Source organism: Molothrus aeneus, chromosome 8 (assembly GCF_037042795.1).
Source record: "Molothrus aeneus isolate 106 chromosome 8, BPBGC_Maene_1.0, whole genome shotgun sequence".
Taxonomy (NCBI): Eukaryota; Metazoa; Chordata; class Aves; order Passeriformes; family Icteridae; genus Molothrus; species Molothrus aeneus.
In genome coordinates, this window is record NC_089653.1 from 19,275,601 (window position 1) to 19,419,779 (window position 144,179).

General features: G+C 39.3%; 2 protein-coding genes across 10 annotated transcripts; one reads left to right on the forward strand and one right to left on the reverse strand.

Annotated features, from left to right (window-relative positions):
- Nucleotides 1–11,397: 11,397 nt before the first annotated feature.
- PANK1 (pantothenate kinase 1) lies at nucleotides 11,398–54,959 on the reverse strand. 9 transcript variants are annotated; one of them, XM_066554356.1, is made up of 11 exons: nucleotides 54,876–54,959; nucleotides 47,634–47,752; nucleotides 46,707–46,777; nucleotides 44,016–44,081; nucleotides 42,800–43,259; nucleotides 30,049–30,401; nucleotides 21,174–21,427; nucleotides 19,482–19,658; nucleotides 18,963–19,086; nucleotides 13,520–13,645; nucleotides 11,398–12,884 (listed from the first exon to the last, which is right to left on the reverse strand). In XM_066554356.1, exons 5-11 carry the CDS (start codon nucleotides 42,924–42,926, stop codon nucleotides 12,825–12,827), a joined length of 1,221 nt encoding a protein of 406 aa, XP_066410453.1. In that variant the 5' UTR covers nucleotides 42,927–43,259; nucleotides 44,016–44,081; nucleotides 46,707–46,777; nucleotides 47,634–47,752; nucleotides 54,876–54,959; the 3' UTR covers nucleotides 11,398–12,824. The 9 variants fall into 9 exon arrangements, with proteins under 9 accessions (XP_066410453.1, XP_066410459.1, XP_066410457.1 ...); XM_066554362.1 differs by lacking the exon at nucleotides 54,876–54,959 and having other exon boundaries at nucleotides 42,800–42,912; nucleotides 43,029–43,259; nucleotides 47,634–47,847; XM_066554360.1 differs by lacking the exon at nucleotides 54,876–54,959 and having other exon boundaries at nucleotides 42,800–42,912; nucleotides 47,634–47,847.
- Nucleotides 54,960–56,896: 1,937 nt separating this feature from the next.
- KIF20B (kinesin family member 20B) lies at nucleotides 56,897–86,779 on the forward strand. Its single transcript, XM_066554734.1, has 32 exons — nucleotides 56,897–57,052; nucleotides 57,510–57,596; nucleotides 57,722–57,838; nucleotides 58,031–58,169; nucleotides 58,530–58,714; nucleotides 60,659–60,707; nucleotides 61,372–61,566; nucleotides 62,440–62,551; nucleotides 62,990–63,061; nucleotides 63,409–63,555; nucleotides 63,998–64,160; nucleotides 65,134–65,388; nucleotides 66,142–66,281; nucleotides 66,882–67,032; nucleotides 67,972–68,197; nucleotides 68,761–68,822; nucleotides 69,004–69,123; nucleotides 70,702–70,867; nucleotides 73,900–75,094; nucleotides 76,414–76,552; nucleotides 76,826–76,948; nucleotides 77,413–77,473; nucleotides 78,096–78,221; nucleotides 78,482–78,618; nucleotides 79,562–79,717; nucleotides 80,605–80,781; nucleotides 81,334–81,498; nucleotides 82,160–82,363; nucleotides 82,733–82,810; nucleotides 83,560–83,707; nucleotides 85,075–85,217; nucleotides 86,516–86,779. Exons 1-32 carry the CDS (start codon nucleotides 56,897–56,899, stop codon nucleotides 86,591–86,593), a joined length of 5,472 nt encoding a protein of 1,823 aa, XP_066410831.1. The 3' UTR covers nucleotides 86,594–86,779.
- The last annotated feature ends 57,400 nt before the right edge of the window (nucleotides 86,780–144,179 follow it).

Genomic DNA, 144,179 nt, shown 5'->3' on the forward strand with positions numbered 1-144,179 from the left:
TGAAAAATCTTCCCCCCCTGTGCCCAGTCTGTTGGACCTTGGCCTGGGAATATGGATCCGGAAGGGATCCCTGGGGGTGTCCTCGTCCCCTTCCTCACAGCTGCAGACAAGAACCAGCTCAGCAAATCCCATCAGCAAGGCAGCTGCAGGTGAACGGTGCACAGCTTGAAGCTGAAGTGAATGTGCAAGCTGGGGCAAAAAGAAAGTTCCTGAGTTTTCCCCTGTTTACATATCAGCTGAATCAATTCTGATAAAGCTTTGTAAATTCAAATTACACGCTGTGCTATATTGTTTTGCATCATCACTTTCCACCTTCAGGTGAAGGCAAAAGTTAATGATTGAATTTTAAAGGCATTAATGTGGAAACCCCTTAGGGAAGCCCAGAGAAACCTTCCATTAAAATACAGCTTCTATTACACTGCTGCAAAAAATGGAAAAGTAAACATTAAACACAATGCAACTGAAAAAAATATAAAACAAGAACAAATTATGAGCTACGTAGCACTAAAAACAGAAATACAAAAAGACAGTAACAGCTAATGATTCGAGGTGAGCAATAACATGGCCCTAAATGAGGCATAATAGAATCACTCTGAGGAAAATGCAATCCTGTTTCACTTCATTAAGTTTTATGTTATCCTCCAATTTCCCAGCACTAACAGAAACATTTCGTCATTGCCATTGCAGGAGTGGACTTAACCAACAGACTCAGCTATCCCAACCAGCTTGTTAACTTAATGAAATCAATTCAGTCAAAATGCTACCACAAAAACCCAAATTCATCCCAAACACCTAATTAACAACTTACCTAAAACAGAACAGGTTGATACATGAGTGACAAATTATCAGAAAGTTCAAAATAAGGATAATACTCACTGTATCTTTTGGCTTCTTTTTTTCATTGAATAGATTCCCTGAATTTAGTCAGCCTGTGAACACACAATTTCCTACAAGACCACTTAGCCCGAGTCTATTACTGCACACCTGGTTGCCCTACAAGAGACAAAGAATTCTCCTGGGAATACACTATGTTAATACCCCAAAAGTAATATCCAGGCTGTTCAGGATACGGCTCGCTGCGATTAGCTGCTTCCACAGCTAACTGACCCCGCGAAGGCCAGAGGGCAGCCCTGCAGCCTGTGCCTGGGCTTTCGGAGCCCCTTGGGGAGCCGCTCACACACGCACCAACACAAACACACACAGACACACAGACAGACACACAGACAGACACACAGACACAGAGCCGTGTGCGGGCATCCCGGGACAGCCGCGCGTCCGCACGCACGGGGACGGCGACAAGGCACAGCCCTGCCTCTCACACCTGCTCGGAGCAGGTACATTTGTTCTGCTTATGCAACATGAATAAAAGATACCTGAGCTTCCTCATGCCATCTCGCAACTTGAAACGCTGTTTATCCTTAAATGCTGTTTACCTGACCAGCATCTTACCTAACCAACCGCTTATATATGCACATATATCTATATCTATGTATATGCATTCCGTCATTAAATACTGGCGTTTACACTCATTTTTATTGATTTTTCAAGGTTTCCGCAATTCTAAGGCTCCACGACACAGGCAGGGCACGAAAGCGCCTCGGCTGCAGCCGCGCCGCCGGGGAGACGCGCTGCCCGCCCCGCTCCGCGGCCACCCTGTGTCCCCGCTGTGTGCCCGCTGTGTGCCCGCTGTGTCCCCGCTGTGTGCCCCGGCTGCTGGCGGGCCCGCAGCCCCCAGACCATACCTGCAGGCTGCAGCCCTCGCTGCAGCTGGGCCCGGAGGAGCCCCCGGCCGCCGTGCGCTGCCCCTGGGGGCGGCGGCTCCGCGGGCCCGGGGGCGGTGAGCCCGCCCCGCCAGCGCGGCCGTGACCGCGGGCCCGGCACGGGAGGCAGGGAAGGGTCGGGCTCGGCTCGGCCCCTCCCCGGCGGGGGTGCCCGGTCCCCACCTGGCCGCTGCTTGCCCCTCCCCGCAGCGGGGCCCGGCCGAGCGCTGCCCCTCGCCCGGCTCCGCCAAGCTGTCACCCCAGTCCCTCCTTCGTGGGACCTTCACCAACACGAAAAATGCGTCTCGGCACTGCCACGGGAGCTTTCATCGCATTAGGAGGGATTTTTTTTTTTTTTTCTTAGCATCGAGGCAAAGTCAGTACTGGTATTTGTGGGTCAGTGCTCTCAGGCTTTTCATAAGTTATTTTAAACTGTTCCAAAGTCAGGCAACATTCAAGAGTGGAAATAACACCAGAACTTGTGCACATGGATGGTCCTCTGTCACACACACCAGCCCTTCCTGCCCATTAGGAATCATGCTGCTGTTTGGTAGTTTTTAAATTTTCAAATGCAGTTCAAAACCCCAGAGCAGGGGAAGGACTCACGCAGATTTGGACCCTAGACTCTTGGAACAAGTTTCAAATTCCAGCAGCCTTCTGTTTATCCAAGAAAGATAAACTAAGTGGCCTGCTGAATACTGCATGTGTTTTTGGGCAAGATCTGGAAAGCAGCAGGTCTTTGCTCAGAAAGGATATTAAACATCCTGTGACACTTTCCATGAGAACAAAGATCAAATGGGATCTTTTCTTACCCTTCTTGTTGCCAGACAAGAGCTGCTTGGTCTTTGTCTTTCCCCAGGACCTTTCAGTGCTGCTCTGAAGAGCAAGTGCAAAGCTGCCAGGAGAGTGCAAGCAGAGCCCTGGGAGGGTGGCAGGGAGCTGTTTGCTCTGCTGGTCTTCAGGGTAAGTTCAAGCATACATGATTTGGGTAAGCATGGCAGCTTCAGGGCAGATTATTAATTGGAAAAGACTTCCCTTTCTAGGTGACTCTAAAGCTACTCTGTGCCACTCAGCAGCACAAGAGAGCCAGGAGAGACTGATCTTTCCTCTTCTTGTGCACACTGTGGCATGAAGCTGCACACCACCCATGCACATCTTCCCTAGCCCCTGTGGCATGGGGCCCACAGCAGTCCAAGAGAAAAGGGGCAAGGTTTTCCCCACCATGCATGTGGGTGATAAAAACTTGCCCTTGAACAAAAAAAGTGCAGCTCTTACTTTCTTGTTGAGTTTTTGATTTCCCCCTGCCCCCCGCCCATCTTTTTTATGGCTCTTTAATATTTTGGAAAGATTTTTTAATCTTACCTGTGTTAAACTGTGCTTCATTTTGGAAGACTTCCTTTGCCAAAATACCCTGGTAACATAATTGCAGCAGACTTTATTTGAACTGCTTAACACTGGAAGATAAAATTCTGAACAAGAAAGTCTGGGCATTAAGCTGCTGATCAAGAGATTGGGGATCTCAGCATTGCAGTGAGCCTCCTCTGCAGGTCAGGTTGGCAGCACCTCTATGACAACTCCCCATCAGCAGTGGGAGCAACAGTGGTTATCTGTATTGGCTGCTGACATTTTGACATCTGGCTCAACAGCAGGTAATGCTTCTCTGTGCTATAGAAAGGATATTGTCAGAGCACTACACCACACTGTGCATTGGACATGCCAGGGGAACTCAAGCAGAAAAACCACTCACACTCTGCTGACCTGCCCTCAGCGCTACAACAACAACATTAAAACACTTCTGTGCTAATTAATTTTTATATAAATTCATTTTAAGCACTAAGAAGCTAGATATCACCAAATCAAAATGCATGACTTTCTTTGGTTCTTGGATCAAAACTCTGACACTAATAGAAATACTAGGGTTTGGGTTACACGCTTACACATTCATGACAGGCTTTCTTTTGTCACTCATTTTTCTTATGCAAGTTTCAGCTGCTGACACCACACAAATGACCAAGCAACACAAAAGAAGTCATGAATAATCGCCTTAATCCTTCCAAAGTTGCAGGACTATGAATGTTGCTTTCTTTAGAACTGCAATCAAGGTAGGAAAGGAGCACACACCCTCACCTGGAGTGCCTGACCAGGCAAAGAAAACACAACTGGGCAAGGCCTTGTTTTGGTTTGGTTCCTGTGCCAACAAGAGTAATTCCTTTACACTCTTACACACTTTGCCAACCACAAAAATAAAGTATAATACTAAAGAATTCAAGAGGTAAAATAGAAGTTTTTGCAGTTTGGGGAATGGTTAGGTGCCATGGAATAGGGGATGAATGGCCTTCCTACACAATGAATGTTCTTAACTTGAACCTTTATATACAAATACCTGTTGGGAACTGAAAACCTCACTACCCTCCTTCCACTGCCCTCCTCTCCCATCTCCCTGGAGCCAATCAGCCCTGCCCTTGCAGCCAGCCAGCTGTACAGGGACATGCTGCAGCAGCGTGCTCAGAGGAACATTTCCAGATCTGGTCACTAACATTTGGATCTACAACCTTTGGCATTCTATAGCATTCAAAGGAACCCAGCTTCCCTGGCATCTCTAAAAAATTAAGCCAAAGACTGGGAAAACTACAAGTTCCTATGGTTCCTTCAGCCCCCTCTCTGTGTCTATAGTCCAAATTTTGCCACCTCCAAGGCAAGAAGGTAAAGTACCCACCACTTGAGAGCTGTGGCTCCTTTCTGGAAGTGAAGGCAAGCTCTGTTTCTTACGGACACACAAGATTTTAGCAAGGGATCAAAAGACACTGATGCATTCCTAAAAATATGTGGCTGTGTAGGTCATATATGTAGCCTGGGACAGAAAAACGAGGGTATGTAATGTTGTCCTCACTTTTCATGGACACTGCTAATTCTTGGAACATAAGACCATCATTTGGCATCAGACCAAAAGATGCATTTAAAACCAGGCAGTTTCTAATGACACTCTAAACTAGATGAGGGTATGTCGTGCTACCTACAGAGTGCATCATCTTCAGAATATTGGGAAATTTTGCCAGAAGCATCCTCTCTCTTGATGTAAGTATAGGCAGATCAATACTGAATATTAGTTGAACAAGAGGATGATTCATCTCCTTTTACTGATTGCAAACTTCCAGATTTCAAATCTTCTGCCTTGTTACTCTTTATCCACATGTCACAAAGTCCTTGCTCCAAGCACACACTGTAAGATTTCTGGACACATTTATATGCACGTATTTTACAAAGCTCTGCATTCCAGCTAGCAAGTGCAGTAATTTTTCACTGGAAAACACAGATTCATCACTAAAAATGTCCTAGGGAAACATAATTTAACAAAATTTGGCTGTAGAAATGCAGGAGCTTTAAAAAAACCTTTCTATTTCAAATTACTTGCTTTTGGCAGCCTGCTAGGTTTCCTTGCTAGCAGGCTTTATTTTGGTGGAGAAAGTGAAATGAAATGTAGACATTTTGAAATTTCCCATCAGAAGAAAAACTTAATTAGACATTGGAATTTTTTCACAGCATGGGAATAATAAATTTGAATTAGTCTTACTTGGAAGCAAGCCTTTGTACAGCTATTCAAGTTTTTCTTCCATATTCACCTAACTGTGGACCAGAAGCTTGGGCTATTTCAATCCATACAGGAATCTGACATCAAATATAGGCTGTAATGTCTCCAGTCTGAGGAGACCTAATAATTTCCATCGTTCTGCAACTTTTCATAGCATTATGGTTTTGTTCTTCTGGGTGGCAAGCATGGCTTGCTGTGCTCTCAGAAGAAATGGTGTTGGCAGCTTGTCCTGCTCATCATCAACACCCTTGCCTGTAGCAGCCCCCAGGGAAATGCACAAGCTAAAGGAGGGTGAATTGGGGATCAAGGCCTGAAGGGTCTTCATCCTGTTCACCAAATCAGCGCACAAAACCAAGTAAAAGAAGAGAGTAAACCACCACCAATTCTTCACACCTCCACAGCACAGAAAACGAATCCTTTGGCAAGAATTTTCTGCACCTCAGACAAAAGCTCTGGCTGGTGTTTGCTGCTGCTGGGGCTTTCAGAGAGAGTTCCTACCCAGCCTGGGGTATACTGTGCCTCTGGACAGGTTTTGGCTCCAGCTCACCTGTAAAATACACAGTTTAACACCTAGCACTATTTTCAATTCAGTTTTTACTACCTATTTGTTGTGTTCACAGGCTGAGGGAGAAGCTTCTTTGGTTTCAACTTTAATACATTAAATAAAATATTCCCATTGATATTATCTACAGCAAATATTTACAGAGTTAACAAACACAGAAACTATTGTCATTCCACACAGAAAGTTACAAGCATCAAAGATTTCTGTTTTATTTGGAGTTCCAGGGGCACTTATGCAACACAGAATCCTGCAGATAATTTTTCACCTGTGCTTGGTACAACAATTTTTTCCCTAAAATAAACTATCTGCTCTGAGTAGCCCAATATTTTGGTAAATATTACACCATTGATTATCCATGGTCTTGCATTTCAGTATCAGCCACGTGGCTGCTGCCACCCCAGCCCTGGCAGCACAGGGCAGCAGCATTCCACACCACCTCACTGCTCTCCAGCCAGTGCTGCTGACTTTGGAACTGGTGACACAAACTTCAGACACAGATTTCTGATTCAAGCCTGAATCATATTTTAGTACAGTGTTTTCTTGTTTGTGTTTTAAAACACTTCTCTGCTGTTCTGCCTTTTTGTTTGTGTGTGTGTGTGTGTGTGTGTGTCCCAAATTTCCCTTTACTGAGTTGCCAGTCATCCACCACTGCTTTCTAGCACAGCAGGGGAAATGGAATGGTCAGGGACTGAAAGGGAACTGACTCTAAATTACCTTCTCTCCTCCACTGGGTCTGTAAGGCAATAGGCTAGAAAAGGAAGAGCCAGTTCTTACACTTTTGTGAATAAAGATATTTTAATTGCATAACAATCTCCACCATAGGACAAACTTCTACAGTGCCTCATGCCCACAGTCAATGGACTCCAGAGCAGTATCAGGAACAGCTCTTCTGCTCCCAGCCTGATCAGGGGCTTTATAATGCCAGAGTTGGTGTCTTAGAACTTTATAGTAATGCACATAAAACAAAACTTTAAGCAAATTCCCATAATGCTGGGAACCAGATGTTCACAAAAACCTCACTTTTATAATTGTCTTTCAGGTAGGAGAGCTGGAACAGAGATATGTTGCATGGCACCTTTAAAAAAATCAAGCTCCAAATTGAGGAGGAAAAGATTAGAAATTGAAAAAAGAAGTCTTCTTGACTAAAACTAAACTGACCTCTATGATTTGTCCAATGAATAAAAGGTGAATTAGTCAGCTGGGTTTGGTGCCTTTTCTGCTTATTTTTTTTTAATACAATTTCTTATGTGATGAGAGCAAGTAGTGGAGAGAAATTTAGTTCCTGAACGTTTTCTGCCTAGGTGTAAACGAGCAGGTGTGAAGTGTGTTACAGGTCAGCCTGCAGCCACCATCAGGAAGCAGCTTTAGCTTTCCTTGCACTGCTTGTCTCCCTTCTAAGAGGCAAACCAGTGATGCCTGGGGGCTGCTACACTGCACAGGCAAACCTGCTGGAGAGAAGTCTACAAACCTCCTATAACTGAAGAGAACAGCAAATTTATTTTCTAAGCTAAAACAGAAGTGACAAACACTGGGAATTTGGGAGTGTTTTTGGTTTATCTTGTAAATACTTCTGGATTTTTTTGTGCACAGCCTTTTGTAGCCAAGTGCAATATGCTGAAAGCTAGCTGGGTAACAGCATGCTCCATGCTTAGGACATAGGAACAGCATGTTTTTGTTTACTTATTCAAATAGCAGTAGGGGTGAGGTTGCTCAAAAAACAAAACAATTCTACTAAAAGGAACTACTTTTTTTTAAGTACACTCAGCATTTTGTGATTCATTTAGCCAGCCACCTGTGAAAATGCTAATATAATTTATTTAGGGGTTTTTCAATTAATGTGAGTCATTTCACAGTTAATTTTTAAAATATAAAAAGAGTAAGAGCAATTTTCAAAATAAGAGAGTGTTCTCACTGTTCAAATCAATACCAATAGTAAAGTTTTATCTGCAGGTGAAGCCTATCCAATCTTTTCAGAGAAGCCTCTCATAGCTTCAGTTGACTTGCCACATTACACTAGGGCATTTCACAAAACTGATGTTCACAGACCACCTTGGCTGTGCTGCCTCCATTGCTCCTGCTGACAGCCAGCCTGTCAGGGGGGGGCAGGTATGGATAACACCACTATCCCAACTCAGCACAACATCTACAGCTTGGTAATGGTTTACTGCCTTACATGAGAATATTTCCATTGCAGTCTCCTAACTGATGCAGCTGTTCTAAAAGCTTGTAGGGAAGCATTTTGGTCAGCATCCTTCCTATGGGCTTGAGATACTCATTTCTTCATCCTTACTGAAACGCAGATATTTCCACTTCCACCTGACCTAGCATCTGCATTAGAAACTCCTACAAACTGAGACCAGCTGTTTTATTTTTGTGCAATTTGTTAACACATTAATGGAAAACAAATCCCTGACCAAGTCACAGCACACCAGTGGCCACACCATCTTGTTGCTCGAAGCACCGCTATGTCTGTGGTGACAAAATGCATTATCAAACCAGTGTCTGCCCATGATGAGACTTTCTTGCTCTAAGCATTGCTCCCTGATGCTTTCAAGGACGCAACAGCAAATGTGCATTCCCTTGCAAGGAAAAGTTCATCTCACAAAAGATTTTAAACCCAAAAAAGCATGCCATTTTGGGAAAAAAAAATCCTAACATATCATATGAGAAAGTGGTAATGTGGTTAGCTGAGACCAGATCTTCATGGATGGGCATAAATGGAAATCTCAGTAACAGGGGTAAACTCTACTCTGTACGTGCACTGCCAAGGCTGCTTTGGTACCTCAGCATTTGCTAAAGGGCAACTTCTGCTTTGTATTAAATGCCCAGATTCACACAAACTTTTAAGCTTGAAAATAAATGAATGGGTCACCCACTCAAAAACCTGGAAGATGACAAAGTTGTCAATTTGGAAAGACGCTTCTGAAGGTGGAAGTGCCCTGATCATCACAGCAAAGTAAGCAAAACCACTTAAAAACAGGGAATGACACATTGTTCTAAGTAAAACACGATGCCATTTCTGCTGTTTACCCACCTTCATCCCAGGTACCAAGACACAAAAGAGACCATGGTGTTTTTCATAGCCTGTGTTTCATTTAATTCCAAATTCAAAGACACCTTGTACTTTAAAAACAGAACGCAGTAGAAATCCTCATCCAACTGGAAACAATCATGGATGTTTATTTTGTCATCAGTTCAACCCCATATGGTTCTCCCATCTCTAAAGTTCTGCTGTGTCCTGCCAAAAATCACTTGCAAGTATCTTGTGACAGTCTAATGGGAACAGAAGTGCTGATAACAGTGAAACACCAGGACAGCTTTGCTGAGGTTGGAATGAACTGCAAGCACCCCACTTGTCCTAGAAGTCAGATTCTTGTACTGCCCCCATGCACCCCATGCTAGCCTTCTTTATCCAATCTGATAAAGGAAATACTCTTAGCTGTTTCTCTCTCTTCATCCAGCACTAGGGATTTTCCCCCAATACTTTAGTACAAAAATCTTACTTTAGGACACAGACCCTTCTTCCTAGGGGATGCAATCAGACTTTTTGTCAAAACCATTTAAAATTGGGCTGTCTTGGTGGTGGTGGGGAGTGAATGAAGAGAGTAGCATGTGATTCAAGAACAAACATTCAAGTGCTAAAGAAGAATAGGCCACGACAATTGAGAGCGATGAGTCTGACTCATTCTGCTCCAACTTACCCAAATAATTACCTTACCATGTTTCAGAAAAAGAAGCTAGATTAACAAAGCTTGGTCTATTTTAATTTATACCAAACCAAGTATTTTCAACATATACTAAATCTGCAGACTTAGGGAACTGCTTCTTCAACTTCACAATTTCCAAAACAAGAGAGACTCCAACAAGAAAATCCAATAATCTGGATATTTCTAGGTTCTCAGTAATACTCTTGGATAGTGCTGGAGTTGAACTTTGCTTGCACAAACTTCCAGTTTGTACCAGTTATAGTTATAAAACTACACAGTTTATCTGTGTAGTTGAGCAAGAATGTTTTCAGCCTCCTTAGATACCTCTGGATGACTGATGAAGTGGGGCACCTTGGGGAACCCCTTCCAACAGGTGACTGTGGACAGCAACTGGATACCAAACACAAGCAGAAAAATTCAAGACAACACCAATGCTCTCAGAAATGCCCCAAAGTACTCCCCTATGGCAAAAATATTGTAACAGTGCCAGAAATCAACCACACTGTCATTTATCCAATACCTTAATTACAGGAGGAGGAAACCAAGAGCTGGGATTAGTGGAGGCAGGCCAAGTCTGAAAGTAAAGAAGCAAGGTACAGCACTAGCAGATTCATATGATGGTACTGATGGGGAAACAGGAAAAAGTAGTCAACTGTAGATTTCAAGGCAACAAAGAAATTAGGCTTTTCTCCCTTAGGAAGGGAAGAATTGAACATACAGTGTCACTTTCCTCTAGTTTTTCCTACTTTGTGACTTTCCACAACTCTCTATTCTAGTTAAGGTTTGCTAATATTTTTCCCAACCAGGAGTACTCATTTATGTAATATAGAATTCAGAGTACTTTTTCTCATTCTTTTAAATACAGAAATTCACCTATTAAACACTTTAAATTTCAAATCAGCATTTTTAAGGTAAAGTTTTATTTTGTGTTTCTTTCTCTTAGAACTGTGATCAACTTACCTGACAGTCCCTAGAGTCTTAGGGCTAACTTCAGAGCTACCATCATTGTGCTTTTCTTCTTTAACCACACAGCCTCAATTTGTGCATTTAAAGCCCTTACATATTTCTCTGAATGGCTTGGTAGGTTTTTTTTTTTTTCAGTGTGTGTGGGTTTTTTGTTTTTGGGGGTTTTTTTTGGAGAAGGAGGGGATTTTAATCTTAAAAGAACAGCAGGTTTTTCCTATTTGTTTACTTCACATTATAGTCTTCCTTCACAATTCCCAATGTGAAGAATACAAGAACACCTAAGTGACAGACATTCCCATGTCAAATTCCCTTCAAAAGCAGACAAAGGAGAGAAGGACAGGATCTTTCTCTGAAACCAGCAGTCACACGGCTGATGTCGTGCTTCCCTCTACTGGTTACCGTAAGAAGAACAGTTACCTCTTAACATTCTGAAGTTTTCCTTAAAAAATCAAAACAGTGTACAAGTGAATCTTTATTTGAAGGCAAAACTTAGCCAATAACCTTAATCAAAGTTTTCTTTTCTTTATTAAAAAAATAGAGGCACTGAGCAGAACCATCTGCACTTATCTCAAGCTCAATATTACAGAAAATACCAACTTCAACATGCTAATATTATCTCATATTTTTGTTTACAGCCCTTTAAAGTCAATTTCAAGCAGGCAAAAGGCTTCGAAGACTAAAGCCTTGTTATGAAGAGTAAAAACATGTCCAGAACCAAACGATTATCATATAAATAAGTAGCCATGTATGTCACAAAAACAAGTGTTATGTATGTCACATCATTGCTTCCAAGAAATGAATTCCACAGATACATTAAAACTGTCAAAACAGTAGTGGTCTTTATTTCCATCACACAAGTTAACACTTCAGTTAATATTACCATCTTTCAACATTTGGGAGATATGTAAGTCAATGACTTAAAAAAGTGAAATGCACCCCCTTCCAAAAATATACTGAATTCTATACTGTCCCTCTGATGAGTCATTGACTTTATGTGACATCACATACAGTCCTGCAAGACAAAATAATTTATGAATTGTTTTTCAGCCTCTCATTTGTGAGCCTTCAAGGTGTCTAAGGAAACCAAGTTTATACATGCTCTGCAGCAACCTAAGTACATGGATTTCAAAGGGAGCTCAATTCAACTTGGGAAAAAAAGATCTAGAGAGGTCTACAAATCCAAAAAGGTAGAAAATACCGTACTGGAATAAACACCCAAATTTTAGTGTCCTGGAGAGGAAGTTAAGACTAGTTTAAAAGCAGAAAATACTCTAGTCAGTATTTTTCTAATTTTAGTAACTGGGCTTTTAATAATGCTGTTATCAGTTGTTTTCAATTAAGAATAAGTTAAAATTTGTAGACTACAGAAAAATAACTGAAGACAATCTCCCTTTACCATCTAATATCAAGTGTGAATAACATCTTTACTACAGAACTCTTCATGTTGATCAGAGGTTTTTCATCAGAAACAGATTTTCATTTCAGTGTCAATTCAATAATTAAGATTTTAGGTCACATATTCTTTAAAATTTTTTATTATAAAGATGAATCAGCCCTGCAAAACCAGTTGGCAGTCTCTTCTTGTTGCAATTCATGACCACTGAATAATTACAATCTTTAACCCCCTGCTATTATGAAGCTTCCTCACAGTCCTTTGAAGAAATGCATTTAGCCACAAAATGATTTGCAAATTTTTTTTGGGGGGTGGAGTTGGTAGAGAGTGGTTAAAGTATCTCATCTAATGAGGAAAGGAAAGGCAAAAAAATCAATGACTAGTTTTCACAGTAAAATGCATCAGCTTTGTAGTTTCATTTGAAACCAAGAACAAATCATGAAACGTCATGAAAATAAGATAAAAAATCTCCTAGAGTGATTACTAAATGAAGTTAAAATTACCACACTAATCAGTAAACCCCAGAAGAAAAGCAGATGCCTCATATCACAGGTCCTACATTAAACAGTATCCATTTTTTAAAATAAATCCATAAAATCTGTATGTTTGGCCACTTTGCACATTTTTCCCCTATAAAATACAGTGTACAGAAAAAAATCTTGTAATTCCCTGTATGAATTCTGAAATATAAGGTCAAAACCCAGAAATTAAAGATCAGCTAAAAGGATTTTAAATTATTTACAAATCCAGCAGGTAGAACTACCATAATGGCTTCATTTCCATCCTTGTAGTGGCTTTCACTCTTACCCAGCAGCATCTGCAGTAGGAATCTCTTCAGACAGCTTCATCACTGATCATCTGTCATTTTAAGCATTTCTAGAAGAGCCCCAACAGCTCCAAAATAACCCTTTGAACAAAGGCAAAAGAAAATCAAAACCAATCAAATTCCAAAATAAGACATAACATGAACACAAAGTTTTCAGGCTGAAAACTTTCAAGCTGCCTGTTAAGGCAACTAAAAGAATGTCAGCCCTGTCAAATATTTGCTCTATCTAAAATATGATTTAATAAGATCATCCTTAGGCAGAAGAAAGGGCTTGATACTGGGAAAAGTTCTCCAAAATTATATAAAAAAATAAATTACAACACCATAATACTGATGCTGTACTGAGGTAGGGCAGTTTCCATCATGGACCTGTCTGTCCATCTGGGAGTCACCTCAAAATTATGCTTACAAAAATGAATTGTACTTGAGGTTCTCTTATACCAGCCCACACAAAGGAACATTGTTGCTTTCAGGGTCAGAAAGCAAATACAAGCAATGGACAATGTTTAACAACACATATCACAAGATCAGTGATCAAACCAAGGAGGTAACAAATAGTATTTTCAAATGAATTCATAAACTAAATAATATTTATGCAGAACTTGGCTTGTGCATTCAATTCAAAGCAATGGCATTTCTCCCCTTTCAAGTTCACCAAAAAAAGAACTACAAGAATTTCGTACTTACAAATGGAAGTTCAACACATATTTCCTTACCTCATGTTCCAAAAAGAGAGCTTTTAGCTGTCCCTTGGACCAATAATCCATAGCATATGCTAGCACCTTCATAGAAATCATATTAATTCTGAGAAAGTTGCCAACAAACACCACCTTGTCGATATTCTGTAAAATTGAATTTGAAAAACATACCAGAAAAATTATATTCAGCTACATTATTTGCCTCTTTTAACATGTACCTCTGCCTCTACTACAAAGTTAAATGGGAATTTTAGGTTACATTTAAATACTTCAAATTGAAAAGTCAAAAAATATTGCAGTTACTAACCACTAAGTAAGAGACATTGGAAGAGCAGTGAGGTGCAGAGTTTTATTCAAAAGAAAGTGAGAGGCTATTATCATAGATGATCAATATTTGTTTAAAATACCAAATAAATGTCACAACCTTCCCAACATGACTCAGATTATGAGTGTTTTGGTGGTGGTGTTTGGTTTTTTTAATTGTATATGGCTGCACTGAAGACATCTTTCTCCCGTTGCATGTTAAATAAAACAACTTTCCAGAGATCACTATGATTATTAAATCCAGATGGAGAACCTCTGAAGGGTATCTGAGAAGAATTACATTAGAGATGAGAAGGAGCATCTTTCATTATCTATTATCAGGAGTGTGACTCCATTTTCAAAAAGCAAGCGAAATAGGGACAACATAATAATACTTGATATGTATGGCATTCCTTTGTTTCAAAGCTCATTTGAACTCAGTTTTCACAGGAAATTAAGATTTTTTGAACCATCAGCACTAGGCTGCCAATGAGAAAGCCACAGATCGTCCTTACTTGTATGTACACCACTGCAGAGAGCAGTGGTTCTGTGTGGTGTCTAAACAATGTCCCTAACTATCTTACCAAGCCCAGTTCTGCCTCTTATGCACAAAATTTCACTTGCATTTTGCATTGGGAGTACCAGATGATGTTCACCAGACACTAGAATTGGTCTAGAAGATTCAGTGGGAGACCACATCCGGGAGATAAAAGCTTTTACAGGAGTCCTGAAGAGCCCTAGGAATGTATCTTCAAGAGTCTTCTGCAGAAGTTTGCCAGAAAGGCTGCACAGGGACTAGAATTAGCAAGGGTTACCCCTCTGCATTGATCCAGCTCTGTAAAGCCCAGCACTTGGCTCTGCAGCAATTCCTGTGCTGCAGCCACAGCCGGGCCATGCCCAGGACTGTGCCTGTGTCACAGCCCAGGGGACACCCTCACTGGAGTGGCCTGTGTCACAGCCCAGGGGACACCCTCACTGGAGTGGCCTGTGCTGCAGAGCCCAGGGGACACCCTCACTGGAGTGGCCTGTGTCACAGCCCAGGGGACATCCTCACTGGAGTGGCCTGTGCTGCACAGCCCAGGGGACACCCTCACTGGAGTGGCCTGTGCTGCAGAGCCCAGGGGACACCCTCACTGGAGTGGCCTGTGCTGCACAGCCCAGGGGACACCCTCACTGGAGTGGCCTGTGTCACAGCCCAGGGGACACCCTCACTGGAGTGGCCTGTGCTGCACAGCCCAGGGGACACCCTCACTGGAGTGGCCTGTGTCACAGCCCAGGGGACACCCTCACTGGAGTGGCCTGTGTCACAGCCCAGGGGACACCCTCACTGGAGTGGCCTGTGCTGCAGAGCCCAGGGGACACCCTCACTGGAGTGGCCTGTGTCACAGCCCAGGGGACACCCTCACTGGAGTGGCCTGTGTCACAGCCCAGGGGACACCCTCACTGGAGTGGCCTGTGCTGCAGAGCCCAGGGGACACCCGCACTGGAGTGGCCTGTGCTGCACAGCCCAGGGGACACCCTCACTGGAGTGGCCTGTGTCACAGCCCACGGGACACCCTCACTGGAGTGGCCTGTGTCACAGCCCAGGGGACACCCTCACTGGAGTGGCCTGTGCTGCAGAGCCCATCCCCAGACAGCAGAGCTCCTTCACTGGTGTGCGCTGCCTGAGCGAGGGCCAGCCCTGACTGCCCTCAAACCAAACACAGCAACACAAACTTTACTGAAACCATTCCCCTGCAGTCATCTGTCTCCTCAGACTCTGCAGCCACTTCAGCATGCATTGATACTCAGGAATTTATGAATGAAAAAAAGAACTTCTTAAATTTCAAACTGCTGCTATGGAACATGGTCAAGAGCACCCTGCACCCTTGGCTAAAGCAGTTTTGTCTCTGAAGCAACTTCAGACAAAGGAGGGACAAATACACAACTAATTTCCTGTAATGCCATAGCATAAAACTCATTAGAATCTACATTTCAATTTCACATGCATGTGATTTTTTCTGAATATAAAAACAAAGCTACTGTTAGCAGAAGCAATACCTAACACAGAGTATAAAAATTACTGCAAATTTTGAATCTAAAAGTACTAGTCATATCTACTAGAATAACAGTGTAGACCAACAAGAAAATTTCAATTTTGTTTCAAATGTTCCTTGAGTTGACAAGGTGAAAAACTGTATTAATAATATAAACTTTCCTAAATTTCTGATGTGAACTAAAAACAAGTTTAGTGTTTTTCAGAAGCTGAAATGCTACTCTTAAGGGAGTTCTGTCAATTTAATTTTCAATTGTCCACTGCTGAAACTTTCAAAGCTGAAAGACAGAAATCTTAAACTGCTGAAGAGAGGGTGGTGACATGCTAATTTAAGCTAATCAAATTACAGCAACCTGGAAAAGACATGCACTCTTTCACTCTGTGGGGTCTTGTCAAATTGTTCAACTACCCTGCAGCAGAAAGCTATAGTATAACTTCATTATAGCATATTCAGATTATTTACCAATATAATTGAATAGGGAAATCTATATCAATAACACAATAAAAAACCTGCACATATTTTTGCAAGGCAGCTTGTTCAGATGCAAACTTACATGTTCTGTGAGTAAGGAAAGTATAAACCAGGAGATCAGTTTCCTTTATGCAGCTCTGCTGTGCCTAGGACAGGCCATTTCAAAGGGTCTGTGGCCAAATGGTTCCAGACTATGGAATTTTTCTACCCCATTGCCAACTTTGTGCAAGCAATTCTGCTTTGAAGTTTTGCAGACAGAATATTTCATTTATTCCCCAGCCTCATTTTTCCTGCACATATGCAAGTCATTTTCAACACAATATTAAAGCTGCAATCATTGGGAAAAACTTATCAGAAGTCATGCTTCAGGGCATAAATTGATTCTGTCAACCTAAAAGTGAGCTTTACCATAACCCTAATCTAATACATACCAGCTCCACAAAAGAATATCATATTCAACTATTTATTTAGCTCTTATTTGAGGATTTGATTCATCAGGCTTGCTGTAAGTAAGAGCCATGTCTCCCAAAGGCAATTTAGGTGTCTAGATTATTTAGCAGAGTGATAGCATTAGGTTTTTTTCCCCAAGAGCAAGCTATCTGAAGATTAGCTAACTTGAAATGATACTGCATGTTTTTCTTTTTAATAGTATGTAAAGCAACTAAATAAAGTTTTCATTCTCTGAAACTACAAAATCATTTACTTCAGGTGCTGGAGAAATTCTGCTTTGACACTGTGAAATGAAGAATATTTAACACAACAATTCACATTCCTCCACCAAATTCTATGGATCACATCAGTTTTTAAGAGGCCTGCCCCCAGAACAAAGATGGTAGGAACTTTTTCACAGTGACTCAGAAGCATTAGTTTCATTAGCAGCCTGTCTCCTCCTCTGTGGTTCCCTGCTGCAACTCTCCATGCTTTGATAGCCCTGTACAATGCTGCTTGAACTCCATGCCACAAGGCAACACTGTAAAGAAGCTGAAAGCAAAGAGAACACTGAAAGAGAATCATCCTGACTGAAAGAGTCAAATTGTCAAGGAAAAAAAAAAGGAAGCCTGTAGCCACTTTTCACAATGAAGGAAGGTTACCAGTGGCATTTGATAGGGGCATACACTGCAACTTGGGCAGTCCTCAGGTCCTCCAGAGAGGAATATGAGCAAAAAACATAACAATGGCACACTAAATCCAAAGAAAATAAAAAATGAACAGCATAGCAGTGCTGAAGATACTTATATCCCATGATTGAGGGAAAAATGGCAGATGAAGTTTAAATTTAAAAAGTGAAATGACACAACTGAAAGGGGGAAAGATGCTTGATTATGCAGACACAATGATAGGGGCTCCTAATAGCCACTTTTAAGATTATACCATGGAGGGGCTGTTGATGATTTCTTAGAAATGAGTTGCATGCTCACAAAAATTAAATATTATGAACTGTTAGTAAAGGAGGTGTGAACACAAAATTTATCCATATGCCATCACTTAAATTCATTGAGCAACAACACTCTGAATATCATATGAAGATCTGATAATTCAATCTTAAAATTACAACCATAAAAAGATTTAAAAGACAAAATGAAGCATCATATAGAATAGTGTATTCTCTTTTATTAGGTAAGGAGACTTAAGTATTAGGACCTTTTGTCTTGAAAAGACCAAGAGGGAAAAGTATCAAAGGTTGATTGAAAATCAAATCAAACCCCACACCCACAAAAAGCACTAGTAATTAATTATTTACTATTTCTGATAAAGCCATAAGCTAGATGGGACCCAATAAAGTGATTAGATGGCAGTTTGGTGAGTTTCTTGGGTTTGTTTTGATCAATTTTTCTGGCTCTGTGTGTAGTTGATTAAAAACATAAAAGGGGCAGCAATTATTTCTACCAACAGAATGCTGTGCAGCTAAAACATCTACATATTTTAAAAAAATCTATAAATTCATTATCTGCTCAGAGCAGATGAAAGGTATTAGTTACCACATAATGGTAAAGGATGAAATCTGCAAATAAAAGCTCGGGCCTGAATGTTTGGGTGGGGTTTGTGTTTGTTTCTGTTTTTTTTTGTAGCTGCTGGAAGATGTAGTGTATGGATGGAACAATCCATCCCTATTTATCATGCCTAATGAAAAGAATCTAATAAGCATCTGATAGGAGTCTCAGAAGGAAAATGAACTGCATTTTTCTTTTTATCTGACACAATGCAATGGAACTTGCATCTATCCAAACATTTAACACAATACACAATTTCAACCCATCCTGCTATGGAAATAATCCAAGCAAAATAGTATTCAAAATAAATTCCATTTTGCTGTAGTAAAACCTGTAAATGACTACAAAGTAACAGAGTAATAATTAGTATTAAAAACATGTTAGTATCTATGTATTACAGCTTGAGAACAAGTGAACACTCCGGGCTGAAACTTAATGCCTCAGAGATCTTTATGGACAATTTTTCTCCCCTCTTCTGTAGCTTTGAAGCTTGAACAGCCTTACACTTTGCACCAAAGCATATACATAACAAGCCACAAGGGTTATGCATATTTACCAAAGCCAGTGACACATCTACTATGTCAGCAATTTGCATTTTTGCATCCTGATAATCTCACTATGTTGTTTCTAAAGATTTCAAGCTCATGGTAAATAACTTACCTCGTTCAGTGCACACATGCGAGCAATAGAACCTATGTTGTTGGTGATGGTGACCAAAGTAGCTCTGGCCAAGTCCTCTTTACTGATGGAATCTCTCTTTTCTTTACTCATCATATGACCAAAGCTGTGTGAGGAAAATCATGTCTTTTAAAATGAGACATACAGGAGTGATCAAAGCCCTTAAAATTTTATCATTTAGCAAGCTTTGCTTGGATTTGAGAACCATTCATTTGTGATTTGAAATGTGAAAAGGGATCTCATTAGAAAGGCAGAACAATGACTAAGGACACTTCTAAAATAACTGTAATTTAAATCGAAGCAAACTGTATGAGGCATTACTTACAGCTGTTTTAAAAAAAAAGAGCAAGAAGTAGGTGAGAGATCAAAGGACAAACCCCATGACCCATGGAGTGACATTTCCACATGGACACAGTGCATAGCCCAGGGATGATGCACTCAGTGTAGCATGCACAGGAAGTTTCCAAGGGCCTGCTTACAAACAGCCCAGTTAACACACACCTGGAGGCTACAGCAGAGCCCTGAAGGCCAAAGCGCTCGTAGTCCCCTCCGTAGATGTCCTTCACCAGCTTGTCCACATTGGTGCTGTCTCCTTTTGCAGCCATTTCCAGCGCTTCTTCAAACGTCTCGCAGCCAGTGAGCAAACAGCACAGCCCCAGGAATGTTCCTCCTCCAAGGCTGCAAAAGCACAGTCCCTTCAGCCCAGCAGCTTGAACCAGCTTTCACCACAACCCTTCAGAGTGCCATGTGCAATAATGCTGCACACAGGTGCCAGCTGCATCTCACAACCCCTCCCTCAAGGAGGGAACATGGACACTCCGCAATGAGTTCCTATTTAACACAAGTGTGGTCTTAACTGAACTATCTTTGAGTCTTTAATCCTTGAATAGGAGAATTATACTAAAGGGTTAGCTAAGAATAAGGTCCAATCCAACACCTCAGATATCACTTTGCTATTTGTAGCACTCTAACAAGTTTTCTGCACAAGAATAATTAACCAGCAGAGCACTCAAATGACTGAGGAAAGAATGAACAGTGAACAAAGGTAAATCTGTGAGGGCTGGCAGCCAAGACAGACCTTGTCCCCCTAGCCAATGGCAGAAAGCATTCTGGTTGGCTTCTTTTCAAAGTAAGCCCAGCATCAGCCCTGACTGTTCTTTCCCTGAAAGAACTCTGAGCAAGGAGCACTCACTTGAATATTTTCTAAAGGCTCAGTACAATATTTACTGACTACATAAAATTAGCAGGGATTATTTAACTGCATAACATGTTGCTAAGCCATTAAAGCTCTACTTTGAACTTTTCAGTCTTACAGACATGAACTTCAACTTAGTAATCTCTACATCCTTCCTCATTCTTTCTTGGCCACTGACAAAGCTTATTTGCAGTGACAGAGACTGCAGCCACTGAAAACAAGGGGATCAGTGAGACACCACACTTTTTTCACCTCATGAAAAAAGCACATAGGTCACTGTTTAGTCCATGCTCTTGGATTATTGGGTTTTTCAGAACACATCTCACAGAACTGTAGTATACTCAGTATTTGAACAGTAGAAAGCTATGCACACCAGCCACAAGACAGTATTGATTTCATCACCTATAACAAGTCAACCACACACTGCAGTCATGTTTTTCCTTCCACAGTGGAAAGGATTAGAAGCAGGTCTACCAAAGATACAAAATTTCTGTGCTTGAAAAAGACCCAGAACTGCAAGAAATCCAATGCCTCCCACTTGTATCCATCCGTACTGCAGATAGAGAAATGGCTCACGGCTACTGTTGTGGCAAGGGTATGGCCTAGGTAAGGCAATAGAAGGTACATAATCACATCATGTGCAGTATACAGGAGAAACTTTCATGTGTATCATGCACCAAAAAACAGAATGCAGGGAAGAGAAGACTCATTTGCTGGGACAGTTTTATTTTGGTAATTCACAGCGAGAGATGGGAAATAGGTAAGAACACCAACAAGAGATTAAGGCAGGTCTAAAGTTGGAAAGATCAATGATTTCCCTGACATAGATTCTCTCTCTGAAGGCATCCTAGGATATCTTCAGCTTTGCTACTGTTAGGCTTTTAAAAGAAATGGGAATACATGCAACATTTGGAGCTGTAGCTACTGAGCACACTCTCTAATTCTACTTCTTCAGTTGTGAAGGAGAAAACAATTTAAAAAAACAAAAGTAAATTTACCTGGATCCTGTAACTCTTTTATAATTGTCCTTAGAATACACAGCTAGGATGCTGACCCCTGAGCCTATGTTAACCAGCAGCATAGGATATGGATTATCAAGGCAGTAAGGCTTTTTCTGGCACTGTTCAGGATCTGTAGGATTTTCAAAATAATAGCACTCTGGTTGGCCATTGAAACCAACAGAATCAACATAAAGGAGGCCCTGGATCAAACAGTCCAATTCATCCAGTTTATAGAGCTGTAGATCAGCCATCTGTAAAAGAATAACAAGAAATTAAGAAACACACATTTCCTAGCATAACACAACACTGAGAAGGACAAAAGGTCCACTGGAGCACTTTGTTCAGTTTAATAGTAACACATTACGCTATTTAAGCAGTACAAAGTTCTAAGCATGAAGTCTGAAGTAAAAATTCACTATCTGCCTGACAACAGGTACCTCCCAAAACCATGATGTGCTACACCATAATGCCATCTAGTTCCTTGGCCTTGGAGACATTCTGGGCTCTGCAAGCAGGCAGTATTTCTCCTCCTTCGTATTCTGATGCAATAAAAGTCTTCCCCCTCATTCCCAGACCAAGAGGAGCTGTGCTCTGCAGCTTTTTGAGCAGTATCAGACATATGCCTACAGCAGCATTCCTCAGGATGCAAAGTGCTTTAGCTCATCATCCAACCACATTTCCCAGCAGTTTAATGAAATTTTCAATAGAATTAAGATGCTCATATTATGTAAATATGCATTAAATATACGGTGGATTTTTTTTTGTACATATCACTAGTTATTCTGATTAATTTTTAAATTACAATGAGCACTTTAAAATGCCACATGAAAAAGAGAGGCATGACCCCTATGTTTGGTGAAAAAACATATAAAAAATCCAAACAAAAAGATTGTCAGGCCCGTGCCCCCAGCAGAATATAACTTAAAGAGAAGGCAGATAACCAGTAACAAAAGCTGACAAAAGACATTCCCTCTGAAATCTCATAGGTCACCATGACTGTACTTCAACAGACATGTCTACTTGCCATAGCATTCTGTTCACTAGAATTATAAATAACATCCCTTTCTCAAAATAGGATACATTGACTGACTGTAGAAACACTCCTTTTCATTGTTAGGCAGAGGAGAAGGCAAAAAAACCCTGCAAAGATGCCCATCCAAATCCTGAGGTCATTTTCACCCTCATGCATGCAAAGCAGGTCATGACTAACTCTACTTTCTAGCAAAAAAAAAAAAGAAAAGCAGAAGCAGAGTATAATGGAGTTATACAGTATACAGCTGCTTCTTCAGTATTTGCATACTGCAGGATGTTTTCATAACAGCTAATGGAGAAGATTTACATGGGTAACTATGTGCTATTTTTAATTCTGGAAGCTATACTAAGTCACTATAAACAGGGAAGATATTTCTGTAGAACAGGCATGGTCAATAGGTTACATTCTTTCAAGCTATTTAAATCTCCCCTGTTAAGACTTTGCTCTACTTGCGCACAGCTCTAGCTTGCCCTAAGTGAAAGCCATCCCACTCTTTGGGTCTGTCCTTTTGTTTTACTTGCCACTCCTCAAATTCTGTAACCAGGGAAAAGAAATAAGACCAAAAAGACCCCAAACCAGCAGTTTCAAAGACCTCAATATAGATCCAGTTATTTATAAGACAAGCGAGAGAGGTGGAAATAATTTCCTCTTGTTTCTGTCTTTCCTCCTGCAACTTCTGCAATCCCTTTTTTTTTAGTTACCATATTACTACACAAATTAAAATGATAGCCATGCAGCATAAAAGATTTGAACCATTTAGCTAGCAAATAGAATAAGCATAATTAGTGAGAAAAAGTTTTTCAAGAAATGTTACAAAATTCTTAAGGGTACTTTGCAAATATTTTGGATTTAATCAATTTCTATTAGACCACAAGGAAAAGCTCCAAGATAGACACAAGACAAGGTATGATGCAAGGTATCAACATAATAAACCCTTCATGCACTGTTTATCACAATGAACATTGCATGGAATCCCCTAAGTCATCCCTCCTTACAGGATTTATTCAGTTCAACAAACATTGCACATACCTGGATGACACAAGGAAATATTCTGTACTACCCATGATCTTTCCCTAGGTTCTGTGCTGTACAGTGTCAGTTTCCTCACCTTGGTGTGTAAGTTGGATGCAGCATGAGCATACATGATCTCACACATGCACAAATGTGCAGTGAACCAGGAGCTGTGGTACAGACGAGTCATTTGCACATTTATGGCCCCTACTGTCCAAACCCCTACTCTAATGTAACCCAAATACCCAGCCATAAGCAGCTTTTGTCTGATCCATGCTACACTTTTGCAAACAGGTAAGCACTAGCCAGAGACCTGGCAAGACACAAACAAGTAATACAAATCAGAGAAGAACACTTCTGATACCAGTACAAAACCACAGATAAATCCCTCAATTCTACACTCTCCAGTCACCTCACCAACTCAGTAAGAACAGAACAAGAGAAACTAATCAGGTTCTTTCTCAAGCACTACACATAAAGCTTTTATTAGGTCCAGCCCTCCATGTATAAAAGACACACTAAAATTTGTTCTGCTTTTTATAGCTCTGTGCTATATTTAACAGTTGATATACTGTAAGCAGAGAAGTACTATTACTGCTTTCTTTTATGTATGATATTCATAGCAGACTGAAAAACTATTTTCCTGTGTCATTGCAACAGTCTGGTTTTGATTTTTGGAATAATCAGCACAGCCATCAGTATTCTATGTCAATCCACCTTTCTTCAGAGAACCAAAAGCTCTGCAGCCCCCAGACACCCAAGGCTCCAAATAGCTTACTAAGCCAACACTGTTCTTATTTCTAAACAGAAATTAGGGCAAAGTTACAAGAAATGTAGTAACCCAGTCTTGTACAAGAAGGCACAATTGAGCCATGGTCACAATTCTGTCCCCTTCTCTGCATACACAACTGTGTATTTGCTCACAATGTCTCAAAGCACCAAAACTGCACTCAGAATAGAGGACCTGTAACCATTGTAACTAATTTACAAGTAGGCAAATATTTCTTCCTGCTGCCATAACCTGACCTACCACACTCTACTCACACTCAACTTTCAGCTGTTCAAACCTCTTCTCCTTAGAGGAACCAAAGTTTATGTGCAAATATGCATAACTAAAATGGAAGCTGTGTCTAGACGCACATTTTAATCGGACGTTTTTCCTACAACATTTACAAAATGCATTTGCAGGTATTTTCCAGCCCTTTACAATTCCTAACGTGAAGGCAGACAGCAAAATGGTCAACTTACCCTACTCTGCACTCCTGTAACTATATTTAGCACAGTGCCTCTCTAGAGGTTATGTTAGAAAGTTGTGCTATGAGAAGAACAACTGCAGAACAAAGTAGTATACAGGACCCTGGAGGGAAAATTTATGATGATTACAGAGGAACCACATGGACCACATTTTTTGAAGAATAATTTTTCTGCATTATAGCTAGAGTGTAGCTATTCCTCTTTTTTTTTTTTTTAAGACTGCTTTTTAAATACTGAAGAAGGGAAAAAAACACTTTAGACCTCAAGAAACTCTTCAGGACCATCAAAAAGAGTGACTTTGGACTTCAACCATGCTTGCAAGCAGGTGCAACACACCAAGAGAAAATAGCCAACATTTCCCCTTATGACCTTAGCATCACACTCCTGAAACACAGCTGATTTAAGGATACAAAAAGTCTGTTGCTACTGTGTACAGATGCTATTGCAAGAAAAATCAAAGACCATCTCTTGAACTCTTGCAAGAAGTGCTGAGAAACTGTGTTACCTGATGAAATTTAAATTTGGATTTCTTTGTTGTTTGCCTTGTTTTTTAAATAGTGTAATAGCATAACATTAAAAAAAAAAAAGTCTGTATTTAAGTACCAAGCAGTATAAAAAGAAAAAAGCTTGTCTGTGCTTTCAAGTATGGAAGCACATATGTCAAAGACTTGGGTCCCATTTGTTTCTTATTATAGGTGAGAAAATACATCCACTTCAGCAAGGAGAACATGAAACAGCCCAGTCCTCTATAACTGAGCTGAGGGCAGCCATGACATACATGCTCTGGGGTTGAAGTCTAATGTATCACCATTGGTGTGAAGACATATTTTCAATGAAGCTCCAGCTCATGAAACATTTCACCCACTTTTACTGTATTCTGGTGAACACAGCAAAGTCTGAACCCAGATGCAGTTGCAAGTTCATTTTTCGCTTAGACTTTCAATGAGAAATATGATTTTTTTTTCCTGTAAAAAACCTGTTAGGAACATAGCATCTGGCAAGTTTTTAATTATCAATTACAACAGCCTCATTTACTATGTCATTCACTGTGGCTTTTATGTCTGCTGGGCATTGCTCCAGTTTTTATTTCTTAGAATAGCTTACAATCTAGCTTTTCCTTCCATCTCTTCTACTTTCATAAAGACTTTGCTTTCTTCATATTTTGATTATATTCACTTCAAACCCCAACCATGCTACTTTATGGAGCTGAAAATAACTACTCACATTCAAACAAAACAAAGTCTAATGCAAAAAAACTGCAATTCCAACATTCACTGAGGCAGAAGATTCACTCTCTATCAGCTTTGGGCAAAAAAAGCACTCATCAGAAATCCTCTGCAGAGCTCTGCCCTCTGGCACAGGAGCCCTAAGGATCTCTCCTCTCTCTTGGCAGGGAAGAGATGCACATTGTTTCTCCCATTCCCTCTGAAGAGGTTACTTTACCCATTCTCTGAATGCCTCTTTCAACTCCAGCCCAGCCCCTACAGCCTGAGCAGCTGCCTCCACCCTCCTCGGCAAGAAGATTTCTGAGTCTCACACTAACTGTGAAAGAGTTACACAGCTTACTCATCCTACAACACAGGACAGCGAGTTTATTTGTTTTAAGTCTATAAGTCATCCTCAGGCATTCAGCTCATAGCACAAAGTCAAACCTTAGAATTAGCTAATAACTGGCACAAGAAAATCACTATCCAACAGCCAAACTCACTTTTAAATCATTTTCCTTCATGGGAAGTTCAAGGTCTGAGTTTGAGTCTGTGTTGGTAAAGAGATCTCCTTCTTCCCCTGTCCCAAATGTTCTTGATTAAGTGATTGGGTGTTTTTAGCACAGATGCTACTCCCACTGAAGACAGCAATAAGAATTTCTATTAAGACAAGTCAGGTTCTGCAGGTGTCTGTTCAGGAAAGGAATACAGAGATTCCACCTTTGAGCTACTGCAATCAACAGAAATTTTATAACAGAGCAGGTTTTAATCAAAAGTCTGAATAGTCCTTCCTCCCATCATCCTGCCCATCCTTTACATCGAGTTGCTCTACAAAACTGAGTGGCAGCCTAGAAATTTATTCCTCATTACATTAACAGCAAACTTCTGTGCAAGTCATGTGCCTGTGCTATCATGGAGGAGCCACAGAGCACAGAGAGAGTCATCTCACAAACAAGTAAGCCTAAGTACTCCTTACTTTCACAGAAGTGGTTACTTGAGCATTTACAGAATATGTGAAGGGACATAGCTGGGGAAAGGAGGAAGGATTATCAGAATTAGGCTGCAGATTCATCCATGCCTTAACACCACTGTTACCTGAAAATAAAGACTGCCAGCTATAAAGACCATTCAGAGTCATTCAGAGAGGAGATAAAAAAAGAACAAAAATGCAAGAAAAAACCCCCTAGGCTGGAAACAGTTCTTTTGGTGAATTACTTACTGATGCTCTCTTCAATGAACATTAAGTATAACCATATGGATGGTAAAATTATTTCTGTGGTCTCGTTTAATGAATAGAGTCAATTTTCCTACTTCTAGGGTGAGCACTCAGATGTTCAGAATGAGTCACATGATTTGCCAAGCCACTGACTGACAAAAGATCCAACATACTGCCAGCAATCAGCAAGAAGACCACGGAGACTTCCTCAGGTATCCACCTCTCCAACACTGCAGATCATATGAGGGAGGTGAAATAGCTAAACCTAGGTAACTTTGTAGATTTAGTTGCCTTCTTATAGAAAAGTAAACAGTCTTAAGGTAAAAGGAATATGTCTCACCATTGTATGTCATTTTTTAATACACAAAAGCAACAGAGATGTCTAGATCAAACCTATTTAACTCATTTAGGGATGCAGAACCAGACAGAGGAACAGAGAAAAGTAATAACAGGGTATTTGCCTCTCTATTTTAAGGAGAAAAATCTTCTGTGAATCTTAGAAGGCTTCCTTCCTTGGGATTTGAATGTTGTTTTGCAATGTATTGGATCTTTTTCCTAAATCTATGCAATCTTACAGTCACATTGAGAAATACTGTGAAAAGACAAGTAACTTAAAAGCATATACAAAGGAAAATAAAGGGCCAGAACAAAAGCATGTTAGCTAGATCAAATGGATTTACTAACATTTAGCTGTATTTTTAAATTAAAATAACAACATTCACAAACATACCTTAGTTTTTCCACACTGCTTCTAAGTAGCAAATAGCATATAAGGTATTTTACAACACTGAAACCTGCAGTAGCAAGATTTAGACTTGGCACATATTCTCTACTTCTAGAGGTGAATTAGTGGTCAAATACTTGAAACAGGTATTTCAGAACTTTGACAGAGCAGTCCTGAAGCTGTTGTCCAGTGTCAATTTATGCACAGCAGAATACCCTGATAGCCAGCTGCTGTTACCATCGCTAATGAAGTGTGACAATTTAAGTGCCAGTACCCAGAACACACTGCCCTTTGAGAGAGATTAAGCAAACAAACCTCCATGTAATGGATAATATTCTGCTTCTGTAATTCTCCAAGGATATTACAGTTTGAGCCAAGAAACACTTGCTATAAAGGAAGCTATGGAACTGGATAGCTGTAAGAGGTGTCCAAAGCACTCACTTTAGTGGAAGTGCACTTCACTGATAGCTTTATGCCAGAAAACTCCCAAGCCAGCCTTTATAGGGTTTGTTTTAAACTACCTACAAGTGTTGTAGCACACAGGATGTTAACAACGCTGCAGAGGTGTGGAATTTCATGCCTAAGTCAACCAATTATTTGCTATGTGGCCTCGTATTTGTGTTCAATAGTTGGCAAAACAGCCCCAACTCCTCCAGCCATGGCTTCCCCTGCTAGACTGACTATATTGCAGCTGAGATGAGACTGATCCCTCGCTGTGGATTGCACATTTACAGTCTAAGGCCAAAGCTACAGAGAGAAATGTTCAGCTCTGAGAGCCACCAGGTAACGTTCAGTTCTACAGCTGTGGGAGCGAGGGACATGAACTTCCTTATTAAGCAACTGTAGGTGTTATTAAACAATGCAGGAAGAATGAATTTGGAGAGACTGACCATTCCAAGGGGATAGTCAGCCTCTTCAGAAAGTCCTGAAGTGACCTCCCATTGTCCCCAAAGAATGCGAACCACTCCCAGGACATAAGATACTCAAAAACACCTCAACTAAGGCCACACTGACTAGAACTAAGACTCACCTCCTACTGTGGTGCCAACATCCTTAAACAACACAAGGCAAACAAGTTTTTGAGGACTTAATCCTCAGTAGACTCTAACTTGTAAGGGACTTGCAGTCAGCCTAAACAGCAAGGAATCTTGCACTAGTAGCAGACTACTACACCAATTCAAAACTTGATAATCCTTCTTTGGGCATGGAAACAGTCTAATATTCACTGAAAGTGAGTGCAAAACAGCCTAACAGTTGGAATTCATGTTGAGCTCTTACAGCATTCTTTATCCCCCTTAGAATCCTGGTCATATGGTATGTGAGGATATTGATGATGGGAGGGTATTTACAGAGAAAAAACCCTCTTGTACAGCAGGAATGGATGCCTGGGAGGTCAAAAGGAAGCACACAGAGCCAAGGACTGCAGTCAACAGCAGTTGGTGATTCAGTATGAGAGCTCCCTGGACAGAAGCAGAGACAGAAAAGCAGCTGTAAACTGCCATACCCAGTAGCCATCCCTCTCCCTCAAGATAAGGTCAAAAGTTAGGGACAGAAGTTCCAGACCCACCAGTCAAGTAAATCATTCACATTAGTCTTGGTGACTCTGTTCTGGGACAATCAGATTAGTATCTTTTTCACAGAAAATAAATGAAAATATGTCCCAATACAGACAGATGCGCAACAGACAACTGCCTCCTGAATGCTTTTTCTCTTCAACATGGTTTGTACAACAGCTCTTTGATGCTTCTGCACCACAACCAATTTTTGAAGAGTACTTTGGTGCAAAACTTCACATTTACATCAGATTCTGGAGTTCCCTGCAAAGGCTATTTTTAAATCTTTGGGGATCTGAGACCTACTCATCTCATGAATTGCCTTTCTTTAAATGGCACACTCACAGAGTTGAAATCAAAAGCTTGCTGGTATTAATATGTTCCCACACATTGTCTCTCCCCCATGCTCCAAGAGTCTTCCAGACTCTTGACTTCAGTCTGTTTGAAGGTTAATACAAAGGGAACCTGAATCAAATCTCCAGCCTGTATGGTTTCATATTTGGTTTCCAAGAGATAACCAGTTTGCAAGTACCTGTAGTGTCAGGCTTCTAGGTTGTCATAACATACCCTCAGTTGATTATGAGCATCTGATCATCACAGCATCTGATCATTGTAGTCTAAAAAAACTCCACCTTTACTAAAAACATCCTGCACAGCAATACTTCAGTAGAATACCCAGCAAGTATAATACCCTTCTCTCCCCCCTCCATGTTCTCAGCAATGTCACCAATTAGGAGCAACAAAATCAATTCACATTTGTTAATCAGTTAGGATGGACTAAAAAAAAGTTATTTTCCCAGCAAGTTTTAATAGATGGGCTGTCATGATGTTTTTCCAAAGTACCTCCCACTGAACCCATTTGAACTGCTCACGTACCGTTCTAAAGTCTTCCTCAAACTTGTAAGCTCCACCTCCCGTGGCACAGAGTGTAGTGTGCAAGCTGGAGAAGTTCTTTTCACTGCCCATCTGTATGAACCTGTGCATGGCACAGCTGGGGAAGCGGATGAAGTGCAGGTTTCCTTTGCGTCCACACATAGTCAAATTTTTCAGTTCCAGGTGCACATCACGAATGCCAGTTTTACCATAGGCTGTATTGGAGGTCAAGTATTTCCTAATGCTTTTCAGGTTTTCCACCTCCTCCTGCTCCTCCTCTGCAGTAATGTCCTTAGGTTCAAAGTAGACCAGTTTAACCAACGTTCCACCAATATCCATTCCAAACCATGGGAATGCTAAGAACAAGGGGTTAGGGAGGAAAAAAAGAGAACATCACTATAAATAGACAGGGTAGACAAATTACTTAAATAATTTGCTGAATGACAATTCAGTGCAGTCACAGTAGCAGTAACTATTCCTGAGAACTGGGAGTCACACCCAACTCATATGCTTTAAACACATCTCTAGGTTAAGCCTTCATAAACCCTCAGTTAAGAAAGAGAATAAGGAAAATCTCAAAATATTCTTGTCTGAAGAAGGAGGCTTTAATAATATCTTTTTACTCTTCAGTCACCACCACTTGACAGAGCACATTTACTACATTTCACCCAATCAGCACCAATGTGTGAGAAATGAAATTGTATTTCACCCAATTGGCTCCAATTCTGCTAAGACTTAAGGGGACGAGGAGGAAGAAGAAACAACAAAACAAACAGGAGAAGGAGATTTCTCAAGTCATATTCCCACTGTGTAACATCTACAATTGCCTTTCCAAGCTCAGTCAGAATTTCCACCGTCACAAGGCCATGTCTGAAGAGGAGCAATACAGAGCTCCCATTATGCTGGAGGCCTCCAGACTCCAACACACCAGAACCAGCAGCTCTGTTGGACTGCAACACTTGTATATAGCAGCCAAAAGTGAGCTGGCTTATGTTCAGTGTTTACCACTGACAGACCTGTCCTTTGAGTGCACTCTCCCTTTGCTGGTATATGTGTTCGTCTATCACATAATCATATAAGAAATGCCACTATTTGCTTCTCAGCTTGCCACAGCTGGCCTCAGTCCTCCAAAATCTTTGATTTGGTAATAGCAGGAGAAAATTACTATGGAGAACACCCAGCAGAAGACAGTAACTGAATCAAGCTGGTCTACCTGTTCCACTTATATATCTATATATGCATACATTTGAAATAGTAAGCCAGGTAGCTTTATGAAAAGAGTAAGAATTGAGAATACAAAATCTATACACAGGTACTGCAGATGGAGGGAGCTAGCAATGTTTCTTAGAAAAATTAAATTAAGAGTACTGAGGATATGATTAACATCTAAGACACACTTCTAAAATAGCAGTCACACAGTCACCTTCCTGCTTTTCAGGGAGAATCAGGCGGACTTGCTAGAAAAATGATTCTACCAACTAGGGCATCCCAACTTAGTGTTGTTACAAACTTGAAACCATAAATACCACAGGCATAGCTAATTTTTCTGCCAGTGAACCTAAAAATAAACAACTTGGGGCAAACACTTTAATAGGCATAGGAAGTACTTCTCACACTGTCCTTCCTCATGTGATCACAGATCACAATTAAGTTACTCATCTTCAGGCTGAAAGAGGATTAGTCTTTTTTTCTTACCCTGTCTCAGCATCAGCTGGCTGAATAATTTGAAAGTCTAAATTCTCCAATTTTTAATATGCTCTCCCTGCCCAAACCAATCCTTAAATGTCAGACATTTAAAACAGTTATTTCACTTCATTGCTGTATGCCAAGAAATTGAATCAGCAGTTTCTCCTCCCAGTTCCCCATGGACAAGGCAGGCATAATGCATAAACTCCAATGAAGTAGCTGTTATCTGTTGTAAGGTCTAATTTTTTCCCATGCTATGCAAGCTGCACAAAGACAGTGAAATTAAGCCTAATTTGAGGTTTATCATGCTATGCAGATACATGAGAGTTCCCTGACATGGGAAGAATTCAAAACAAGTGTGTTTAAAACAGGCTTTATTTAAAGAAGGTAAATATGTTATGGACTAACCTGCAACTCAAACACTTGGGAAAGTACAAGGTAAATATTTATGTGAAAGCTGTCTCATCCACACTGCACAACATTGCAATGCAGTGGAGCTCAGGCTGCCAATCCCATTAGTGATTTACACAAATCTTTAATAAAGCTACTGAGAACTTTAATTACCTGTCCCACTGGAACAGTAAGTCTCCTCCTCAGATGTATCTTAACTATGCAGGCAGGAAGCTTCATTTTAAAAGCAGCATGGTTGGACTATGCAATACAGAACCAGCCTGTAACTAAGTATAAGCCATTTTCCACTATTTTGCACTAAGGGCATAAAACCTGCTCCACTCTACCTGCACCAACATTTGTTTGAAAGCCATAGAGTAGATTTCATCTTTAAAAGAGGCAAGAAGTGTTCCATCCTCCTATCAAACACAAGCCCAGCAATAAAAGTGTTAAAGTAAGCACTAACAGCTGAGAGTTATTCATAAATGACTGCCAAGACATTTCACTTTACATCCTAACATTTTAAAGAGTTTTAACCAAGTAATTCAAAAGAATAAGTACTGTAGAAAACAACTATGAAGTTTCTTCAACTCTGCATAATTCTTGGGATAGCTACACATAATGCTTGCATTTATAAAGCGAGCAGAAATACCAGGACACTTTTTTTTAGTTGATTTTCTCTGTGAATCTAACTTCCTTTCATTTTGTTGTGAGCCAAATGGACTGCTGCAGAAAGAAAGGAACTTTGCTTTTAGAACACCAGCAGTTTTCTTCAGCACAAATAAAGAGCCCAAGATCAGACAACAAAACCAGATATTTCAGTTATGCAGAAAAACAGCTTAGTTTTCTTCTCAACTTCTAACACCAGCTCTCTGTTGGAATTACTTGCAATAATTCAACAACCATCTTGACTGGTTGACCAATCAGAAATTAAACTAAGTCTCAAAGTTTCTAACAAGTCACACTGAAATTCATATAACTTTTGCACAACTGGAGTGAGAGTAGAAACACTTCTGTATTCCAGTGATTAATTTAAAATGTATCCATTGTATCTTTTGTTACTATCAGTATGTTCCAAATCAAATGCACCACTAACCCACCATCAGTTCTTTTCCATATCTACATGAAATTCATCTCAACGGGTACCTATACCAGTTGAGATGAATTCTCAACTGGTATAGGTACCAGTTCAACCTTCAACTTTCCTGGTGCCACTGAATGTGGGGCTAAGGGAAGTGTGCACACAGACTGAAGGTGCTCCTGGGGTTTGCTGCCTCTGTGAATACAGAGTAATATGATTCAGAGGCCACCGAAATTAACAGAGCCTGCCCAGGACTACAGCCAGGGGATATGAAAGAAAAGTGTTAGTGTAGATAAGTTTTCCACAGACTTGAGGGAAAATGGGGAGAAAATTGTGGAGGCTGGGTTTTTGGTTTTTTTGCTTGGTAGGTTTTTTTTGTTTGGGGGGGGGGGGGGGGTTGGTGTTTTTTTTTGTTGGGTTTTTTTTGGGGGGGGAGGGGTGGAGTGAAGCAGTTTGAGGTTTTCCATTGATTTGTTTTAAACTGGAAGTTCAGCATTTCCTTGATGACCTGAATAAGTGTCCCTGAATTACGAAAAGACAGGAAAGCAAGGAGGGGAAAGTAAAATCCATCCCACCCACATCTCAGGCTGACCACAGTTAGTCAAAACTGTGTAATTTACTAGGAGCAGTAAAGACACCAGATATGTTGCAGAAATGTTCTTACAATGTAAAAAAACGCACTTCTAAATTAAAATTGTCTGATAAGGCGAATGAGCTGATTTCTCTTTCCAGTAGGTATGCAACATACCTATTGGATCAGTTGAATCTATAACTGTGGCAAAACCAGAACTATTCTACTGCATTGCTCCACAGCAGTAAGTCAAAAATAACACTGTAGAATCTAGTTTTAGGTCCCACAGAACCAATACAGAAAGCATTAAGATGCATCACGTGTTCTTAAAAGTCCAGCATAAAACAAAGACTCTACTTAATATTTAAAAAATTAATTCTCTTTATGTTAATAAACTGTGCCAACTACTTAGTGGTTTGTTATCATGAGATAAAAATCTGTACTAGTCCAAAATTTAGCTGCAGAAGCATGTGACAATGCAAACAGAAGGTATCTACAGCATTGCATAAGTAGGTAATCTGATGCACACCAACAGCTGTGTATCTGGGGCAAAGGTTCACTCACGAGAAATGCCGTGATACATTTTACCTAGTTTCTGCATTAACTCTGCACTATCAGGCTCTTCCTACAAGGCATTATTATATTCTGATTCCAACACCTTGTATTTTTAAAAATCTTACGCTTAACACACAATATAATGAAGGCACGTGGAAAGTAAATATCAAATCACAACATTCTCCTCCAGACAAGAGCTCAGGAGAAGCAAGAATGAGAGGGAACTCCTGGGTCATCAAGTAACATTTACCCCCATTAAAGAAGATAACCAAGAGTAATCCTTTTCATACATTTAACCAACCATCACATAAGGTTAGCTGAATCTTTCTGCTCCTCAACATTCAGAAAGAGATTGTGCTTGAATCCTGCTGGTTAGAACATTCTTCTCTCTACCTGAGCCCTGGATTTATTCCTGACCAGTTTGCAGCAGTTTCTTCTCTTGCCAAAACTGTTTCAACTTACAATACCTGTATTTCCTCAAAGACAGACATAGTATTTCAATTTTTTTATCAATAATTTGAATGGTGGTATCAATACTCTGCTATCTTAGTCACAAGTATCTCAGATGAAATATCTTAGTTTCAGCTGCTTTTCTTTCTGAACACACATATGTTGAAATCCTATTATTTAATTTACATTTCATTTGCATTGTTTGACACTTTGATGATCTACGAAGTTCCTGTGTTAATTTGGTCCAGAAGACGTGAGAGAGCAAAAAACAGTAACAGGTGAAAAAAATCAAAACAACACACACATAACATAGTATTCTTACAGCTTCTGAAAGCTGATTTTATTAAAAAAATAAAGCTATAATAGCTTACACAAATTTTTCAATTACTTCTTCCTGTTTTACACAGCTATAAAAAATAAAATGGAAGCATCTTTTTTTCCTTGAATGAAACGAGAATATGTAGCTCAAAAAATGTATTATATCTGCTTACTAATTAAAGTTTCCTCAAACCTTAAAAAGCTAGAGCTAAATCATGCACACATATCAGGTGAAGCCTTCCAGATCATCCTCAGTAGCAGAGGCATATTGAATGCCTTCCTCCTCCACCAGAAGAATGAACAGACAAAACCCAAGTTAGAACTAACCCCACAAACAGCTCAAACCCAAAAGCAGAGAGCTTTTTGTTAAAAAGGTGTGACCATCCACACAAATGGTTTATATTACCACAAACTGATTTGAAAAAGAAAACTGACACAAGCCTAATATCCCTGACAACCCATCTAGTTAAATGAAGGAAAAAAGAAAGCCAAGGCAGGATTCCCAGCAGAGGCTGTACCAGGAGTCCTCTCTCACTGCAGGCTTATCAGCAAAGCACACTGGAATCATGAGGAATCTTAGCTTCTGAGAGGGGAAAAAGACCTGTGAGCATAGAATTCTACCTCACTTTGTCAGAAAGTAAAAACAATGAAGAAAATAAGGGTTTAAGGGAATAACTGCTGCAAAAAGATAGGTTTCATTTGTTGAAATACTAGGAAATGACAATTATCTCATTAACTTCACCACCACACAAAGCAAACCCTGCAATCAATACTGTTCTCACATGCCATGTGGCAACTGCACTTCATTTTGCAATCTGTCCTTAAGAAAAGAACAAACATCTGCAAAGGTCAGGATTAAAAGCACCAAACAAACCCATAAAAATGGTACTGTGTAGTATTCACTAGAGGAGGATGCAGTGGAAAGGAATGCAGTACCAGGACAATTTGAATAATAATGTAATGAATTTTTTAAGATGGTGACAATGTGCTATCATTATTGCCTGTATGACTAATACTAAATTTCAAACCTTTTCTTGTACAAAACAAACCATATATATTAAAAAGCATATCAGCAAGCATTAATGTATTTTAATCAGCAAATAGATTGCCCACAAAATAGTTCTACAAAGCACTTCCCTCAGCTGCTGTTTTCATTAAAGTCTCATTTCACTAGAACTCCACACCTGAAGATTCAGTTGTCATACATCTTGGACAATATAGTCAGTAACCTATGCTTTTTACTTTGATGGGCACTTTTTTCCCCTCAAGATAGGATGGAAATTCCAAAGCCCTCATTCTTTCTTAATCAAGTGATTACATGAATCCCTAAAAGCTTTACTCTTTGCTTCAAAATAGTTTTTACTATTATGGAGAGCTTGATATGCAAGTGCTGACTCTCCTTAGTTATACCAAATCAAAATGCAAGCCAGTCCAAGTTCTGCAGGTTTTGTTCATGAAGAAAAAGTGAAGCAGGACAAAGACTACAAAACCGGTTTGTGACAGAGAATGACTTGGTCATTGATAGGTTGAATTTGATAGAGGACTAAATTAACTATCAACAGGTACTGTAAGCACTACACAATTAATCAACCAGAGAACATTCTAAGGGAAAGTGGCATGAGTAGCTCACCAAAAGCATTGTAAAAGTCAGAAAAGGCACTGGCTAATACACAGTCCTGTGAAAGGTGCAGCTCTTTAAGGCTGTTTCTGAATATTTTGTTCTGTTTAACTAGAAAAGTTTTGGTTTTTTTTAAATACTTACTTCCAAATAAAGGAAAATTCCCAAAGCCCAGAGTAGCTGAATGGACACTACTTCCTACTGAGTAGAAACATCTTTAAATTTTGGCAGCAGGCAGCTATGATCCTGACTATCCCTATTATCCTTTTGGAACATGCTGAACTTGCAACAAAGAACCAAACATTTGTGGGTTTATGTGAAGGGCTAGCAAAGTGAGAGTGAAAAGAAACTTTTTCCCTTAGATTGTTTAACTTGCAGGGTTTACCATGGAATTATTCAATACCTCCAAGTAAGCAAGACTACTAATCAATAAACCATAGAGAATTAAGGAAATATAGAATTAACAAATAGGACGTTTGAGCCTCAGCCTTGAAACCAAACCTGAAATAGACAAGCAGTTCACGAACACTTCCCAAATGAGAAGCACATTACAAATTTCAGCTGTTTACAACTATTTTTCCCCGCCAGTCAGAATAACTTGCGCCGGGTTCCCAGATTCACTTTTTCCTTCATTCTAACAACGTTTGGGAAAGGAGCATACACCAAGCCCGCGGAGCCTTCCCACGCTCCAGAGCGCCCCGGCGTTACTCACAGTGTTTCTTGGGCACTATGAGCTTCATGTGTGCGGCGGGAGGCGGCGAGCGGGCAGGACCCTGGGCACCGCCCGACGCGCTGCTCGGCACGGAGCGGCCGCCCGCCGCCCGCCCGCGTTTGTGCCGGGCCGCTGCTCCCCGCCCGCCGCCGCCCCATTGGCGCAGGGCGGGCCCGGCCCACGCGGGAGCGGGGCCGTGCCCGGGCGGCGCCGCCGCATTGGCCGGCACGGGGCCCTCGCTCCGCCCGCCCGGCAGCCGGCGCTGGGGGGCGGAACGCCCGCGGCGCGGAGCCGGGCGGCCGTCAGCCCCGGCCGGGCGGCGCTCCGCAGGGAGGGAGGCGGCGCGGGACCCGCGGCCGCCTGACACCGGGCCGGGCTGCGGCAGCGCCGCGCGGCGGGGGCCGGGCCGGCGCCGCTCCCCAGAGCCGCCGCGGTCATCACTTACGTGGCCTGTGCCGCCGGCCCGAGTCCACCCTCCGGCGCAGCCTGCATTTCTTGGCCGGGGAGCCGTGGCTGAGCGGCGGCAGCTCCGGGCGTAGCAGCAGCGGGTGCGGCGGCTCCCCGCAGCCGCCGTTGCTGAGCGGCGGGCCCGAGGGGTGGAAGCCGTTCTGCAGCAGCCCGCCGAGCAGCGAGCAGGAGGCGGCGGCGGGCGGCGGCGGCGGCCCCGCCGAGGCGGCGGGCTGGGCGCGGAGCTGCTCGCCCATGGCGGCAGCTTCTCCCCTTTGTCTCCCGGCTCAGGTCCGGCTGGGCGCGGCGAAGCCTCCGCTCATGCCGGCGCCCGCAGCTCCGAGCGCTGGGATGCGGCGCCCGCCCCCCCGCACGGCGCAGGCGTCCTGCCCGCAGCGCGCTGCAGAGGGGCGGCCGCCGCCCTCGCCGGAGACGCGGCGACCCCCCCGCCCGGGCAACGTGCGCGCTCCCGGCGCCGCGCCCCGCACCTGCGGGCTCCGCCGGCGGCCCCGGGAGCGCGCCCGAGCGGGCGGCGGGGCACGGGCACCGCCAGCTGCCCCCGGTGCCACTGCGGCGTGGCCCCGCTCCCGCGACCCTGCTCGCTGGGGCACACTGAGCAGGCTGCCCCTGGCACCGGCTGCCAGGTCAGGCTCGCCTCGGCGCACCATGGCGCACACTCAGTGACTCAGGTATCTGTGTCTCGGAGGCCTCCGTGTGTGCGCGCCCAGGTACGCCTTGCACCTCACACAAAGTTACTTATGCATCGGGAGGAACGTTCAAGTTTTTGTCTACGAACGTTCAACTTTTTGCCTACACTGTCACGTGTCACTCAGCAGGTTAGAGCGACTAGTGTGACCTTGAATGTGTTTGACCTCATGCTTTTTTAGTATCTTGGCTTTCCCTACACAGCACCGATAATCTTGTGACTGTGATTTATTCTCTGACTGCTCAGATATCCAAGTGCAAAAATGCATTTTCTAAATGGAATATATCAACTATCTGGTTGGAATGGAAACTGGGTGAACTGTGCTCTGGTGTCATGTGTAGGCTTGAAAAGAAACACTAATTAAATTTTGCTCTGCACATGAAGGTCATTTCTTTACACAAACTGCCAGTCACGATATACATGGTTGTCCTTAAAGAAAAAATGCGTCTCATAGTGGCTCCTTCTTACACCTAGAATTAGCACAGGACATGGGGCCTCTATGGTAAAACATGTGCCAAGAATTCAGAACTATTATAGCTGCCTCCAGAAAGGAACACTGCATTAAGAAACAGCTTCATGAGAGGTAATCTGGCATTCTCTCCACCTCTTGGCTGGGACCAGAACATTTTGTTTAGGTAACTGGAAAGCAACAGAAAAACATGCACACCAAGTTGGGAAAATGAAGAAAGAGTGTTTGAGAACAAAGTAAAATTTTCTTCCTAAAAACCTGCAAGTAATATTCTGAAGGTGATTTAAATGCTTACAGTTTTCTTAATATTCTTATGCATAAGCACTGGTAATTACCAGCCCAAAAGTGATTGCCCTGAAGAGGGTAAGAAGGAAGACAGGCTACAAACATTTACTGCTACATGGGGGCTTAGTGCTTCCTAAACTGTGGAATTTCTTGAGAATTCCCTAACTTACCTGATTATGTTTAAACTACAAAGCAAAGCCTGCTGCCTGGACTGGCAGAGACCTTCATGCCATTTTTTCAGCAGATCTAGGCAGCTGGCTGGGTACACTTTATGAAATTGTCAAGTCTAACGTCTTAGGACATGAGGAATCCTTGCTGCTACTGTCCCCAGCTGGTAACAGTTGTCCCTTCTCGCAGAAAATGACTGTGCATACAGCCAGCCCCATATGGAACAGGAGATCAAACCTGATGATTGCCTCTGCATTTGCTGGGAGCAGACACACGAGCAGTTACTGTATCTCAGCAGAAAGGTGGCAACTTTTTACCTTACTCCAACAAAAGCACGTGTAAATTTCCTTCTGCTAGCAGAATAGTCTTTCCACTGACTCACTGGAATACTGTACTCAAGTACTGTGTCCAGTTTTAGGCTTCTAAAAAACTTTTGGAATAACAGAATGAAATGAAAACATCAAGTTTTAGTCTGTGAAATGAAAGATTTGAAGGGGTATTCATTCTGGAACAGGTAGCAGCAAAGGAAATCATCACAGTTGTTGACAAATAAGAAAATTCCTAAGTCGCAACTCCAGGAAGGGAAATTTACTTTCCACCGGAGGCAGATATTTCCTAGCATGAACTTAGACAAGGATTAGACTGAACTGGAAGACTTGACTGTTTATTGCTGGTTTTAGGAGAAACTAAGTATTTGTGGACAAATGGTTTATGTAGAACTGATCTAGACTTCAAGCAAGGAGAAGAACTTTTCTGAAGTTCCTTCCAATCCTTTATTTCCAACTAAGTATTTCCCTAACATTTTGCTGTTAATTTTGCACAATTATGCCACAGACAGAAGTGGACTGGAATGTATAAAATCTGTCAATGAAGTCATGGCATGCATTACAAGTGAAATTTCTAAAACCTTGGTGCAACTAAAGTAAATTTTTCCTCTTCCTTTTACCCTATTCCTCTAAACAAACCCTGTTTGCCAGTTCAGTTTTCAGTTAAACTTGCAAGACAATCTAAATAGAATCTAGGTGCAATATTGACAAACAAAGTCAAGGATGACTTCAGTTCTTGCACAATTAACATTTACTCCACACTTCAGTCTTTCTTCTTCAACTGAAGCAGGTGGAAGGTCCTAGTTTATATTTTAAAATATTTTCTGTATATCTCGCTGTAAGTTAGCAATCTGGTAGGAAAAGGACTACAAATACATTGTATGCTGAACAATCCAAGATACAAATGACCTTAGATCACAAGTCTGCTACACTGATTCACTAAATATTACACAATTGCACTTCACAAACACTTAATGGATTATTCCATACCTGCCTGTGCTTCAGACACTCAGCTTTCTCTCACCTCTTTTTATTTGTTTATAAACACAGAGGGCAAGTCTGTAATTCTCTACCTCTGTCAGCTTCAGCAAACTACTGACTCCCTTGCAGTGAGGATACTTTGCCATAGATCAGAAGTGCTGTCCAGGTGTGACAGTTTGAAAACCAATGGAACTGGAAAAAACAAACTAACTAACTAACAAAATACACCACACTTTCAGGTACATTATCATCAGGCAACCTGGCTTGAAATTTTTTAGGAACTTCTGAGGGTTCTATCTCCCTCCTTCATTCCATGGGACTCCTATATCCGGGCCCTAAGGCTAAGCTAAATAAGTATCAAACAGGTGCAGTCCACATGTAAATCTGTTATCCAAAAACAACAACAAAAAAATCTTACAGAGCACCAGTGGTGTTATTCTAATTCAAAGCTAACCAGCTATAAAAGTTTGGTCATATTTTGGAGAGAAGTGGTAATGAGACACATGAACATAGCTTCTCAAACTACACAGACTATTTTATGCAATGTAAAGAATGTAAGGAAAGACTTCTGCTATAGCTGCCTGAGGATTTATATTCAAGCAGTTGCTGGCACTCTGCCACTCCTGTTTATATTTTAATCAAATTATTTCCATGTTTATCCTATCTATACTGCAGGCCAGTTATACTAGTTCTTACTCAATTTATCCTCTTTGAAATAAAGCAAATGCAGCAAAGAATAAATTAACTATTTAGAATATTCCTCACCAAAAAAAAAAAAAAAGATACAGTTGATTTGTTTTAGTATATTCACATGTTGCACACATCAAATACAAAGTGCCAAGAGTCTGGTATTTCTTCTCAATTTCTCTTCAGTACTGGAAAAATCCCATACTGTTTTGGTGCATATACCTTTGGTAGACATGTTTTTTTCAAATTCTTTTTTTCATAAATTGCAGGGCTAGAAGACCAACAGTCAAACGTAAGTATATAATGAAAAGTGATAGATGTGTAAATTAAATGGGACAGAACAGCTCTAAAACTGTGTAAAATTCTTATCTGGAAAGTGCAACATCAGAGTATTTAAAATGAACATAAGGACCTCTGGAATTATGGTGTGACTCAGGAAAGCTAAGGTAGTCTTACTATCACAACAGCTAGCTCACATGAGAATTCTGCTTCCCCCAAACAAAAAATGCATCTGAGAGGGGAAACTGACTGCAGATGACAGAGGAAATGAATAGCATAAATTTAGTCATATGCCTAAATCTTTGTCAGATTGAGGCCAAGAGAGATGATATTGAGACCATCAGTTCCTTCCCTTTTCACCCAACTATTAGTACAGTACAGGCTTCTTTCAATTATGCCTTCTGTGGCACTTAAAGAAAACCTGTTGATGTTATGAAGAAAAGCCCTGCACAGAGGGGAAGCTCATCTCCCCCTCACTTTCATCAGGGGAGAGAAACATGGAAAAAGGCACCCTGCCTAAGCTGGAGCATTGCTTTGGCAGCCTGAACAGCCCTGAGGAGGAATGTTCTTTCTCTTTGTTGATGACAAATAGGGCATAGATAGATCTCCTAGCCCAAGTGCCAAGCTCAGTGGCCAGGCAAGGCAGCATGAATGCTACCGGGAATGCTGTCAGGACTAGGACATAAAATTGTTTGGGGTGGAAGGGACCTTAACTACCATTTAGTTCCAAATCCCTGCCACACAGAGGGGTACCACCCACAAGACCAGGCTGCTCAGGGCCCCATCCAATCTGGTTTGAATGTTTCCAGGAATGGGGCACACACAACTTGTTTGGACAACCTTTTCCAGTGCTCCACTATCCTCTGAGTAGAGAATTTCTTCCTAACAACATCTAATGTAACTCTCTCCTCTGTCCCCCCTTCTCCAATCACTGTGTGCCTGTGTAATAGATGACTTACACATCTAACAACAGCCAAACTAGGGAATAAGGGTCAGAAGGGGACATAGATGTAGGCTGGTCTTACCATCTTGCCCATCCCTGCAGCCAGACTTTGCAGCAGTCCAAGTGGTTTCTACAGTTCTCCTCTGGCAGTTCTGAGATGAGGTTAGGGATTGTGGTTGCTGTCTTTCATCCCAACTGAAAAAAAGCATGCTGCAGTCACAAAGCAGTGATAACCTTCTCTCTAAAGCCCTCCCTGCCAGTACCTCTGTTTCTATGTCTGACTAGACAATTATAACTTAGTTCACACTTACCCTCTCCAACTTTAACTGATCCCTGGCAGTTAAAGAGCTGTTGGGTTCTTCTTTTACAGGAAACAGAAAATGTAAGTGCCTTAGTTCAGACATTTCAAATAAAATCCCCCATGTTAGTAGCATTTAGGGTCCTTGGCTGCTTCTTACTAGTACCAGACAGTGAAGATAAAGCAGCTGTTGGAGGTGAATAATCTTTTTTTTCCCATGCCACAGTTTCTATTCTGCAGAGAACTTTTTAAAAAAGTAAACAAACAGGTAATGGATCCAAACTCTTAGGTATGTAAAATGCTAAAAAACTCATTTCCAGTGCACTCTCCTTTGCCCCATAAAGTCTACCTTGTACACAAGTATTTGGCTCAGTGTACTGCTGCTTATCTTAAACTATCAAACTTAAATATACAAAATGTGATTGGAAAACATGCAAGTTCACAACCCACTGATTGAGAAATAATGTTCATCATCATAAAAAAATAAATTATTGCAACAAGTGACAGAGCACTTAGTAGGGAAACCAATGGCCTTTGCTCCTGACTGCTCCCCCACAGATAATTACCCTCATGTATGTATACAAACTGGTTTTGTTCAGCTTAATGTCTTCACTTACTTTTCAACTCAGCATTTTCATATGGTCCTTCACAATGCAACCAGGAGGTAAGTGATAGTTTCAAAACAAGCACTTTGAAAGAATGAATGGCTGCCAAGTACAAAAGACTACCTCATCCTTATTCAGCACTGCCACATCTAAAGAGGAAGAGAAACTGGTTCTCCTACCAACAGTCAGCTGCACAAGAGACTTTTTACTTGCATTGGTCTCTACTCCCAAAGCTTAAATGCTGAAAATCCATGAAATTTCATGATATGAATCATGAAATCCATGATATGAATGAAAATGAATCTGGTAACAACAGGGAATCTGACTTCCTATGCCTATGTTTGGAAGAGATAAAAAAGGCATCTCTTTAAACTATTCTAGCTGCACACACATACCTCCAATGCAGACAAAACTGGCTTACTCCTCTAACTCAGGAGGGAACACACAGTGTCCATGAGAGCCTAGAAAGGACACAGAGGTTTAATTTTCCTTCTTCTTAACTAGCCCAGGGATGGGAATTAGTGTAAAATGGAAACACACCACACCGTCAGTATTTCTCCAGTAGCAAGGAAGCATTATGTCTGAAAGAACATTTAAGCAGAGGGTTTAAGTCCAAATACTACAACTCACCTGGAGCTAAAAATTTAGTAGAATATGTGCTTTCAGACAGATAAACCAAAGATCTGTTTAGGCTAAAAAAACATTTAGTATGTCCTTGTGAGTTTAAGTTGAAATCACAGACACTAATACACAAATGCTGTTATTTTTAAAAATACCTTTGTAATCCATGTTTGCAAAGAATTAGTCTTGTGTAGGAAGGAGTTATGCTACAAATGACAAATTTGCCCTTAAATGCTCAAACTACCTGGTAACAAAAAAGGGAAAGAACCGTATGCTAGCATTGGATGGGACTGCTATAGTTTTATCTTCTGAATATTTCTGGAACTACTGACTTTACCTTAAAGTATGTTCTGTGCTATGCATTTTATTATGTTCAAGAGGCCAGTTTAGAGCTTTCAGGCTTTCACAAGGTCAATATAAACTATGGATACACTAAAAAAAAAATTACACTGTAATTATAGACTTCTGTTTTTTCATTAGATATATTGTGAAAAAAACCCCTACCATTCAAAGCAACTTTCAGGGTCTCTCCTGCATAGGAGGCGATTTGTATTTCACTGCAGGGATCTTAGTGTCACCAAAATATTTGTTTTCTTGTAATAAAACATATCTAATACAAACACATGCTTGGTCTAATGGGAATTTAAGACTCAAAGATACCATATGGGTGATCAAAACAAGTTCTTTGGATCAATTATTAACATGGAAGTGTCTAAGAAACATATGCCAAGTACCATGGAGCACAAAAGATTTTGTATCTCATAAGATACAGTGTAACACCCTGGGACATTACTCTGACACTCACTCACACTGAAAGTTCTGATTATACACATTTATTGTTCTTTTGAACCCCAAATGGTAAATCAGACTCCTTGATCTCATGAACACTGCTAACCAAATTTATTGCATTTATCCTTCATTTTGACATGGATGTCAAATAAAGAAGCTACCGTTTATTTGGTGCCAGTGATCTCACACATGGAACGAGAAAACAAAAGCCTTGTGTATCTCCTGTAAGACAGGAGACAAAGACACTTTTACTTCAGTTTACAAAACCTTTGTATATCCACTGAAAACAGAACTGATACAGCAAAGACATCTATCCCTCATCCTTTTTTCTTGACTGCTCTAAAAAGTAGTAAGCACCAACTGATTTGCTTTATCTAAGTTTATAAAATTTAATTAATATATCAGAGGGGACATGTATGTTATCTTCATTCCATTTCCTCTTAGAAGGAAAGGGGGAATCAAATCAAAAACCAAAACCAATCAAACAAAAATCAACCAACCAAAAAACCCAAAACACACACACACACACAAAAAAAAAAAAAAAAAAAAGATTAAAAGATTGAGAAAAAGCAGACCAAGCAGACAGATCAGGAAAGAAGGTACACATACCACAACAGATAAAAGTATAAGAAAAATACTGATGCAGTGGTTACGAGGCATCAGTGGTCATGGACTTCACATAAGATAATGCCCACAAATATGACATTGGTCTTCATTCACAGGCACAACTGCAACCTGATACAAGCTGAAATCAATATGTGTGACCTAAAATCCTAAATGAAAAAAAAAGTTGTCTGATTTATCACCTCCTAATCATCAACAATTTTCAGACCTTAGATACTCCCAGAACATATACAGACATACATAGACAAAGTCATTTTTAGAACAGATTCATTCCCATATTTTGAAGCAAATGCAAAAAGCACCAGTGATGGACTCATCATGACTCTTTTCATAGGAACGGCAAAGACAAACAATTAATGAAAACATTAAGAACAAAACCCATATCTTTCCTGCAGAGAGAAATCAGGATGGAACCCTAATTTCAGTGAACTAGAAAGTCTGTGATTAAAACAAAAATCCCCAAAGTCACCACCCCTAATCACCAACCAAGTTTAAATTTGATTATAAGCAGATTGACTTCAGTCACAGCATAGATTGGCATAAGGAAAAACGGAAGAAGACAAAACATAGTTCTGAATTTAAATAATTTTCACCTACATAGTGCTTTGTGCACACAGATCTTCAAACCCTTTACAAACTGTGAATAACTGCTCTTCTCACCTTCCATTTAAAGAAAAAAAAAGCAATAGTGCTAAAATAAAAAGTAGCAAGAGAGCTGAGAAAGAACTTGCAGAAAGGTCTCACTTCCAAAATGAAAGCTATATTTGGATCAGTTTGACCCAAACCAGAAATTTTAATTTCCATGCCCCTCAGCTGAAAAATTTAGTAGCAGAATTCCAGAGTCATTCTCAGATTTTTAACTCATTTGCCTTGGCAGGGTCAGTGCTGAAATGGAAATCTGAAAGACTTCTATTTGAAAAACATCAGAATATCTTAATTTTCTTTAAAAAAAAAAAAAAAAACAGCTTCAGCTCCCCAGAAGCTGAATTCTCAGGAAAATGGGCTATTAATCTAGCAGTGCATTAGGCAGGCTGATTAGCAGTCACACTTACATTTCATCAGGCAGAGAACACGCTGTCTTCCATTTGGCATGGCAGGGCCCTGGAAATACTCCCCCTTCATGCTGCTTATTGGAAACAGGATCCATTTAAGTTTAAATACCAAACAAACAAACCCCCTTGCTTGCAATTTCAGCAAATTAATTCATCAGTATTAGCTTCCTTTGTTGAAGTTCCTTGAGCATATTAGAAACACACGTTTTCACTTCACTGACATTTCTTGTTCTGCTTGAAAATTCAGTGAAAAGCTGCCTATTTATTTTTGCATGTACATCCACCCAAGTTTTGTCATGTGGCCATTTACCAGCGTGATCAAAGTTCCAGGCACACAGGTAATTGACCCCAAAGCATGGTGTTTGAAGTCCCTGTTTGACATGATTTGTGTTATTCTCTGCGTCAATACTTATTTCATCTGTTGTCCACTATAGTTACAACCAAATAAGAGAAAGAGAATGCAAACTACTATTCAATGCAGCTTGCTTAAGACATTCTCCTGTCTCACTACAGGAATAATTTCAGGTATTCTAAAAAATAGCCTACTTTCTTGAGAATAAGGCTGTATAGGTATCTGCAATAATTATGATAAATTTCTAATGTTACTATCAACTTAAATTCTCAATTCAAAAATCATAGTTGAGAACCATGAACTTTTCACTAAAATATGCCTGACTTTCCTTTTCACTGCTTCAGCTGAAAATCATTCAGAACTATTAAAACAAATTTGTTTTCTATTTTTGTTGCAGGATGAACTCCTACCATGGAGGTAGCATGTGACTTCTTTAGACTGTATGTACACCCAAATGAAACTGGGTTCCCAGGAAACAGTAACACTGAACTTCAATGTGAGTTAATAATGCAGAGGAAGAACAGAAACAACGGGAACCTACGGTGGGGAAGGGGAAAGACAAGCAACAGACTTGCCTATTCAGTGGCCAGAAATCCCAAGTTTATAGTCTGGGTTCTCTTCCCATCAGAGGCAGGCAGTGGCATTAGTTGTGGTTTCATGAGATCAGACCTGCACTGTGCCAGTACTTTACAGACTGCAGCCAAGGAGGAGCAGGGAGGGCATGGAAAGAAAAAGAAACAAAACAGAGAGAGGATTACAGCTAACAGCTTGGTACTATATTCATCCCAAGCAAATAGGGCATGAATCTTACCATCATCTCCAGATCAATATTGTCAATAATATCCATCAAACTATTTATTAAGAATCTGAAGTGAAAAGTTAAATCAGAGAAATGCTCCTGTGATGAGGCTTTACCCATTCCTAGATGGAAAGAAATACATACCAGGTTAGATTTTTCTTGTCCAAATACACTCCTGAGATTCTTGGTGTCCGTGGCTGCTTCAGACACCCAGAAGCTAGCTACACATCCTACCTCAAAAGGGAAAAAATACATCAGATTGAAGCAATCTGCATGCATAATATGCCCTCAACCAGCACTGTGGCATAACTTGCAGGATATAGCTACATTTTAGATACCAAAATCACGCCTCATGTTTAGTTGTAACAGCAATAGCCATAAAACTATAGCATCTATTCCTGAGTCACTTGTCTTGGATAATTAGTTTGCTAAGAGGATGAGTCACCAAGTTAGACATTAGTTAGAGTATGACTCATTTTTAATTTTATACTAATATTATCCTTAAAAATAAAAGGGACTCCTCTCTTCCCCCCAGATCTTTAAATGTTTTGGTTCTTTTTATAATGCCAAAATGTGCTTTACATAGAATATCTGGATGAAATGTTGAAATAATTATCTCATTTTTATAATGCCTTTCACGCAGAAGGATCTCATAGTAATTTTTAAATGTATGTGTGTTCTTCAGTGGTCCACATAGACAATGTAGTGAGGCAGTATGACAGTACTTGGCAACACTGTACAAAGCACCTGACTGAAATTGAAGTCAGATCCTATAATTTGTTTAAACAAGACAGGAAAATTCAGATGCACAAAACTGAATTAGCAACAATGGAATTTCACCATTTACCTCTCCATTTTTGTAAACCAGGGTTTATTCTGATTACTGATGGTCAGATCAGCCAGTACTTGGTAGCACTCAACCTTTCAGTTTCTTCAGATTTCAGCTGTGAGTGAAGTTTCAGTAAGGAAGCCTGACTCATTTCAAAACTCTGCTTATCCTTGGCTGCAGCATGTTGTGACAACATCAGGCAGGGCAGCATCAAATTGAGAACAAGATACTAAACTACCTTTGGGAACACTCTCTAACTCTGCAAGTCTGGATATGCTCAAAGGCTGCAATCCAGGCAGGCACCTGCATATTCGAGTCCTTGCTGAAGAATTGCCAAACATGCAACTTTACAAACAGTTTAGCCTTGCCAAGACTGCCTAACACAGGAGAAGCAGCCCTGCCCTCCTGTCCCACCAGCATTTCTGCCTGCTCTTCTGCTGCCCCAGTATCTGTTTGGCCTCACAGATGTACTGGCTGATTTGGCTAAAAAGAATGGCATAAGAATGTGCCAAAAAAAAAAAAGGTTAGCTGCCCATTAATCCACCCTTTGAGAAGAACTGAGACTTCATGAGTTTTCATAGCCTTTCATCTGCTGGTCCACTTTGAGTGAAGAAGACTGTGTTTCTCTGCAAGGAGCACTGTAGTCCACTTGCATGGTACAAATGCAGGCTGTTTATTCAGGATTGTGATTTTGTTCTATGCAGGGCAGATGTCTAGCATGTATTATTCTCTGCCTTCTGTTTGTTTTTCCTCCAGGATGGCAAATGCCCAGCTGGTAATACAGTAAAATGTGAGCCCTGGCCATTTTCTATTGTCAAAGAATCATTATTTTCCAATCCTTTCAAGGTAGGAATCATTATTTTCCAGTCCTTGTCACTGGTTAAGAAATTGGTTTTTCTCAATGTTCATTCCTTTCCCTTTTGTCATGCTGTAGGATAACCATGTTCCCAAAAATTAGACATTAAGTTTGATGGCTAAGCTAAGAGGCTAGTGAAGAAAGCAAGGCTCCTCCAAAGGGTAATTTGGCTTACAATTACATAGCTTAGCTGTATCATGTAGTTTAGGTGAAGAAGAATTTAACCTAGGCTTGAATCCATTCTGAGTGTTTCTCAGCACAGGCTGTACAGGAAGCCCAAGTTAAAAAAGGTCAGTGGTGTGACTTTCCCACTCCAATCACATCTTCACGTGAGTTAGAGCAGAAGTCCTGAGTGCCCAAAGCCAGGGTGACATTCCAAGGAAAGGTACATGTCAGGGAATGGCACTAATTCCTGAGATCAAGGCAGATGGCTGACATTTGGCAAGAAGAAAAGAAACTGTCTTGGATGTCAGAGCCAGCAAGATGAATAATACACTATAACATAGCCTGCTCCTTGGATTTAGTCCATGTTATTTGAGCAGTAAACTCCTTGCTCTTGATCCACTTCTTTTAGAGGCACCTTATATTTCTGAGACACAGAATTGTCCAGTTCTCTGGCTTCTATAGAGAACTTACAGATGTTTGTATGCATTCCTTTACTGGAATTCTTTCAGTTTCTTCACCCAAAAGCTATACATCTGATATATATTTAGTGGTATCTTGGCCAGTTTTCCTATTTCAGAATTGCATTACTCTAGATAAGTATTGAATTCATGTTCCGATTTATTTATCTTGTTAAGCTTTTAGTAAGATGATAGAGTAACAATTGAGAATGTAACTTTTAACAGAACGTCTTTGGTAAAGTTTTCTGGGCTTTTCTGAAGGTTCTGGGACCATTAGACAGCTATTTAGAGCCTGCATCTTACATAGCACTACAAAAAAAAAGCCTAGCAATATTCTTCAAAAAGTAATACTAGGGATTAAAGCTTGAAGAATACCATGAAGAATTTCCACAAGCAGCTTGGAATTGAAGTAAAATTTCTGAAACTTCAATTGAAATAAAACTCAAACATATGTTTCATTTTAGGGAAAGGCAACCCTAAGATTTTACCTTCAAATTACAGTTACCCTTGTTGGTATTTATACAGCTCAGCAGATGATTGAAAAAGAATCAATAACACATGGGGAGAAATAAGGTTTTATTAATAAGATTTGGAATGCACCTCCATCCCTTAACCTGGAGCTAGCACACAGTCTGCAAATAAAATAGTTAACATCATGTATACAAATAAGTGGCAACATACCTGGGCTCAGACCTGGACCTGGAAGGTAAAAATACATTGTGCAAATCTTTGCAGAACTTAGGCACAGCTTTAGAAAAAAAAAAAATTAAAAAAAAAGAAAGAAAGAAAGAAAAAAAAGCAGGAGGCATTTCAAGAAACCAAAGAAAAGTTGGATGCACATTTCAAATACTCTTCATGAAATATAAGCAACATACATAAAAATAAATTTCCTCAAGTAGTCAGTGTTTCTGGACTATATCTTCTGTATCAACAATGCAACCCAATTTTTATGACAAAAGGTTATAAGAACTTGAAATCCACAGGAAAACTAAGATGCAAGATCCAGACTATGGGAAAACAGTGCCAAAGCTCATCTTGATTTACTGTAAGTGCAATATTCAATTTACTATTCCACCTGTAGAGCCATTTCTAAGAGTATGTCCTGAGGTACTAGTATAATGCTGATTAGGAGGAAAGAATATTAATCAACTATTCAATACCAGCCATCAGTTTTCCTGCTTGTAGATTCTCTGTCAAGATTTCCAATGATCTGATTACCAGTAACTCAAACATGCCTCGTTTACAGGACTCAGCATGATCACAACCCAGCTAGCTGGGCTGGTACTCATTTATTGGGGCACAACAAATGCTACATTTAGCTATGGAAAGGCCATCTATGCACACTTGCTCCTAAAAATCACACAGCACACAATTTAAGAGTAGTCATCTTTTCTCATTAAAAAAACTCCAGAATTTCACAGAATAAAGTTTTAGACAGTATATTTTATTAATTATATTCTTATTTATTATTCTATTACATATTATTATATTAAAAATAGTTTTACTATTGAATGCACATATCTTAAACCCCTAAAAACTAACTACACCATTTCACCATATGACTATTAGTCAGAAAAAGCAGCTGATACATTTACAGGACAAATACCTGTGTCACAATGTGAAAACAGTTCTTACCATTTATGAGAGGTAGAAGGTTCTGATTTCAAAATGCAAGATCTGACCTTCAAAGCAGTGATTATTTGTATTAAAGCATTACAGAGAATAACTGAAAGTTTTTGGCTTAATTACAATTTAAAGGTTGGTTACAGCTGAGACGATCTCTTTAGTTCATCAGAGAATTATGCAATAATTCAAAGGGATGGAAGGAATTCCAGAAGGTGGGGAGACAAACAGGAAGGCACAGCAATAGCTTTTCTTGTCTCAACTGCACTCTTTCCAAAGACAGTCTTGAATTATGCAAAGTGAAAGAAATACATCTCAGAAAATATATTTCAAATCTCCTCCTGTCTAAGACAACGCAGCTCTTGCTGGAGGAGTAATCGTCTGTTTGCCATGCACAGATTTTCATGTGAAGCTTTGAAGATTTAAAAATGGTATGTTGAGCACATGTAGCACATTTTCATTACATAAAACACCAGCATGAGACCAGGTGGCCTCTCTGCATCTGTGAGAAGCACAAGCATGGCAGTGTCCAGAGGACAAGCATTAAGCCTAAGTCCAGCAGCAGGTGTTACAGGTGCCTCCAGCTGCCCATCAGTGACCCTTCCTTCCTTCCTTTCCAGGCTCTTGACTGGCTCTCTTATGTTTGAATACACCCCTGAAGGCCCATTTTTGCAGTGAGCCTATGATTAATTTTCCAGACAGTATTTTGTATTCCTAGAGCACCTCAAAGGAATAGCCTCATAACCATCTGTGAGCTCTTTCAAGAAGGTTTCCTCCTGCCCTCCCTGAAACCCCACAATTACTCAGCTGTAACATTGGTTATCAAACAGCAGCAGTATTTGCAGACTGAGGACAGAAAGCTCCTGCCTCCCCCAGGGAGGGGCCTGATGCCTCAGCCAAATGCTCCTCTTGGTCCAGCACCAGAGAGCTCTGTCCCAGTGCCACCCGTCCCCCGGGGCAAAGCCTTCCATGAGAATGAAGAAGTAGCTCATTGCTTAAAACAGATGATAAAGGGAAACATACCTACATTGCTAAAGAAAAAAATGTGAATCAACAGCCTGCAATGTTATGAGTTCATAAAATCAGCGGTATGTGCACTAGAAGCCTGAAGGCAACTGATGAGAGTGGGGCAATGAGGGTACAGGATCAAATGGAAGTGTGCAATGCATGCACCAGACTGTGCCAGGAACAGGATAAATGACATGTACTGCTCTGAAAGACAGGAATTCAAAAGGGCTGGCAGACTCCCAGGAGGATTACATAGTGCACCACTTTCCTCCAAGGTACCTCAGTGACAAGGAACAGGAGTGCTCTTGCAGTCAGCTCCAAATGACCCCTGCAGAAGGAGCTGGCCTGCACCCAGGATGAGAGGCAGCACTGTCAGGGCATGGGGAAGCGCAGCAGAACCAAGAGTGATGAGAGAAAACTCAAGCACTTGGTAATTCCCTGGGGAAGATGAGTTGAAGAAAAAGAAACTGAAGCCACCTCTAGTTTGGCTGCTACTCAGATATGCTGAAGGATGCTGGGGAGTGTTGACTGTGTCTCTAATTACTTCTGACAGCAATGTAAAAGCAAGCTGAGATGTGCTGTCTCATAGGGCATCGTCTCACTGCCATGACTAGACTATCCACAACTTTTGAATCTTGTGTCAAATACAAGGAACATAAGTTTCTAACAAGTCCTTTATGAAAATCTTTTCCTCTTGTGAGTGCCAAACGTGCTACACAAGTTGTAAAGAATTTGAAAAGAAACATAATCAAATTTCAGGGGTGAATGAGTTACTGAATGCTGCTTTAGCAGCAGATATTTTTGTTGCAACTGGTGTTCTTGCACAAACCATTTTAAGAAGAATATTTTGGTAGAAAGCCATAAAGCTTATTTACATAGATGGAGTTTCACCATCTCCCACTCCAAAGCAGGCTGGATTGGTTACACTGACCTAATGTTTTCTTTACCATGGCTGGCGTGAGGCTGGGAACACATGTCAGGTTGTGGTTTAGTCTGCCCTTTCAGTATCCTGATGGGAGTCCTTTGAGATTCTAGTTTAACTTATGCAGTGCATGCAGTATCATAAAAACAGTTTCAGAGATCCAAAATTCAAACAAAATCAAAATATTGCTTGTACAAGGAGCCTTGTGATGCTCCAACTTAGCAAGAATAATGTTCTGCAGGTCATAGACCCAATGTTTTTAGGAATATACCTTGCAAAATATTCCCAGATCTTCGGTTTTCCTTTCCAACAAGTGGAATACAGCAACTTTCATATTTTCTCCCATATTTTCTTTCAGAGGCATTCTAAGTCCTCTCCTGGTATGAAAAAGGTGTTTTGGCATTAGGTAAGTTCAGTAGTTTGTATTCTATTTAAGACAGAAACCAACATTATTTTTAAAACCTTACCTGGACTTTTACAGTATGATTTCAAGAACTTTTCAGTTTTGCTAGCAAACAATTTCAAATTCAACATTGCATCATTTTCTGCTGTTAAAACAAACCGTTACAATGTGGCCTACAACCGAACTGAAATCCTTTAGTATACCACTTTTACTGATATGACACAGCCTCTGTTTAAAGAAAGATAGGATTTAGTGTTACAGACAACCTCTTGAAAGCAGCTGATACAAAATCTGTGTAGAATTATTCCTTTATAGAATTACTTGCTTTTGCTGGCAGTCTTTTCTTCAAATGAAAAACAAACATTTAATTTTGGCAGATACTGACTACTTTCAAGTTACTTGTCCTTTTATTTCAATTCAAAACTGGCAGACATTTCTTATTAAAGTTCAAAGAATTTCTGTCTGATTCTAAAGAGAAACTCATGTTGATTTTTGTTACCAAATCTGTACATTTCCATACCCTGACATTCCAGAAACTGATGATCTCACATGCATTACAACATTGTTTCGAAAATAAAGCCAAAGAATTCCTCTCATTGCTGATTAAGAAATGAAATGCCCATCATGCAAGCCTGGCACCCAACACCAATTTCTGCCTGGGGAAGCTTTTAAACAAAGGTACCATGCTAAGTGTCTTCCACAGCTGTCCTTTGCCAGGACTGGAACCCAGGGCAAAGCACCAGCACATCCTGACCTTAAACCGGGAGTTTCCCAATTCGGCTGATCCCTGCTCTGGTAAAAGCATCGAGCAGGTCACTGGCCTCTTCCCTCTCGCCACCTGCAAAGAATGATTATCCTGTTTATAAACAGCCAGCAGAAAGGCTGGAATCACCCGGAGCCCCGGCAAGCTCCAACTTACACTCGTCCTTCTGCCGCGCCTGACACAGGCCAAGGCCGGGCGCCGCAAGCAGGTGAGGGCAGGCCCGGCGGGGCCAGGGCGCCTTCCCGCGGCAGCCGAGGGCCCGCTGGCGCTGCGGGGCCGGGCGCTGGCGGCCCCGTGTGGCCGCGGCCTCCGCACAGACGCCCCGGGCGCTGCGACCCAGCGGGGCGCGGCCGCCGCCCGAGGGCAAACCGGGACAAGCGGCCCCCCCGGGACTACACTTCCCATCGAGCCCTGCGCCGCGGCAGCGCCGTACGCCCAGGAGGCCGCGCGGCGCCGTGCGCTGCCATTGGCCGGATTCGAAAAGAAGCCGCGGCCGGAGCGGAGCGCGAGTTCAGCAGCGGCCGGGGCCGGGCGGGTGAGCGGGGCAGGGACCGGGCCGGGGCCATCGCCATCGCGGGCAGAGGGGTCGCGGTGCTTGGGATTCGGGGGTCGTGGGGCCATGAAACAGCGTGGGTGGTCTCTCTGGCGGGGGCCGTTCCCCCAGCTCGCCCCGCTACCATCCCGGTTACAGCGGGAGGGGCTGTGGCGTGTGGGCAGTTTTCGGTAGGGCCTGGGTAACTCCCGCCGGGCTGCTGCCAAAGCCGCGCTGGTTGTGTCCCGTAAGAACAGGCAAATAGCGCAAAGCCTGCAAGTGAAAGGCTTTGATACGTAAAGAGAAGAAAGTCTCCTTTATTTTATTTTATTTAGGTGCTAGGGTAGTTGCTTTAGCTTTTAGGTAAGCTGCCAGCCTCACTGTGTTTGGAGCTCGTTCTGCCTTTTGTTGTGCTTGCAACACCACGGGCTGTGTGTGAGCTGTCTGCTTTGCTGTGTGGGCCTCTGGGGATCCCCTTCTTTGAGGCGGTCTTCTACAGCTCTAAATCCTATTGCCACGGTTAGCAGGCTTGCAATAACACATCCTGAGACACGAGTACCTTTTAGTGCCTGCAGCTGGGCAGTACAGTTGTTCACATGTAAATACCTGCAGTATTTACAGGGCTGTGTGACTCAACGAGGAATTCTGCACCTTGGGCTGGGCACCCTGTAAGGGCTTGAACCTCGCTCTTCTGACCGCTGGGCTGTGTGAACGCTTACAGTTCTGGCCTTGTGTACACAGCTTAATGTTTGTCTTGGACTTCTTAAGGAAAAAGATTTAGAATGAGAGCATAATCTTGACAAATCGCACTTTAAGCTTAGATTTAAAGCAATTAAGATGCCAGTCATCTAATAAGTATGTTTCCTGTAAAGGACTGATAAGAGTTTTGCAGTGTGGCTTTGTGTAGCTGCTGAATAAGACCTCCAGATTGTGACAGCACAGGTATGTTTCTTTCCAAGTGTGGCTTATTCACAGGTCACTCTTTGTTCAAGCCATGATGAAAGTTCAGGCCAAGTTTTTGCTGGTTTTGATACACATGCTAGGCCAAAAATAAATTATATTGGAAGAAACTTTCATTTAGAAAGTAAACATTGGTGCTTGGTTTATGTATAACTTTATCTCATTTGCAGCCTGGTGGCATTTGTCTAACTGCTTAAAGTTGTGTCTGGCTTTTACATAGGAAAACTGAGCTCTTAAGTGTTTTGACACTGAAATGCAGACACATCTCAGCTTTTATGCTGGGGGAAATTGAAATGAGACTGCATTATAGGCCAACACTTTTCCTGAGCAAAAGAGTTTTGAACCAATCCTACTCTGCCCATTCCTTTAATGAACACTGCATGTTCTCCATTAATATTTAGTAAAACAATTTATATGCTTTGCTGTAGCCTAGGCATGGCAATGTATATTTTATATATATAAAGTATATTATATGTTATATTATCAGAGAGCACAAAATAGTTTTACATTATTTTGCAGAATGGACCCGGTTTTGGATAATGGGAAGTTCTACAGACCATCCTATATTGCCAGCATTGAGCCATCTCCAAGAGCAGGACCAGTAAGTGTGGAAGATATTAAAACAGATCTCTCCTCTGAATTTTCTTTGGTTTCTTCAGGCTCAGACACAAGCCAGGTAAGAAAACTTTACTGTTTGGATATTTATTTTTTAAAACCTCAGTTTAATCCTTTCATAGATAGGAATAGTCAGAATTTTACTGAGAAGATTAAAAGCTTCTTTGTTATTTTTTAGTTTGAAAGAGATGCTTAGGATTTAGATTGTGTGGCAGTGCATTGATGCCCTATTGGGCACATCAGTTTTCTGTGAATGAGGCTGATTGCCAGTTTATAGAATGTTTTTGTTGGTCTGAATGCAGTGTTTACATAAATGTGCTGCAAGATTAACTTACCACATCAAGCTTCTGCAGGGGCTGAAGCACTTGTCAAAGCTGATCTAGTGAAGTCGTTTTGATTCCCATGTTATCAAATAAGTCTGTTAAAAACATCTGGATTCAATAAAACTGGTTTCATGTGCTAATTATCAAGAAAATAACCAAATTTCTAACTGTTTTTTTCTGGTGTTTTCTTTTAAGAGGAGCAGTTTGGATTCTAAGGGACACATACAAGTTTGCCTTCGTATCAGGCCATTTACATCATTGGAAAAAGAAAATGGATCACAGGTGTGACATTTATTTAGTTTAAAAATACTTAAAATTTGTTTTGTGGGGTTTTTGTGTTTGTTTTTCCTGTAAGCTGAGCGCTTTATAGTCTCTTCATGCCTGTATTGCTTGTTTCCTTTTAATAGGACTGTGTTTCACTTGAAGACTCAACAAATATTGTACTGAAGCCTCCCCAACACTATTTGAGTCGACTGAGTGAAAAAACTTCAGGACCAACGTTACAGAAGTTCACTTTTTCACAAGTAAATAAGTTGCCTTTAAATGTTTGTAAATTCTTTCTAGTACAGATTGTTTTAACTTACAGTATTGAATACCAAGCAAACTGTATTTTTTAACTTTGTAGTCTTCAAGATTATAAACTAACAGAATTTAAAAGATTCTTTAAAAGTCTCTGATAATTGCTCAAAATATAAGTCTCTCTTGGTAATACTCAGGTGTTTGGACCTGAAACAACCCAAGAAGAATTCTTTGAAGGTACCATGAAGGAACCAGTGCAAGATTTCCTAGATGGATATAATCGTCTAGTTTTTACATATGGTGTAACAAATGCTGGGAAAACTTACACTTTCCAAGGTAAAAGTAGATAATGCAAAAAAATAGCAAGTCTTTATCAAATGTATGTTGGCCATGGGTGGTTTTTTTTTGTTTTGTTTTCCCTTAAGGCTAAGCTTGTGCAAAATACTCCAGTAGTTTTTCTTTTATGTTATACCCATTACTGATATAGAGCATGAACTGTTCCTGAAAGCCAAATACTTTTCAAAACTCTCTAATGATATTTCTGTTACCTTGAGAATAAAAAGTAAACTCCACTGCTTCATGCTGTAAGTTGTCTTCAAACTCTTTGTGTATGCCTTGAGATTTATATTATCTTTCTATCCTCATTTATCTGTATACCTTGTAATAACTGGATTTTTCTTTTGTATGTTCTTTCAGGGACAGAAGATGATGGTGGTATTCTGCCAAGGACTATGGATATGTTGTTTAAAAGCATTCAAGGAAAGCTGTACACAGCAATGGATCTCAAACCCTATCGGTGTAGAGATTATATAAAGCTGACTGAAAACCAAGTGAGAGAAGAAACTGCTATTAAAAATTCATTACTTCGTCTAATAAAAGAGGTAGAGGAGCCCTTCTTTCTATATTGATGGGTGCATGCATCTTTAGATAGCTCCATGTTCTTCATTTGCAGTGGGAAGAGAATACTGGCTGTATTTAACCATGGATGTGTCTATTTTCTGGCAGCCAACCATTCAGACTAGCAGTAAAGTGAGCAGTAGAGCTGCTGGCCCCTGTTCCTGGCGACTTTTGTCTTGTGGCTCAGTATTTCATGGGCATGTAAACTAAGTGCCTCTTTTTTTTTTCCTGTACCTTGGGCACTTGATAATTTATCCTCTGGGATTACTGGTCCTTAATAAATAAGGGACTGTTTTCATTCACTTATATCTGTGGGAATGCTAGTAGGTCTGATCCTTTAAAGAACATAGGGTCTGTCAGGATACTTGGAAGAAATTAATAATTTTGTGGTTGTTGCCCTTTCAGTTGGACAAATATCCTTAAAGGAAGCAAAAATCTGTTTGAAGCACCAGAGAGATAAGGCTGGTGGACTTAACAGTTTGAATTAAAGATGGGTTTCTGCTGGGCTTTTTTCTTAGTTCACTGTTGAGCAGTCCAGAAATACACTCCAGTTTTAAAAGCTAACTGAAATTCTAAAGCTGTTAAGTCCAGTTACAGTTATGGGGAATTTTTACTTTTTATAACCATACCTTTTTCTTGATGTCCTCTAATCCTGAAATGAGTGGAATGATGTAAAATAAAACTCAGCAGCATATATGGGAATTTGGCACTAGAAAAGTACTTTTTTTTTTCTTTACAAAAAGAATTAAGCGTTTCCCTTGTGGTATGCTAAGTTATAATATCTAGTGTTGAAAGGAAAAAAGAATGTGTGTATTTGTTGCCTTGGTTTTTATCCATTGGGCTCCAGTCTGGAAGGTAGGTGGCAGCAAAATTCTGTGACTTCACTTCAGAAGCACAGGAGTAAGTTAAATCTAGCTCTGTCAGCCTTCAGAAGGGACTTAAGAAAAACTTTTTGTGTGTGTTTGAATGCACCTTCTAGTTTCTGAAACTGTTCATAAGAGCAGCACTTAAACCTACAGATTTGCTGGCAAAGTTTTCATCTGCTGCAACAGAGGTTTGTGTGGGTGTTTTATATGTGTAAAACCTAATACCTAAAATCTTTATTTGAAAAATTTATTATGAAATATACCCTTGACAGAGCACTAAAGAAACCTGAACCAAACCATACCAGTTTTTTATTTTGTGTTAGGTCTGTTAAGCATACTTATTTCAGTAGATGAAGTGCCTAAAGAAATGAAATCCAATTTGCGGTTCTGTGTCTAAAAAAGACCTAACTAACCAAAACCAAGACTGGGAAGGGAGTGTATGTATGAAGCTCCAAAGCTCTGGCTATAGTTATTTGGTTTACTTTTTTAATAGCAAAAGAAAATTGTCTTTTTCTTAGTAAACCTGGGCTTTATTTCAACTCTGTCATTTATTTCGAACATGTATCATGAAGCAGTGAGTTGCTCATTTCAGTTTTTAAGTGAATTAGTGTTCTACATTTACTTCTTACTTCTAAGGGTTAGCCAAGTAAGCCCAAAAAAATATGAAATCCAATATTAGCAAAATTCCATTAGTAAAATATATTTCAGGTCCAAGGTTAAGACTAATGTTTAAACTGCAACTGGAGTCCTGAAATTATCCTCTTGAATCACCCTGTTTATGTGAGGAGTTCTTACCCCTCTTGTTTTCTGTGGCTAGAGTGTTTCCAAGTCAGCAAGCTGAACTGCTATATACTGATGTAAGGGAAGAGGCAGGGCTGGATGTGAGGTCAGAGCAGCCCTGTCAATAGCAGTGTGCAGGTGCACTAGACCTGGTGTGTAACCAGGGCCTTGCCATTGGCATACTGCACCCAAGCTGTATTCCCATCTGGTAATACTATAGAGCTGTTAGAAATAACTTTCCTGTCAAAGTTAGTGTATTTCAAAGTTTGTTTTCTTTTGCAGGTAGACCACCAGATTAAGACTAGGGACAAAGCACCTATGGATTCTAAGGGTATGTTTTATATAAAAATTTTGCAGTTGAAGCTGGCAAATAAGCCTTCTTAAAGTCAATAACTGACTTCTGGCATATGCTAATAAAATGACTTCTTGTCAATTTTATATGACTGTGAATTGGATAGCGACCAAATAATCTGGACAGAAAACAAGGATAAAATGGTTAGAAGAGTATCTAAACAGGCATTAAATGAGCTGAAGTTCTAGCAAAGAAATGTAGTGCCACTTATGCTGTGGGTCCTAGTGGTATCCTGACAGGCTTTTGGAGGACCTCTATGTAATTGCATAAACTTAATTCTAGCATTTAAAAAAACTACCTAAATACCACGTTTACTTTAAAAAGTCAAAATAAAGTGTCTTGTCAGTTTAGTTTAGTTTAAAGATGTTGAAGAGATTTGACTAATTCTAACCAAGTTTTATGTGGTTGATAGAATTTAAAAGTGGAAAAGGAAGCAGTAGAGTAGGTGTCTCTTGAAAATATGTAAGTTAAGCATATGAGTTCCAGATATTTAAGAAATGGGGTAGGAACTTAAATGGATTTTTTGAATGAATTTTAGATTTTGACTGGTTCTTAGAAGGTTTGTTATATCAGTTTTTAGTGATTAATTTTTTAATGAAGCTCACTAGGTTTATATGGGTTTGTAATATTTTGTACTTGGCAGATTTGGAAGATATCTCACAAGACTTGGAACAATCTATCGCAACTGCAAGAAACTACATCAAGTTTTCTGTCTGGGTGTCATTTTTTGAGATTTACAATGAATGTTTTTATGATCTACTGATTCCTATGTCAAATGACAAGAAAAGAAAAACGCTACGCCTTGCTCAAGACATCAAGGGATGTTCTTTTGTAAAAGGTGAATAGAATACCTTGCAAATTGCCAAATGTAATTTGAAAAGTTGGTCTACATGTAATGATCTTTAGATTAGAAAACTCAATAACAAAATTATTACAATCTACTTACAGAGAAGTATCCCTGCTTTCAATACTATTTTATCTTTTCTCTTGACTAAAACTGTTAAAACGCTCTGCACTTCACTGCCTTGATATTTCTTTGAAATGGGAGAAATATTAGAAACAAACGGCGAATTTTTAGGGGTTTGCTTATTTCCATTTTCTTAAAAAAAGAGGTCAATAGTTCTTAACAGTATTTATAATTGGCTCAAACGTTTTTTAGATTTCTGTTTCTGGGATTTTTTTCAGTATTCGCTGGTGGAGAAGCAGACTTTAGACATATGGTCATCATATTGCAGGCAAAATGCTTTTGATTTTTTTCAGTTTAGTTGATGGTCCTGAAAGATATCCATATGACTTCCCCTTCCTCCCTTTCCCCCCCTCAACTGTGGTATAAATTGAAGAGGCTGTTCTTTATTTTAGGATTTAGAAGGTAGAATTCTGTCTTGCTGAATATGACTATAGGGCTTTCTACTCATATTAGACCTTACTTTTTTGACTTCTCTGTGCTCAGGCTAAGGTTGCTCACTTAATTTGAATGGAACATATTTAACATGCTAATAGAATGATGAAATTATGTGATGTACTTGCCCTTCCTTTCCTATGAGAGGAGGCATTTTGATCTGATTTGTCATCACATAATTCTGTCTGAAGCAGATGCAGTAAAATGTTTATATGCCTCAAGTAAATGTCTCGTTGCTGTGCATACATTATCCCCATAATACTTATTTTGGTAATGTCATCTAAAAAATTGTCATATTTCTTCTTCCTGAAGATCTCCAGTGGGTTCAGATTTCTGACTCTAAAGAAGCTTTTAAACTTCTAAAACTGGGGTTGAAACACCAGAGTATTGCAAGCACGAAACTAAATAATTCCTCCAGCAGAAGGTAAGAAACATTTTGAATAGCACTGGGCACAGGATGATGGGTGGGAGGAAGGAGAAACTAAAACATGGCTTATGGTTTCTAGGAAAGAAGAGGCTTTAACAAGGTCTAGATTTCTAGCCTCAGGTTTGGTGTTCTTTAGAGTAGTGTGTGGCACAATGGCTTAAGCTAAAGGGATTAAATTCTTAAGTAGGGTGAATGTGTACTCAAGCTCACACTATTTTATCAAATATTATACGAAAGCACTTATCTAAATATCTGAGGAAAAATCAAAATACATGCTACATAAACATCTCTTTAAAAGTTTGTATCTGGTTGTGTATGCTTAGATGTATTGACAGATCAAACAACATTTTGAACAGAAGTTGTGGAGGCTAAAAATACTTTGAAAGTATTGATCTACTTTATCACTTCTCTGCTGATTTCAATTTCTCCTTTTAGTCACAGCATATTCACAGTTAAACTACTGAAAATTGAAGATTCAGGAATACCAAGGGTGACCCGAGTCAATGAGTAAGTTCAGTCTGTCTCTCATGGTGCAGTTGTCAGTTACTCCGTGTTGGTGTGTTGGTGCTGCACCCAGTGCTCACTGGCAGAGCCTCCTGCATGCTGCTCAGCACAAGGTTCTGCCAGACTGTTCAGACTCCTGAACTCATGCAAGTCCCCAGAAGGAAGAGGAGGAAGAGGTGGTTGGTGGGGTGGAATAGGAAGCATGTTAGGCAAATATTTAGTGGAAAATAGTGGGAAGTTTTTTTAGGGAAGCAAACTTGAGAGGGATAAGGAAAAGTGATCATTTTTACAAGTGAATAATTAGTGCATCTTTAAGGTAAATACAGTGATTTTTCCTTGTCTGCTTTCAGATTGTCATTGTGTGATCTTGCTGGTTCTGAAAGATATACCAAGACCCGCAATGAGGGTGACAGATTGAAGGAGAGTGGAAATATAAATACCTCTCTCCTGACTCTGGGCAAGTGTATTAATGCACTCAAGAACTGTCAGCAGTCAAAGTAAGTCCTTTTATGAATTGCCAATTGGTTGTGTTTTTTAGGTGTTACCTGCATTGTTTAAAAGCTATTGTTTAAAATATAAAATAGTAACACTTAAATTTTTGGTAGAAAAAAAGTATAGATTTCTGACGTCTATACTGTAGTCTTGTTGACATACAAAAGTTATCTTTAAACTTGCCTTGTTTTGCTTTTTAATTAAATCACTTAAATTATAACATCCTTTAAACATGCTACCATAGAGGTTAGGGATTTTACTTACTTGTTCTGAGCTTGGCTTATCAAAGAAACTTTGGAATAAATATAAATTTAAAATTTATATTTAAAACACCTTTGTCACTAGTGCCATAGTAAGAGTGAAACTTTGAAGTCTTCAGGCTGGATAGTGCTTACACTGACTGGAATTTACTCAATTTCTGATCACCTGTTCTTTTGTCTTCCAAAGGTTGCAGCAGCACATACCCTTTCGGGAAAGTAAGTTAACTCATTTCCTTCAAGGATTTTTCAGTGGAAAGGGGAAGGTGTACATGATAGTAAACATCAGCAAATGTGCATCAGCATACGAGGAAACACTCAATGTGCTGAAGTTTTCAGCCATAGCACAAAAAGTAAGTGTGTTGTAGTCTATCTTGTTGATCAGTAACTTTGATTTGCTTTAAAAAGCAAGTTCTCTCCCCTTTAGGAATATAAATTTAGTTATGAGATTTGTCTCATACTGCAGTCGTATTTCTAATTACACTGGATTGAGCTTTATCTCCAACGGCTTTCAAAAAGACTATTGGGACTTGGTTTTCCTTTGGAGTATGGGAGTGGAAGCATCTACTGAAAATTCGTAACTCCTATGAAACATCCAGCCTAATAACAAACTTATTATATTTGGAAGAATTTTCCTGAGATCTGAGTACATTTCTCCTGTACATACAACATGCTCTTACTTCTAGCTGTCCTATATACTACTGCTATCTTAACTTGGAATATTGCTCATCTGAAGTACTGATAAAATAGATTGAGCACCGAAGTGTGAAAGGTCATCTTTATGTTCAGAGACTTCAGTGGGAAGGTGGAAGCAGAGTCAGTAGGAGTAAGTGCAGTGATGTAACTCTGGCAAAGTTGGAAGGTGTAAGTGTGGAGGATCAGTATTGTAGCTTTAAAGGAAGCCGTGGAAGAATCTTGTTGACAGTCAAGTCCATGCCTTTGGAATTTGGGCAGGTTAAGTACAATACTAGAAGGAGCAGACTAGTGTTTATAGAGCTGTGAAAGAAAATAGATTTTGTGGGATGGTGTTCATGTAATGCAACTGGAAACTCAAAATACAGGCAATGAACAATCTGTTGCTGCCTCTTGTAGGTTATCCAGTGAGTGAGACTTGGTGTTCCTGGGATCCAAAGAAGAGTTAGGCTATAATGTGACAACTTTGTACTCTAGTTGGAAACTGGTCTAAGAGTGACTCTGAACAGAGGATAGATAAGCTGGGAGAGTGCTCTGCTCAGGAAACCTTTAGGAGAGTGCAGCAGGTCTTCACAGTGCTAATGGAGCTTTAAAAAATACCAATAACTTTTTGTTCTTGATTTTTCTGGGTAGGTTTTAGTTATGGACACATCTGTTCTTCCCCAAGATCAGTCATTTGGCCAGAAATTGGCAGGAGAATCATCACTGCTTAATGTCACTAGAATGCCAATCCCAAGGAAAAGAGCTACAATCCTATGGGACAGAACCTTGGAAGATGTGTTTGAAGATGATGATGATGAGATGGAGGAACAGCTCAGTGTGTCAAGAGAAGAAGCAGTGCAGGAAAGTGAAGGAAATGAAGTTGTTATTGCGAAAGAAAAATACATGGTATGTGCCAGGGCTACTTTAAGAATAATTATAGCATGGAGCCTTGAGGCAGTGTATTCTTCTGGTTTCTTCCATCTCACCCTTATTTTTTTTCTTCCCCCCTCATTACCTAATTCTACCTAAATCCAGTGTTAGGAACTACAGATGAGATTGCTTGGTGCTTATTGTGGGGAAAATATGAAATTTTTCAAAGTGCAAACTGAGCAGTAAGAATTGCAGATTTGGCTTTCTCTTCTTTTGGTATCCTGTGGTCAATACACAGAAGATATTACCTATTTTTGAGCAACACAAGATTGTTCCTTTGTTACTTTATACACAAGAAAACTCCAGACACTCTTCTTCAAGAAACAGCAATTTTAGTCACTTCTGGGCAAGACAAGGAGCAGGGGAAGAGAGGACTAGATACCATTTTGTGGAGGTTTCATTAACACCCAAAAAGGGGCATCTGGAAAAATGAAGGCCAGGTTGTGTGGATCTTAAGTCTATCTTTAAAGATAACTTGAAGAATTTTTGTTATAAACTTGGCATTCTTTGGAAATACCCCCACTGTGCTAACCTAAATTGCTGTGTTAGTACCAAACAGGTAGTGCAATCTACTCATAAATCCTTCTGTTTATGGATAAGCTAATGAATGAACCAGAAAAACTATTCCCAGCTGCAGAGTAAAGTGTTGTAATGTTTGAGGAATGGGGAAAATCTCACTTGTGGTAAAGGATTTCTTTATGAAAAGCATAATGCTACTTGTAATTCTAGATGCTGGTGAATCTGGTAGAAGAGCTGAGGAACAGACTTATTACTGAAAAGAAAAATAAGTTACTGCTGGAAATAAAAATTCGTGAAGAAGTAGTACAAGAATTTACAGATTATTTTGCTCAACGGGAAATAAATTTCAAGTAAGCTGGCTTTAAGTGGTTTTAAAGTTACTTGTTAACAAAGTGAAAGTAAATTTACTTATTTCATAAATCTCTTCTTTGTAAGACACCACAATCTTCTGCTAGATCTGATCTTCTACTGCATCAGTTAGTGTGTTGGTTTCTGTTTGGATTATGAGCTCAGGAAAAATGCTCTTTAGCTTTGATTTTTCTGTAGGATGAGTAGGAATGTGTTTGTGTATAATTTTTAAATAGTAGTTTTTTTCCTGTAGAACTCTTTCTAAGGGAAGAGCTGCTTTGGTAAGTTGTAGAAAGAGTGGCATTTACAAATTCTTTGGTTCCTTTTTGTTTTAGTGATACTCCAAACATGGCTGTCTCAAGCAGCTTAGAAAAAATGCTTTTTGTTTAGTGCTATCCATAATCTGTGTACTTGTATCCCTCTTAGTCTTCTGGTGTATGTGAAAAATACTTCTGGTTTAGGGTAGCAGCATTATTTTGTGTATTGTTTTGTTGTGCCAAAATAAAGAAGAAAGCATCTCTGTTAGTAGGCAACTGTGCTAATAACTTTGTAGCCTCTCTCATGGCTAGATTTCAGCTGACTTTGTTTTTTCTCTACTCTAGTAAGTGCCTTTCTAATGAACGAGAGCAGCTTGAAGAAAATGCTGAAAAACGCCTGGAAATCTTCAAGGAACTTGTAAATAGTTGTGCTAAAAATGCAGATGAAAAATGTGAATTACAAGATTGGCCTTGCAGTGAGCAAGCTGGACCTCTGGTATTTTTATCTGTCTGCCCCAAATGTCCCTTTTACTAACTACCTGTTATGGTCATGGTATTTCTCAAGAAATACCAGGGATGGTTTCAAGGAATTGCACACAATATGACTGTGTCCTCAGCAAGATATATTTATCTTACTTAATATAGATGAGACTGCTGAGCCTTGGGATTCAGGAATTTTTGGGGTTTTCTGTATTTCTCCAGCACAAAAGTGACAATTACTCTATACAAAGAAATTGGGAGAAAAGCTGCAAATTTTTTATGCCATAAAATCCGTTTCATTTAGTGCCTATTTAAATTCTTTGAGGCTGACTTTAGGCCCCACATAATGGACTATGCTGGAGTAGCCACAGAGGCTTCTCTCAGGACAGTAGTAGCTACAACTGGAGCAATGAGAATTTTTCATCCACCTAAGCCATATCGAGACTCTTAACTTGAGTCTGTCTCTTGAGACTTTGAAACCCTTTTAAAAAAACAGAGGCAAGATGTAAAGTCAGTCTTTTGGGTATAACTTACTATGATAAGTTACCACAGACTTACTTGACCTCACAAACTTTTCCTGCCATATGAAAATTTCAGATATATTCCTTCTAAAACAGTTTGCTTGCTCTGTTCATTCAATGTTCTCATTGGTTTAAAATGTGCTAACTTTTATAGCAAACTTGGAGGGGATGTTTATGTGGAAATACAAGGGAAAATGTAATGGTAGGTAATTAAATGTTATGAAAATCAAGCAGCTCTAGCTCGATACTGGAAACTGGTGTGTGAAGGTAGACAAACTGGCAGTCAGTGCATATGAACCCACAAGATGGTTTTGAAGTCAGAATTATAACTGTACTTGTATATTAGAGTGCCTAACAATGTTCCATATTTTCTGTAGAAATAATGGCTTTTGTATAATCCTTTGCCATTTGTAAATGAATCTAAATTCTTTCAGAATGAAGAAAACAGCACAGGCACAGATGCCTGCATTGATTTTGGGGGTGTTATTGATTCTCTGCAAAATGATATCACAGATATCAAAAATCAGGCAGAAGCAGCACACCAGTACATTGTGTCCTTAGAAGACCCACAGGAAACAATTGGTTGTCTTGAGAAACAGCTGGCAAAAATAACTGCTGAACTAGTTGAGGCCAAGGAAGAGCTGGAAAAGAAAACCAAAGGTAAGCTGGGTCTAAGTGTGATACGAAAGACACAAATAAAGAAATTAAGTACTGTAAAATAGAAATATTAATCTCATTGTATGGGACTGTGTAACCAAATCATATGTATAATGGTGGTAACCCACTGTTTTGTGTATGTTCAGGTTGAATAATTCTATAGGCCTTGCTTATTTCATTTTTAAGTTGAAACTTAAAATTGTCAACTGCAGCCTTAAGAATTGAGGGGTAAAACATTAAGGTTATTGATCTCCTTGTTGTATTGTAATCCCTGTACTTCATGTTTTGCTGATGCAGTGTACTCAGGCATCATGTGCAACTTTGGAGGAAAAAGTAGCAGCACCTCATAATGATCTCAGCAGAGATCTTGTGATGTGATCTGTATTTGAATGGGTTGCAAGTCTCAGTTCTCCAGTTCAGAAAATGTAAAGAACTTTTGAAATGTCCTAGTAGAAGTCAACTTGAAAATAAATGTATTCAAAAACTACTGAAGTACCACAAAGACATGGATTACTGAGTAAACTGTGATGGCTGATTAGGTTATGCAGGCTTTTTTCCTGTTACAGGTTTTGAAACACAGAGGATTAAGTTGGATGAGTCTGCTGAGCAACTTAAAGAAGCAACTGAGGTAACTTTCTCAAAAAAAACTTGTGCAGAATTGTTTGCTTTAATACAAAATTCAAATGACTTAAAATGCTATTAGACTATGCTTCTAGCCCTTTTTTAATATCAAGCATAGTTTAACTGATCTTGCTTCTAAAAAGCATGATAGAGTTCAATGTAACACTGAACTTTCTTTCTTTTTCAAGAAAATGAATATGCAAAATGAAAGAATTCAAGAACTGATTGACATTGTGAAGCAAAAAGATGAAATGATTATGAAACTACAAGGTCAGATAGCCCGTTCAGAAGAAACCATAAAAGACTATGTAAGTCTTAGACATCTTAATTGTATTGATACAAAAAAATCTTAATATGTGTTTATAATGGACTTGACTTTGGAAAATTGGCATTTCTTTCAATAATTGCTATTTACTTCAAGTGATAGCAGGTCAGTTGGCATTGAAACTAAAGCCACAGCAAAATGTTAGCAAGGATGTGTGTAAATAATGAGACTTTCAGAAGTACTGATCTGAATTTATTATTGGAGGACTCCAGATAAGACTCTGAAGAGCCATTAAAAAATAAAAAGACCTCAACCTGTGAGGACATAAAATAGTGGGAATAGAGGAAGTGCATCACTGTCTGAATAAGAGGAAGAAAATGAGGTTTTGGTACAACAAAAGGTCAATTTTAGTTTAAGTTAGAATTTAATAATGTAACAAAAGACAATAATTATGTAAATTGGGGGGGGGGGAATCAGTGCATTCCACCCACCCCCAACATGCTTGCACACTTTCAAGGGAAGTGTGTTAATGTGAATATTTTGAGCAGAATGTGAATTAAGATGGTATGACATGGTTATCTCTGTTTTTGATGTGATTAATAAAACTTGAAATTGTATGGTCTAATGATATCTGCTGAATGCTGGAAGCTAGCTTGGCTGAATGTATACAGGTAAAAAAAAGTCAAAACACACAGTAAGAGGTTTTTTTGGGATTTTTTTATTTGAGCCTGATGTCCAGTAACCTGAAGTAGTTTTGAGAATGTTTGAAGTGAAACTTACTCAGCACTCTGATCCATTTCTTTTACACTGTGAACTCAAAGCTTTGACCATAGTTTATCTTGTGTTCTGTCTGCCTCACAGCTGTTTAACTCATCAATAGTATGGAATGCCCCAAGAGTGAGTGGAGTGTGATGACTAACTATTACTGCTCCTTCCAAGAGCAAGGCTTTAACTATCCAGTGGTTCCAGGAGACTGTTTGGCATGAAATTTTAAACATGACCATAAACCTCAACTCTATAGTCTATTGTAGATTTTTAATGAAGCACTTATAGATGATTAATTGGTCCTTGACAACCACGTGGCTTGTCACTTGTCATCTTGCAAGTAACCAACTTTTTTCTTAGTCAAATAAATATCAGAAGTATGTATAGCGGAACTGACTAGGCTTTCAAATTACATCAAACATGTCATGACAAAAATGATTTTTGGCTTTGCTGAAGGCTGTTAAAGCTCTCAACTCTACTGACCATGATCAGAATGTGATGAATTTGTAGAACAGACTGTATGCCCTTTTAAAAAATTGGAAATTTCATCAACTCTTTTAACACTGGAAATAGTTTTTGGATGATAAATTAAGTCCTCTTAATGCAAGTTGTGCATTTTGTAGTTCTCTAGTCTCTTGCTCTGATTCCTGTACAATGCCAAGTACTGTTTCTTAGTATCTGAAGTTGCAGGAGCTCTTGGTTTAACTTACTGATCTCTCAGTGACTCTTCCTCTGACACCCCCTATGCCCCTTACCCGTAAAGGTTTTGTAAAAATATTTGTATAGAAAAAGCTCCTAAGCCTTTTAAGTGTCCAATTCGTACAACTTCTAAGCAATTGATCATATTTTAACACAGGAGAACACTTTGACTACCAGTAAGAGAAAATTAGCAGAAAAGAACTCTAACCAAGTGATTGAAAGCAGCCAGTTCAAGGATTGTGAGGAAACTGTATTGGAAGTGGGAAGAAAGCGTTGCTTGGAAAATAAGCCTACTGCAGAAGAAGAACCACCTACAAAGAAAGGTACAATTTCTACCATCACTCAACAGGGGGTCTTCCAAAAAAGCTTGGTTACTGTTCCAGAACAGAAGAAAAAAGCTGGGAGGTGTAAACATTATGCTTTGAGGAGATCTGCTATGTTACACTGTAAAAGGAAGTAACTGTTCTCTAAATGTAATCCCTTTTGCAGAGGGCTGGCTCTATATCATTTACTCCTAAATGATTGAAATAAAATTTTAGCTTTTAGACTCTTTCCTTTCTGCTGCCTTTCCTTATCTGTGTATCTACCTGCATACCCAGCTGTAGTTCTTAGGCAATTGCTTAGCAGTTACAGTACTAAATTTTCTGTTGCTGGACTTCTGAGAAGGGTAACATCTCCTGCTCAAGTGTTTGAAAATTTCCTAAGCAACCATCAAAGGTGTCAATGACTTACTGATTGTTCAGTCATACAGTATGTGCTGTGAACCTTGACATTTTGCTCTGTGTGTGTGCTGTGAACACACCAGCTCTGCTCAAGGTGACGGTGCTGGCAAAGGAGAAAAATTAATTTTACTCCCATTCAAGTGGAAAGCTGAAGTCCACAAATGGTGTATTTTGTACAGTTCTCATGCTTGCACTTTCAGTCTTTTTGCTGTTCTTGCTTTATCTGTGAGCTTATCAGGTGAATAAAATATTAATAAGTGAGACTGAGCTATATGGGACTTGTGCAAAATGGTATTTGTAAGAGCTCTCTGCCTCTAACTTGACTTCAGGACCCAGCTTAGCTTTAATTTCTCATAGAACTATGGAAAACATATGCAAAAGGAAGGTGAGAGGCATTTCCTTTCTGTTAAAGGAGAATTATCAAATTCACATGATCACAGAAAAATAGGATACAGTGAATAAACTGAATATTAAACTATCATTCATTACATAGTGCAGTTAAAGAACAAGGCAGCATTCACTGGGGTAGATCAGTTTTAAGTTTATGGTGCAAAGAGTTTTAGTAAATGGGGTAACATTAGGCTTGCATTGAGACACTGCTGTGGGGCTCCCCAGAGCTCCATAATGGGCCCAGTTCTCTTCAACATCTTCATAAATAACTTTGATGCAGGACACAAAACTATCCTAAGTTTGCCAGTGATAGCTGTTGACTCCCTCAAAGGGTGGGAAGCCCTGCAGAGAGATCTAGACAAATCACAGAGCTGGGCAATCACCAACCCCCTGAAGTTAACAAAGACAGGTGCCTGACTCTGCACCTGGGGCAGGAAACCCTGGCTCTAAGTACAGATTAGGGAGTGAGAGGCTGGAGAGCAACCCTGCTCTTGATGGTCCTTGAGGGTCCCTTTGAACTCAGATCTAGAGAATATTGAACTTCTGCTGTTTGCTGCCCTAGAAGTTGGGAGAGGCACAGGTATTCAAATTCTCAGATGGCAGACAGAGGTAGATCAGCTAACAGCCAACAGGTGCATATATGGATACTGAAAGACTTCAGCAGGGCTTCATTGTCTCAATTCTTCAATGTCAAGAAAGGTCTATAGAAAATGGCTTGGCCTGCCAGTAGTAGCAAAAAGAGGTGAAAGTATTAGGCTAGGTCAGCTGAGGCTGTGTCATCCAGTAGGGCATTTCTGGTTTTGTAAAACTTCAAGTGTCATTTGAAACCAAGACTAGGCACTTGGACAAACCCTGTGTTAAGATACCTCAGCCCATCTTGCTTTTAGTGAAGCTTGCAAAACTCCAGTCCAGGGAGAGTAATGTGTTGTATTTTGTCTGATAAGTTTTCTTAGGACTACACAACTGGGCTTTCAGTAAAAACTATTTCCAAATACTAAGTTTTTAATCTTGTAGGATTTACAAATAAGACCTTATATGCTACAGTAAGGCTGCTGTTGTGGTTGAGCTAGCAGAAGCACTTGATGTATCTTATAATAGGAAAACAATGGACAAGCAGGAGAAAAGTGTCCTGTTGACTTTCAAAAACCAAAACACTATTGCTAATGCTTCAGAATGGCCATTTGTTAGTGACTCAAATTGACTGTACAACTTGTTGGCATTGTTCAGAGGATGTTTCCATGCAGTACACCTGTGCTTAATGGTTCAGTGTGAGACTGCCTAACTCTACCTTACTATAGGTGCAGTACTCATCAGAATCCATATTATCTCCCTGCAGTACATAGTTGAGATAATCTAATCCTTAGAGATAGTCAGACTTGATTTAATAATAAAATATAGCATGCATGTTACTATGAAACCCAATTGGATTCAAAAACACTTGTGTGAAATACAGATGGAGTCAGTTTTGAAAGTGATGAAATCCATGTGATTTTAGTTAAAATGGCTCATTAATTCAGGAAAAGAGTCTTATGTTAATAAAACATGGAAATTTTGGGTTGGAATGACATGTTGTAAATCTTTCTTGGAGGACTTTACATGTAACATATTAGGTATGGGCATTAATGAATCCTTTTATCAAGTTTAGAAATGTATTGAATACAGAAGAGAGGAAAGTTCCAGACACGAAGCAAAAAAAAAAAAACAAAACCAAAAACTTGTGCTGGACTTTTAGCTTTGTTTTAAAAGTAAGGTGAGATAGAGCATGCATGAAACTTCTCAGAAAGGTGTATGACACCATTGCTCTCCTAAATGGAGGATGGCTAATTGCTGGGTGTATTTAAAGGGGTTGTTAAATCAGTGGAGGTGGAAACTGGTTATCTCTGTGAATGTTACCTAGCTTATAGGTGTTGCAAGTACTAGTGAAATTAGCTAGATTTTTCTCCTAGTGGGGCAGAATAGAAGGTTGGAATAGAACTATAGCAAACTTTTTTTTAAGTCTTATGAACACCTCTTTCTGCAAATTATGCCTAGAAGCCCAAGAGGCATTTTAATGCATATAAAACATCTCAGAGGGTTCTAACAACTTGAAGACTCTAAAATGCTATGAAAGTGTGGCTTTCAGGTGGTGCTAATTTTCCTTACAGCAATTACAGCTTGGTGTTGCTAGTGACTTGTTGATTTCAATTAACCTGAGCTGTATGGGGATTTATTTGTTCTTGATGTTGTTTTGGTTTTGTTTTTAGGAGATAAGAGAGAGAGTTGGGAAAACTACTGTCTTGATCAAAAGAGAACTAGTAATTCTGAGACCTACATGGAAATATTGGCACTAAAGCAAAGAACTGAAACCTTGGAAGGTCAGATAGCTGTGCTTGAAGAACAGTGCCAAAGAGAAAAAACTGAGAAAGAAGAGTTAAATCAGCAGATAGCAAACTTGCATCTGAAACTCTCTGCTTCTGAAGAAAAGGCTTCTGGCTTAAGTGGAGAACTTCAACAATGTCAAGCTGAATATCAGGAGGCTCTTTCTGAATTGGACAAACAGAAAACTATAAATAAGCAACAAGAAGTAAAGATTATTCAACTAAATAACGAAGTAACAGATGCTAAACAAAATATAATTAACAAAGTGTCACAAATTAAAACAATGCAGTCCCAGGTAGATGAATTGTATAAATGTCACTCAGAATCTTATGCTGTGGATATTGAGTTGGTTAATGTAAAGGATTCCTTAGACCCTCCAAAAGATGAACCAGAGACAGCTCAAACGAGTCCTCTGTCCATGCAGTTCCAAACTGCTTCTTCAGCAGATGTGAGACAGGAGAGCACCTTTCACCACAGCATTGAAAGCATTTGGGAAGAATGCAAAATTATGATTAAGGCTTCCTCACAAAAAAGTCATCAGATCCAACAACTACGTCAGCAAGTTGAAGACTTAGAGAAGAGACTTCATGATAGTGACAATTACAATAATCAACTAAAAATAAAATTAAATGAAATTACAAATCAAGAGCATCAGTCTGTAAAGGAAAAAGATCTGAATCAGTTACAAGAGCAAATCCAGAAGAAAACCCAGGATTTTGAAAAACAGGCTGCAGAAAATCAGAGAGTAATTGCACAGTTTCAGGAGAGAGTTGCCAGCTATGAGGGAGAAATAAGAGATCTTAAATGCCTGTTGGAGGCTTCTAGGACTAAAGATGACAGGATGAAAGAGTTAGAAGAAGAACTAAAAGAAAAAGAATCGACTATTTTAAATCTAGAAAGTAATACAGTAGCTCTGCAAGAGAAATGTGCCAGTGTAGACAAAAAACTGAAAGAACTTAGTGATCGAGAAGCAAATTTGAAGGATGAAGCTGTGCAGTTGATGAACAGTTTGGAGACCATGAAACGCGTTCTTCAGGAAAAGGAGAAAAATGAGTGTGAGCAAATACAGTCTATGGAACTGTAAGTAAATAATGAGATTATTCCTAAGCCTTTAAGAATAAAATTAAGTTAAAACTCCCTTATATGAACATCAGTTTGATATACCACATTTGCATGTTTATAAACTTGTTAACCAAACTGCTTCTTTGTGGAATTTTTATACACTGCTCGAATTTTACATTTGCATATTCTGCAGTCTATGTTTTCCTCACCTGTTTGTATACTCTTTCAAAAATATACATCTAAATCATGTGGAACTATTGTGCAGGGAAATAGGAGCATACAATAAAATCAATTATTTGGGGATTTCTAATAATTTTGTTGCAGACCCTTTCTGAAAGAAATTGGATAATGCAATATTATACGCTGTAACTTGTATAAAAGTAGGGCATGTTTTCTTTGGAAAGGACTAAATGGTAAAAGGAAAGGAGGAAAGGGGAGGGGGTCAAGCCTAGGGAGTAAACAGATGGTTTTGATAACAGGTATTCTAGGTGTACAGTCTACTGTAAGACTTAAGGAAATAATGGGTGTAGAGGGTAGAACTTTGCTCACCACCCTCTACTTTTTAAACCTGTAAGAAATAGGAGACTATGTACATCTGAAGGATGATATTTGCAATATGGGAAGGAAATTGCAATTATGTCAGGATAGCTTTAAGATGTTATGTAGCCCTTCACCTGAGTATGGTTTCTTTAGTGCTGTATCTGTGGGTACTGCACATACTCCAAAGTACAGTTTAGCACGAAGGTCTGACGGTCCCCAACCCTGTGCTGGTGAAGCCTTGAAAGATTTCTCTTTGTGAAGCCTTGTATCGTATTGTCATTTATAGGACCTGAAAAACCTTCCTTTAGTTAGTTAAAAGTCCAAGATGTCCTACTGGAAACTCCTTGAAATAAATGTGATCACTTAAAAATAAACCCATCAAACTTATTCTTTACTTTGCAGAACTTGTGATGGCAGGATTTATTGCAGTGTTACTGGAGTTTTTTCCACTTTTTATTCATCTTTATACTTACAAGAACTGGGATGTAGTTATCAACTTTAAACTTACTTGCTTTTAACCTTGCGCTTTTCTAATTTTTAAGGTCACCTAATGATAAAAAATATTGCTCTACTGTGCTTAAAAAGATAATATTTTTGAAAATTGAGTGTTCAGAAGTGAATCTGAGCAGTTTGTTACTTCAGGCTCATATAGTAAGACATTGAAATCCAAATGTAAAATTCTAAAGCTTGTCATTCATCTGACAGAGCTGAGATTCTATTTGCTAATAAAACCAGCTAAGAGCCTGAGCTAGCATGTAAAACTGATGTTATTTATGTCTCTTAATTTCTAACCCAAGGCTACGTAAAGATCTGTCTGAAAGCTCTGCCCTTGTACAAAGTTTGAAAAAAGATTTGCAGAGGAAAGAGGAAGAATACACAGATTTGAAAGAGAAGTTTTCTGATGCCAAGAAACAAATTCAGCAAGTACAAAAAGAGGTTAGTAACCATAGGCAAAATGTTTCTTCTGCAAGTTTGGGCTTCTGTTATTAAAACCTGTTTTCACAAACCTCAGTCTATGGATGTTAAAAGAGATTCATAATAAGGCTATTTTGAGTGATATATTTTAAGTATCTTCCCTTGTGCACTACCAGCCCCTGAAATTTAATGAAGATGCTTGCAAAAATTTAAGTAGTTGATTATCTAGATAACTTACAGAGATTGTAAAAGGCTTATAACTAAATGTAAGTTTTGCTGGCTCTCTTGTTGCAGGTGTGTACAATGCAAATTCAGGAGAAATCCCTGAGGAAACAAGTTGATGAACTTGAGAAAATTAAAAAGCAGTTTAGTGATGAATTAGAGTTCAAACAGCGCACAATCTTGCAACTTAAAAAGGTATTTTTTAAATAAAATTTTACTTGCTCTTAATTTTTTAACTAATCTACTAATGAGACAAGTTATTGAAGCAGCTGGAGAAAGCTTACAAAAGCTGGGGTAAAAATAGGAGTAGCCAGCTGAAATGAGTTTTAACAGATAAATGAAAAATGTTTAAAGAAATTCTCATGCAGGACTTATTTAAAACAATTTGAGAATTAGTCTAGTAAATAAATACTTAATACCTGCAGAGTTTCTGATTAGTTCCACTTAGATATATTAGTAGTAATGTCTCTTTTTCTTTTTAAACAGCTGGAATGCTTCTTTATACTATATGAAGAACTTATTTGTTGGGACTATTTGTCTTAAATGCCTTATTTATTATTTATTAAATTCAAAATGAAAAGCTATTAATTTCTAGCATATGTATTTGCTTCTTTCAGCATGTTCTAATTTCTTTAATTTGCTTTCAATGTGATATTTAGGACCAGTTGGATAAAATAAAGCTGGAAGAAATCTCCAAACAGTATGAGAAAACACATAAAGGTCAGAAAGAACTATAATTGTTCAAATTTTTTTTTGTGCGTGTGCAATGGCAACATAATGAGTGATCATGTTAATAACAAATTTGAAAAGTCTTGTGTATTTATATTTTAGAGACACTCCAACCTGGATGTTGGAATCTCACAGTCAGAAAGTATTTTTTATAGAATTGTTACTAGATATATTTGTAAGGAATAAACAGTCTCAGATTAAGAAATGTAAGCAGAGAAAATCTTAGTGTTCATTTAGTCAATACTGGCATTTATTTGGTTTTATTTTAGTTGTCCATTTCAGCGAAAGCGTGAACCAGCACCCTATTGTGTATGGTAGCACAAAGTTTCTGCAGATTTGATAAATGTCTAGGGGTTGAACAGTAGTTAATTTCTCATAGCCACACAAGCCATATTTTGATGTTTTAACACCAAAACACACATCTAAGGTCCACTGGTGATAATAGAATCACTTAAGAATTTGGGATCTGGAAAGTTCTGTATAGATGTTCTATTTCCTTGTAATAGAGCTTTTGATCTCAGGGAGTGGAGAAATGACTTGTAACTAAGGCAGTTTGGGAGAATGGTGGGAACTAGGAGGAGGCTCATCTGTAAATTAATTTTCATATTTTCAGATCTGTGTGCAAAGGAGAAAATAATTGAAGATATGCGGATGACATTAGAAGAACAAGAACAGACTCAGACTGAACAAGATAAAGTGCTTGAAGCCAAATTAGAAGAGACCAACAGATTGGTTTTGGGTAATCTCTCTATGGAGAGGGAACAGGGAAGGGAAATTGTTTTGAATGTGTATTATGATAGCTGCTTTACATTTCTGGTTTTACTTATCAATTGCTATTTAGGTGTTACTTTTACACCACAAATAGCAATTTCCTAAAAGGCTTGTGTTTTCTGTGATCATAGCTGGTAAATCCAAGCAACTTTAGTAAAAGGATGGGAACATGTTCAAATACATGTTTAAAATAATGCATTACGTAAACTCATTTTATGTTCTTCCTAGAACTGGAAGCATGGAAGCAGAAATATAGAGAGCTGAATAACCAGTGCAATAGTGACTGGCAGCAAAAGATGAGCAAAAATGAGGAGAAAACCATAAATGAAGATGAGGAATTAATAAAGCTGCAAAAAGAACTGGAGGTAAAACACAATGATATAATTCATACTTAAATCTAAGGGCACAACACCCATTTAAGGAGTATTAAGTATTTTTTGTGTCACTGTCTTCAAGAGGCTAGGGCATGATATGGTAAAGAAAACCTCCTTGGAAGCATCTTTTCCATACAGCATCACTGTTGCCCTGTAATGGAGTGCACCCTGCCCTACGTTTTGCTGCTGCTATGCACAGGGCTCTGTAGCTGCTTTCCCCTTACAGCTGCCTTAATCCAACACCTGATATCAGTTCCAGGGATCTCTCCTGTCAGTTGCTAAATCAAACTCTCTCTCAAGATCTTGTGCTTGCTGCATGGCCTGTAAGCCCTTCCTGTGAAGCTGAGGACTTTCCTCTAACTCTCCTTGGATTAGAAAGTAGACTTATTTTCTAAGCAACTTTTCAGGTGCTTCCTGCCTTATGCGGTAAAACGTCTGACAAGAGGTTTGATTGTGATAGAAAAGGAGACGAAGTTGCTGTGGATTGAAGTGACATTCTTAGGCACATGCTGTCTCTGCCTACCATTCAAATTGTCCTGCATTGTTTCCCTTTCAGTCTTGAAGCAGAGATTAGTTTTCTAATGTGTCCTGTAAGGCAGCATAAAAGCTTGGGGATTTGTAAGGTAGAAGTGTCTGTTTACCATTACTTTTGACATATGTATCTGTGATTGACCCAGAATGCTTTGAGGAAAAAAATTCTATTCCATGAAGATGTGCCAGTCTGAATAAGAAATGCTGAAAATTGATAATTTTTGCAATACAGAAGAACAAGTATTCCACAATGAGTAAAATACTTGTACCTGGGAGTATGCTAGAGTAAAACTGTGCTACTGTTTCTGTTATGTTTTTGAAATTATCCATTCAATGATATTCTGAATTTTAAGTCTTTTTTTTCTCTCTACTTATGGTTTTATTTCTGGTTTCATCTAATTAGGAAAATGAGGCAAAGTATCAAACTGATAGGAAAAAGTGGCTTGAGGAAAAAATGGGACTCATAAATCAAGTAAGAGAAGCTGAGAACCATCGCAACAGGGAAATGAGAAAGTTTGTGGAGGATAGAGAACATCATGTGAAGCAACAAGCAGAAATTGTAAGTGACTTTGTCTCAGCATTGTCCTGTAGTGTCTTTTGTGCAGATAAATCACATAGCAAGTGTTGAACAGTGGGGGCACTTGAGAGTAGCTGGCCTTTGTCAGTTCCCTTACTTTCTCACATGACGAAACCTGGATGAGATGTTCTCAATAAGAAAAAGGAAGACTAGGAGGCTCATAAAATGAAAAATCTTTACACATAATGGAAATTACTATGCCTGTTCCTTCCTGTTCCATTACATTATGAAGTCTTCAAAGTTCATATTATGTGTAAAACACCAATAAATAACCCACACTTAAATGAATTGCTCCTTAAAAGCTTAGAAAGCTTACTTTGGAAAATACTTAGTCAGTATGCTGTGGTAGTATGTGCTAGTGCTGGGGAGACTGATAGTTACTAACTAAGGCACCTTGTTCACTGGACTGCAGCAAGGTTGCAATTTTTTAATCAGATGAAATTATTATATGAACTTCTGCAATCTAAAACTACATTTGCATCTAGAAGTAGTTAGCAATGCCTTTGTGGACCTGCAATCAGTACAGGAGTATGTTAGGAGTTTACAAATAATTTTACTTTATCTGTGACTTTTCTTGACTGAGAACTGTAATTAATAAAATCTTCAAGCAAGCAAACAGGAGCTGTGGTTCTCAAAAAGAAAATTCTCTTCACAAAGAGTATAAATACAGATTTTCTAGTTGAAACATGGCTTACTTTTGCATATTTGTACTGAAACTAGTTCTATGTGGGCTTTAATAAGATCTGTGTAGGCTCTTAAGCTATTAAAGTTATAAAATAGTACTAACTGTGCAAAACATAACTAGCAGAAGAGTTCAGATACTGTGTAGAAGTGATGTTCTATTCTAACCTACCTTTTTTAATGTTTAGGAAAGACTTGCTGCACAGCTCATAGAGAAGGACAACAATCTTCAAAAGTGGCGTGAGGAAAGAGATGAGCTAGTAGAGGCTTTGGAAGTACAGCTCAAGACTTTGGCTTCTAGTACCATAGAAAAAGATAAAGAAATAGAAAGGCTGAAACAGGCTGCAGTAATGGCTTCAGAAAAGGTCAGTTTTCTCTTTTTCCTGTGTGAATTTTTGAGAGTTTTTTGTTACCCATTGATTCTGCAAAATATTATAGTTGCTCTTTGCATTCTGGCTCTATCTTTTGTTCTTAAACACCATCGTATTGAAACCATTTGCAGCTAATTTAACAAGAAAAGCTTTGCTTGTTTGCAACTGAATTTTTAATGTTAATTAGAGCTTGAAAATATTTAGTAGTTCAAGTAAACACTCTTGTGAATTTGGACTGGATATCTGAAACTCTCACATTTTTTGTCTTTTTCACAGCACCAAGAACTTCATGAGCAAATGGGAGGTGAACTTAGAATTCTAAAAAAGCATAGTAAAATAGAAAGTTTTGTGTTAGGTTTACTCAGACTCTTACAAGGCTTTTCTTCACTTTACATAAAGGCATTAAATTATTGTCTGTGTATTGGATACCTGACTGGTTTAGCAGTTTTAAAACTGTCATGACCAAGTAATCATAATGATGCTCGTGATATATTGCTTTCTGTTTACAGTCCTGAGATTTGTGGCAATTTTTGCTATGTTTATTAGGATAAGGAAACTGACATAGAAGATCTAAAAAAACAGCTGGCAGAGAAAGATGACTTTATAAAGGAAATGAAACAGCAGATTAACCATGAAAATCCTCAGTCCTTGGCAGAAGTACCTTTACCCGAAGAAGGACAAGATAAAATCGATCAGTCTGTAAACAAAGAGGTATGTTTGTTTATGTATCAATGATATGTTAATAATTCTGTTGATTTTTTAGTATATATTTCTGTATATAGTTCTGAAAATTCCTGGGAATGCATTGCTGCTGGGATTCTGGGTGGGATTCCCTCTCAGAATCCCAGCAGAGCCTGTTGGAGACCTACCTTCTGGCTTTCCATGAGCTTTTATCATTTTCTTTTTTAAGAGGAAGGAGTTTTCACCTTCAGGGTGAAGGAATGTAAGAAGGAACAGCTGGAATTCTCTAGCAGGGAAAGAAAGCTCCTTAAGATACGGAAACGTTATACTTTTCTTACAAAAGCTGCTATTACTGTCTAGTTCCTAAGGAGCAGCAGAGTTAAGACTGAGACAATCACTAAGGGCTTGAAAAAGTGAAAAAATACTTGGCAACAAAGTATCAGGCTGAGGAAAATTTCTGTGATCATAGATACAAAAAAGTTCAAAATTTAACAAAAAAGATTTTAGATTATAAGGCCTAAACTCTGCTATAGTTGTTTCTTCACTTCTGTTGTAAATGTTCTGAAAGCTAACAGCTGGAAAATAGAACACCTACTTTGCAATCCACTGGGAGGTGGGGGGTGGTATGTATTATTTAGTATTTAACTCATAGTTTAAATCTTGTTTTCATACATTTTCCACATACCTGCAGGACCATTCTGAAATTGTCCTTGATTCTACTGAAGTGTCCACAGAGGATGGAAAAACGAGTCGGTTCCCAGAGCCAGAGATGGAAATCCAGTTCACACCTCTGCAACCCCATAAGATGGAGGTGAAGCACCAGGGCAGCACCTCACCAGTTACAGTTAAAGTGCTCAAGCCAAGAAGGAAAAGAAAAAGTGTAGAGATGAATGAGGTGTGAACTTGACCAACTGACAAAATCTGTTGTGCAGCCTTTCAGTTTATTACTTTGATCATTTATTAAAACTCTAACTTCTTATTTTCTGCTGAGATCCCAGGGATATACATAGGGTATTATTTCAACCCCATGTCTCCCAGGTCCCGGATCTCTGGCCTGTGTTGAATAAGACTTCAGCTGATCCAGACACTGTCTCCTCCTGATTTTCACTTTCTCTTTACCTTTTACATTTCTCTCTCCCAGATAGTGCTATTTCTTGGTGTCTCCAGCTCTGATCTATGAGATTACAGATCAGTTCTATAAAATAGTTTCTTTTGGTTTAGGTGGTCATTGATAGCAATTATAATTTCTTCTAATTTTCTTTAGGATTTTGTGAAGAGTGAGAACAAGAGAAATGCAAAACCTCCTATGGCTGACTCACCTTCTTCAAGCAACAAAAAAATGGTTTGATTTTGTTCCATTTTTGAAGTCAGTTTAGCCTTTTCTGTAATGGTAGACTTGTGAAGAGGAAATATTCTTATGCCAAAGTATCTTATTCTTACCGATGTATTTCAACAGGATTCTTCAACATTTATGGTGTCTTTCTACTAAACTCTATAAGCTAAAGGGTCTGTATTTGCCAAGAATGTGTAGTGTCCCAGCTGCAGTTTGCAGTGATTCAAAGGGGAAGGATGTTGCATATTGAATAGTTAAAAAGACTAGTTTGAGCATGTTATTAAAGCGTGATGTTATAGGCAATGCCTTTGAAGTAAAACTAAAGTTTATCCACATATATGGCAACTATAAAAAGATTCTTTTAGGCCATAGTAGTCACCTGGGCAGGTTCAGAAGGCGAGGCATTTATTTGCCACATCAGATTCTTTTATTTCTAATTAATACAATAGAATTATAATTAGCTTGTCAAGTAAAATACAAGTTTTAATCTGCCTTTAAAAAAAAGAAAACTCCTCTGTTTACTGTATGACTCATGCTCTTAAGTGTATTCTGTGAAACTTTGGTGATTTTCTTTGTTCTTGATGTAAAATGAGGTTGTCTACATTACTTGCTGTAGTGATATCATTACTAAATTGAACAAAGGTGTTAGTAGCAAAGCTCAATGTGTCAGCTGGAAAATAACATTGAAGTAAAATGAAATGAAAATTGAGGATTAAGTCAATTTTCAGCTTAAACAATGATCCTGTATTTCTGTACAGATGTCTACTGCACAATCTCTTAGAAAAGAATACTCCTTAAGAAGGCAAGAATCTACTCTAAATAAAAAGTCATCTAAGAAGAAAGATGGGACACTACAGAAAATTGGTGATTTTTTCCAAAGTTCTCCTACTATTATTCATTCTAAAGGTTTGTACAGTAGAAATAAGGCTTATTTCCTATTCTCTGGCTGCTGTAGAATGGCAGGGAAGAAAAGATTGTCTTGGTTGTGAGGACCACATAATTCTAAAACTTAGGTTAAGTGTGAAATATAAACCAGGTGGAATGAAAGATGCAGTGTGAAATACATGCATATTTATCATCAAATCAGTGATAACTTTTGGGCCCAAAAGCTTGTAGTTACTCTGTACTTATTTACATGTAAAGGCAGTTTTAGAAACTTGCCCAGCTGCTTTGAAAAAATCAAGGATTAAATCCAAACTCCAAATCTTACCTCGTTCTATAAGCAGTCTCTTGTTGCTATGAAAACTTTATTAATGTTTTTTGATGTATGTTAATTTTATGAAATCTGAAAGCCAGTGACTCATGAAAATATTTGGAAGATTTCATTAAACTGAATATAGAGCAATTAATGGATTTTGTTAAGTTTAGATATAGCCTTGGGAAGATGAATTGCTTGGACTTTCCGTTGAAGGATATGTTTTTACTCTTTCCTACAGTAAGAATGATCTCTGGGTCACTGTGCTTTTAAAAAAGATTAAAATTAGCAGGGACCACAGGGAATCACCAGTGTTTAATTCTAAACTACACTATTATTTATTTAAAACAAGGTTGGCCATTTTTTAATGTGGACAGTTAAAATAAACTCCTGTACCAACCTGAAAGCTTGTCCTGCTACAGAGTACATCTTAAATTATCTGACATAATACCGTCTAGATAATAACTGTGTGAAATTTTTTAAAATTTCTGTTTGTCGTATTGGTTCCAGGAGCACAGTATGTGTTATTATAAATGGAAGCCAAACTCAGACTAATAAACATTTCATCCTTAATTTGAATACTCAATTTGAGCAAATGAGTTCTGTTTTGTAACCTTTATTATCATGTCCTGTATGGTTTCCCTCTTTTTATAACAGTATTGCATATTTCTTATTTTTCTCTTTTTTCCTCGTACATATACCCCTCTCTTTATAGAGCTAGTACTTGTTTGATTAAACTATTAAAAGGTATAGAAGAAATTGACTGTGCACTGTGGCTTGTGTCAGCAAAAAAGTTAAGCCTGTTTTTCAACTTAGTAGTCTTAAAGTGAGATCTGAATCCTAATTGATTTTTAATGTGCTATTTAAGTGTGTCCTTTAAGCTTTTGCACCTGAAGCTACAGAAAATTGCTTCCAGCTACAGAAAACTGGTAGTCAAATACCAGTTCTGAATTTTTATACTTGAACTTTGGTCTACACTGGTTTAATTTTTAAACTGTTTTAATAAAGCCTACTTTATTCATTAATTTTGAGGCTCACAAAACCATGACATGTATTTATGATAAAATTTGTCTTCTAGCAAAGAAGCTTATTGAGACAATAAGCTCTCCCAAGTCTGCAGAACAAGAAAATGTCAAAGAAAATGAGCTCAAGCCAAAACGAGCTAAGAGAAAGCTGTATACAACTGACATTTCTTGCCCTCTGGATATCCCTAGTACTTCAGTAAGTGATTAAGATTCCTGTTTTCCCCACTGTAGTGTTTTTCTGTAATCTTAAATTAAAATTAACTATTAGGAGAAAAAGACAAATCTGAAGAGTCTAATCAAGTTGCAGAAGACGTTTGAAAATACCAACTTAGATATTTTTTCTACCTAACCATTCCTTTTGGTCTTTTATTTCTGCTGTTTTACTAATTTTTTTCTGTTTTCTCACCTTTCTTTGACTGCTGACTGATTGTATAGGTGATACAGCAATCATAGCGATATCTGTGAATTACAGCAGTGAAGTCTTAATTTGTTTTCCAGTAGTTACAGTTCATCTAAGTGTGCAATAAAATATACATATGTATTATTTTATATATATATATATATATAAGTAAGTAAGTAGCATAGAGGGAGAATAGAAATAGAGAGCAGGAAGGCATCCACAGGTTTGGAATGACATGATTGAAGCACAGTAGTTGTCTGCATGTACAATTAACTTCACAGGTGAGCACCAAAGGTATTTTTCAATTCCATTTATGCCCAGGTGTTATTTGGGTATAGCATGTGGATACATCCATGCTTTTCAAAGCACAGTCTAAATAGCCTTCTGGATGTTTTTTAATTTTGTGGCTCTGTCTAAACCAGTCTAAGAGCCTTGAAGGCCAGAGTTTGATGTGTTGTTTCAGAAATCCAACTTTATGGTTTAGACAGTAACTGTAGTGCTGGGCATTCTTCTGCTCTGCTGGAAGTACATCTCTTCATTCTGTTCCATCCTTTCTTCTCTATGCTATGGTAAGCATTTGCCCATACTGATTTTTCTGTAAATTGTATGAATGGATGCAGCAGAACCCACAATGCTGTCCATAGGAGGCAGAAGAAAATGTCAGAAGTGCTGAGCAAAATGAGCTAAGAAGTTTGGAAGTGAAAGAAAAAGTGCAAGACTGAATCCTGGGGGAGTCAGAGAAAACTAGAGACATTTAAGCTTAAAATTTTAGCTTTCTGGACACTTCCTGTATCAGAAAATGAATATTTACCCAGCACCGCTGGGTTAACTCCACAAAACCATATTCCCAAGGTCTACAGCCACACAATTTTTGAACACTTCCAGGAATGGTGTTTACACCACTTCCCTGGCCAGCCTGTTCTACTGACTGACCTCCCTCTCAGTGAATGGGTAAATTTCACCAGAGTGACAGGCAAAACTCTGGAAAGAAATTCTGGGAAAAACTATTCTGTTGGGCACACAAGTCTAAAAGGTGAATGTCATTTGTCTCTGAAGAAATGCTGAATAACCATCATTTAATCCATCTTTTTCAGATCCTTGTAGAACAAAAAGAGAAGGAAAGTGATCATCTAATCATCAAGCGACGGCTGCGATCAAGAATAGCAAAATAACCTTGCAAAAGTGTGTTTATATTTCTTAGCTAGAAATATAGCTAAGAATATAGCTGGGCCTGTTCCCATTGTATTATCCCAGCTTGTTCTATGTAGGAAGAAATAGATACTTAGTCATGCTTAAAAATCTGTATATAATTGTATAGAATTGTTCTGACTCCATTAAAATTATGAAGTTCAAAACACCTTCTGTGTGAAACTTTTTTTGTTTACTTGAAACAGCATCTTTGGAAGTGTTCATAACTTACTCATAATGCAGTAAGAGCTGTGCCTGTGTGGAATGGTGTAAATTGCTTTTTTTAAGGCAGCCTATCTACCTTGGCTTTGAGTAGAAAGAAATGAGTACACATTGATACTTGTATAGCCTTAAATTCTTCTAAAATATTGAAAAAATTACTTACCTCCACTTCAGCTCCTTTTTGATGAACTTTTTTTTTCATCCTTATGGCACTCCAGTTACAGGCAAAATAAAGGCTTCTGGAAGGAAAATGTGAGGACACTACTTCGTAGAGGTCAAGCCTTTATCTTTGGCTAAAGAAAACAAGGAGGAACAGTGGCACCATTTGATCGGAGAGCTGATGAAGAGGGTGTGACTTTCTTGCGTTAAAGTGTGAAAGAGGGAGCTGAATATTTTTGGGATGATCGTTCACTAATAGGACAGCTTTCCGTAGATAATGCAAGAGTTTGAACATGGTTGACAGCTGCTTGGTACTGTGGGAGAGGAAGCACTGAAGCGCGGGCTCGGTGCCCGGGAGGTGGCGCCGGGGCACCGCGCACGGGCAGCGGGGCTGCCTTTGCCTGCGCTCGCCCCTCCGCTCCCACGCAGCCGAGCTTCGCTAAAGAAACTCCGGAGCGGGCCTTGCAGGACTATATTCTCTTAGCCAAGCCCTCGCCCTGCTCATCTTTTTCCCTGCTCTGCCGGCTGTTGTGCCTCAAAGCAGCAGAAACGATTGCACGGGCTCTGTGCAAAACACCAAACACTGATCCTCCTCCCCTCGGCGACCTTGAACGCTTTGACTGTGTCAGATGAGCCAGTTAAAAGGTTCTTGGCTGGCAACATGTCCCTGTGCAGTCTCCTACAGTTTCAATTTCTTAAAGAATAGAAGCATGGAAGTAAGCTGACATGAGTGAGTTCCTTGAGAGTGTCTGACAGGAGCCCTAAAAGCAGCCACAAATAGAGTATGGTTTTATTTTCTGAAGAAAAGATAATCACGCTTGCTGTGCAAATTAGTTTTTCCTTGCTTGTAGACTTGTGATATCAAGGTTTGTGTTCCAAGGAAAAAGGATTGGTGAAGAAAAAGAGAAGTTATAAATTTATATTTAAATACCTCATTAAGTTTAACTGCTTGGTGTTAATCAGATACTTCTGCATGCAGATGCCAATGTGGAAGTTAGTACTGATCTCAAGAGGGATCATAGAATCATGTTCCAAGGAGAGACAGGCAGCTACTACACAAGTACTAAAGCAAGGAATTTATAGAAGTAGATGCATTTGAAATTAGCCATACTGGCGGTTTTTTTAACCTGTTCCACGTATATCAGTTACAATATAACACTGTTTGAACTTTGTGAGAAACAGATTTCAGAAGTCTGAATACAGTAAGAGGATGCATCAATGTTTTATTCCACTGTGAAAAGTGTGTGCTGCATCTATCCTATATTACTTATTTTCATTTGGGTTTTAGGACAGCGCTGAAAAGGGGGGAAAAAATACTAACATGGGAGGCAAAAGCACCTAGAAAAAAATAATCTGATCACATAAAAGCTGCTCTCTCCTTCCAGAGTAAATGAGACCTGGATGAGTGCTTCTAGGAGACAGCAGTGTGACTCAGGACCAGATTGCAAAATCAAACACTGCAACTTGAAGTGATCACAAGGCCATTGAAACTGACTCTGATTAACTGCATTCTGTGAATTACTTAAGCTGATTTTTCCATTGCAGAAATCTGAAAGTTATTGACTATGTGACATTGGAGGCAGGGGCATAGTAGTGAACAATCTAGAACAAGATATGCAAGTTGGGTTTCACCTATATCTAATATTTATATGTGATTTTATCACAGAAGAGCTTTTTTTTTTTTTTTTTTGTAACCCCATTTTCATCATGAGAACAGCCTTATTACTCTTTTCCACTGTGTAACACCTCTCCTTCCCCCCATAGTGTATTTACTAATGCTCTGGAGCTACAAAATTGACCTTTTAAAAAGGTCAGTGTTTGGTGATTATCAGACTTATTGTGTGCATTTTCATAATGCACAACCGACAGGGAAGATAAGTTCCTTCACTTAAAAGAGTAATTGAAAATTTAACACAGGAGTTTTATCAGTCTGACACCCTCTGACTCTTAACTGCTGTGACAATAGGGTATCATCCAAAGTTATTGGCAATTTTGGGAGACAAAATTGTGTTCAGTGAGTTCCATTGAGGCTGATTATTTGTGAGGTGATGAGAGCAAGAGACATTATCATTAGACAAATTCATTTCAGCACTGCTCTTTTGGTAGCAGAAGTCCCTAGCAAACAACAGGGCTGGCTCCTCTCTCCCTCCCTATTCCTCTGGGCTGCTGCAGTGCTCTCAGCCAGAGCCAGGCTGTGGGCACTGCAGAGCAGCTGGCCAAGGAGCAGACAAACTGGCTGGCTTGTCATTTCTACAAAGCATCTGAGCTCTCTATTGCCTTATGATAAGTGGAATAAAATTGCCCACATTTATTCCCAGATACATCAGCCTTTTAACATTTAACATGATGTTACTTTTCAGGTTTTGATGAATTATTTAGACCATGATTTCATTGGAATTGAGATTTTGCATCTAAATGCAAGAAGTGTTTGGAGGTCTCAGGCTTTGCTCAACAAATATGAGGTCCCAGCTTCTTTCTCTGAAAGAAATATTACAATCACAGTCCAAGTATTTCCTTATTGGAAGAAACTTTTTATGATCATCTGTGGGAAATGAGGTTTCAGTGATTGTTGAGATGCTGCTGCACAGGTTGACATTCTCCCTTCCTACTCCAAGAGGCTCTGGCTTTATCACCATGATGATTTGCACATGTTTTATCTTTATCTTTGTATCTGGGATTTAAGATCTTCATGAGGAAGAGATAAAAAGGACCATGCCTTTACTCTCTACAGAAGGAGCATGCTACTTGTGTGATAGGGAAGTCTTTGAAAAGTGGCTTTGAAGGAATTTTATGGTTTGAACATTTCTGGGTTTTGAAATAGAGGCAGTGACTGAATTCCTGAGGAAAGTGGTTGTACAGAGACACCTCTGTGCTCGCAGGTATTTGAAAAAGTCACTTATTCCTCTTTTGGCAGGAAAGAATGTCACTAGGCCTGATCTGATAGCATTAAATGTGATGCTCATGTGGGTACTTGAATAAGATGTGTTCCTCTTTGGAAAAGCACATAGCTGTGCCTGTTGGATGTCCCAGGAAATGCTTCACTTGTTAAAATGTTCCTGTCTTTCCTTAGTTGTGCTGAGAGGTCAAGAGAAAGACTCTCTCTTTTAGTCACCTATTTAAGACTTCCTGTTCTGAAGTGTGAATCACCCAGGACTCAGATTGCAGAGCACTGGGCTTTCTGCAGCTACCAAGAAACAGTCTGGGGCTGCTTGCTTTGGGTGGTTCAAAGAAGAATTTTGAAATTAGGGAAATGAAGGTTTGGTGGAAACTCTGTGAACAAGATGTTCTGGATGTCTTTCTTTACAAGTGGTTTGTCTAGCTAAAACCTATTACCCAAATAATAAATTTGAATGATCCTTGCTTTCCAAACAACAATTTTAACGGTTTTGAAAAAAAAAAAAAAGGAGATTATGCTTTTAGCTTAATTTATTTCATATTTTTAAGCATATAATGTCCATGTGTGAAATACCACATGGTATTTATTTCCACTAGCATCTCTTGGTAATGTCAAGATGATTAGATAGATGTTCTCATCACTAATATTGACTGTTAAACTTCTTGCTTATGAAAAAACACCCAGTGAAATGCTGACTCCTGCAGACACTGCTAATGCAAAGCTGGAACACTGATTTCCCAGCAGGAAATCACTCGGACAGTCTCACACAAAGTGAGTTTTCTCTTCCTTGTAGATTAAATTTCATAGTCAGACTCTAGTGATGCAAATAAGTAATAAAAAATTAAATAGAAAGTACAGTCAGTCTCTTTGATTCTCATGACAGCTTTTGAAAGAAAAGTTCTGGAGTTGAATTTCCCTTAAGGAGTAACTCTTGTTTACTAATGCAGTAAACATAACTGATGAAAGAAATATCTGTTATACAGATATTGCCAAAATATGAAGTTCTTCGTAACTTAAACATTTCAGTCTTGTGGGAGGTAGAAATCTCTGTTCCAGTAAAAGATAGGCAAACCATACTTCATGGAAGCTGTATTTGCTTATCATTTGCAATTTACAGGCATTAAATGTCCTGCTTGATTCAAACACAATCATAATATTTAATCCTCAAAGATTGTCACCCTGATTTTTTAAGTTTTTCTAAGCCTTCTGATGTTTGCATTCTTGTAATGAACGTTCTCACACACTTTTATGTAAATAAATTATTGTTTTGCATTCTTTTATGGAGGAGGAGAAATTTAATGGACTGTTGGTTTGTCCTGTGTCATTGGAGAGGTGGCACTTTCACCCTCTAATCCACTGTCATTTTTGGAAATCTATAAATGTTGGAGTCAGAAAAATAAAGGTCTCTTTTTTACCTTGGAGATTGCAGTGTCTGCGTCATTTTATTTTGTGTTCTAGAGTGACAAAAGATGTTGGAATTTCATGTTTAGTTACAAAGAAATTTTCAAAAACCTGATTAAATGACCTTTCTCACCTCTTCATTGCTTATCATAACTACTAGGGAAAGTGTAAATTAAATCTGCTACAGCATGGTCAGCAGCTGACATTTTGCCAGGTGAACCTTTGGTTTGTGAGATCACAGGGCTGATTTTGGGGCATCAGAGGGGCCAGTCCCCATTCAGCCAGGCTATGGCTGCACTGCTGAGCTGAGCCTCTGAGCAGTTCTGCTGTCTGCTCTGGGGGGCAGCAGCTCCTGGAGCCCTGAGCCTGGCTGGTCAGAATAACAGAATAACAGAATAACACCATGGCTGAGCTGAGCTGAGCTGAGCTGTCCCGGGCTCAGGTGCAGGTGTGTCACCAACACAGACCCCAGCCTGGGCTGGTGTTTCCTGGCGCACCTGAAACTGCTGCAGAGGCTGGCTCACTCCTGGCTGAGTTCTCCTGCTCTTGTAGGTGCCTGTAAAGGGCTGAAGTGGTGCCATCCTCAGAGCACACAAGTCACAGTGCACATCTTCTCTACCCTTCCTTCTTCTCCTCTCTTGCTCGTTTTCTGTCACGGCATTTGAAATAGAGGCAGGGTTATTCTGCTGTTTATCTGTTCTCTTAGGATGATTTATATTCTTTATCAGTATTTTGGTTTTACAGCTCAATAAAGTATCATCTACAGTAAAACAGCACTTGAGGGTCCATTTTACTCCAGTTGGAATGGGCTGAATATTCTCAGTTCCCTTTTGATCTAACATTATTTCACTTCACTCCTTTTCTCCCAGCCTACGTGCAGAATCACAGCATCAATCTTGGTTTTGTTTTTAACTTTACTGAGAGAGATTTTATTGCTAAAGCATAATAACACCTCTCACTTTTTTTTTAAACATTTAATGTTTGAGATTTTGAAGATTCTGTTAGTTAACAAAATTATCTTATTGTTTAATTCAAAAACTGGGTTCCAGATCCAATGAGCCCTTAAATAGTATTTTTAATGTCAACACACAAATGACTGAAAGCTGATTAATTTATTGCCACATGCACAGCACTGAATTGAATTAAAAGAGTAGGCAGAGAACTTCAAAACTACCTTTTGCTTTTTCTTTCTTTAGACATATTTTTCTCTTGGTTGCTGTCAGGTGGTTTTTTTGCATTAACTAAAGGCACAGGAAATACTAAAACTAAGCACAAATGGTTGGGAACAGATCATGATACATGCAGTGTTGGACAACCCACTAAAACTACATTCAGAAATGAGATTCTGGAGACCACCAGTTATGACAGAATCACAGAATGGATCAGGTTGGAAAGGAGCACAGAGGGCCACCCCCTGTGTCCAAGCAGGGTCATTCCAGAGCACACAGCACAGGATTGTGTCCAGATGGTTCTTGAACATCTCCAGGGAGGGAGACTCCACACCCTCTCTGGGCAATCTGTCACCTGCACAGTAAAAAAGTTCTTTTTCCTATTCAGGTGGAACAGCCTGAGCATCAGTTTCTGCCTGTTGCCTCTTGTTCTGTGCACTTGGATACCCCAGGTACTTGGATGTTAGCCAAGCACCCTGGGTAGGCAGAGAATACTGATATGAGAATTTAGCAATTGTAAAACTTTAGATAAAGGAATCATTCTTTCATACTCACAACTTTGCTTTCCACTGCTGCCATTCACGTTTGCACACACTAAGGACTAAAGCAGAAAGAGGAGACCACATCATTGTGTTGGAAACATACATCCCTTCTTGTTAGAAAATCCTATCCCAGCCTGGAAACTGATTTAATTTGTAAATCAAATTGGAACAATTTGCCTGTGTGGTAAATAAAATGTCTGTTTTAGCTGCTGCATTATTCCAGCTGTCCTGACTGACTTTTCACAGTGTGCCAAAATCTATCCTTCAGTGTGAGTTTATGTGGTTGAGTTGGCTTCCATGGACATTTGCCTGCAAGCAGAATTTATCCCTGTGGTTTGATGAGGGATTGTAGTAAGAAGAAAATACTTTAGGAGACACAGCCTATGAGTTCTGAATGAAAAGTAAAAAATGTGTGGCTTGGATTATGCCAAAATAACAAAAAGTTACAGTTTCATGGATGCTGATCAAAAAAAGACTCCTGAAGTACTGAATTACTTGCTGGTGTTACCAGAGATTCATTGGCAGGCAAGTGCTGACAAAGTGATTTTACTTCAACAGGGAGCTGGAGAAGCTGTTGGCAGCTGGTGTGAAGAGCAGAGCCTCAAACCAGCAGAAGCACGAGGCTTAGACTATCTCTGATATTTTAAATAGTTTTTCATTGATGATGCTTAGTCTCTTCAGTACTTCTTTGTAGAACTCCAAACAATGATGAAAACCAAATAAATTAATCTAAACTGCCACATTTCCAGCCTTCTGCCCTTAGTGAACACCACAAACCTTTGACAAAAAGCAGTTCTGTAAGTCTGTCTCCACAATTTAGCATCAACCTTCTCTTGCATACAGTTATGGTGTCAGTGCCTTTAGGAGCAGAGAAACCTCACAGAGCTCCATCAGTAGCCAGTGAGAACAAAAACCATCATGGCAGAAATCTGAATTTCCACTTCTCCCCAGTTTGATCTGTATTCTGTCAAAAACATTCCCTGAAAGCTGTGAATTTATCCATGAATCTAGAAAAGATAAAAATGTGAGGCTATACATCTGAGATGGTATTTATCTAAGTTGCCCATCAGCAAAAAGACTTTCTAGAGTCAGTGATGTAATTCTCCTGTAATAGAGATTAGCAGTGTCTGCAGGATGTCAGGTGCTGTCTCTGGTAGAGGGGTACAACAAAAGCAGGAAATAATAACATATCTCTGGAAAGGATAGAGCTAATTCTTAATTTCAACAGTAGCTGCAGTCAACTTTTGTGGGAAACAATCCTCAGAAAATGCCCTACATTGCATATCCCTGTGAGATTTATTTTTCCCTTTTAAATGATATAAACTTCAGAAAATATCCAGGCATAAGCATTTCACATTTGTTTTGATCTTGCTGGCTTCGAATGCCTTTTATGTACTTTTTTAAAATTTATTTTGACTGTTTCAGTAAGATTTGCAACCAAAAATTAAGGGGGAAATAGGGTGGATTGCATCCACAAAAAGTTAGGGAAAGGATTAGTGAGTGGAATCAAGATGTCTTGAATAAAGGAAAAAAAAAAAAAGTTATAGGAATAAAAGACTGGAATAGGGTTGGATCAGATGGGTTTTTCATGAATCAGGTCTGCACCCATAGCAGACAATAGCCCAATTTGGTACCAAAGCCTTTCAAAGCTGGAGCCCAGACCCTTCTGGAAATCTAGCCCAAGAACTCTTTACCCTCAGGTTTCCCTGCCCTCTGGATCTCTTTGCTGCAATATCAGTTCATTAGTCCTTGTTCTGTCCTCCCAGGATACAACCCCTTTGTAACCTTACTTCAGTGCATTTAAAGATCATCTTTTGCACTCTGTGATGTTCAGGCTTTCTTGAAGGGCCACATCTTGAAAGGCCACATATCCTACATGTCTGCTCATTCCCTGCTCTCTCCTTTTGTTGTCCCCGTTGTGGGGGGGTTCTCCTGGTCACCCTCCTGCCTCACCAGCTGCTGCCTGGCTCTGGCTGGAGGCTGATTTGGAGGTGGCTGCCAGCAGGTTTCTGCCCAGGGAACTGAATCCCTGTGTAACCCTGACATGATGGGCTAGAAGGGGTCAGGAGGGTGAGGAGGGCCAGGGTCTATGGCCCTGAGGCTGTCTCTGTCCTGCCCTGTGCTGCAGCAGGGGCACTGCCCAAGCCTGGAGGCATGAGAAGAATTGGCCACTTCACAGGGGACTGGGTAGATGTCATTCAGCTTAGATGTCATTTTGGCTCTGTGTAGCTTCTTGCTTTAGTGGAGCTTTTATAATCTCAGGGGAAGTTTAAATCTGTTTTCTCTAGAGACAAATATTTGCTATATGTAATGAGATTTATGTGCTTGTAAGGAAAAAGCTAACAAAGTAATTTTCATCTGCTTTTAACTATGAGGCTTCAGGCTCTCCAGGGATAAATAACAGTAAATAAAATACATAAATGAACATAAAAATTCTCTCTGTCAAGAGATGGATTATTACTTTGTGTAAACTGGATCATAATTTTGCTCTGTAGAGAGAATAAACAAGAATTGTTGCAAGATGTGCTCCACCTGTAGTTTTCCCGTGTTGGCACATAAAACTTAAGGTAAATTTTTTCATCAGAAAAAAAGATCAATTGTCAAGAAATGCTGTCATCAGACTCCTCTAGGACAGAGCAAGGTTATTCTGTTAATTATAGTTCCAGTCACTTGTCTTACTAATGTCAGTCTTTATCCACAATATTCCACCTCAATGAACAGCTGAAGACAAGTGGTGGAACAGCATTACAAGGTTCTTGTTTCTGCTTTCAAAGACAGAGTGAGCACTATGAAGGTGTCTCAGAAGCTGCAGGGTGTCCTCCAGAGCCAATCCTGGTTTGTGCTGAGATTCAGGAGGTTTCATCTCAGGGTGCTGTGGGCACTGCTGCAGGAGGCAGATCCTGCTGAGTTAGGGAGGAGGCTCAGGTGGTGCAGGGCTCCCAGGTGATTTGAGAACACAGGGACACAAGGGTGGGTGCAGGGATGGATGGATGGATGGATGGATAGGGGATGGATGGATGGATGGATGAGGGATGGATGGATGGATGGATGGATGGATGGATGGATGGATGGATGGATGGATGGATGGATGGATAGGGGATGGATGGATGGATGGATGAGGGATGGATGGATGGATGGATGGATAGGGGATGGATGGATGGATGGATGAGGGATGGATGGATAGGGGATGGATGGATGGATGGATGGATGGATGGATGAGGGATGGATGGATGGATGGATGGATGGATGGATGGATGGATGGATGGATGAGGGATGGATGGATGGATGGATGGATGGATGGATGGATGGATGAGGGATGGATGGATGGATGGATGGATGGATGGATGGATGGATGGATGAGGGATGGATGGATGGATGGATGGATGGATGGATGGATGGATGGATGAGGGATGGATGGATGGATGGATGGATGGATGGATGGATGGATGGATGGATGGATGAGGGATGGATGGATGGATGGATGGATGGATGGATGGATGGATGAGGGATGGATGGATGGATGGATGGATGGATGGATGGATGGATGGATGGATGAGGGATGGATGGATGGATGGATGGATGGATGGATGGATGGATGGATGGATGGATGAGGGATGGATGGATGGATGGATGGATGGATGGATGGATGGATGAGGGATGGATGGATGGATGGATGAGGGATGGATGGATGGATGGATGGATGGATGGATGGATGGATGGATGAGGGAGGGATGGATGGATGGATGGATGGATGGATGGATGGATGGATGGATGGATGGATGAGGGAGGGATGGATGGATGGATGGATGGATGGATGGATGGATGGATGAGGGATGGATGGATGGATGGATGGATGGATGGATGGATGGATGGATGGATGGATAGATGGATGGATGGATGGATGGATGGATGGATGGATGGATGGATGGATGGATAGATGGATGGATGAATGGATGGATGAGGGATGGATGGATGGATGGATGGATGGATGGATGGATGGATGGATGAGGGAGGGATGGATGGATGGATGGATGGATGGATGGATGGATGGATGGATGAGGGAGGGATGGATGGATGGATGGATGGATGGATGGATGGATGGATGGATGGATGAGGGATGGATGGATGGATGGATGGATGGATGGATGAGGGAGGGATGGATGGATGGATGGATGGATGGATGGATGGATGGATGGATGGATGGATGAGGGATGGATGGATGGATGGATGGATGGATGGATGGATGGATGGATAGATGGATGGATGAATGGATGGATGAGGGATGGATGGATGGATGGATGGATGGATGGATGGATGGATGGATGGATGGATGGATGAATGTCTTCTAGTGCCTGGTAGTAATGTGCTCTGCTTTTTGAACAAGGCTGGCATTTCACAGAAACCACAATAGTCAGAGGCACATCCAGCCAAATTCATCCAATCTGTTGGGGGAGCAAGTGGTGTGAAATGCAAAGAGGATGAAAAAGCCAGAGATGAGGAGGAATGTAGGGATCACCCTGTACCAGTCATGTTTTCAGTAAAAACTAACATGCCCCTCTAGTATGGCCAGACTTTTCTTAGTATGATGTATCAAACATAGTGGGAGGAATATTGCTCTGAAAAGCTATTACAAGGCTGTCCCATTATGCCTGCCCTTTCACCTTTTGTTTAGCTTGATTTAAATTCCTGGATTTATTTTTCTCTCTGTATGTCTCTATCTCGATATCTGAATTGACTCACACTAGAATTTCAGTACCAGTTTCACATAAAAAAGGCAATAAAATTTTTTGCTCTTAATTTCTTGGTGGTAGATGGCTAGTTGTGCCCTTGGCACCTCAGGTGTTATGGAATGAATCCTAACAGGATGTTAAAGTGCAGAAATGGTTAATAAATTAATGTTTCTGAAGAGCTAATATGCTTGTGGCATACTTGGAACTGTAATACTCTTTTGGAGGTGGAGGTACACAACAGCATGTGTACTCATAATCTTCAGGTAAATACTGATATATTAATAAGTTTATAGAAACACCAGAAACATTGGAATGTAATTATGAAACAATGAGAACTAGGTTTGTGGTAAAGAATACCTCTGAATAGCTTCAGACAGTTTATTATGTGAGTACAGCATTTGTACTGTCCTTTATAACTCTGTTTTGGGGAGAAGTCTCACAGAATTTTTGAACCTGTGGTTTGCTCAGTTCCTGCAGCATGCTGGAATCTCAGAAATCACACAGCTTGAGCTTCTGTCCCTCTTGGCCTCCCTATGGAGATAATCTGAGCAGTTCTGTGAAAACACAGCAAGCAGCCAGCAGCTGACAGTCTCTGAGTATTTATCAGTGCTGAAGGCACATTCTTGTCTCCAGGGTAAGTGAGAACTGCTGATCTCCCAGAGCTTAACAAACTCTTCTGGGGCTCCCAGACAAATCAGTTTCTGTGCAGCCCATCATTGGTCCCTTCATAGATTTACACTGGCCATAAATCAAGAGTTTCTCTTGTGCTTCCTTCACCACAGCAACGTAAAAAGAGGGAGAAATTGCACTAAATTCTGCAATGAAAAGCCTTTCCTTCAAATGCAGTTTTTGCTTTAGAAGAAGTATCTACAAAGCAAGGAAACTCTTGCTGATGCTGCCTGATAACTCTGGGCTGAGGGGTTGCTTTCTTGCAGTGTTTGGGGATGGGATAGGTACCCCTTTTTCCTCCTTTTGCTTCTCCTTGGTTGCACCAGCTGCTGGCTGGGGCTGTGGAAAGGACGATTGAAGAGCCTGTGTGGCCCTGCTCAGAGGTCCCCTCTGCCCAGCCATTGATGGCTGCTGGTTTGCTCAGGCTGAGGACTGGAAAAAATACCTTAGTGCCTGTGGAGCAGTGTTGACTACAGAAAATCACATAAAGTTGAAAAAGTCCCTTTCATGTCACAAATTTCTAGGGGGAAATATAAGAGCTAGGGTCTACTACTACTTGTTGACTCTCAGCAGAATTATTTATTGAGGTAAATTGATTCAAGGTGTGAGAGCTCACAGGGATCTCTGCAGGGGTAATTTGCTGCCTGAGGGGCTGTTCAGACATTGGTGATCATGAGATGTATTAAGGACAGCTGGAGGGAAGGGATGTGAGCTGAGGGAGTACGTGGCACTGGAGGGTAGAAAAGGAGGACTTTGAGGAGCAGGTGCTGGTTTGCTCCACTGAGCACAGGTTTGGAGCTCTGCCTGCTGAAGACATGGAGCAAAATCCTGTAGTGTCAGTTCTCTGACAGGTAGGAGCTGGATGTTTATGTTCTTCTTTCCATCTTTTATCAAATCTAAAGAGGTTAATACTTTTCCTGACCTGCAAAGTGTTTCTGCTGTTTGAGAGGTTATTGAAGAAGACTTCTGATGTTGACTTTATCTTCTGTGGTGCAGAAAGAGATAAAAATATTGAAGGTGTTTCAGATTCTCTGATCTTGATTTAGCCTGTGTTTTGTAATACTTTATTTCACTTCAAAGAGTGCTGTTGTGCTTACATAAGAACTGAAGTAAATGTTTTAAAGAACAGTTATTTCTGAGCAGTTGAAAAGATTGTGCTTTTTCTGGTGTGTTGGGCTGTGTACTCAGTGCTGGGGAAGTGAATACTTGACTAAGAATTCCATTAAGTTTGTGATAGTCTTTGGGCTTTCAAAAGTGCACTGTGTTGGTTTTTTCTGTATTTTAGCTAGCAGATTTTTAAATAAATGTGTAGGTAACTGTTATGGTGCTGTTAAGGCATAAAGCATTTGAATGTAACTAAATATTAAACAGAGGTGTTTGTTTTGCTTTTTGTCACGTAATTGTGAGTGGAAACCCTGAGTTTTGCTGACCAACCTTGTGGTGAGTTTGAGCAGACAAATCACTTCATGTCTTTACTTGTATGAAGACTGCCTCAGAAAAACAAATTGTAGTAACACACCTGAAGCAACTTCTCTCCTAAAGAAGCAGCCTGGAAACAACTGCACGATGTTTAAATGATTTGGGGGTTTGAGGTTTCATAGCTGACTTTGAATGTGGTTTTCTGTTAAGAGTTCTGTCAAACCTGCTTGATTTTGTAATTCCTTCGACTCTCATTGTAAGTAGCCCAGGCTGGAAGTAACAACAGGCTCTCTTGGAATGTGATAATACCAGGTTGTTTGCCAGAATGTGGAGAGTTTTCATGAAGAGTATGATTCCTCTCACAATTCTTCATTAATTGTCATAAGAACTTAATTGTAAAAGAATAAATAGCAAAGAACTGGAATCAAAGCCTTTGGTGGGTGGGGAATAAAGGACAACTCCACTGAAGTCAGCTGTGTTCAATAAGCCATGATTGCTTTCTACAGGTCTGGTTTATGTCAGTTTGGGCCCTGCCAATACAAAATCAGGAGTTTCTATTTGGATTCTGATCTGTCAGCTGTGTTTCATTTGTGACACCTGTGGATGGTACTTTCAGCGGGTGGCTAAAGCAAAACCTGTCTGAAATGTTAAGTGCTACCAAGAGGAGGAACTACAGCCAGGAGCAGTAGCATTTTTCCTGAAATCCCTGATTCCCTGTGAAGGGACAGAACTGACTCTGGGTGTTTTTGCCTGCAAGTTGTTTCTATCTACAGGTTGGTACAAAAGGCTCTGTTGTTTGCTTAGATCCATTTTAATTCTGTCATTAGATGCAGTAATGGTTTGGTAAAAGCTTAAATTTATTCACAATACTGGTTTCAGCAAGAACCAAACATCTGAAAATGCAAACATATACAGGGATTTGCACAACTTTACCTACACTCTGAAGGTGGTGGTAGCCAAAGAGGATGGCTGCAAGTCATTCTGGGTGCATTGGGTGTAACTGCGCTGTCAGATTAGTTGGGGCTGTGTGGAAGAGCTGTGAGACTTGCAGAAAATGAGGAGCCTTAGGGTCTCAGCTTACTGGGTTTGTGCTAGTGTGCTTTGCACCTGAGGAGACCCAGCTGGCTTTGCTGGAGCACCAGCTGCAGTTCCTCTCTGCAGGGATGTGGAGGTGAGCCTCCTGGAGATCTTCCTCAGGTAGGGAAGTGGGGATCAGTGGGACCCCAGAGGTAATGACAGGTAATTGCTGCAAAGTGGGCTGATGGCACTGTGGGAACCAACAGAACCTGGAAGCTTTTTTGTACAGAGGCTTATTGCTGTGGGTGGGGGACGTGGGCACTAGAAATGTCAGATGTTGCTTGAAGAGACCAGAGTTCAGAGAGGGAAATGTAGTTTTTCTACTCACATACTGCTCACCTTGCCATCCTGGAGCAATACTAAAAATAATTTGGCACTCTTAATTTTTAGTTAGTAAAGCTGTTTAGATACCTTTTAAAGTACTTTTTTTTTCCCCCTTGAAAAGTGTAAGATCTTAAGCTCTTTTAAGAAAATACATCCAGTAAATCATTGCCCTGTGTGAGTTTAAAATGCAAAGGTTAGAATGTGGGTTTTATGTGATTCATAAATATCCCACCTTGCTCACACACATTGTCCTCTCTAACTGCAGAGACTGACACCATCTCCCCTCTGTGGTGACAATTGCTCAGTTTTATTTAATGGCTACACTGCAATGTGAACTGTGCCTGCTGGTCCTGAGGGCTGCTTGCTTTATTCTCAAGGGCCAAAGAATTTTCTGTGTAAGCACAAAGCATTTGAGATGCAGCTGCAATTTGAGAGCTGCTGTTTGGTCTGTATAGACACAATTTGTGTCTCTGAAATGTTAACAATTTTCCCAAGTTGGAGCACTGAGTTTTCTGTGGAAATCACCATGGAGGCTGTCATGACAGAACTTTTGAAGGCTGGGGAACAAAGCAGAATAGCAAGGAGGGTTAGGAAAGGCACCAAGTGTCTGTCTTTAGTCACAGCTGTGCTTGGGAGGGGTGGTTGTGCTGTCAGCTCTGACACCTTCACCACCTGGCTCAGCTTTCCTTGTACACAGGATTTTGGTCACTTGGGAGAATTGTCCCTCTCCACCTCCACTCTCCAGTCCACTGTTAAAGCCACCAGTTCCTTCTCATACAGAACTCACTGCTGTGGCTAGGAGTGACAGCATTGCCAGAGGGAAATTCTTAACAAAAGGTCCTAGTTTAAAAAACAGACTACAGGTGAGAAAAGGCTACCCAAGCACTCCCAAAAAAAGGCAACGAGAAAAATCATTCAATGTTCAGCAAACTGGAACAGGACTCCTGGAAAATGCTTACAAGCCGGTTTCAAAGCTATAATGTGCATTTGGGTAGTAACAAACTAGGTAGCTTCTGAAAGAGTTAAAAAGGATAGGTGTGTCCTCCCTTTGTAATGGCAAAATAAAACCAAATCACAGTGATTGGGTGAAGATTTTAATAGGCTTTAATTTGAATGTTCTAAATAACTAAGGTTTAGGCAGAGAGCCAGACAATGAAATTGATTATCTGGGATTTAGCTTAAATGCAATGATCATTCAAATAAATTGATATGACCAGGCTCATACCAAGCATGACCAATGGGTATGAGACAAGTTTTTATCCATTTTTAGTATCAGTGGAATTATCTGCTTCCATTTTCCACATAATTAGGGAGACTTTTCTAGAAAGCTTAAGTGGTCAAACCTTTCTCTCACCTGGCTCCAAAAGCCTATACACTGTCCTATTAACATTCTCTTCAGGGTCACAAGGTGTTGCTTCAGACCAGATTGAAGGTAAAAAAGGCAGAATTAACAGGTGACAAAAACCTTCTGATTTTTATTTTCATTGCTTGTCCATGGCAAGCAATGCTGTCCTTACTGAGCCTCACTGACTAACTCACCAAACTTAGTGAAGAATTATGTCCTCAGTGTATTACATGATCCAATTAGCTCAGTCACTCTCTTTTCTTGAGAAAATGATAGTCTGACTAATTCCTTTGTTTTTCTTGTGATTTTTACAAGTAATTTAACATCTTGTAAAGATTAATGTCTCAGAAATGTCATTTTGTTCTGTTCTCCAATCTGATAACTTCTACTTTCATTTTGCAGTAAGAACAAATTAGTGAATTTCAGTTAATACAGCAATTTGTCTTCCTGGATACAGATTTTCCTTTGAGGATTTTCTTTTTAGGTTGAAGGATTTTAACAATAGTAAATATTAGTGTTGAAGGAATCCAAATTCAATCATATTATTTCTCTGCCTGGAATACTCCATTAGTACTCCACAAGTTGCAAGAGATGATTGATTTAACTCTTCCATTAACTCTGAAATATTTCAGTGCACACTCCATTGGATTTTTAAGATGAATAGTCCCCATCAATTTGACAAGCTCCTCAATGCTCTTAACAGGTTTTCATGCTGTGGGAATTTTATTTCTTGTTTTGAGTTTTCTTTGTTTTTGGAGAAATATAAAATGCTGACATGAATAAAACTCATTCACCAACTGGCTTTAGGCATACAAGATATAAATCATTCAAATGTTATTCACTGTATTGAAATAATTGTGATGCCTATTTTGGCCCAAGCCTTAATTTCAGGTGCCTTAAACATTTTGTCATTCTTAATACATGAAATATTGTTTGAGGTTTTTTAAATCATATTTTCATGTGTAAAATCTGACATTTGCCCCTTAAGACAACACCTTACTCACAGGCATGTAGTCACAATTATATTATGGCTTTAATTAAAGGGACCTGAATAATTTCTGAAAACTCTCATTTGTTTTTCCTGTCCCTGTACTTGGATGAAATCCTAAATAGAAGAAGCAGCAGATGTTGCCTTGGTAACTGCAGAACTCACAGCTCTGAGTCTAAAGGATACTTGACCTTACAGTTACTACTTAACTCTAGGAACCAATGAGAAGTATAAATGATAATGTTTCTGGTTTGCCTTGGGTTTGGATTTTTTTTTTTAACATTGCAGTTTGCCTGAGCTCTCTGCCTATGTCCTTTCCTCTTCACCTGGATACCCATATGCATCTAGATGTGGGTGACAGGAGTGCTAAAATGACTGATGGGCTAAAGAAAGGTGTCTTCAAGTGTGCTGGTGGGGCGGAAGACAGAACTTTAACTTTCTGGTTGTCACAATGTATGTATTTAATGTAGGTATGGTTTTGCTGGGGATTTGTAGTGAGAATTAAGCAGGTGCACTTTAAAAATATTACTACTAAACACAAAATTAATCTAATTAAGTTTAGGAAATGGAATCATATTGATTGCATTTCCTCTTGGGATGGAGTTGCTCACATCCATATCAGTAACCCCTCTCTTGCCTCTTTCTGTCCTCAAATTAGTACTGTGTAAGAGCACTCATTTTTCATCACTAGCACCATTTGCAATAAAACTGGAGAAAAAGCGACAAAGTTTGTCAGCTGTGTGAGGTACAGGGAGCCAGAATGCCAAGCAGCTGGTAGTGGCCAGGTAGTAAAAATCTAAAATGGAGCAAGTCTGAAACTTTCCAAATGAGGAGGAGCAATGCGGAGGGGAAGAGGGGGTCTCTTTGTTTCTCCTGCTCATGAATTGCCATAATCTCCTGGTCCTCTCAACGTCAAAGATGACTGCATATGTGCATTAGTCTGTGGAAGAACTTGTAGGTGTTCCACCACTGTGATTCTGCCCCTGCTCCTCCTGCACCTTTCTACTGAGAGCCTTGGTCTGCCAGCTTTTGAGGTGTACAGCTCTGTACTGCCCTGGAAACTTCCTCATTGGGCATTCCTTCTTCCCCTGAAATTTAACTCTCAAAACTGAGTTTTATCAGCTTGATATATTTCTGGTCTAGAGGTCAGGAAAAAACTACAGTTGTTTTTTTGTGTTCTCTTCCTCCTAAGTAATGTTATGTTCCCTAATGGATCTGGTGTAAGCAACACAGCTGGTCTTCATTTACATTAATAAAATGTAATATAAAATAAAATTATGCACAATATATAATCATTTAACTGGTTATGAAAAAATAATAATTTGGGGTGTGCTATGAAAACTGCTGAAGTAAAAAATAAAAGCTCCCAATGAAATTTGGAGCATAGCTGGCAGTTTTGCACAAGAGTAGTTTATGCAATGAATACTCTAGCATTAAACTCAATCACCACAGATTTTCAGCTGGGTCTTACTTGATTAATTTTTTATTAATTTTTATTAAACAGAGTGGAATTTTGGTCTTATTAAAGTGAGTGATGAAATAAGATAGTTCCTTTTTGTTTGATGCCAGGAATAGCTTTACTCCATATCCTTAGGGACTTCTGCTGAAGATCCTGCGCAAATCAGGAGACAGTGATGGGGTGGTGAAAAGGGAAGAAGCTGAAGGGCTGAGGCTGTAGAGTTTGGTAAAATGATGACCCCCATGTCCCCTGCCAGTGTCCAGAGCTCACTTCCTTGGAAGTTTATCTCACCAACATTCTGCTCTGCTGTTTCCAGGCATTCTTAAACTTAGGACCCCTGCATGTGTGAGGAAGTGCTGCTTTGCTGCCAGTACCACGTCCTTTCTTATAATCCTTGGGCTCCAGACATGTCCTGCCAAGGGAGTCTGCAGTGATATTCATCTCCCCTTCCTGTGAAGGGTGCTCTGTATAATTGTGTAACATATTAACTTGACTCATGTCAAGCTTTCAATTAAGTAATTTCCTATCATAGCTCTGGATTTTAGCCCTGCTGAGTAAGAGCAGCTCTGTCAGCCAAGTAATACCAATTCATAACACGGTGGTTCAATTTTCTTTTGGCCTGGAATTTCTATTCCGTCTTCCCCAATTTATACTGAGTCTTTGCTGTATTGAACATTACTCACAATCCTGTGCTTATCAGTCTGAAATTCACCTTTAAATCCATTGCTCCAATGCCATGGCAAGGGTGGGAATGTTAGCCCCAGTCAGGAGACTGTAAATAATGAGCTATTACTACTATATGTAAATTTTATGCTATTCAGATAGCAAATGCAACAATTTGCACCACTAGTAAGATGAAGCACTGGAGAGTCCTGTTTGGTTTCTTTTTCCTTAGCCCTGTAATGACTCGTGCCTTTGTCATGCCAATAAAATTATTGCTGTTTACTTTACTCTGCAAGACCCACAAGCTGGAAAAGTAGCACTGCAAACACAGTTCTGACTCAGCCTGGCTTTGTGGCCATTTCCAGCAGGCTGGTAGGTTTGTACATTTCTTGCTGAGCTTTGTTTTCAACATCTCTGGGAAAGAAAGGAACAAGGGGGGGAAAAAAACAGCCTAAAAATATCCTTTTCAAAGCTCTTTTACCTCAGAGTAATTTGATCCACCACATTGCCCCACTTGAATGGGGCATGCTGCTCCTGTGCTGCCAATGCCCTGTCAAGAGACTGTGGGGATGTGACGTTGTTGGCACCAAGATGTGACACTCAGCATGCAGAAATTTCAACATTTTGCCACTTTGTCAATGTTTTCCATTCTTAACCTTAACAGAAATTTCCACCACCTCTGCTTCATCTTTGTGTAGGAGATAATAGCACAAAGAGCCAACTTGCATAATTACCATTAAATGTGAATACTCATTTATTTTGTTCTTTCAGCGTGTTCTGAAGCACTTATTAGAGGGGCTCTGTGACTCAATAAATAAGTCATAAAATCATAACCCAAAAACTTCCATTTTTGTATGTACCTATAAAAAGTAAAAATGAAAATAAGTTGTTGTGTTACCTATTTTTAATAATTTTAAAGTATCAATTGCACTAAGATGTTCTAAAGCATTTGTCATATTGCTGTTCCAGACTCCCTTTTTTTCAGCTCCCTCCTACACATCTCATTATTTTAAGTCTTAAATGCTGGCAGTGACAGTTAACTCTTTGGTACAGCTCTATCACTTCAAGGGCAAACAGACCACATCCATGAAAATGGGAAAATGAGTGCAAAATAATTAGGTAGGAGAATACTATCAAAGATGAGTAAAGTAATAGGGCCAAAACTTGTGTGAGTAATCACTTTGAGATAATAGGAAGCTACTACAGAATTTTTTTCTGCTGTAGACAAGTCCAGAGCCAGCTGGCTCTGTCTGGTAGAATTGTAATGTAAATAGGTATGAACCAGAATACTAATAGTAACAGGGGAAAAAAGCTTTCTGGTGTAGTGGTCAAACCTCTAGCTCTGATTCCCCTGAGAAATTAAAGGGAATGGTACCTCTCTGTGGTGCTTGAGTTCAGGGGAGTAATGTCTCTGTTGTGGGGAAAATGGACCCTTTTTCCCAAGCATATGACATAGATATTAGGGCTGAGCTTTTATTAAGTTTTCTAGTTACAGAGACTATTTTTTAAAAAAATCACATGATGAATGGAAAAGTTAAACATGAGAAAGAAAACATTCAACCAATGGAGCTCCATATACAACAGGCAGTATTGGATGCCTCAGTATTCCATCTTAAAATAGAGAGTCTGCTCATGTTCTCCTGCCTGCCTTCAGCAAATTTGTGGAGCTCCAGTAAGGTGGAAATGGCCATACAATTGCCATTTGGGATCAGTCTTATTGTTTCACCTCTGTGCTAGCCCTATTTTTCACATTATGTCATTGTCTTTGCCTTCTCAGTTGTTGGGTTCTGTCATCTGTTCTTCCACCTCTCTCCTGTTCTCCTCCCTTTGTCTCTTGGTGAGGCTTGTCTCCTACCCAGAATATTCTGTGATTCTATGAAACAAGCTACTTTTATTTTTTGCCATTGCTAACTCTCCCTTGCTGCATTTTGGTAGTTCTGAGTGAGACACTATTTACCTGGACAGTTAGTTTTATGTTTCCTTGGAAACAATAGCTGAAAGCACAGAAGAATGTGACAAATGTACTAGTTTCACTTTTTCAGTATTTATATTTAAAGTAGGCCTGGAAATACACCTTTTCAGGAGGCAGTGAAATTAAAATTATTTTTGCTCTAATCTCCTGATTTTGGTTGGCTGTTTTAAGAACTCAATAACAGGACCTTTCCAAGAGAACCTCCTCAGAGTGAGGGTTAAAACCTGAAAGTTTAAGCCTTGCCTTGCATCTTTCTGCCTTCATCCTCTGTGAACAATGTAATAAGAGATCAAAGGTCTCTGAAGTTATTGTTCATTAAAAATATAGAGAGGGTTGTGACTGCTGTTGTAGGTTGCCTACAATGAACTTCTCTTTTAAGAACAATGAAAAAAGTAAATCTTTCTGCCTGGCTTGTGGTGGTGTGAGGTTTTTGTGGTGAATTTTGGTTTAGCTTTTTTACTGTTGGCTTTCTCTTCCATCAGTCATTCAGGAACAGAGTGTGATGCCATCTGTATTCCATGGGGTACAGCAAACTGGACCTGCTGTCAGATAGGGCTGGTGTCTGTAGTTTATAGTCTACAGACGAGATGTCAGTCGTTCTGAGGTCACTGGGCAGTGAATAAATGTGTGCACTGCTGTGGATGGCAGCTGTGAAGTCACCTCTGAGTTCTTACCTCCTTCACAGTGGAACCTATGGCTGCTGGAGAGCAGGCTCTCAGTGCTGTAAGGGAAAACTTATGAATATAGAAAATTGTAACCTATTGCCCACTGAAATAATTTTCAAAGCTACTTTGATGTTATCCTGCTTTTTATGGCTGTTTTGATATAGGTATCTCTTTTGTCTTTAACTCTGAATTTTCAAACAATATGTGCAGAAATATTATGTCACATTTACCTCAGATAGTGTCAGATTACTGCAGTCACCTGGACAGTGTTAGAATGTACCCTCTGATTATTTAACTTGGTGGCTCAGAATGTTTTAGCAAATGAAGTTTTTCCTTTGGAAGTAAGTGGGAAATACACTTAAGATTTTCATAATCTGTGATATTGGATGAAAGCTTAATGCTCAAGGGTTGAGAGGTGGGAAAAGGTCATGCTATGCCTGTCATCTTCTTGACAAATATTCTTTGCCAAACACTTCCCAGCCTCTTATCTGGAGGTATGAAGACAAACACAGAATATTTCTGTTGCTGAAAATGAAATGAAATACAATAGATTTGCACACAGCTGAGCTGAACAAATGGTTTCACAATTATATCCTTTCCAACAATGCAGGAGAAAGTGCTTTGGAAACACATTGGGAAAATTAGTCAAATCTATATAAAGAATTTGAAGAAATGAAAAATAAGGGGGATTATAACCTATGGACTATTTTTTTCTGGCACCTGATTCACTGATGAACACAAATCTTAGTTCCATGCAAGGGTGTATTTTCTACCTTTGAATGTGAAGACTAATTATGTGTTCATCCTGTGTAGACATTTTACAGTCAGTTTTGGAATGATTTTGTTGGCTTTTCTGGTCAGTGTGTGTGTTTTCGTGTGGTGGTTTTATTTTGCTTCACTTTGTTTTTATTTAACAAAAAAGCAGTCTACAATTGTGCTTCTTGATGTAAATGAAAAGACTTTGTGGGGCTGGATGTGGCCTTTGCTTTTCCCCTGTTTGAGGACAAAAGCTGCCCATGTATATAAGGGTTTGCAATTTGCAAAATGAATATATAAAAAGTAATAGCAGATGTTCATCAAGAAGAAATTATTTTAAAGAAAGCTTTGGGTTGAACACCAGAGCATCTAAAAATAGATATAATCAGTAGTAATACTGTTTAAAAAACAAACAAAACAATTAATTTGAATTCATTATATCATAATTATTATATATTATAATTGTAGAATATTATCAACTTTTAAACATTTTCTAAGTAATTGTTCTGTGGCAAGGCAAGAGTATGACAAACTCTAAAATGGCTGACTTTAAACTTGCATAAAATCATCAAAACAAAACTCAAAAAATATTACAAAACTGAAAAATAGAATGAGAAGTTTTAACTTCATAATCAGCATTTTCAGTCATACGGTCCGGGAAAAATCTGACATGAAGTATTTCACCCTGGTTTATAATAAGCCTTTCATTTGTTCAAGTGAAAAATCATAAATTATGATGGATTATCAATTCATGGAGCAGAAGGAGAAAGGTTCTTGGGGGATTAATTAGTAGTTAACCTGTGTTGCCTGAATAAGATTCACTTAGAATAAGTTATTTTCTGCTCTATTGGAATTGTCTCTGAGGAGATGGGATTGCAACAGCAAATATCACTTGCTATCATGCCTGGCTGTCTGGTCAGGAAATGCACTATTCTACACAACTCACTGGAAAATTATTCTTCTTCTGGTTCAAGTTTTCTACTGAGTCTCATGGTGAAATTAATTGATAATCTCAAACTCTATTACATAGGGCTATTACTGAGTGAGTTTTTTGATTAAGTCAGATTCAGCTGAGGCATTTGGAACACCATTTGTTCACGCTTTTGATTGTGAAGAAATTGACTTTTTGTAGGTTGTAGTCTTAGAGGATATCAACATGGATATATATCTTTGGTATTTTAATGACACATAAATAATGCATATGTAAAAACAACAGCAGAAATAAAACCTAAACAACAAACAAAACAACCCAATACCAAAGCCAACTGCAAGACAGTAAGTCTGAAGGCTTCAGCTGAGTTTGTGCACCTTAGTAAGGTAAACCTGGGTGAGTCTAGTTTGTTAAAAGCAAGAGAAACAAGCTTCAGAGCTAGCTGTTGCAAATCCGGGCTTTCAAATTATTTCTTTGGTTCAAAAAGTAGCTTGTTGCTTTGCTTTCTCTTTTGCTTCCTTGATTTATGTTCCAGCTTTAGTGTGTTCTGCATGAGAACGATCTGGCCTTTTCCTCTTACTCATTTTTGTGCGCGTGTGTGAAAAGCAGTTAACCCTGATAAGTTACAAAACTTCCCTCCTTTAAAGGTGGACAGGAACTTCATGTAGATGGCACCAAACAGAATAATTTATGTACCAAGTAGGCAGAGCAAAACTCATGTCCTTGGATGACTTTTTCCTGCCTTGTCTGATAACTGTTATTTCTGAGGAAAGGCTAATGCAGGCAAGCAGGTCTTGCTCACAGATGTGAAACCAGTTGGATTATTCCAGTCCCTCCACCGGGAGCTGTAGAATAGCAGGTTGATTGCAGGAAGAATTTTTTACCATTCTCATTCAAGCTTTAAAATTGGCGTAGAAAATACTTTAATCACTACTTCCATTCTCTAGCTCTTGTGCGTGTGTAGGGTTTTTAATTTTCATTCTCGATTTTATTTTGTATCTTTCTCAGCAAAGACAGCAAAACAATGTTTGGGGTTTCAGAATTTAGGCACAAATGAGTCTTTGTCTCTATTTAGTACTATAGGCTATAACCTGTTTACTGTTCCACAGCTGTAACACTGGGAGGCCAGCAGTTCACTTCAGATAACAAAAGAGTCTTCATAAGGGAAAAATCTGTGGAAGCTCTAACAAAAATAATTGCTAGATTGCTGTTTAAATTGGTTCTCAAAGAGTTATAGTTTGAACAAATTTACCAAGCAGTCACAGATGCTGTGAATAAACACAACAGTGGACTCTCAGTGGCAGCTCAGCAGAGGTGGGCTCACATAGATGTGGAGTGAGATGAGATTAATGTGAACTCTGGATCAACCGAGATTTAGCTTCTGTATGCAATCAAGTTTTATAGCCACTATTTGAGTTTTACAGCCTGTATGTTTATGAGCTGAAGAGCTGCCAGGAGTTGAACATCTCACCTTGACTTCACTTTGTGCTTCCCTGGCTCCCCATTTCCACCCAGCTGTATTCATTTCCCATGACTTTTACACCTATCAGCCACATCTAGCCCCTAGCAAACTCCAGTCTTGCCTGTGTCATTTTTCATTCTATTTGTTGCTCTGAGCTCCTTTCCTTCCATCCTATTCCTCCCAAATGCTTGTACTGAGAGCACTTAAATATTACCTGCTGCTCTGTCTGTGATGCCTTGCACAATGGAGTTCTGTTTGGAGTTGATGCCTTGCCCCTCTTGGAGTAGAAATGAAAAGTAGCAGTAAGAGGCAGCAAAAATGTAGTTGGACTTGAATAGAAGTTTACCTTTAAAGAGAGCTACAGAGACAATGTAGTTAAGTGGATGTGAGAGGGGAAAAATGAGATAAAATGTGTATTTTTACTGTGCTGACCCCAATCATGCCCTTTCCCTCTAAACAAGATACACCAGACTCTTCCAAAATACTTTTTTGTCTCTTAGTTCTAAATTTTTAAACTACTTTTCATAGCTATGCTTTATCACATAAATGTTCTCTCATGAGCTTTTCAGATTTCTAATGTTTTTGTTACTTTTCTGAGGATGTATTTTGTATGGTAGTGTTCAAATACTTCTGTTGAGACTGCAAAAATCAAGTATATCTCTTGCTGCTTTTCCATTTTGAACTTTGGCCTGACATAACTGCAGATTATTTCTACTTTTGTTTCTGGGAGATTTTTCTGTTTTCCTACCCCAACTGCACAGTGCTTCAGACCTCTCCAAAGCTGCAGCTCCTAAAATGTGTAGGTTCAACCTGGAGAAAATTTTACAAGAGCAAGAGCAGCCTTAGGTGTGAACAAAACAAATGGGCACACAAAATCAGAGAGATGCTCAAGCATTTATGTGCACTTTGCCTGTGTTTCTCTCTGCTTTAAGCAGCAGTGGCCCCAGTTACTCAGGGCACTGTTTGCTGGGTGAGTGTTGGTCTGTTCCAGTCACACTGATCTCAATTTTTTTGTAATTCACTGCTTTGAAGGGAAGCAAAGGCAAGATTTTTGGGGTTTTTTTTGTCCCCCTCTGTGAAGGGGAACTGCAAAGGGAAGCATGACAATAGGCAAGGGAGATTGCCAGCTGGCTTTCACCAGTGCCCCAGACAAATTCAGCCTGGCCTTGAAGCCTGAAATACCCTGCCTGCCTACTGCCACTGGACTGGAACGTGAATATTTGTATTAAAGTAGGTCAAGACCTCAGTGAGGACACAAAAGAAGCTCTGCTGGCTCTGTAAATCTATTAAGTAGGCTTATATTTCTGCTTAAATAATTTTGAAATTCTAAATTATTCATGGATATTCTGAGATTTGTTGATGCAATTTTGCCTTCCTGCTCTTGCTGTTTCTGACACCAGTTCTGGAATCCCAGATGAGTGTCTGGACCCTTTTCTGGGAGCAGACATGGGAGCTGCAGACAAGTTGTGACAGAGCTGATGACTCCTCACACAGGTGACATTCCCCAAGGGCCATTTCAATATGCTTTGTTTGACTCTGTGATTACAGGTCAGGATTTCCAGCCTAGACAGATGAACCCCAAATTTCTACTACTCTTTTCTCTTCACCTGCCTTTTCAGGGCTCAGATTCATTTATTGTGGAACCTTTGCTTGCTTGGTCCATCCCTTGGTTTTGCCTGGAGATTCTGCCATAAATTGTTATGGTCCAGAAGGTGGGCTCTTCTTACCTCCTTGGCTGCAATGCTTTGAGCCTGTGCCCAGCAGAGTCCCCATCACTGACCATGGTGCATTTTAGGACAGAATTAGGCTGTGATAGAATGGGAATCATGCACTGGAAAATGTGTGAACATATTTGCTGGATTAAAGAGAAAATAAATTTTAAAAGTGTATCTCCTTTATCATGCTAAACCAGTTCCAATGCTGAATAAACCTTCTTGGTCATTATTCTGGAGCAGTCATTTTGGTTTCAATCAAAGCTGTTATTCTGGGGTAACTATTCTGATAAGGTTCCAAGGGTAGACAAGTGTTAATAAACACAAGTCTGTCATTTTGTTCACACAAGTTACACTTCCACAATCAGTGTTCTGTTTGCCTTCTTGGCTGCTTTGTTCCATTATTGGTGTCATCCAAAAAGGCTTTTTGTACTTAATTTGCCATGGTCTTTTGCAGACCTGTTGTGTAAATGTTATGAAAACTTGCCTCAATTTTTGGAAGGGAAAAGACTTAAATGTTAATAGTGAAACTAAAAGCAAATGAAAAAAGCAAAAACCCAAACACAAACGAGTTCAGAGACATCTTCATTCCTGATAGAATCCAGATATTCTGTCAAAATTAAAGTACCATCTAGAATTTAGCAAAACTATTCTGCAAGTGTTTTCTACAGCTCAAGTGATCACATGGTGTCAACAGATGGTTGAGATGGTTATTAAAAGCTCTTTTGAAACAAAAAATGTAATTTTAATTCTGTGACTAATTTTTTCAGTGTCATGTGTAATATTTAAAATTGCTGAGATTGGACCATTTTTCTATTTTTCCCAGTTTTTCCTTAATTGATCTTTCCTTACATGTGTGTATTTTCCCCTTTTGAATTGTCTCCTAGAATGTGACTTTCAAACTGCTGTCTTTGTACCTCAAGTGTGGTGTGGCTGTGGTGCAGAAAATGAAGAATTTATAATGGGACTTTAAACAGGGAGAATTGATCTGAGTATATATATATATATTTTTGATAATGATCCACATTTTTTATATATTTGCCTGTGTTTTTCAGTATTTCCCACAAAAAAGGAAGCAGGGGGGAACCCTGAAATTTCTGCCTTGTTAGCTTTGCCTGCTTTTCAAGAAGGAGAGAAAGTATTTTGAAAACTAACAGTTCTTCTAGATTAACACTTTTTTCCTTCTGGGAAGAGCTGAGCCAAAAAGCCTCAGCTGAGCTTCAGAATCAGGCTCTGAGCAGAAGCAAGCATGGAGTGAAAATTTACTCTTCTTAAATAAAATCTTTCAGATGCTTTCCAAACTGTGAATGTGTTGCAGGAGTTGTCAGTCTCAATATGACCATGTTTCTTTTTAAACACAATCACATAAAAGTTTTACTGATCTTGGACAACATTTGGGGTTTTTTTAAACTGAGTTTAAAGGAAGAAAATCACAGCAATCACGACAAAAGAAAAAGCTCCAGTGTCTTTGTTAATGAAGATAAATGTATAGATTTGCTAAAATAGGGGAGGTTGGCAAAGCTGAATTCCAATCAAGACAGTAATCATGGCATATAGAGGGCTCTTTTTCAGGAAGCTGATTAGTCAATCAAAATGCAAGTAATTTGCAATCTGCATAATATTTGGAAGTATTCAGTTTATGGATACTTCTATCAAAGTTCCCCTAAAACATTCACTGTTTGCATTTGAAAGCTTGTGGTTTGTAAAAGGATTAGTGAACCAAAGCAGTGTGATGTGGTTTGTCTGGTAGAGGGCAAGTGTTTCTGTGAGCCTTTGTGTAGCCTCTCTGTGGACAGAAATTTTTAGCTCACAGGCTTGTCCCTGTTCTTTCACATAAAATTGTATTCACTGTGCTTGGAGTCCTTGCCTCACAGCACTCCTGTGAGACCTCAGCAGACCCAGCTGGGAAATCTCTGCAGGTCCCGTGAGCACATCCATGGGAATAAATTAATTTATTTTCCAATCCTATCACCACCCCTAGGTCTGTTGTGGGGTGAAGAAAAAGGAATCAAAGGCAGTCACCCGAAATAGATTTTAATCAATCTATGCATGTGTCCAGAGCTGGTGAGAAAAACACGTTTTATAGCATGTGGGACAATTTATGTTGTTGCATTTGCAAGAAAAGACAATTAAAATCTGTGTTTGCTATGCTGCAGGAACAGGCTCTGTTTTATAACTATCTGGTAGTGAAGGTGACTACCTGACAAGTGGGACATTTGAGATCGTGTTCTTCCTCTGCCTGGGAGGATGCCCTACCTTCCTGTTAGTCCTGTCCTATCTTGTACCAGAAAAATTAAACATGCAATCAGCTGGAAGAAGAAAAGAAGAGTTTACCAGCCTGCTGGCAAGGATGTGCTCTTCAGCTAGGACACACAGCTTTCATTCTCTGCTCCAGTAATTTTATTACTTATTCCATTCTTTCTCTATAGACCTTGGCTTGTGTACAGGAGAAACATTTCTCAATAAACTATATTGTGTATGTTTGGAGAAGGTAAGCAAGCATAAAGGCAAAGCATTGATACTGAAAGGATTCTTTGCAGGACACCTCACTGCGTTCCTGCATTCAGGGCTTGCTAGGATAAGCAAGGTGTGGGACAAAATCCAGCCAAATGCAGGATTTTAGAGCTTGTACCTCTATCAATAGTGCATGACTGCCTCACTCAGTGGACCTCCATGTACCTGGGGATAGCACTGTTCCTGGTGTCCTCTGTGGAAAAAGCAGCCCCATGTGTTTGGGGCTTGCCCCTGGCAGTGATCAGTGCAGGATTATGGTGAGCAAGGGCTGCCTGCTCAAAACTGACCACTGCCTACTTCAAAATTACTTCAAAATATTTGTCTGTGGAGTAAATGAATTTCTCATACAACTGTAACAGTGCCAGTATAACCCCTTGTGTGCTTTTCTCTGCTTGCTTTACCTCACTGAATCAGGCGCACTTTGTCCCCCAGTTCTCCAGCAAGGGGAGTGCCTGTGTGCAATGGGCACTTCCCTGCTGCTGCAGGGCTTTCTCCCAGTGCCTGAGTCAGGGCTGCCAGCAGAGCCCATTTGTTTGTCTCTTCTTCTGGGAACCTGCTTCGTGCATCTCTGCAGAGCCTTGTGGCAGGAGATGAAGTTAAACAAGCAACACTGACTGGATCAAGGCCTTATTTACCTGTGAAGGCTTTGTGCTGTTGGTTTTTTTTTATATATTTAAACTGGAGTTTAACTTTTTTAGCATGTCAGTAGTTGTAATGCACAAGATAAGTTATCTCATGTGCATTTTGTGGTTTGAAGCACATAAGCTGCAAGCTAATAAAGGGTATAAGTTGCCAGTTTAACAGGATGGACACCAAACAAGCCAGCCAGTCTCTGAGGAGCACCAGCTCTCTTGAATGCTCTCCCAAATCCTGTGTGTAGGCACCAAATGCTCTCCTTTATATCAGCTGTATTACTCACTGGGCAATAATTGAAATGATGCATAAGTGCATATGTATATAAAACAGAAGCAAAGCATGAAAAATAATAGAAAATCCTTCTTCAAAAATACCTCTGACATGAGCTAACTTCAGCCCTTTCAGAAGTGCCAGCTTTTCTTTATTCCATCCCATTGTATAGATCACTGCTTGAAGGCTTTTGAAAAGTGACTCTGGTGGTCCATTCATCCTGTTGTTTCTCTCTTACTAACAATCAGTTCCCATAATGCTGGGAATCACTGCCAGTAAAGGACCTGAAACCCTTGCCTACTTCTGCTGGAAAGAGAACATGCTAGCATTCCCCTATGCTGTGGGCAATATCAATAATTTCCTTGCTCTGCATAATATAATTATTTATTTGTGTTAGTATGGTGGGGAGAGGCACTAAAAGAAGCCAGAGTTTGAGGAAATTTATATAATCCCACTAATGAATGCTGGCATCATGAGTCAAACCCCACATTTTCCTGAGTCACCTGGGAATTTTGCCATTGAGTTCTGTCAGGCTGGGATTTCTGTCAATACTTGAAATTAGAGAAAATTTGTTTGAGGCTTTATTTTAGCAAAAGATCTCTTTTACAAAAAGCTAACCCTATTTTAAATTCTTCTTGTAAAGATTGGCAATTGTTATTCTCTATATAACTAATTGCTTAAATAGAAAACTCAGTCTAATGAGCAGATAAATGAGCATGAACAGAACAGTTTATTTGGACAGTGCCATCTAGTTGTTGTAAAATGTAGCGTGTTTTTCTTTAAAATTTAATTACTATTGCAAATCACAGCTCTATAAAAAAACCTTCAGTGTAATTTAAGGCTGTTCTCATCCGTTATCCACGTGCTTATTTATCTGAAAAAGGACTACTAATGTACTTATTAATGACTGCCTTAATTAATGGAATTTGTGGACCTGGCAGTAATGTGATTTTCCTGTGATACTCTGTATTGGAAAGACTTTATTTACAATGTAAAAGGTAATCTATGAAAAGATCTAATAGCTTCCTGGTTTTTTCAGAGCATCTCCCCACTTCTTTCTAAATCTCCCCAGTAATCTCTCCTCACCACAGTTGTCAGTGATAAAAATTGACCAAACCTAACTTATGTGGATATTCTTAATCTATCTGTGTCCAGACCAGTCAAGGTCAATAACAAATTTAGATTTTTTCAGTTACACAGTAAGAGGCCAGATATCAATGAATTCTAAGGAATTTTTTTTAAACTTCATTGGTATTTCATGCTTCTTTGACACTTGCCTTGTTATATCTTATTCTTGATGTGAATATTGAGCAAATGTTAATATAGTGATTACTTGCTGCCAAAGACTGCAGTCTTCTCTGTTTATAATAACTGAGCACTCTTGCTTGTCTGAATATGGTGCCAGAGAAAGATTAGGAACACAACAGCTATTTATGGGGAAAGTAAGCCCTGTGCTGGTGGAACAAATATTATGGAAAATGTCAATATTAGCGAATATATTGGAAGACTGAAGTCTCTAAATTTATACTCGCTGTTTCTTTCCTATCACACTGCAACTGAGTGCTTTCTGAACATTGCCTTGAGACTCTTGGTAATACACAGAGCAAGGCTGCAATCTAGAGGTTGGTATTTGGCATCATTACATCACCTTTACATTCCCCAATTTCTAAAGTATCCATCTCACATTTCTATAAACCCCTTAATAAAAAAAAAAGGCAAAAATAATCACCATCTATTCATCCATTATAGTGGTCCTTTTCCCCCCTACATTATAGATTGAACAATTTTTCTTGGAGTGAAAACTTCAGGTTAACAAGTTTCAGCTAGCACCTCCAGTATGCAAGGGAGTCATTGAGCAGAAAGATTTCTGGGATAATAACTGCTAAAATGAAAACTTCTTGCTCTTAAAATAAGCTCTTGGTGTACCTCTGTGGGCTTGGAGCAGAGGAGCCTGCAGTTCCCTAAGGCTGCTCCCAGGAGCAATCAGCCATGGATGTGTTAGGCAGAACATACTGCAGTCATCAGCTTGCTTCCAGCAGGTTATAGAAGTTATTATTTGAATATATGATAGAAGGCAGACTGAAAAATGGGACTGGTGGTGAGATGAGTCCAATCCTGAGTTGGAAGGAGCAGCAAAGATCATAGAAGTCCAGCTCCTGGCCCTGCATAGGACAGCCCCCAGAATTACACCACACACCTGAGTGTTCTCCAAAAGCTCCTTCAGCTCTGGCAGACTTGGTGCTGCTCTTCCCTGTGTGTCCAACCACCCTCTGGGAAAAGAAATTTGTTATAGCATCTAATCTAAACCTCCCTTGACACAGCTCACTGCTTTTATATAATGTGGGTTTGTTTGTTTGTTTGGAATTTTTGGGGGTGGCGCTTTTTTGTTGGGTTTTTTAAGGAACTTGAATCACAGTATTGTGCTGGGAAAGGAAATCCATATGCTAAGAAGTTAAGTCATTTTGCAGCAACTTTATTCACACAGCTTTGTAAAGGTTGAAATATTCTTCCTTTAAAACAGTGCAAGCTCTGTTTTGCAGGGCTGTTGTGTATAAGAGATACAGGTTCCATCTCTTGCTTGGCCTTGGGGTCTTAGAGCTCAGGGCTGAAAAAGTTCTTAGGACATCTCATTGAGACTCAGAAGGGAGTGCAAGAGGTCAGCAGGCATCCTTACATGAAACTGCTGCTGTGAGTTCTGCAGCAACAGCTATCCCTTCAGCCAAGAGAGCTATCTGCACATGTGAATGACACTGGGAGAGCAATGATGCTCTAATCTTGAATTTCTGCTCCCTAGGGGAAACATTGCATCATGAGCAATATTGTCGTGCTCACAGAACTCCCAATGAAGCTGCAAGTATGCAGACAAAACTGTTATTACCATAGCTTGGCTTCTTCTTGGTGGTTTATTTTTACTAAGCAAGCCTCTGCCACTTCCTTTATATTCCCCTCAATTTAATATTGCACTATTCCTGTCCCAGTATAGAACTCTCTGTAATGTAATTCCAACCTTCCTGGTTCTGAAATATTGCTTTTACAAGCACTTAATTTGTAGTGATAGTTCCTGGTATTTGTTTAAGCTGCACAGTCAGAATTGAGAAGTTTTGCAGGCTTTTAGAAGAGCCCAGAACTTACTGGGATGAATAAAATAATTAGTCTGCAGTAAAGCTTGAAAAGTAAGAGTAGTTTTACTGATGTTAATCAGTTGGAAGAAGTCTGGGACAAAGAATCATTGTGCATAACTATTTTAAAAGTACAAAGAGTACTTCTACAGTACAGATAGAAATTGTAAAGGTATAGGAGCAGTTATGGTTTGAACTAAGTCACTTTGGTGGCTCCATGATGAATTTATTACAGTATTCAGTCTTCAGTGTTTAAGAAGGTGATTGTTCCTATGCTGTAATAGCTTTTAGATAAAGCATCAATCTCCAGTGGCATTGCCCAAGAGTGTCATAACAGCTTTCTCGGCTTGCTCTGATGAGATGCAGTCATAGCATCATTTTTAAAAAATCTGAAGTATAAATTTTGTTGTGAACTAGGGGCAACCTAAGGTTGAACAATGTTTTCTTCACACATCAGAGAATTTGCCAGCTGAAAGCTATTCACAGTGTAATTTTTTTTAGTCTTATGCAGAACTTGTATAGGAGGACATAAAAAAGAAGCCATGTTGTCAGCTGAAGCATATGCAGAGAAATCTAGTAGCTTTACCAGAACATGCATAATAACAGCTGATGCTGCAGAGTGTGGGTTCCACAGAGGCATCAGTTGATAAATTCTGAATCTGATTTTGTATTTTTAGTTACTAATTGATTTATCCTACTGGGAAGTAGCTATGATGATAATTTTTCTTGCGGTTATTAAAAAATACAGAAATGTCAAACTATCTTACAGCAGGATTCAAAACTTCTCAGTACATTAATTTTTGGTTATTGACATGAAAATTGCCAAGTTGGGGAGGGATTCAAGGTAGGGCATAACTTTTTTGATGCATTATTCTTTCCCAGAACTGTTTTTGACAAGGAACATAATAACCCAGAGTATATAATTGTTCCAGGCTCTGTGTGACTATTTCAATTTCAAATGTGGTTTCTGTTCCTAAATCATGCAGGTAATTTCAAAAATCTTATTTTCCGTGAGGAATAACAAAAGAATAATTCCATACAAGGCCGTGTTTCACTTGGGAGTTGAGGCTGCTTCTAACCATTCAAGATGAGAAGGGACTGGAAAAAGTGTCCGGAAAAAGGAATGTTCGAAGCATGAATAATTCATTTCTTGTTTTAAATGAATGAGCATTCATCGTTCTATTTTAATTGACAAAATTAGTTTTCAATGCAAGGCACTAAGAAAGGCTTGGCAGGATCTGTTGTTGGTTTCTCGGTGCGGCGCGCGAGCCGCGCGGCCGGTCCCAGGTGACCCTGCCGGTCCCAGGTGACCCTGCCGGTCCCAGGTGACCCTGCCGGTCCCAGGTGACCCTGCCGGTCCCAGGTGACCCTGCCGGTCCCAGGTGACCCTGCTGTCAGCTGGCCCTGCAGATGGCATGGGGCTCCAGATGATGACAGGCTGCCCTGTGAAGTGGAAAGTGTAATTGCTGTGTTAACAATGCATAATGTTGGATTTACTGATGGCACTAAAGCAAGGGAAATGGAATTATGCTTGGCTAAAATCTCTCTCAAGGAAAGGCAAGTTTTTAATGCAGGGAGAATGGCTTCACTGCCATCCTTAAAAACTTTCAAGGGTTTCCAAAAGTATATTTTCTTCTGACTTCCTATCCATCAGCATGAGCAGTCATGCCCAATGAACAGAAGCAGATTCTCATCCATTCTCCAACCTTTTTATTACTGGTTTTAAGTGTCAGTTTTGCACACAGCCATCTGAATGGCTGCTGAAGGAATAAAGGCAGAGGAATGTGAAACATGATTCCAACTGAGACACATCCAAAACCACTTTAAACCATTCTGAGGTACTGACAGAATGACCTAAGGCTGCAAAGGTGACCTATGACTGCTAATAGCTTAGATCACCCAAGGAATTTCTGAATTCTTTTCTAATCTCCTCAGCAATTTTTTAAGTCTTTGCATGTTATGAAGCAATGCATTGCTAAGATAGTGCGGTATTTTATAACTATTTAATTTATATATAATAAAAATATGAACTACATAACTTATTTATTACTGTAATTTCTATCTTATATGTGTATGATGAACACACATATATAAATACATATAAATTTCAAGATCTCATGGACCAGTTTAATAAAAAACCTAAGTGTTCTGCTGAGACAGTTTTCAAATCATTCTGTGTTATTAAGAGTATCCTCACTGGAAAAGTTTAGGAAGATTTCTGAAAGTATGAACTACCTTTAGAATGCTTGGATTTTAAAGTCTTAAAAAATTTTAATGAAGTGCATATTGTGCATATGGAAAAACAAATGTATTTGGGGAAGCCTCTTGGTTTGACATCATGTCTACATATTTTGATATTTAGGGCCTAAATAGGATAAATTTTGAAAATAATAATTGTCTGTCTAAGGCAGCAGTGACTATAGCTTAGTGAATATTGGCCAGAACCTCGGATGGCAACATCTCCTCAGTGCTAATGGAAATATGTAGCCCAAGCTATTCTTGGTTATAAATTTGCTACCACTTGTTGCCTATTAGAACAGCTGAATGCATTTTTATATTCCTCCTCTCCAGAAAAAGGCAGGCAGGTGCCTTTGAATTTACTGAAGTAGAAGGAAGATGGGCAGTAATTTAAATTTCATCTAGGTACTGAAACCTCTTAACTAATGCAAATGTATGCTAAGTTAATATGGCATGTTTACTACATTGATAATGACTGTGATGATGAACATGGTTATGGAGATGGGTTTCAATAGTCAGGACTCAGCCCAGCTCATGTCTTCATATCTGCATTTGCTTGTTTTTCTGCACAAAATAATGAGATGTGGCTGCACAGCTGGAAACAGGGCCAGTTGTGTACCTACAGGTGTGTGCAGGACTGATGCCTGAGAGCCAGCCCCAAACTGTGTTATCACTGAAGTTACACTTCCAAATATATGGTGCTTTTGCAAACTTTGTGGGCTTGTTTCTTCCAAGTCATGGTCCTTCTTGGACTACCTGTCCTGGAGTCCAGAAGACACAGATTTTGAAAATGACTGAACCATATGGATAACCAGGGTCCAAGGGATGCATCTCTTGTTTTGCCTTCAGGTAGTTGAAATTGGCTGCACTTTTTTGTTCCTAAAATACTACGTGGTGTAAATTAGAAGTAATGAATCTTTGCCATGGCTGTGTTTTCAAGTACATAAATTCCTTACACTGACTTATGGGAACTATTCCTCTCATGGTTATGAACCTGTCTTCAAGTAGACCTTGTTGGTCAGACACGTTTATCTTTTAGTGTGTCATGTGTGCTTGTGGTGAAATGGAGAGCAGAAAGCTGCCCATTTTCAGAATTATCCTTAAGATTCTCTTCTTACAATTCTTCAATTTTATTGATTTGTGTTTGCTGTCTGAATTTTTTCTCACTGCAGCACCTTCCAAAACTGTCACTATTCAGTGTGCAGGGTAAACTGAATGGACAGAAGTAAAATTCTGGGCAGGAGTTGATGAGCACAATTGACCTTTAGCTCATTTTTACAGCACTTTACTTTTTTATGTGGGTTTTGGAAATGCTTTTGGAGACTATTTTCAAGTTGAAATGGCAGAATAAGAAAAACCATAAAACAATTCTGAACATTTTATGTCTGGTAGAGTTTTGTTGCCAATTTTGAGCAGTATCTGCTCAGTGCCAGGAGTTCTATGCCTCTGCATATTGTCTATTATCTGAACTTACCACTGCCTGTAGATGCATAAAAAATAGTGAGCTGTAAAGCAACCCAGCGGATATTCATGGATCATTAACAATGTGTGTATGAAGAGGATACTTCTTTAAAATTATTATTTTGAAATGCAATGAGTGTGAACTTGGCACATCTGGGGTAATCGAATATGGGCAGCCTGATGCATCCCTGTTGGGGAAACACTGATTAGTTTAAACTTTGCACATTCTTGGTACGTGAAAACATTTCCTCCTTTTGTTATTACTCTCTTCTTCCTCCTAGTGACCTTTCAAATAGACCATAATCTTGAATACATCCAGAAAAAACCCTAAAAATAGAGAATTTGCATAAAAGTTTTTTAAGTAACTACCATGGAGTATCTAAGCTTTGGTATGAAAGGACTAGTTTATGTTGCAGAAAAAATATCATGGAATAGTTTATGTTGCAGAAAAAATAATCATGGAAATATTTAATAACCAATGTGGTTAAAAACACTTTTTAATCCTTTTTATTTGATCAAACAGATAAGTTTGAATTATCTACATAAAACTTTTTTCCCTTTTTCTTCTCTTGGAAGAAAAAGTATCAGGGGCTGCACTGAGGAGGTTTGAAGAAAGAAGACATGCTTGTGCTTTAAGTAGGAAATGAATTGCATTTTCAAGCCAGGCTATAAATCTTGAAACCTCAATATAAAAGCATTTATGGTGTATCTATGGGGCAGAACAGATGTTGCCTTCTGAAGCATGTATTGAATATCTCAGGCAGTGAGGCAGTGGCAGCATCACTGCGGCAAATGCTGCATAGCCTCAGGAGTTAATAACTACTGTCAGTGCAAAGCTGAAACCCTGTACAAGGGGGGGTTTAACTTTTACCTAATTTTCAGCAGTTTCTAGCACAATAGGAGAATGCAAAGGATGAAGTGCAAATCCTGGCTCACTGATATGTATCTCTGGGTAATTCAGTGTTTGACTAAACAAAAGGCTACAGGCATGAGTGATTTTCCTCTTGCTCTTCTCTCCTCTGGGTGACATCTGACAGGCTTGGGCATCATTTGCTTTTAACATAGCTTCTGCAGTTGACTGAAAAACAAAATTGAAAAGAATGCCTGTGCTAGTTAGTGCAATACATTTAAACCGTGCTGTGTTTCCTTAGCTCTACTACACTTGACCACATTCATTTGGGATGCTTGTTTGTCAAGATCTATCCTGACTGTGTGCCTAAAAAATAGGAATAAAAAAAGATCACTGTTTTCTTTGGCCAGAAAAATAATCTCTTTAAAATATTTCTCCCTTATGTCCTTGAGTTCTATGTGTTAAGATCTGCAAAAATAATTGTTGCATTTTGCTTAATTATACTGGGATACTTCTGTAGACTCAGCTTAATACATTTAATTCAATATTTTCAGTATTTCTAATTTCCACAAAACTCCTATTCAGATCAGTTCAACAGAAACTCCTGCTGATCAGTTCAATACAAATCAGCATTTCCTTACTCATGAGAGAACCACCTATTTTTTATTTGGAATTGAATATTGGTGTGTTTACGTATATGCATTTTCCCCCAGCTGCTGCTTTGCTACTAAATCCTCTGATTTATGACAGTCTCATAATGGCTCTGTTTTCCCTACATAAAACAGAAAATGCTGTTTACTTTCATCCTTGATGACTCTTATTGAAATAAACACATATAGACATTGCCAGAGACAAGGGAAAATGATGTTCTGCAAACAGCAGTGACCCCAATAATTGCCATAGTAGCTGACAGGCAGGCACAGTATGCAGGGAGCAGAATGTGCCCTTGAATGTAATAATAACTTATACTGCTAACATATTTTGAGGTCTAGTTCAAAGAGCCAGTCAACCTCCAACTTTCCCTGTCAGGCTCCCATGCTGACTAGAACAGTGCAGTCAAAACAGTGCAAATGCAATAATATTCCATGTCCTCTTTGTAGAAAAGGTCCTGTTCCACCTTGCATATTTGGGGAGTTCAGTCATGACAGAATGTGAGCTTAGTGAGAAGCAGACTTCCATCAGATGCTGATGCAAGATGTGGAGTTTCAGAGAAAGCTGAATGTGCACTCCCTTTCAAAGGCTCAGAAGGGCATCAACTGTAAAAGTGCAGACTTAAAGCTCCAGAAAACTCTGTTCTTTTTCCAAGGCCTGCAAAGGACAAAACTTTCCATCTTGAAGTAGTTAAAGATTCTTTTTTTTTTTCTCAACCAGTGAATTTACCATTAAGCTGGGTTTTCATGTGAAAATACTAAGAAATTGTTGATTTCAATAACACAGAGCACAGATATGTTCTTAGAAACTGTTTTTCCTCAGACTTAATGGAAAATATGATTCAGTGTGCTGTCAGATGAGAAGTAAAAAATGTTTTTTTCCAGGCTGCATCTTCTAGAAATGCTTGTTGGCCAAACTTATTTAGAGTTAAGTTTTTCCAGATGCTTAATGTCTGTTAGAACTGTGTGTGCATACTCTTTTCCAAGATCTTCATTATTTAGCATTTTATAAGGAAGCAGAGTTCTCTGGATTTCAGATCTGGTTCACTTCTAAACTGATCTGTAAACTTCTCCATGCATTCTTGACAAGTTGCTTCATCCCACTCTTTTGATTGTGGAGAAGCAAGTGATACATGTTTCATTTAGAAAAGTCTAGATGCCCATGACAGATGTTGGCCGAGAAGTTGCAATTGTATTTTTATTCCACAGGTCAAATCATCTTGTAGTCAGGGACTCTGAAGATTTCTGTCTCTCTCAATATCAACAAGTGCATCACCCTTTAATCTGTTTCTGAAATCATACTAACAACATGCATTTTCAAAAAAAAAATTGTTTATTACTACATATTCTGTTCTAAGGCAAAATATCTCAATGCTTTCTGTTTTTCATTTCAATATTGTTGACTTTTATGGTGTGTGTACAAAGTGTACTGTATATTGCTGAGAACACCCACCTGTCTTTGCAGTCTGTAGATGTGTCCTTTGACCACCCCATACCACTGATACCTTCAAATGAAGCTGTGTCTCCTGGAGAAGGCTGTGTACAGACTGCCTAAGCAGAGCTGTTCTAAGAGCAGGGTCAGGAGAGGTCACCAAATATGCTGCAGAAATCCATACGTGTGCGTCTGTTTTGACAGGGAAGTGATTTCATAAATTGTTCTGCTCAGCCTCTTGAGTTCCACTTCCCTCAGTTGAAGCAGGGGATATCTGGTTGATGGGACTTGTGCAGAGGGACAGATTTACAGTGGATGAAGGGCTGAAGAGGAACCTACAATGTTGTGCTGTTGAGAAAGGAAAAGGCTACAGAGAACTTCTAAATGTCTTATAAAGAAATGCTGTAGGAATTGATACCTAATTTGTCCAGAGACAAAAAGACAATTTTGGTCTATGGCACTGTAGTTTTCAGACAAGTGAAAGGTAAGAAGGGATTAAACCTCTCTCTCTGTGTACAAATAACGAGCAGGTGCTTGAATTAAAACAGGAGTAATTTTATTAGGCCCTGAGAAAAGCTGTAAGGAACAAAAGGAAAGTGCTTTATTTACCAGCCGAGGGGGACTGTTAAATCATGATGTCTGACACGTTCTTGAAGATCATCATCATGCATCCATCTGGAATGGCATGGTGCTATTGGTTTCTGCTTTATGACAGAGAGACACTTATCTTCTGTCTCCTATGGAGGTGGAAAAACTAGGCAGGTTAAAATTTCAAAGTGCAAATAGATGCAGCATGGTGAAAGTGGAAGAAAGCAGTCATGAGGAAATGGGCAAATCTGCAAATGTGTGATGTGCTAAATCAGTAAGCACTTGTAGCATCTGTTCTTTGTAAACCATGCACCAGATCTGATATTGAGGCAACAGAGCAGCGAGCAGAGTATTCCTGTGGACATGCACAATGAAACCAGGTCCAAGTCCCCCCGATGTTGCAGTTACAGCAAGAATGGCACACACCCTGGATTTGTATTACAGAAAAAACCCTGCAGAGTTCCATCAGATGCCTGAAAATTGGAAAGCTGAAAAGGTAGCAGCTTGATAATCTGGTGCAGAAAGGCATTAATTAGTGTCTTAGCACCAGAGCTTTGGGGGGACAGAGGCTCAGACAGCTGGACCCTGGTGCAGCAGTGAGAGAGGAGCTGGCTGAGGACGGCCACCAAGCGTCGGTCTGATGGTGACTGCAGCACGCTGGGCAAGACAGCGCCTCTGTGCTGAGAATCCAAACTGCCCAGGGGGCTGGGCCACTCACTGTGTGCTACATTCACTGCTACAACGATGGACATTAACAAGGATATCCTCTGCATGCAGGCTCTTCCCTAAATATAAAAGGAAACCAGCCCCATTTTCAGGATTTCATTCCACGATTATTCAAAAAGCAAATGAATTCTCAACTTTCAATGGCTAAATTCTTCTAAGAAAGATCAACTGCTTTGGCAAAAATGGACCTTAAAATTGGCTCAGATTTTAGTGTTCTCCCCATTGATTAAATCCTGCATATGCTGTTGAAAAGGGACTTCCATAGCATAACTCTTTAGCAACATATATTTGCTGCATCTTGAGATAAATACAGAATCTATTTATCTATATAATAGTACAGGATGATATCAAAAAAGAATCTTTTTCTCAATCCTCTGCTCAAAAATGCTGAACAGGTTTAAACATTCTAACAAGGATTTCATGCTGTCAATAACAAGATCAAGAGATTTAGATTTTGGATAAGGACATCCTTTCATAAGGGAACCTACTTGGTGTTGGAGCTGTATCTGGAATTGGTGGGGAAGAACTGAGCAGCACAGTCTGCCAAATTTCAGATATTAAAAGGCCAAAATACAGATTAGGCTGGGAAAGCTGCTAATGATTTTACTTTGCTCCAGGTGAGATTTGATCTGTGAAGATTTGCAACACGGTTGTTTCTCTGGAATTATTGTACTTTTGTGCAAGTATTGTGCAAGCTAAACATACAATGTTCACAAGACAGAATTAAGAATTTCCCAAAGAATCTTTAAGTCCTTACTTAAAACAGACAGTGAACAATGGTACATCTCTATAGTTGCCATCATCAGTAGTTAATTTTTTTCACACTTTCACAACTCATTTCCTATGATAAATCAGGAGGAAATGCACTCAAGTAACCCCCTGATGTTAATAATTGCAATGCCAGTGACAAGTTTTTATATATGGAAAAAATTGCTGCAAGAAGAAAATGGTAATTACTGCAGAAAATCCAGAAATGCTTATACTTGATGGGCACTCTGATTTGTGAGATAACTAATTTGCTAACCACACACAATACAGCTACAGCAACTTTCTAAAATTGTTTTGTCATTGTAATTATACCTCGTGCCAGCAGTTCTAAGCAAAACTTGCTATTAACTTAATTGAGGAAAGAAATGAAGTGAAAAAATATCTGATTTAGTGGTCCAAAAGCTGCTGCAGGTGCACAGCAAACCCAGGAAATGTGTCCCTGGAGAATACAGGTGTCAAGTCTTGATCCTGGAGCACTAAAGATAAATAGTGCCAATTACTCCAAAGGTGATTCAAGAATGGATGCTCTCAATGGGTTTGCCTACTTTTGAAGCAGTGGAGTGAATTCAGCTCTGCATTATGTCACTGAATCTTTTACCAACTGTGAGTCCTTGTGCTGGCTTAGCTGGGAGCTGTTAAGTGCATTTGCTTTCTTCCTAGCAGAAGAGCAGGACTGAAGCCCTGAGGAGCTGAATGAGGAGCCCGTGAAGCACAGGAGGCCAGGGCTGTGGGCTGAGCTCGTGTCTGTAGAGCACACTCTGGCAAGCTTCCCTCCTAACCCTGCCAGTCAGAGCTGGAGTTTGCTGGCAGAGAACAGCAGTGCTGATGAGAACCTACTCCTTTCTTTCCATCCTGAATCCCTCCTGCAGGAAAGGCCAGTACCTGAATTTGGTGGCATTATTCCTAACAGGGTAGCTGCTGTCACACAGAATGTGACTGGACCATACTGGCTTTATAGAGCACAAGAAATGGAAAAAGATTTTTTTTCTTGAGTGTAAGATCTGGACAGTGAGCAGAACCACATGATTTTTACAGCAGTGCCTTCTGCATGAAATATTTCTGTCAGACTCTACCAGCAGAATCTTCTAAAGCAGCACAGTTACAGAGCTGAAGGTCCCTCTTGTGAGCAATGCTGCCTTCTCAGCAAGGCTTGTCTGGTTTGCTTTTGGCAAAAATAATTCCTGCCCTTTATTTAGTATTATTTATAAATTGGGGTGGGGGCAAAAGAGACTCTGCTTTATTTTAACAGCATAACCTTTGGGGCTTTTATTTCATTATTTTGCTGCTTATTCTTTAGTGTCTAGGGTAAAGCTGATTCTCTTGGCTTCCAATCTGCCTGTTTATCTACTCTCACTTTAAGAAAATTAATGGGAGGTATCTTTGAAGCTGTGTGAAGTGATCTGAGAGTCAGCAACTCAAATCCAAAATATTTGCTTCATCTTGAGAGCCATTAATTTCTCCTAGAATGCTGTCAGGATTTTTAAGCTAGTGAAAGATGTTCTACTGTCCTGGTAAATACTGTTTTGTGTATTGAGGGAAGGAAGTGGTGTTTTTTTCCCAATTTGATTGGTTTTTGTTATTAATTTACACTGTTAATCAGTTTTATTAGAAAGCTACAGAATAAAAGGTGAACGTCCATACAGGATGAGACCTTCATATGACTGGGAAATGCTCAGATGCATCTGCAGTTCTTGTTCCAGGAATTTATCAGCAGTTATCAAAATATAAAGTATGTAAAACCTTATATATGCCTGAGGGAAAGTAATTTAATCATAAACATGTGGATTTAAGCTTAGCCCTGCTGATGTCTGTGACCAGGTTAAAATTAATGGTGTAATCTGGCCTCAGGTAATCTGCATTTTAAATAGCTTGCTGAAACAAAATCTCCAGGGTCAAAGATGTAATGCCAGTTTCACTCACATGATTTGTCATTACAGTGCTACTAGAGTGATGCTTAAAATGCTTATTAACAATCATCATTCAGGGTGTTTCATAAGTTAGCCATGAGTGTGATCACCATTTGTAGCTGTAGTATAAATGTACTAATATTTATATTTACAGACAGTTTTGGCTATCACTCCCAGTGGCTCTCAGAAAGCAATGTCTCCTATTTTACTTGGTGGTAATAGCAAGGACCATTTCTAATAAAATGCTTTTCCTTCCCAAAGTTTTAGCCATTGTGACTTTAAGGGACTTAAATCCTTAAAAGAACTTATTTTTAACTAGGGAAACACCATCTCTTCTTACCTTTTAGTTTGAAAGCTGATGTTAAAATTATGCCAGAAGTAATATTTTGGGTCAAACCATGGCCCACTCCTTGCATGAAATTGAAGAGTTTTTATCAAGAGCAGCCCTTGGAAAGTCCAAGGGAATAGTTAACTCAGAAGAGTGGTTCTACCTGATTGTTAAGGATTATAAGATATGGTTCTTTCTGGGCCAAACTGATAGCCTTGCCCCTTACTGATGTGTGGCATTGCTCAAGCAAAAGCGGATGTGTAAATAACTGAACATACTGAAGTACTCATAGTCTTATTCCATTAGGCATTAAGGATATAAAACAGAAACTTTGTCTTGGTTGTTTTTTTTCTTTAAGAAAGTCTTAGTAATTAAATATGCTATTTTAATAAATATTAAATACTGTCATGCATATAGAAATCTTCTACTACAGCTTAGCAATGAGGGATTCCGCATACTCAGATTTGGGCTGACCAATGCTGAAGGCATGACAACACTGGATTTTACTTTTTTTAAATATCATTACTAAAATAGACTACTATCTACTGCTTTATCTATCTGAAATACCTTTTGAGATAATTTATTGATCTGTTTTCATCATTGACATGCTAGGATAAGGATTTTTTCATGCTGTGTGACTCAGCAAAATAATTTTGTTTCTTCTGGAGATCAAAACTTAAAATAACTTAGATTTACAATGGTGCAGAGCTCATTCCATCTTGAAATTTTCAGGATTTATAGTGTCATTGTTTGGTTGGATTTTGTTGGTGTTTTTTTTAACTGATTGCTGAAAGGAGTACATGCTTAGTTTGAAACCTTTAAAAAAATTTTAAGATTAAGTTGAATTAAGCAGCATCTTTAAAAAAGGGTATCTCTTAGCTTTTTAAAGCAGCTGTAGCTATAAAAGCATCTATAGCTCCTGAAGGTCCTGGGAATCTGTTTTGAAGCAAAGCTGTTCTCTGCACAGCCATGAAAGCTCTGAAATTTGAAAATATTTATAAAGTCTCACTCAAGCTCTGAATGATAAATCTATTTCTAATTGTAGTTCTTCTGCTATAAAGACACTAAATTCTTCTTTGCTTTATTATGCATATTTATAAGCCTTGTTTAAAAAAGAAATCATAAATCAGGGATAAAGCTTCCTTTAGAATAAGAGGATAAGTGGATTAAATCTTCCACAGATGTTCAGTATATTAATAACTCTTCAATATGAGTTTCTCCAAAAAATAAATATATGGCCACTAGTGATATTCTTTTCAATTTCATTGTGTACCTGGGTCCTACATCTTATCCAGACTGTTTCCATGCTGTGAATATACAGAGCAGTGGCATGAAAGCCAAAGATCAAGAAGTAAGATCTACCTACACCAGTAAACTTAAAATAGTGTAAAATCCCCTGAAACTGGTGAATAAATGAGTATTGGTCTAGGATAAAGCATCCTAACTAATAGGAATTTTCTTTTTTGTATGCTCATTTTAGTAAGCAGTCATTTTCCAAAAGCTGTTTAATGTTCTGTTTAAGAAGAATGACACAATTTCATCTTGAAAATGAGCTGGTTAAATGGATGGCAACAAATTGATTAAATTCAATTAACAGATGAAATGTGGAAAGTTAAATGGGCAGTATTTGGACTTGCAGATATGCAAGTCTTACCTTAATTATCTGACAAGGGATGCAAGGCATTAATTTCCTATTTTTTATTTTTTGGATGACCAATAAAATATATACACACACACATTAATAATTGCATACAGTACATAAAAGTATGGTTGATTTAGCTTTTAGTTTTGCTTGTTTGCTTTGGTGAGAGCCACAAAACTAAGAAGGAAATCTCAAGCAGATATTTATTTGTTAACAAGAATATCTCTTTTACTCTCTGTAGAGGTTTTTTCTAGCAATGTTAAAGAGGAAATTTTCTCTGCCATGCCAGTGACATTTCTACTGAAGGCCTTGACTTAATGCAAAGTTAATATCTACCTAATATCTCTTTTTAGACTTTGTAAATAAAGGTGCAAATTGAATATTCTGTATAAGCAGTTTAATTTAGTTAAACAATTGAAGTTGAGGTATAGTAGAATCAGCAAAACATTTACTGAAATTGACCCCACTTTTATAATTGTTTTTTAGTGATTACATTTTCTAGTGTTAGATTTTTCCTGATATTTTCCCAGTAGCCTTCCATCTGGGTATAATACATTATGCAAAGCCTAGTATTTTATGTGAATTCTTCTGTAATAATAGTTTTTCAGCATACTGGTCTAGATCTTCCTGTTTTGATGCCAGTGGAAGGGTTCCATTAACTTAACTAAGATAAAATATGCCCATTTAGAAAGCAACAATGTGCTGGCTTTTGAAAGGTTTGATGCAAAATTTTATAAAAAAAGAAAGTTAAAAATTACTTCATAACCAATAATACATCACCACAATTCTCATATTTTTGTGGCATTTAGAATTGAACGGCCAGAACAGCTGAGCCAATTCTTTTTATTTTAGCTAATCTCCCACTTTCCCTTTTATCTTGGGGCATGTGTTGGCAGTGGTGGTGTGGGTGTTGGGATATTGTTTATTAAATCATTATCAGTTATGTTTATGTTGGTCACAGGTTATATATTTCCATCTGGGCATTTTAAAGAGTCTTTTATAAGTATTTTGAAATGGTGATCAGAGTTGCTAGCAGCATTGGTTATCCATGTTTACAAACTGCAAAGGGGCTGTGTATTAGGCAGTTTAAATGTTTGCCAGCCCAGCATGTCCAGGTGTGCACCTGGCAGCTCAGGACAAGTGGAGCACCTCATGCTTTTGCCCTCCATGGCAGAGATGGATGAGAAAGGAGCTGAGCCTTTGGAACCCCACACTGTTCCTACCCCTGAGCAGTGTCACCTCTCAGCTACTGCTCAAAATAGAGCTTTCAAACCCTGGCCATTTTGGTGGTGGGTCATTGTCCTAGGGTGACCTTATGATGCTTGTATCCCCATTCATGTGTTCTGTTCATGCTGGATGTTACGTTCTGTGCCTTCAAGACTGGCTCTGAAGAGGGAAAGTTTTGTTTGGGTTTCTTATCAGCTGCTCCCCCATGGCTGGTGGGACACACAGAGGTGGGGCAGTACATGCTGCTGCTTTTGCTCTTTTGCTTTGCTCTTGCTCGTTAGCTGGTTTAGCTAAACAGTCCAAATTTCTTCCTGGACTGTTTCTCCTTTCCCTTTTTTTGGACCTCCTCGAGCCTGCTCTGGTCTGGGACCTGGGAACACTGAGAGTTTGCACCTTGTGGCTGCAGCAGCTGCCCCAGTGCCAGAGGGACTGAGAACAGAGCAACCACCCCCAAGAGAGACTTTCTGAATTTGTCATCTTTTTCAGAGCAGTGACAGAGTGGTGTCACCTGGTATAGCTCATTCTGTGTGCTGGGGGTGCTGTGCCTGTTAAATAAACAGGCTCTTTGCACTTCTCTCTGAGGAATCCTTCCTGACCCGGCTGGGGGCAGGGGCTGTGTGGGTTTGCTTACTGGAGGGGCCCCCTTTTGGAGATTCTCTCCCAAATTTGCCCCAAACCAGGACAGTCATCCCCTGCAGCCTGGAGATCTGCCAAGAAAATGTCTGTTTTGCTTTGAGCCTGTTGATAACTTCTGGTGAAAATATACAGTATTTACCTTTTCCTTTAAAAATTTAATTGGTGTTTGAGAAAATGCAGCTTTGTATCTGCTAGTGGTACTTGCTGATGTTTCCAGCTTTCATGAACAGTCTTCTAGAATTAGAACAGATTTGATAAAACCTTTAAATGGAATATAAATTGGATTCCATTGGAATCTAATTGCCCAGAATAGGAAACAAAATGATGAAATCCTTTGCTTCTGATCTGGCTGAACATCTGTGTAAAAATAGACATAATACTCTGTTGGAGATGCACACACATGCAAGGACATACACTATTTATATAAAATCTGTACATGCATACATGGTCTGTATGTGTTTGTCTATTTAGGTGTGCATACACACTCACTTTTTTGCCAGTATCCTTACACCTTCAAGGTGCCATTATAATTTTATTTGTATTGATGAACACAGATATGATGACAAGCTTATTTGCAAATTAGCTTAGGCTTTTATAAGTTTATTGAATTTATTCAAATACTGTGTAAAAAATATTTCCAGTGCATGATAAGCAATCATTATTCTTATCTCCCCATAACACATAACAATCCAGGCATTGCTGGATTTTTGATTGATGAGAAAACTTAATCCTTACTAAAATTCCTATCAGAAGCCATACTGAGTGTATAGTATAATTGTGTGTGGGATTAATGTGTAGTTGTGTAATATGTTATTACATAGCTAAAATTCAAGTTTCTCTGTGTGAACCCACTAGTTGTGAGTTTGAGTCAATGTATGTCTCTGTTATGCATGGCAAATGTTTGAAGAGTGCTGGCAGGGGGAGTAAGCACAATTATCAAATTACACCATTTCAGCTTTATGTTACTCCATAAAATCAGATTTTATGTTATGCACTGGATGTTGTAAATGTCTCCCGGTGGCTTCCTCCTCTTCCCCTCATTTACTGATCCCCTTTTGCCTCTGGATGTTGTGAAACTGCCCAAGTAAGGCCTCAGAATTTTCTGGAGGGGGAAACCTTGGTCCCTGCAGTGTGCAGCTGGAGAAGCTGCAGAGCATGGCAGGTTCCTGCTGCTGTGGCAGGGACAGGACCTGGACCACCCTGACCTGACCCAAACTGAGAAACTGCCTCAGCTCCATCTGCACTCTGTCCACTGCTAAATAACAACAGAAATGACAGTTTTCTCTATGCTCGGCAGTAGAAGGGTTCAGCAGAAATACTCTAAACTTACATTTTTAGAAGTAGATTTGCCTCTAACACAGTCTAATAATGACTTTTTCATTCTTCAGCAGAAAACAATATTTTTCAGTGGAAAAATAACTGAGTGCTTCAGCACAGATAACTTGTTCAACCTATGGTAGTAGACAGCCAATTTTCACCTTAGGTTGAAAATCTACCAATCTTGCTGAAGAACTGAGCTGTAGATTATAAGACCCTTTCTTTTCTCTTCACAAAGCTATTTCTGTGTGTTTTGAGATAAATGAAAACAGCTGCATATCTCAAATTATGCATTCAGAGAGAATTTTGACATGATACTCTTCAAAACACAATTAATTTTAATCGTTCTCATGCAATTTTCTGTCAAAAAAAGATTGATGGTGCTTTGTTTTTCCTCTTTTCACCATAATTTTGACAGTGGAATATCAGAGTATATTAAGGAGTCCATTAGACATCTGATTTGAAAGCATGTAATTCTTATTCAGACTATGACCAGGGAGGATGTAGCCTATCTATTTCACATTCAATGTTTCATGAAGCAAATCCAAAATGTGACAATGTGACAGGTATAGCTAAAAGAAAGAAAAGGAGCCCCAATATGCTGCCATGATGCATTTCTTTAAACAGAAAAGGCTTTTAAGTATCGGTACATTATTACAATGCAGTTTGTAAGGCACCAACAGCTTAATTTATACCTTTAAGTGATATTTCTACAGCTTTTCTTATTTGGATCTCTGCTGGTTAACTCTGGAGCAGAGGTGGCACTCACCAGCAGTGCTAGAAAGGGTGTGGCTCAGAGCCTTCATTGCAGCAAATCCTCAGCATTTATTAATATCAGCAGTGATACCAATAAATCAGATGGAAAATATTTGAACACCAGTTGTTGTGAAAACATTTTTTCCCTTCTCATTTTCCTAATGCAGTGTTTGAAATCCACCAAGACCATTTGTTCAAGACTCTCTGCAGGTGTTGTGTTTGCTCTTTACCTGAATATGAGTGTATCAGCAGCAAAGTTTTCTGTTTGCTGTTGCAGCTAGTAACCTTAGAGATTTGCAAAGCCTGGTTTTCTGGTGCCTGCTCAGGCACTACAGCAAAACCCCAAGGATGTTTTGTGCTCTGGGGATGACAGCATAGTCCTTGACGTGGCAAAAGATGTAGGATGCCTATGCTATTGAACAGTCCTGACCCATCTCTGAATATTAGTATCTGCTCATCCAAACAATTAACACAGTGTTTTGTCATGATCTGTGAAAATTGTCTAGATTTCAAGAGCATTCTTGCTCAAACCTGCCAGAAAACACATGATGGGGGGAGTTTTCTCAAAATTGAAATTACATGTTAATAAGGGAAAGGGTTCCATCCTGTTAGTATTTCCTTTAGTAGAAGGGAATTCTTGCTTGCACTGCTTTCCAGGTTAAGGGCTAAGTTCCATTAGTTCAGAAAGAAAGCACAGCTCGTTTTCACAGCAGGGACAGAGAGGCCCTGAACCCTTTGTGCTGGCCCTGGAGCTCCAAGGCAGCTCCCAGCTGGGGCTGCAGCCTGGAAGTGCCACTCTGGAAGGGAACTGGAGGGGCTTTTAGACAGCTGCAGCACAGTAATCAAGTGCAGGAATGAGATAGGAGATGCTTCTCACTCTTGGAAAGATGCACAAAGGATACCTCCAACTCTTGAAATCCTAGAAATGGTTCTTAGGCAGAAGGCTTGCACAGTAGTAGAAAAAGCCACTCTTAATTCAGTGCACATCTTTAAAGCCAGATGTATGTTTCTAAACTATAATTTTACTTCCAGTTATTAAACCCAATAAAAGTCTAATGATTTGATTTCTAATGATCATTAATTCTAACTCTGCTAAAATCCTACATGAATTTGCAAAATTAAACCTTGTGGTTCCTTTTCCTTTGATTGTGAGGTTCAGACATTCTTCCCATATTTCTTGTAAATTCTGTAAATTTACTTTTAATCATTGAGTTTTGCAGCTATTTCCTACCAGATTTGTCCTCTTGACTTTTTTCAATATGATAAGAGAGTGGCTTGCATTAAAGAAAAACTTAAACACTTTAATGGTACCAAGTAAAAAAAAAAAATCAATAAAATTGTTATAGCCTAACAGTATTTCAGCTGCTTTTCAAACTGTTCAGCATTTCTGAGCTAGATGTTCTTCTTAATTTAAAAATTATATAGACTTATAAAATGTGTCTTCTCTGCATATGATTGGAATAAAGTGAAATGTGCTCATTGAAAAATTAAATGGAAAAAAATAAATCATTTTCCTCAAAAATTACCCATCCAGTGGCATTTTGGGGATTTCAAACATAAAGTGCCTGATGAGGTACAGTGAAGCAATGTCAGACAATATACATATTGAACAGGATTCATGAAAGACTGAGAGAGTTTTGTAAGAGATATATGAAACTTAATAAATGATTCTTCCCTCTGGGCCCAGTATCATCTGTACTGGCATCCTATTATTATTCAGAATTAATACCTGTTATTATTATTCAGAATTAATACCTGTACTGGCATCCTATTATTATTCAGCATTAATACCTCTGGCAAATAGATTTCCTGATGCAGCTGCAGCCTGTGTTATGTGGATAAATGGCATTTTGTTTTGTTTGCAAACCCCCAGGTCATTTAACACAGTTCCTGAAATTTTAACAGGCAGTTGAGCAGTGATAATAGAATAATATTTACAAATTCAGTAAATAAACATTGTCTCTCATTCCATTTGATCTGTTCCTCTGTCCCAGCTCAATATTCAGTGACATTGTGACTGGAAAGCAAAGAGCCTGGCACAGAGAATGGTGCACGGCCCCTGAGCCTTGCTTCAAAATCACTGTTTGGTTTACACTTAAAGCATCTGTTGGACAGTAATGATTGTTGCATTTGTTCTTTCTCATGTAGCTGACACAATGCTTTCTTATTCTTTTTAGAAACCTTTGTTTTGTCTAGAAAGTGTTCCTGAAAATTTCCAGTAACTTGCCAAAAATGGCTGAAGTGTTCACCTTAAATAAACTATGTTAAATGTGGAAGAGACAAATTTCAAGAGACTGTAACTTGACACTTATCAAAATTTCAGTTATACCAGATAACATGATATCAGCAGTTCTGGGGCTCACAGGAAGTTTTATCTGACTACAAAAAGCAAAGTTCTTTGAAGCATCCTCTGCCCATTTCATCACTAATTCTGTCTTATTTTTCTTACAGTTCTGCCTATACTGTCAGAGACTGAGTCTTTTTGTCTCTGCCTGTTATGTTTGGTTTTTCTTTCAGCTTTTACCTTCACCCAAATTTCCAGTGTGTGCATTTCATGTAATGCTTAGCAAACTGAGAAACTGCACGAGCTGTATTTGCAGAAAGAGAAACCAGTTGAATAGAAGTTAAAGGATTCCTCTCTCAATGTTTTAAAAGCAAGAATTTTTTTTTTTACATATGCTTTAATTTCAACAGAGTTTTCTGTTTATTCCTATAGAATTTAGCATATTTGCAATTTATCTTATTTTGCTGATTGCATCCTGATTTTGTCTCAAACATTGGCGGGCACTGAAAGTCTCTGCAGCGTTTGGCACCAAAGCTGAGGTTTGTGTTTGGTATGTCTGAGACAGCAGCACCCTGTTGGTCCCCTCTGTTTCTATCAAATTCTGAGTGATGCCATTTTACGCTGTAAAGTTTGATAGCAAGAGATAATCACAGATTTCTGAGGTTTCTTGTTTTCTGGTATTTTCACCAAGAAATAGAATGTTGCATGGAAGACTATGGGGTTTTGTTTCTACTACAGCTAGATTGTGCTGCTACTCTGGTAATGTTGCTCTGTTAATAAAATGCAGAAAAAATTGCTATAAGCTATTTAATGAAAGATTTTTTTCCTTCACTTTGCACTGTTAGCATTTTTAAAGTAATATGTCCACAAGAAATGGCTTTGTGCATTTTTATGAATGATTTATCACAAAATGCCCATTGCATAGACTGGCATTCATATCAGCACCTTCATGTAGCACAGGAGTGTAGGGAGAAATTGCTGAAGAAGAGGTAATCAAAAACCAGGCCACTGTTCTTGTTACTGACTCATGATAATACAATATAATAAACATAAAGTAACATTAAGTATTTATAGTATTTAAAAATTATTATCAAAAGCGAACTAGTTTTGATAGAAACATTTAATTTTCCATTTACTTGGGCTGCAATGAAATTCTGTGACACTGCTATGAGCTGTAGAGTGATATGGAAATACCTAAAGCAAGCTGAACTCCCAAAAGGAGTCTAATTGCAGCAGGGTGGCAGTTCAGCAATTCAGGCTGTTTCTCCACCAGAGGAGTTCTTTCAACATGAATCCAAGCTGTGAGCTATGAAGATTGCCTGTAGAGTAGATCAAATTTCTGTCACACATCCTAGAACATTTCTGCTCTTTTCTATTTTTACTCTAGAAATAGGAATATTTTACATGGTGGGTCTCCCTGTAAAGTAAAAGGAGAGGGAGGAATTTTCTGAATATCCTATTTGCTCCCTAGGATGTATAACTTTGCTGCACCATGACTGAAGGCTCAGTTGCCTTTGTTTGGTGGAGTTGCTGAGCTGGCCCAGAAGTTGTGTGCCAAGTTTCATGTGTAAGAGCAGTAGAGAACTTCCCCTCCTGTTCCCATGTGCAGTTCTCTGTCCTACTGCCATCAAACTTACTCAGTAGCTTTCCAAAGGCAACCAGAGACAGGTTTCAGTCCAAGTTACTAGATCTCTTTCAGATAGAAGGCCAGGGAAAGAAGCTGCTGAAGCTGCAGCAGAGAAATTATAGCTTACTTAGGAAAAAACAGATTTTGGCGGGGGGTGGGGGGGGGGAAATGAACATAATTGAGCTCTACAAGAGAAGCCTGGCACAAATGCCTGGATTGGCAGTGTAGAAACAATGCAAAGAACCAACTCCAACAAGAGTCAATGGAGAAGGAAGGCTTTGTCCATGTTTGGTCCTAAGACCAACCTTTTCTCATCTGAAATCAGCAGGACCCACTCTGAAAAGGAAGCTGATTCTCCTGTGTTGCAGAGTGTGTGAGTCCTACCCCCAGGCTTCCTAGAGCACTCTGCTGTGAAATGCTGAAATCAGAGGGAAGGTTCTCCAAGGCACTGCCTCATAGCTGGGCATCCTTTTTAACTATCAGGTGCTATAATTGCATCAGAGTTGAATTTCTGTGCACAAAATAATAAAAAATCCAAAGTATCTAAAGCTGACAGTTCCTATATTTTTAGTGGTTTCCGTGGCTATAAATACTGTTTTGGAAAATATTGTTGGGAACATGAGTGACTAATCCTGAAATGAGTTATTCTACCAATGTGGCATTTGTTCTGGTCTTTTCTGGAGAAATCTGTGTAAAACTAGAAAGGAAAAAAGCTGTGGAAAGGGAAAAGGAGATGAAAATTAATTTGAAATGTAGATGAAGTTGACCCAGTGGAATAAAAAAGCAAGCAGTAAGTAAAATGTTTAGGCAAGCTTTCCAGAGCTCATTACTTGCCTACAGACATTCAAGCACCTGAAAACCCCCCTAGTTAGCTGCCTACATCTTCAGGCAGATAATGACCCTTCAAAGGCAAAGCTTTTCCCCCCCATACTTCTGAGAGAAACACCAGAGCAGTCAGCACGTGTAAAGTGTGTGTGGAAAATAAGAAGTGAGATGTTTAAATTTTTTCAGAGTAAGTTGTGATTGAGTACAATTCCTAGCAAGCAAACCTAGCATGACATATTCTACTCAAGATCTTAAATAAGACAATATTTTGGTGATAGATATTGGGTTCAGTGTGGTTACTGAAGAGCATCAATTCATTGCACTGTGCATAACTTCAGAAGTAAATGCTTGTTAAAACCACATTTAGGAAGTAGTTAAATAATGTTTGTCTCTTGTGAAACTTTTTGAACAGTGGTGAGGTAATAAATTCCTATTTGCTGCCCATAAGTCCTGCTGTCATAACAACATCATGGTAGCTGCTTTGTAGCATTCTTTCTTTTTTTCAGCATCTCTAACACTCAAATTTATTCATAATTAAATTATTTTTCCCCACTGAGCTTGCATTCTGCAGTAAGAGTAGCTCTATATCTAGGCTTTGCCAGAATGATCTGCTTTTAATTCATCCCTCTGTCATTTTCAGTAGTTTAATTCATATTTTAAAAATCTGAACAGGCTTTGAATTCTGATTTAAATAGAAACACATTTCTACTTCTATAGAATAAAAATAACCATTACAATACCCACAGAAATACTATTGCTATATAAACCAGGAATGTTCCTCTACAACTATATCATGACTGTTTCCAGAAAGAAAATATACTATGCTAGCTATAGGTGCTGTTACTCCCAGATTCCACTTTTCTGGTTTTCAGGCAGTTATGGAACAGCAAAAGCATGGAGCATTCTGGCCCAATGGGCATTTCTGCTACCTCTGTTTCAACATATGCAAAACATTACTGAACTGAAGGTGCTACTACAGAATAATTGACATCAGAAATGCAGCAACAAGTCTAGGTTGCTCTGTGGGGTTTGTGTTTACAGGAAAATGCAGTAAATGCCCAAAGCAGATCTGTCAAATGTTATTAAGCACTGTTTATTTACCCCATTTTTCCATGCTTGGTCTTTTCCAGAGAGGTTGGCAGATGATTGATGTCTGTGCATTGCTCATTTAGTTCAGGAGATCCAGACTCACCAAAGCTCCTTGAAGTCTCATTCAAAGTTTAAGAAGTAAGCAGAACTCTCCAGCATGAGCTTTTTAAATAGCTCTTTTTCTTTCCATGTCATTAGTTTTAAAAAAGTTCTTTATGTGCCATTTTCTCTCTGTTATTTATTGCAAATTCTGATGTTGGGACCAGTCCTCAGCTTAGCAAATACCAGTCAGCCATGGCACCTGACATCTCTCAGAACATCTTCTGATGAAGGGTGGACCCTGCCTGTCCTCATTCACCAAAGCTGCCCTTCTGCTGCCCAAAGGATTCTCCTGCTCAGTCTCAGTCACTGATGGAATCCTCAGTGCAGCTCTTCTGCATGGCCACAGTTTAACCCAGGGTTTCTACAGATATAGACCTCAGCTATGGCAGGAAGTTTTTAAACAGGCAGCACTCCCAGTTTCTTGGGAAGCTGCAGGCAGAAATGGAGCACAGAAATAGCTGAAATGAGCCGAGGAAATGACTGTTAAGGTTTGCTGGGCAAACCAATGTAACAACCTTTCTGATTTGTGTTCACTGGTGTTACTTGCATGTAAATCTTAGAGTATTCAGAAGAGCCATGTGTCTGAGAACTCTAACATTTACATGCAATAAGTCTTACTGAGCAAGATATTAATCTTTCTCAGTATATCAAACAAAACCAACTCTTTAAACTTTATTTAATATCAGATAGGTAACAACACTTTCAGTGCAGTGGATTACTTGCTGCTGTGGAACTGTGTTAGTGATATAAATATTTAACACAATTTCTTAAAAGGTATTCACTAAAACCAAAAATACTTCTGAATAATTACTTTTATCCTTTACCTGCTAAATAAAAAAGCTCAGATATAATTTATAACAATAGAGGGGGGGGAAATAAAGCTAAATTTGAAGACTCCGTTTTTCTTTTTTTAAGAAATCATAGTTTGGAATAATTCAGGACCATCCCATGACTTATGGTAGGTAGTCTAAGTGTTATTTTTTTGCCCAGAGTACAGTTAGAACTCAACAGTCAAACTTCCTGTTTGTTTAGAGATATCAACCTGCTCTTGCCAGTTTCCCAGTAAAGAAATGTTTGTGCCTCAAAATGATTTGTGGTCAATTCATGTCAGGAAATTGTCATGAGTATATGAAGAGACTAACAATCTGTAGTACATTTTTAAATTTTATGCTATTCTAAGACTGTGTCTACAGACAATGTGATAAGATCAGAAATTTGATCTCACCTGTAAAACCAGTACTTCTGGAGAGCATATCCTGGACACTGAAACTGAACTGAAGGAGGGGCAATACTTGCTTATTTCAAAACTTGCATCGTTTCAAGTAAATGAATACTGACACTGTTCTATATCTGCTTCATCTAGGGGAATGATTCAAAGTTTTCTAATTGGTAGGGAGAGAAATTTTAACTTCATTTTGGAATCTAGGCATCTTTGCTTTATTTTTTACTCAACACTTATCTAATTTGTCAACTGACCAATATTTTGGCCAAGTATTTCCATAGGAATTGGGAACACAATACAAAGAAGTAGATTAGAAAGGAAGGGTGCATTAACAGATCCAAAGGTCTCTGCCACAGTGGGCAGATATAATCTCCAATTCAATTCCTTTAAAAGATTTGCTGTTTTAATATCACTGCTGAAGTAATAATCTGAGTGAGGTGTTGAGGTGTTTTAAATCAATGTGTACTTCTGAGCTCAAGTGAATTTTCTTACCTTGGAGTTCTGTTTAATTATGCATTTCCTTGATTTATGCTCTTGACTTCTGTAAATACCTTCTAGATAGCTACTCTGCTATTTAGCAACTTGCACATCTTATAAACCCCAGCTTTTTTGCAGTCAGTTTGTTTTTGCAAATTATGATGTGTAATGGTAAAAATTACCACTTTCGTAATAGGAGGGGTTTTGTTTCTTAGGAGAGAAACAAACTGATTACCTAAATTTTTGAGATCAGATTCTTTGTAGTAACCTTCAGCTTGTTAAACAACAGATGAAAGAAAGCAGACAGAAATGACAGTG

What these genes read in the sequence shown, in the direction of transcription:
- PANK1 (XM_066554355.1), bottom strand. Translation starts at nt 38,130, where the DNA reads ATGGGCGAGCAGCTCCGCGCCCAGCCCGCCGCCTCGGCGGGGCCGCCG. An exon ending in GGGCCGGCGGCACAGGCCAC is followed by an intron (nt 30,402 to 37,871) that starts GTAAGTGATGAC and finishes CCTTGTTCTTAG; the next exon opens with CATTCCCATGGTTTGGAATG. An exon ending in AAAAGAGTTACAGGATCCAG is followed by an intron (nt 19,659 to 21,173) that starts GTAAATTTACTT and finishes GTGCTTTTGCAG; the next exon opens with CCTTGGAGGAGGAACATTCC.
- KIF20B (XM_066554734.1), top strand. Translation starts at nt 56,897, where the DNA reads ATGGACCCGGTTTTGGATAATGGGAAGTTCTACAGACCATCCTATATT. An exon ending in CAAATACAGTCTATGGAACT is followed by an intron (nt 75,095 to 76,413) that starts GTAAGTAAATAA and finishes TTCTAACCCAAG; the next exon opens with GCTACGTAAAGATCTGTCTG. An exon ending in CAATCTTGCAACTTAAAAAG is followed by an intron (nt 76,949 to 77,412) that starts GTATTTTTTAAA and finishes TGTGATATTTAG; the next exon opens with GACCAGTTGGATAAAATAAA.